At 37.3% G+C, this 144,179-nt stretch overlaps 2 protein-coding genes and 1 long non-coding RNA gene across 11 annotated transcripts; 1 reads left to right on the top strand and 2 right to left on the bottom strand.

Annotated features, from left to right (window-relative positions):
* Positions 1 to 63,201: 63,201 nt before the first annotated feature.
* GTF2E1 (general transcription factor IIE subunit 1) lies at positions 63,202 to 108,724 on the bottom strand. Of its 8 annotated transcripts, none has more exons than XM_082712090.1 (6): positions 108,650 to 108,724; positions 103,314 to 103,780; positions 85,328 to 85,529; positions 77,790 to 78,028; positions 72,655 to 73,078; positions 63,202 to 63,430 (listed from the first exon to the last, which is right to left on the bottom strand). In XM_082712090.1, the coding sequence occupies exons 2-6, from the start codon at positions 103,759 to 103,761 to the stop codon at positions 63,424 to 63,426; spliced, it is 1,320 nt and encodes a 439-aa protein (XP_082568216.1). In that variant the 5' UTR covers positions 103,762 to 103,780; positions 108,650 to 108,724; the 3' UTR covers positions 63,202 to 63,423. The 8 variants fall into 8 exon arrangements, with proteins under 8 accessions (XP_082568216.1, XP_082568214.1, XP_082568215.1 ...); XM_082712088.1 differs by lacking the exon at positions 108,650 to 108,724 and adding an exon at positions 108,421 to 108,591; XM_082712089.1 differs by lacking the exon at positions 108,650 to 108,724 and adding an exon at positions 108,250 to 108,406.
* Positions 108,635 to 139,556, top strand: RABL3 (RAB, member of RAS oncogene family like 3). Of its 2 annotated transcripts, XR_014305932.1 has the most exons (9): positions 108,656 to 108,751; positions 113,081 to 113,172; positions 121,351 to 121,480; positions 124,963 to 125,077; positions 128,434 to 128,584; positions 130,402 to 130,524; positions 132,734 to 132,805; positions 136,242 to 136,280; positions 136,824 to 139,556. XR_014305932.1 is itself a non-coding variant. In XM_082712261.1 (8 exons), the coding sequence occupies exons 1-8, from the start codon at positions 108,706 to 108,708 to the stop codon at positions 136,887 to 136,889; spliced, it is 711 nt and encodes a 236-aa protein (XP_082568387.1). In that variant the 5' UTR covers positions 108,635 to 108,705; the 3' UTR covers positions 136,890 to 139,556. The 2 variants fall into 2 exon arrangements, 1 of the variants encoding a protein (XP_082568387.1); XM_082712261.1 differs by lacking the exon at positions 130,402 to 130,524 and having other exon boundaries at positions 108,635 to 108,751.
* LOC309853851 lies at positions 123,815 to 128,270 on the bottom strand. Its single transcript, XR_014305995.1, has 2 exons — positions 126,467 to 128,270; positions 123,815 to 124,076 (listed from the first exon to the last, which is right to left on the bottom strand). It is a non-coding gene; the product is annotated as an uncharacterized lncRNA (long non-coding RNA).
* Positions 139,557 to 144,179: the final 4,623 nt, after the last annotated feature.

The raw sequence follows: 144,179 nt of genomic DNA, 5'->3' as shown, positions 1-144,179 counted from the left end.
TCCTTCTATTTTCAATGACAGCCCAGCTGTATATAGTATTCTTGGCTGCATATTTTTCTCGTTTAGTGTTCTGAATGTATCATGCCAATCCTTTCTGGCCTGCCAGGACTCTGTGGGTAGGTCTGCTGCCAATCTAATATTTCTACCATTGTAGGTTACAGACCTCTTGTCCTGAGCTGCTTTCAGGATTTTCTCTTTGTCTCTGAGACTTATAAGTTTTACCATTAGATAATGGAGTGTGGACCTATTTTTATTGATTTTGACGGGGGTTCTCTGTGTCTCCTGAATTTTGATGCCTGTTTCCTTCCCCAAATTAGGGAAGTTCTCTGCTATAACTTGCTCCTGTATACCTTCTGCCCCTCTTTCTCTTTCTGCTTTTTGAGGGATCCCAATTTTTCTAATATTGTTTCATCTTATGGTATCACTTATCTCCCAAATTATCCCTTCATGATCCAGTAGTTGTTTATCTCTCTTTTTCTCAGCTTATGTATTCTCCATCATTTGGTCTTCTATATCACTAATTCTCTCTTCTACATCATTTATCCTAGCAGTAAGAGCCTCCATTTTTTATTGCACCACATTAATAGCTTTTTCTTAATATCAACTATGTTAGATTTTAGTTTTTTTGTTTCTCCAAAAAGGGATTCTTTAGTATCTTCTATGCTTTTTTCAAGCTCAGCTAGTATCTTTATAATTATCATTCTGAACTCTACTTCTGACATCTTACTAATGTCCATATTAATTAGGTTTCTAGAAGTTGGTAGGACATCTTTTTCTTTTTCTTTTCTTTTTCTTTCTTTCTTCTCCCCCACCCCCCAAGGTAAGATTTTATGTTTTGTCATTTTGTCCAAAGAAGAATAGATGAATGAGAGAACAAAATGTTAAAAGGGCAACAATGGCCCCAGGAAAATGTACACTAAATAAATCAGAAAAGAACTTCCAGAAAGTGGTTGTTTTTCTGTTCATAGAATCACTGCTATTCTTTTCTTCAATCTCCTATTGAGTTTGTAGGTGTTCAGAGTGGTTTGACAACTATCTAACTGAATTCCTGGGACCAGATGAAACTTAGATCTCCTACTCCTCTGCTGTCTTTGTCCTCCTGGAAAACTAATTTAAAAAAAAAAAAATTGGATGGTATGTTTGGGGTTTTGGGGAAGGAATGCTAATGGGGTTTATTTTGTCTAACCCACCTAAATCATCATTTTATACTGTTTCTCTTCTTTCTAAAAGCTACCCCATGCAACCCCACCTGATTCCTTTACTCCGAATTTCCTTAATCATCCTACATGTACCATCACGTATAATATTGGATGCCTATTTGAAGATTGCCTTTCTTAGATGATCACATCCTTTGCTTCCCAAATTAGTTGTGATGGTATTTGAGAGTTGGTACAACTTTCTATTTGTTTTGTATAGTCCCATGACACCTGATACATACTCTACTCAAGAAATACTTCATGACTGTGTTTCTTGCTTCTTAGATATGTGGAGTGAGGTAGCCCATCATACAGAGGAGTGGAAAGGGAACTTAGACATCTTCTTAGAAGAAATAGATTGTCAAACATCCATGGGGAATATACAGTGGGCACTTCAAAATAGAAAATATGGCTGGGAGAGTAGGAAGGAAATAACCAAGGCAGGTATGGGGAGAGAAGTGGTTTGGTTAGAGATACTGCATGAATGGGAAAGGGAATGTGTAATCAGCAAAATGACCATGTCTCTCCTTCAAGTGAAACTCAGGTACTGCAATAGGAATAGTGCTGGCAGAAACACCATCACTATTATTATTTAGATCTTTAAAATGTGCCCATCACTGAGCCCTGAGGCACATGTACAGAAACAAACACATGTTTCAATATTTACTCTCTAGAGCCTGAATCCATGGTGGTACAGTTGTCGATCCTCCCACAGCCATCGGGCACATGCTTGACTAAACAGATGGCCTTGCCAGAATTTTTACTTGGGTAGGAGGGTGGAGGCTTGTACAGCCAGAATTCTTAATTCAATATGTCTTCCTGAGTATATTCTCTGAAGAGTCTACCGTAGAAGTATGGTGTGGAATGAGGAGGGCCCTGAGTGTAAGGGAGAGGCAGCAAGGGAAAAGGGTAGCAACCATTTCATAGCACACACACACACAAAAACAAAAACAAAAAACCAACAACAACAGAATTTAAGGAAAGAAAATTCTAGTTTTAAGTCATTTTGTGAACCAAATTGCTATGAGTATGCAAAACTTTTTTTAGTCTCAGTTTTCTCATCTGTGAAACAGGAATAATAAAGTTTCTTCATTTAACTCTCATACTTCATAAAGATTAAGCAAGTTTAATTTGTGTTAAAATATTTTGTGAACTGCAAAAGATGATATCCTCATGTCATGATATCCTAATATCTAAGACAACTCTTTTAAACATCTTTTTCCCAAAGGAAAAATATTAATGCTTTCTTATTTTAAAAACTTGGTTAAAAAAAAATTTACTTACGTAACAAAACATTTATTTACTACCAAATAGTCTTTAAATTTCCACAATTGTTCAAGATTAAGGAGAAAAATAATTTATTTTTAGAATTTAGGATGATGCTCTGAATATTTTTAAAAGGAAATAGAACTGGATAAAATTTTGTATAAGACAGAATTTTATTCCTATTTCAATATTCTTTTTTTAAAAATTTTAAGGTCTTGTTTATGTATTTGGCACATAGAGAGAGCACAGCAGGGGGAGCAGCAGGCGGAAGGAAAGGGAAAAACAGGCTCCCAATGGAGCAGAGAACCCATCGTGGGGCTCAATCCCAGGACCGCAGAATTATGACCTGAGCTGAAGGCAGATGCCTAACTGCCTGAGCCGAAGGCAGATGCCTAACTGCCTGAGCCACCCAGGCTCCCCCTTACTTCAATATTCTTATAACCTGGCCCTTTAAATTAGTGAAAGGTCTATAGGTAAACATTTTCACCAATGTAATTATTTTTAAAGCATCTTTCAGCTGAATATAGAAATGAAAAGACTGAGGGAAGAAAAATAGGTAATGAAATTGGGAAATATCAGGGAAAAAATTATAGGAGAGAAAATGAAAGACAAAATATCCTTGTAAGAACACATTTTTTTTTAAAGAAGCACCTTTTGGGTACCATTTATCCTGCAATGTATACTCACAGTTCTATGATAATTATACCTAGAATTGTAAAACTGAAAATAGTTTTCTATTCTGTTCTATTCTGTGCCCTGAACTGAGCTGAAACTAGAGACTTAAAAATAACGTATGACAATGTGCATCACATATTGCCCATGGATGCCCAGCTGGATTGCCCGGGGCTCTAGTTACCAACTCACTGCATCAACTTGAGTGAGTTATTTCACCTCTGTCTCCTCATCTATATAATGAGGAATTGGGCCCCAGTGATTGTTGGAGTTTTTCTACCTAGGACTACTGCCAGTGTTTCTTTTGACTTCTCAGAGTTTATCAGCTAATTGGAAAATAGTAACAACATTTATGTTAATGCTTCATTTCTAGATGGAAAATTGATCATCCAGATGTTTCTGAAGGTTTGGTATTCTGTAGACAAAAGAGCCAGTTGGGCTTTTTCATTTAGAAGCTATAGGCTGACATCCCAGGAATAGACAAGAGCCATTACAAATCAACCTATACATCTCATCCTATACATCAGTGATATCTGGGCTCAAACTATTGAACTCTGTTTTTTATCTGTGGCTTAACTCAGCAACCCCACTCAGGTCAGTTTTTTCAGGCACTCAGAAGAGTCTTATCAGAGAGTCATTTTTAGTTTTATCTCCTGTAGGCCACTGAAATTTTTGAGAATGAAAGCAATTCACTTACATAAATACTGTTTGAAAGAGAGATAAGATAAAATCTGGTAGTGGTATTGGAAGAATAAGTAACTTTAGTGTTATTGCTTATGTTAAGGAATAAATGGAGAACTTGTATCTAGTTTAAATGTATTTGAGTTGAAAACTATAATTAATGCTTTTTATTGAGTGTATTCCCCAAAGTGGCTATTGAACAGTTAAATGATGAGAAAATAGGTAAAATTTTCAAAGCAGTATACAGGTAATGAGCCTCACTGAAGATGGTGATTTCCTTTTCTTTTTACCTCTTCCTACCCTTCTTTTCTTTTTCTTTTATCCATTCAGCCATGGCTTCCTGACAAAGTTCCCAGAATTTGGCTCCTCTATGGTACTGTGTTAGATAAGCTAAGGGAAAAAGGTAGGCTGTCTAAGCAAAAAGGTCTAGTAGCTCAGGTACCAGAAGGGAGTAATAAGAGATGGCACTAAGTGATGGGATTTCTTTTCTCTTTTCTTTCCTTCTCTTTATCTTTCTTCCTTTATTTCCTTAAAAAAACAAAACACACACACACACAAACATACACACAAAAAAACTTTCTTTGATTCTCACTCTTTTCATTTGCATTTGGCCATTTAAATCACTGTTTCTTGTTCCTCTTTTCTCTTTTAAATTTTCAAGATAACAACCAAAATGGTTGAAAGCAGAAGGAAAAGAGAGTAATAATTTGGTAGTTGGGAAAATAGAGCACCCTTAGTCCGCAAAGAGAACTACCTTTTAAAAACTTATATATAATATATAGAAAAGTGCATATACTTTTCACAAATTGAATACACCATTTAAACAATAACTGGATCAAGAAACAGAATATTAGCAGCATTCTAGAAACCCTAAAGCCCAGTTCTCCTCTCCAGTCTTTTCTCTTCAAGCATGACTGCTATCCTGATTTCTAACAGCATAGATTTGCCTGTATTCATATTTTATATCATTGAATCATATCATATATACTCTTGGTGTCTGTTTTCTTTTGCTCATTATTACATTTGTGAAGTCTTATATTGTCATGTACAGTTTTAGATCTTAATTGTCCAGCGCAGGATAGTATTTGTTTATTTTTTCATTCTATTTTTTTGTTAAGATATTTGGGTAGTTTCCAGTTTGAGACTACTATAAGTAGTGCTTCTATATACATTTCAATACATGTTTTTTGGTGGATATACATATGCCTTTCTATTGGATATATTCTATAAATGGAATTGCTGAGTCATATGGCATGTACATACTTGGCTTTAGTTCAAGAATCTCTTTTGAAGTTGTAATGGTTTCACAGTCCAGGAAAAGAACGACCTTATTTTTCTATGACAGAAAAAAAAGGACATTCTTCTTCCTCCCCTCTTATAGTCACATTTACCCACATTCATATATGTGTCATTCTTTTACATGGAGCTTATTTGCCGTTCCTGGGTTTAATAAAGTTGAACAGTCTAATCCTACTGGAGCTGTCTTCTGAGAACAGAGTTTGAGAATCCTACCTATAAGCCTTCACTATGTTCCTGTTTTCCTTTTTCACAACCATGACTGAAAAGTGGTTTAATTTTTTTCAGTGCTATTTTCAGGGAACTCTAACCATTTACTTAACTTTTCTAAAATTATGCAGAGTTTCATTCCTTAATCATACCATGTTGTACTTCTCTCCATTCACTTCTTGATTCACCTAGAGACTTTAAATCTGTTTCTTTAAATGTACTGAAAAAAAAAAAAAAACCTCTAAAAATCAATAGGGGATAAACTTTTCAGTCACATACAGGAACTATAACAAATAATTTAAGGGCAGAGAAAAAAGAAGAATCTTTCAAGGGACAGACTAAAAATATAAATGTCTTATATCAGCTTTCAAACCATTTGAACAAGGAGGCACCATTAATCCTTTGTCTGTTAATCCAGTAATTGATCATGTTTGATGGTCTCAGGGGGGATTTCAGTAAAAACTAGGTCAAGAGACCAGATGTACTTGATTGCTTAGTCTTGAAATCTGTCTGGAATTTCTAGAATTATAGAACTCCACCTGACTCTACAGCCTTCCCATTCAGCCTTTTTCAACTCAGAGTTTTGGACCTCCATCATCACTGAGAGGCTCTTAAAGCACTTTTTTGGTTGAGTTAATTCAGGCATATTTGTCTTCTACCAAGGTTAGATCCAATTTAAGTATCTATTCATCAAGTATTTATTGAATACCTACAATATAACATGCTAGTTTATATATTTATTTAAATCAGTATGCTGGTAATTTTGGCTAACCAGACTCAGTTCCTGTGTCCCATAGAATTTATAGCCTACCAAATAGATTAAAAAAAAATTAACATGATGAATAAATATACAAGTTCAGCTTGAGATTAGGCTATGAAAAAGATAAGAAGAATAAAAGATGAAGCAAGAAGTTGTAAACTTCTTAGATAGAACTTTAGGGTCCCTAAAAGTTTATGTTTAAGCTAAGACATAAACGAGAAGAAGAAATGAGCCATATAAAGAGCTGGGGTGGGAGAGAGCATTAAAAGAGAACAGCATATGCAAAGGGGCCAGTGCAGTTGAGGATTAGTGGGTCAACTTTTGAAGAAATGCATATTCCCTCTCAATTTACTTTGAATCTATAATATGAAATTTGGATTTTCCAACATTCTTTAAAGGTAACAAAGACAATTTATTAATAGTCAGTCATGTACAAATGTGAGAGTTGGCCCTAACTACTCTATGCTAAATACTTGTTGTTTGGCAACAGGTCTGTGAACTAGAACGAGAATATGAGGATAGAAACAAGAACTCCAAATTCAATGGCAGAAAATAATCAGTTCAATGGCATGCTCAGGCAGTTGACAAAGTCATAGTGCTAACAAAACTGAGGTCCAAAGTACTTGTCAGGAGCCAGATCTGCAGTACAGGGGAACAAAGTCAAGTAAGACTGGCAAAGTCAGCATTCTAAAACACCTAGAAGATTGCTGTCAAACCAACAGGGGTTTCCTAGTTCTTTCCCTCGGAGGAAGCAAAATGGTGAGTTGGATAGTTTGGAGCAGGAAAAGGACCAGTGTCATGAGAAGGTGGGTCAGATATTGGAGAGCAAACAAGAAGGGAGATCACAAAACCAAACAGGGAGAGGTGATTGGTAGGAAGAAGCCAGAATAAAGTAGGACTTTGATAACAGAGGGAAGGGATTTTAGGCATTCATTTTACCATCTCATGAGAGCTACAGTTCCAAAACAGGGACCAGGATTTTAAGAGTTTAAATCTCTGTAACTTCCTTATGTTTATAATTTCTTTCTACAAACATAGTAGAAAAACAAAACAAAACAAAAACAAAACTGTTTTGCCAAAACAGAAAGAACATCCTAAAACCAATAGTGCCTGTGGACCTTAAGAGACTGTGAGACTAAGGAGCTAAGAAGTCTGTGTCCCAACCTGTAGTCAAGCTAGGAGTGAAACAGATATCCAAGGATGGCAATAGCTACAGGAAAAAAAATAAATAAATAAACAGGAAGACACAGAGAGCTGCTTTGGAAACCTTGGAGGGGAGTGGTAGAAGCACTTATGTGAAGTTCCCTGACATTTGGTGACCAGACATGAGGTTAACTGCACTTGAACTCATGTTGAGTCCCCCAAGAGGTGTAGCTGGAAGATCAGGGATCCAGGAATGCAGTGAAAGGAAGTATAACTAGGGCAGGCAGATGCAGTGGTGACCACCATTTCATTTTCAAATGAGGTAGCTTACTTAGACCAGAGCTAGGGTAGACCCCAAGAAGTAAGTCTTTGGAACTCTACTACTTAGAGTGTGATCCATGGACCAATGGCTTCACCTAGGATACTGTTAGCAATTCAGAATCTCAGCCCCCAGATCTACTAAATTAAAATCTGTGTTTTAACATGACCCCCAGATGATTCCTATGTAATTTAAAGTACAAAAAGCACTGGTCTAGGATATCTCTGGAAAATTGAAAAGAGCATTATCAACTACATAAAAACAAGACAAGAGAAAGGGGTTAATCTAAGGAACAGGAGGCAGATAATGAGTTGCAGTTTGAAACAAAGATAGACTTGGGAAAACCTGAAAATAGAGAGCCAACACTACTGCAGGGGGCAGGATGGCACCTCTTGGGGAGAGAACTGATTCCTTTCCTCTGCCAGCAAAGCAAGCAAAAGTTAAAAAAGATCAGGCAGCTCTAAGGACCCTCTCGGGAGAAAGTTCCAGAGCAGTGATCAAGCCTAAAAGTAGAGGACTAGGAAATTACATGCCTATGAAGAACGCGAGAGAAACTGGTGACAGACTCTGTTACCAGACAAAAAAGATGAGAAACAGAAAGATGGAGAATCCAAAAAAAGCAAATGGCAGCATTTCACACACACACACACACACACACACACACACACAACAAACAAACAAACAAACAAAACCTGCCAGTTCAAACCAAAAGATTTCCAAGTGTGCAGAACAAAGAGATTTTTTTGTTTTCATTCTTCCTCTGAACAAAGTTCTGTGGAATATTCCTATGAAGACTAGGTCATGTTTCATAAAAGCAAATTATGAAAAAATCTTACAGAGGCCAGAGATATCCACTATGAATATTTGACTTCTTGTTTGTTCAGCTTTATATCCTACTAGGCTTCACTCCGTACTTTATATTCTAGCAATACTGAAGTAGATTTAGATCCAGAATTTTCCACATACCCTAGTATGTAAAAGCAATGCCATGTGATAACTGAGAGAAAACATGTGGCCCTTCTAAGGGATCCTAAACTATCTTGGAGGATTTTGAAAAGGCTGGGTTTTCTGCTAAGTAGATTGAAGACAGAGTTAGAGACAGTTTCATGATGAATTTTGTACCCTAAATTTTACCCTCAAACAAGGATAAAAGTAAGGTTTCATTAGGTTTCACTGGTAATTATATTTTTTATAACTATTTGTTTGGATAACTACTAAGAGGCCATCTTTTTGTCTTTGTGTTTATAGCACTCAGCATTATTTCTAACACAGAGAAGGTACACAGTTCATATCATTTGGATAAATGAATAAATGAAAGAATAGCCTTGGCTGAGAGGCTCATACAGGTTTCCTATAAAGATAGAGGTCAGTCTACAATTTAGTCCCAAGCCAAAACATAAAACAAACAAACAAATAAACAGAAAATCATTCCTAGAGTAGAGAAGCAATCAGGCTGAGAGGAAGGAAGACTCAGTAGTCAGCTACTTCTAGTTGTAATTTATTTTAATGACACTAAAACTTAACAGGTCACTTTAAAATATTACACTTTCCTAAGTTCTCATTTATCATTAATGACACATGTATTCTCAATCTCCCCTTACTCAGCTCAAATTTACTATTTTTTTTTTCCTTGCTTTGTTCCATATATACATCCTGGTACGAAGTTCTGTGGTTTGTTTTACTAAACATCTTCCATTATTCTTTTCCTATTTGAGCCTGTAGTCATCCCTTACAAGCCCTAATCACTGCACCTTTATATCATTACAGTATACTCCCAGATGGACTTTCACCTCTGGTCCTCAATTCTTCTTGGCACAATGTTTTAAAACAAAACAAAACAAAGCAAAAAACTTTTCTTCTTGTAATTCTCTTGCTCAAGAACCAATTTCTTCTAATTGCCTATTGACTCAAATATAAAGGGATATGTAGATAGGGGTATGTATTAATATTTCATCATTTCTTAGTATTCTCTGCTTGGTGTAAGTCAAATTGATAGTCTAACTATTTTCCTTCCCACTCTAGTTAATTCTTATTTTTGTTCACTTTTTAATAATTTTCCCTTTGCCTGGGTGGCTCTCAATATCTCTCCATCAATTCACAGCCATCATTCAGTTAAAATCAGATTCAAGATTTACTTGCTACAGTTAAACCTAAGTGACACTAATGATAACTGTGATTTTCATTTTCATGTATGATCACCTATATACATATATATATACACACCTCTATATCTAAATGAATATATATAATGTATTATATATATCTCTTTTACATATTAATATTATTTATCTTTCAGACTAACTTACATAAAATTAGGAGGCTTTACTACTTTAATGTTTCATCAGTATAGACTGGAATAATACATAAACTATGTTATTATTCATATATTTGGAAGAACTAAGTGAATAATTTTGCTTTGAAATATTGGTATTGCTACTTATTTTTTTTTGTGATTAAATAGATGACTTTATTCATTCATCTGTGGATCCATACATTCACTCAACAGTTACTTATTGAATACCTTTTGTTCTGAGCCCTGAAGTTAGACCAAGAGATCCCAAAATGAAAAAGACATAATCACTACCATCAAGGAGTTTATACACTTGTGATGAAGACAGTGAAAAAAACTAGGTAACAACAATTTTATCAAACACCTGGAATTGTCATCCACTTTTGTAGCAATTCTCCCCTTTCCCACCCACACAGTCAAAAAAGACAGTATTATCTACTGTCTACTCCCAAGATAATTGATCCATCAGTAAGCAATTAACTCAGGAGCATTTTACATTTTTATTGAGGCAATGATTCTTTAGATTAATGGAAAAAGTTATCTTTCTCTCAGAACTTTTATTTTGTTTTATTTTATTTTATTTATGTTTAGAGAGGGGTGGGCAGAGGGAGAGGGAGAGAGAATCTTAGGCAGGCTCCATGCTCAGTGCAAAACTCGAGGTGGAGCTCAATCTCAACGACTCTGACATCATGACCTGAGCCAAAACTAAGAGTCAGATGTTTAACTGATTGAGCCACCCAGATGCCCCTCAGTTAGAGTTTTATTTGGTGCCCAGCAAAACAACAGCAGTTAGAATGAGTGACTCACTAGTGGTGATATTGGTCTACAAAGAATTACTAGAATTTAGAACCTAAACAAGGTTTATTCTCCATTGATCTCAAAGAACAGTGCTCTAAATAAAATCACATAAACTGAATTGTTTTAAATTGGATGAGCAGGGGATTTCTAAATAGCCTGTTAATTGAGATAATCCAGATTGTATAATTTAACCCTGGCTACTTAAGAATCATTTTATTTTCAGTAAATTCGTCTTTTCCTCTTCCCTGGTGCTTTGTGTTAAATGGCTCCTATATGTTTTTCAATTACTGAAATTCTCATATCACCTTCTTTGTTCTTTCTCATCTATGTTTTTCAGTAGAACCTAGTTTCTCTTGGTTCCCTTTTGGAACATATATTTTAGTAGTACCATTGTTTATGACCTTCTCATACTATAGATTCAGGTATACATCTATTTGGTAAGATGAGGTGAAGAAAAAAAATTCATAGTGACCTTGATAAATGAGAAAATAGAACAACAGGACGAAATCCAATTTTAAAAATTCAAGTTGGTTTATAAGACAGAGACACAAAAATATAAATGTAAGGTAGGGAACAATACTGTGCAACTGTGTAGAACTTTGCAGCTAATATAATGATTCTGAAGGGAAGAAGAAAAGAGGAATTAATTGCATTCAAACTATTTATATACTTGAAAATTTTTAAGAGACTAGTTGTTCTCCACTGACAGAAGAAAGAAAGAAAGGAAGAAAGAGAGAGAGAGAGAGAGAGAGAGAGAGGAAGGAAGGAAGGAAAGAATGAAAAGAAAAGAAAAAAAGAAAGGAAGGAAGGAAGGAAGGAAGGAAGGAAGGAAGGAAGGAAGGAAGGAAGGAAGGGCTCAGATTAAAGAATATTATATTTGGTTATATACCATCAAAGCTCTTTACTATCAGATTAAATACTAAGATGGGTTCCTAAGGGAGACTAGGGAATCTCTAGTCATTCAACAACTGTTGCTATCCCTGGGGAATCATCCTAAAAAGAACAGAAGATTTCCTATGTTGGAGAATTTAGTTCTTTGCCTCCTTAAAGAAAGATAACTGAACAAACTTTCAGCATTCTCCCTGGGTCTAAAATACTTCCAAAAACATGATTAAGGGAAGCTCAGCATTTTAGAAATAAACCGTTCAGAGCTGTATATTGATTTGACTCCCATCTATAAACTTGCTTTCTAAACAAACAAACAAACAAAATAAAAAATAAAAGAACACAAAACAAGAGGTACCTGTATTTTATATAGGCCTTTCTTCTAATTTCAAGTTTGATTCTCAGTGGCTTATTGACCTCTGAGGCTAGCTGTGATTTGTAGAAATGGTTTCTATTTTATACCAGCACTCCTCTCATTCACCACTCATGACCGCCATCTTTTTCTATCATTAAGCTCAGAATGAAGATTAAAGATAGAAATAATTCTTTCTAATTAGTATAACAACCAAATCAAAATAGCCTGTATTATAGTTGCTCAGACTTGCCTTTGTATACCATGTTCTATCCCAGAATCTAAATCCTTTTTCTCTCCTGCTTCTACCACATTGAATCTTTCTTGATTATGGTCCTGAAGTATTCTGAATTCTAGAAATGTGAAACCTGTGATTGCATTCCTTGACCCAGAAGCCACAAAGGGAAAACTTTTGAGGAATGCCAAAGGAAAGACATTCAGCAAAATGAGAGATGACTTACCTAGCAAAGCAAGAATGACATTTACTCTAACAGCAAACTCCCCATGTTCCAGCTATGAGTTTCCCAATATAAATGTAATGTGAACAATATGCATTATTTTTTAAATTGCTGATAGCTACACTAAAAAAAGTAAAATGTAATTTTGAAATATATTTTATTTAACCCAACATACACAATATTATTATTTCAACTTGCAATCAATGCAAAACATTAATGAGCTATTTTACACTCCTCAAAATCTGTTTTGTATTTTGTACTGACAGAATATCTCAATTTGGACTAACTGCATTGCAAGAGTTCAACAGCCACATGGAGCTACTGGCTACTCCTATATACTGGACAGAGAAGTTCTAAGTCATATATCTAACTTTGGCTAGGAAGGAAGGAAAAGAAGCAAAGGAAAGAAAGGTTGAACCATCTCTGTGGTGTTTGCTAGCACTTTTCTAATTCTTTCCCTTCTTACCACATAGGAAAGAATACTTTGAGAGAGCATTGGACAGGGCATTGTCAAGTCTTTGTTTAAATGGCATTTTCTCAGTCCCACCTGATCATTCTGTGTAGAATTACAACTTCTCCCCATTCCACATTCCTGATTATACCATAGCATTACAACCTCCTAATATATTATATTATTCATTTATCATATTCATTGTCTGTCTTTCTCCCATATAGAATGTCAGAGAAAAAGAAGGCAGAAACATGTGTCTGTTGATGTCACTAAGGTAGCCTAAGTAACTGAAACAGTGCCTCACATACAGTAGGTCTTTTAAGAATAGCTGATGAGTGTTAGAGGAATGAGTAGAACTCTAATGCTTGGAATGTTACAAATGAGAATATTGGAGCCTAGAGAAATAAACTACTTGTCAAGGTCCAAGAGACTGGTCAATGGCAGAGCCAGTCCCAAGACCCAAGTTTTTGAACCACTTGTCTAAACCTTGAGGTTTAGAAAAAAAAAGCAAAGCAAAAAAAAAAAAAAATCGGTTATTAGATATGAAATACAAACTATGGTATTGATAGTGTAAGAAATTTTTTTGGATTATGAGTTCCTAGATAACAGAGACTGTCTTATTCAGTTTTGAGCTTTCTTTCCCACCCCCATAATTACAAAGAAGGTTTTATACTCTGTAGGTGTTAAATTAATAAAAGAATGGTCTGATATATGGCTTGCGATATAATGTGTGGTTTTTCTTTTACTGGGAAGACAGTGGAAAGGAGTTACTGTATTCACAAGATTATTAGCTTTTGATCATGGCTTGAAGAAGAGGTTAACATCTTCTGCTACTATTAGCAACTAGCCTCTGATACTCAAACACTAAAATCCAAGAAAAGAGAAGAATATTCTGAGGTAGATTTTCACAACTGCCTAGTTTCTAATTCTCCTCAAAGTTCTGTCAGGGCCATCAGTATTGCTAGTTTGAATCAACTTTGATATATATGTTTCTGAGAAATTGAATCAACTTGATATTTATGTTTCTGAGAATCTCACTTTTCAAACTGATATCAATGTGGTGGTGATGACAAAATGCAGCTGACTAAATGAGTAACAAAAACTGCTCATTGTATACACAATGTAATAAAATTCATCTATTGCCATAATGTGATTATATTCATGAGATTTTTATGTAATAAAATATAACCTCTTTTTTAATGATGTTCACAATATCCTTAATCCTTTGATACCCCTGGGAGAATGGAAAGAGACAAGTGTTAGTTTCCTTCATTAGAAAAGGAAATGAAGATGGAGGAAGACATCTGTTGGTTATTCAGCAAGCTTGCAGCTTACAGCCAGATCACAAATACAGATCTCTGCATTTTAGGGACACCTAAGAAAGACTTCGGATAAGAGTCTAGTAATCTTTGATATCTATTTAAACTAAGAGGTCATGTCTCGATCTAAAAGCAACACTAACCAGAACTCTGAGAAATCCTATTTGCATAGGAAATCTACAATCCAAAGTTTACAGAAACATACTATTGGCATCCTAGTAGCTTGCTCAGCTTGAACATATGCTATCTGATCCTTTTTTAGACTCATAAAAAAAAAAAAAAACAGTGCTGGAACTTTGGGTGCAGCTTAAAGTACAAACCTAGGACAACTAGGAGCAATGCCCCTAATGATTTAATATAAATTTGGAGAATTTCAGTAACTTTGAAAACATTGTGAGCAACCCACAATCATTTTTTTAATGTTAAGTTTTAAGTTTTCTTTAAGGGATGAAAAGCTATTAAAATTAATTTTTCAGAATAATTTGGCTGGGTATGTCAAAATGTCTTCATTTGCCATGGCTAGGGTCCAGTATAAGGGAGACAGTCTTCAGAGGCTAATGTCCTGAGCTGGTAGTGTTTTATTATCAGGCAGACACCACAAATGTATTTTGGATTTCCATCTATGGATTTTATCCTGTATTAATCTGATTCTGAAGCCAGCAATTGGGGTTAAGGAAAGAAAAGACTATCCTGAGGATCAGAAGAATAGGTTTAAATCCGCTCAGTCACTTGCAGTACAACCTCAAGAAAATCATTAAACTTCTCTGAGGCTTGGCTTTTTCATTAAAAAAACAAGGCGGGGGGAGAAAATTCTAGATGAAGAGAACCTTATGAACAGAAATGTAGGGGTAAAGTGACAGAAGATCCTGGGCTTGATTAGGGCAGAGACAACATATAGGAAAAGGGGGTAGTATGGATAAAGTTAGATAAGTAGAGCCTGAATAAAAATGTGGACTTAATTCAGTGGACCATTAGCAGTCAGAATAATATGAGAAAAGGGTGTGTAAAAGATTGGCCAAGGGTGGTAGCAGAATGTATCAGAGAGAAAAATGCTTGGAATTGAGATGCTTCCCCAGAAGTGAGGTGCATTAATTTGTATGTGAGATGAGGAGATCTGAAATAGCATTATGGTGGAGGCAATAAAGGGAAGAAAATCAGTAGGACTTGGTGAGTCTTCTTCATGTTTATATATGAAAGGAAGAGAAGGATGAGTCAAAGATGACTGCAAATTTTAAACCGGGGTGGTGGCAAAGACAATGATGTAATGCACAGAGAAAGAAGATGGGAGAGGAGAAAAGAAAGGGTTTCCAAGATATTGAATTAGAAAGTGGTGATGGCAAGTCATCCATGGGGAAATAGCTTTTGGAATTTAGCTTTTGGAATGTGAACCTGGTGGTGTGGACATATCCAAATTAAGTGTGATGGCGAAAGTTGAAGCCATTGAAACAGATGAGCTCCCCTGGTAAATAGAGAAAAGAGAAGCATAACTCGGGATTTAGGATGGAAACTTGGAGAATTAAATGTGAAAAAATATGTAAAATACTTAGCACAGTTGATGGCATATAGTAAGAGATCAATAAATGACAGGTTTTAGTATACTTCAGAACCCACAGATTTGAAAGATAGGGCAAGCAAGGCACTTTTAAAGGAGAGAAGCTTGCATACTGAACCATACTAGCCTGGATTTATGATTGAAAGTAGTCTTCATGGTAAGGGAGCCAGGGCTCGCTGCAAGTGTACTCCAAGGCTCCCAAGGATCATTTTCCACAAAACTCTTTACCAACTATAAAAGAGAATTGAATATTAATAGCTTTGTTAGTGGGTTGAATTCTGGAGAAATATATTACTTGATGATTCAGGCATTAGCTGGAAGTGATATAAAATATGACCTTCAGATCTATTTATTTTGTTTTGTTTTGTTTTGTTTTGTTTAAGCAAGAGTTTCTAAGAGTCTTCCACTACTCTTCTCCTAATCAGTTAAGTATAGATCAAACTATTCTTGTTTGGGTTGAATCTGTGGGCACTTAGCATCACCTGAAACAGGGACTTCCACTTTGTAGTATCTCTCAAACTTCATGATCACTTGACTTCTGCTCTGTACACCTGAACATCTCTCTAATCAAGCAGCTCTAACCTGAGCCCTCTTGAATACCATAGCACACATGGCAGATATTCCAGAAAATCATCGATTTATTGACTCTGATCCATGCATAATGTCACTTATATTCAAAAAAGGAGGTTCTAAAAAAGAGTAAGTCAACGAACAGTAGAGGAGTGGTCGAAAAATGAAAAGTGAGGACTAAAGAGATATGGGCTGTTAATAAAATGCCACAAAACATTTGACTCTTCACCAATCTTCATAAACTCTCTCCACATTATAGCATAGAAGACAATTAGATAAGCAGGCTACTCAATCCTAATTTCTGAATTCAAGAAGAAATTAATGTTTCCCGAAAGAGAAGTTTTTCTACTTTTCTTGTATCAATCCAGCATGAGCACAAATGTATCTCTGTTAAGGCTGGAGGGATAAAGTGAGAGAGAGTATGATTACTGCCAGAGCAAGCTCAACAGACAGGAACAGAAAAGAATTTTACTGGCAGAAATTAGAAATTGTTCTTTCTCACTCCACCAACACATAAGTAATAAACGCAGAACTACCTTCTGCTGCCTTTATAAGCTGTGTTACAAAAATGATGCCTCAAGAGATACAAGTAGAATCTGCCATGTGATAGAACTGCACCACCCCACCTAGCACACCTGAAACTATTCTAAAAATATTTAATTTTTGTTCATAATATTTTTTATGGACCCAATAGTCTAAGTTAGTTCACAAATGAGGATAAAACTTTTTGGCCCTGGGCCTTTGCAACCTCTCCAGAACAGATTGAAAAGTGTATGATGCAATCTTTAGAATAAAAACTATCACACACACACACACAAGTTAAGTGAGTATTTCATACATGAGATATGTAATGTTTCAGAGAGTCCCAGACATGTGTAATGAGATGTTAAACTGAGACTCTGTCTGCCTTTGGCTAAAGCCACTAGGGTAATAAATGCCAGCTATTTCTATATTCCAAAGTGAAGTGCTAGATCTCCTAAGTGGGACTTGCTGTTTTGTAACCATTCGTTGATCACCCATTTTCTGCCCAGAAAAATAAGTTTGAATATGCTGAGACAGTTTTGGGGAGACTGAGAAAAGGATTTCTTCTAGAGTTAGTTGTAGAATTGTGATAGCCGGCAACTGGTTAGAATAGTGCCCAGGAGAGTTTTCTGTGAGGGACAAGACAACTTTCAGCAGAAGGAAGTTCAGAAATATCAGTGGGTATTGAAATTCTGGGAAGGTGCAGGGAGGGATTATCAGCCGCCAGGAGAATGGGCTACAACTCACTATCTACTAGGAGGGATCATCTCTGAAGAGGCAACAAAACACTAGTAGAGAGTGTGCTTGCATCTCTGCCCCAGTCATAAGAAATTAAGATCACTATAGTGGTGCTAGTAAGACTTTTGCTGTTCTGCATCTCTCCTGCTTCCCCACACTTCAGTAGTAAAGGAACCAGAGCAAGCCTAGTGAGTGGGGCAGAAGAAAAGGAAATAATCCACACCCACCTTCATAGCAAGCTTCCAGTTGAAGCAGATCCAAGTTAGGGGAAAGAAGTTGTAACTGAATGAAGTTTAGAATTTTTACTGTTACAGTCCTAGACATACTAATTACTAAATGAAAACGGTTTTAAAAACTCAAATAACCAGAGGAAACAAGACTTTATTATCTAATTGTGAGTGTAAAAACTATAAGATCTTCTTAAGATTTCATTTGGGAACAGAGGAAGGTATAACTGCACAGAGTGTAGGCAGTGAAGGAAAAGTACAAAGTTGTTTTCTGATTTCACCCCAATTTTTTCTATATGTCCACAGCTCCTACTGAAAGGACAGCCCCTAGAGAGTCATGTTTTGCCCCTTTTGACTCCATTTCACTCCCAACTCCTGGCCATGGTTAATTACACCAGGGAAGGATATCTATCTGATCAAACTGGGCCAAGAAATAGCTCATCCAGAAACCTGTGACATGCCTTTGAGCAAAAAGACAAGTCATGAAAAATAGTTTCCTTGCATGGAAATATAAGAAAAAGAATAGTATGAATATACTTAATCATGTAACTTGAAGCTAAAATAGCATTTATTCTTTCAACATATATTTAATAAGGGCACTAAATACTATGTTATAATAAAGAATAAGAAACATAAAGTCCTTGTTCTGAAGGAGCTAATATTCTAGTGGAGATGCAGAAAAAAAGCAGTTTAAAAAATGATACTATTACAGATTATTTTGCCACAAAGAAAGTAAATAGGATATTTGAATAAGGAATAACAAGGGAGAGAGATCTAGAGTAGGTCCCTAGATAAGGTGGTCTGAGAAGGCCTTTCTGGGTGTGTTATCTGAACCAAGACCTGAAAAATAATATAGATCCAGATTTGTGAAGAGTCAGGGAAAGTGTTCCAAACAGAGAAAAGCAAATACAAAGACCCTGAGGAAGAAAATTGCTTAACACATTCCCAGGACAAACAGCCAAGGCAACTAGATCAGAGTGAGCAAGAGGGAAAGAAGAGCTCAGGACAGAAGATTGGGTTCAGATTATGCTGAGGTTGGGAGGCCATGATGAGTCAATATGACCTGATGAGACAAAGTTGAGACCAGTGTGGACTGACATGGGAAACAAAAGCAAAAGAAAAAAAATTAAATTTTCTTACTGCCTATAAACTATTGACAAGTCTTTGAGATAGGCAGAGTGACTCCTCTGAGAACTCAACTACCTGGATGTTAATACTTTGCTAAGAGCAAAAGGCAATCTTATCTTAACATTATCCCTATCCCCCATGGTCCTGTAAATCTACTTTAATATGTAAAAATTCCTTTGAAAACTTCCTTTATCTCTACTCCCAAGATGTATGTTGGCAATCATCCCCCAAGCATATACATATCCACCATTATACATCTGAAAGGTTCTCGTGACTAAGGTTTTATTAGACAATAATAAATGACCTTTTCCTAATATCCAGCCCCCTGCAGGTTGGAAACCTTGCTTCCAAAATTCCTTAGAGACTTATGCTATCCCTAACACCCTTCCATCTTGAAAGTGGGCCACTCCTCATGACCCCAGTGCAGGTCTTTGAACCCACAGGTCCTATTCCTGTGCTTTAATAAAACCACCTGTTTGTACTGAAGACATCTCAAGAATTCTTTCTTGGCCATCAGCTCAAACCCCAACAATTTCCTACACCGAGAACTATGTGAAATGTACTTTTAAAAAACAGCAGACACTTAACAGTAACTTTGAGCTACCTAGTAAAAATTATAGCTAATGATTATTGAGCTCTTTCATGCCTGACAATGTATTACATTAGAAATCCACAAACTTCCTCAAAATAACTAGATAGTAAGTATTTGAAACTTTCCAGACCATAAAGACTGACCACACTATCAACTCTGCTGTTTTAGTGCAAAAGCAGCCATAGATAATATGTAAATGAATTAGCATAACTATGTATCAATAAAACTTATTTATGGACACTGAAATTTGATTTTCATACAATTTTTATGTGTCAGGAAATATCCTTTTGATTTTAAAAGTATTTAAAAATGTAAAACTCAGGGCACGTGGGTGGTTCAGTTGGTTAAGTGACTGTCTTTCACTCAGGTCATGAACCCGGAGTCCCAGGATCCAATTCCGCAAAGGGTTCTCAGCTCCACAGGGAGTCTGCTTCTTGCTCTGCCCTTCTCCCCTCTCATGCTCTCTCTCACTCTCTCTCTCTACCAAATGGATAAATAAAATCTATTAAAAAAATTTTTTTAATGTAAAATTTTTTTAATGTAAAAATTGAAGAAGACACAAAAAGATGGAAAAGCATTCCATGCTCATGGATAAGAAGAATAAAAATTGTTAAAATGTTTGTCTATATTGCCCAGAGTAATCTATACTTTCAATGCCATCCCAATCAAAATTCCACCGGTATTTTTCAAAGTGCTGGAACAAACAATCCTAAATTTTGCATGGAACCAGAAAAGACCCTGAATTGCTAAGGAAATGCTGAAAAAGAAAAACAAAGCTGGGGCATCATGTTGCCTGATTTCAAGCTTTATTACAAAGCAGCGATCACCGAGACAGCATGGTACAGGCACAAAAACAGACACATAGATTAATGGAATAGAGTAGAGAGTCCAGTTATGGACCCACAACTCTATATAGGGTCAAATAATCTTCAACAAAGCATGAAAAAATATCCACTGGGAAAAAGGCAATCTTTATTTTTATTTTATTTTATTTTATTTTACTTTATTTATTTGAGAGAGGGAAAGAGCACATGCACAAATGGGGTGAGGGGCAAAGTGAGAGGGAAAAGCAGATTCCCCACTAAGTAGGGAGCCTAGTGTGAGGCTGAATCCTGGAACTTCAGGATCATGTCCTGAGCCAAAGGCAGCTACTTAACTGACTGAGCCACCCAGGTACCCCCTTAAATTTTTTTTTTAGATTTCCTTATTTGAGAGAGAGAGAAAAAAGAGCATAGGGAGAGGGGTAGAGGGAAAGAATCTAAAGCTGACTTCCCACTGAGCACAGAGCCAATGTGGGGTTCGATATCATGACACATGAGATCATGACCTGAGCCAAAATTGAGTTAGATGCTTAACTGACTGAGCCACCCAGGTGCCCCCATTTTTAACTTTTTGAGGAACATCCATACTGTTTACCAGAGTGGCTGCTCCAGTTTTCATTCTCACCAACAGTGTAAGAGGGTTCCCCTTTCTCCACATCCTTGCCAACTGTTGTTTCTTGTGTTCTTATTTTTAGCCATTCTGACAGGTGTGCTATGGTATCTCATCATGGTTTTGATTTGCATTTCCCTAATGATGTGTGGTGTTAAACATTTTCTCATGTGTCTGATAGCCATCTATATGTCTTTGAGAAAATGTCTATTTATGTCTTCTGCACAGTTTTTAACTGGGTTATTTGTTTTTTGGGTTGGGTATTGAGTTTGAAAAGTTCTTTGCAGGTTTTGGATACTAAAAGCCCTTTAACAGATATCTCATTTGCAAATATCTTCTCCGATTCCATAGGCTGACTTTTAGTTTTGTTGATTATTTCCTTTGCTATGCAGAAGCCTTTTATCTTGATGAAGTCCCATAGTTCATTCTTGCTTTTGTTTCCCTTGCCTCTGGAGACATGTCTAATAAGAAGTTGCTATAGCCAAGCTCAAAGAGATTGCTGCTTGTGTTCTCCCCTAGGATTTTGATGGTTTCCTGTCTCACATTTATGTCTTTCATCCCTTTTAAATTTATTTTGTGTATGGTGTAAAAAATGGTCCAGTTTCATTGTTCTGCATGTTTTTGTCCAGTTTTCCCAACACCATTTGTTGAAGAGACTATTTTTCCACCAAATATTATTTCCTGCTTTGTCAAAGATTAGTTGACTATCGCCCTCGGCCCGCAAGGACGACAAGAAGCCCCAGTTCAGATGCATCTTCCCTCTCTTTATTTCCGCAAGTCTACACACTTATATACGCTTACATGACCAATCAGCGAGCAGGGTACAGGAGGGAGCGAATCAGGCTGTGCACCTAAACGAACAACTTCGCTAGCAACCAATGCTGTTTACTTCCTCTTTGGGCGTTCCGCTTAGTCTCACGAGGCAATCCTAACCTGGCAACTAGCCAGGCGCCATCTTTTAATGGCAGAGGCCACCCTGGCCAGGGGCCTGCCTCCGACAGTTGACCACATAGTTGTGGGTTAATTTTTAGGTTTTCTATTCTGTTCAATTGATAAAGGTGCAGAAATTAAATAGCATGCTCATAAATACCTTGTAAATCAAAGGAGAAATCACAAAGTATATTATTGGTACTTTGAGATAAGCAAAATGAAAACAAAATATACTAAAACTTATGGGATGCAGCTAAAGTAGTATTTAAAGCAAAATTTATAGCTGTATGTGTGTAGGTTAAAAAAGATAGGAGTGACATCACCCAGATGGTAACATAGGCGGTTCTTGAATTTTCTTCCTCCCATGGGTGCACCAAATAGACAGTTATATAAGGATCGATCCTAAGAAAAATTGAGAACCTAGATGAACAACTCCTACACATTAGGTGACTGAGAAAATACACACATCAAAATAGGTAAAAAATGCTGAGACACAATTTTGTCATAAATTGGTATAATACCTTATAACCATGAGGGAATGTCTAACTCTCAGTATCTCCCTGAGGAGTGAAGGGTTTGGACCACACATATCATTCCCTAACTTTTAAGTCACCCTCCCCAAGGGACCCAAATGAGGTTTGCATTCATAAGTCTAACAGGACAATAGCAATCAAAGAAAGAGTTATCAAAAAGGCGCATGAACTATCCTCTCAGGCTCAGCACAGAAGGAGCAGACAAAAACACCCACTTCCCAGTTTTCCCCTGGAAGAGATTTGACTGCATAATTTACTGCTGCTACCTGAGAGTCTAGCCTCTAATAAGCCCGCATCATGATGCTGACTGGAATCTTCTCCAGAGCCTGAAAGAACCAGTTGGCATTCCCTCACCTTCTCTCTCTGGCTCTTCCCAACAGCAAAAACCATCATCAGCTGGAAAGGAGCTAGTCCACACATCTAGCATGCCAACTTTTATGGCTGCCAAGTGAAGGACAGACCCCCCCAAATTACCTTGCTCTGATAACCAATAGTGTTTGAATTTAGAGTCCCACAGGATAGATAATAGCAAATAAAGAAGAAGCTTTTAAAAAGGCATATGAGCTCTCCCTGTGGCTTAATACTCAGGCTCAGCATAGAGAGAACAGGCAAAAATGCCATCTCTGTTTCTCCTTAGAAAAGGTTTACTGCATACTTAACTAGCTGTTGCCTGAGGGTCTGACTTCAATCAGCTTTGCATAAGTGATGACTTGGATTGTCCTGGGAGCCCAAAAGAGCTGGTAATTATCCTACATTCTACCTCTAGCTCATTCCAACAATGGAACAAGTCTCCAGCTTCTCCCTGGAAGAAGTTTGTCCACATACAGCATTTGAACTTTTGCATGTGCCCACCGTCCCCCAAAGGGATGAGCTGTCAAACCACCTAGCTCTTTCTGATAGCCAATGGAGTATAGTATTCACAAGACTCATGGGACCAAATTAAACAAACAAACAAACAAAAGTAGTTTTCAAATGGATGTACAGACACTATGCCTTCACAGACCCCCAGGCTCAGCACAGAGAGAGCAGGGAAAAATGCCTATCTCCCAGTTTATCCGTGGAAGGCTTCTGACTTCATATTTTACCAGATGCTGTCTGAAATTCTGACTTCTAATCACCCTGCATGTAGAAGCTAATTGGAATCCTTCCAGAAGCCTAAGTAGACATGTTTCCCATTGCCTCCCCTGTCTCACTCCAACTAACTGCCACCCGAAGGACTGACTTCCAAATCACCTAGCTGTAGGAGCTAACAGGGTTTAGTATTCATGAGTCCCCCATAATCACCTGCTCCTGATTTCTCCTGCTCCTGATTTCTCCCTGATAGGGGATAGATTACATATCAAAAACCTGTTCCTGATTTCTCCCTGATAGGGGCTAGATTACATGTCAAATATCCTGATTTTCCAAGCCACTGCATGAATGAAGGTCAAGCTTCCAATTAGCCTGCATCATGTAGCTGGGTTGGGTGTGGAGGGGAGAAAGGAATAAGTAGTCTTCTGGGAATCAGAACAGGCACGCATATGGGCATTTCCCATGCCATCAGACCACCAACAGGCCTCAGTGCAACCTCATCTACTGGGAACAAAAGAACAAAAATAGCAATGGACAAAGGCTTGATAGGCAATCAGGAATTTGGGCTGGGCTGATTGATGAGGTTCATCTCTTACATTAGAGCAATCTATCAAGGCTAAGAAAGGTGGCTTTATTATTTAATGGGCAAAAACCAACACAGAGTTTCAAGTAAAATGAAGAAATAGAGGAAAATGTCCAAATAAAAGAATAAGATAAATCTCTAAAAACCAACCTTAATGAAATGGAGATAAGTGATTTACATGATCAAGAGCTACAAATATTGATGAAGATGTTTACTGAGGTCAGGAAAATAAATGAGGATTTCAGCAAACAGAATATATTTAAAAGTACCAAACAGAAATCATAGAACTGAAGAATATAATAACTGAACTGAAAACTTAAGTAGAGGGGTTCAACAAAAAAACAGACCAAGTAGAAGAAAGAACTAGTGAATCTGAAGACAGAACAGTGGAGTTATTCAATCAGAAGACCAAAAGAAAAAAGAATGAAGAAGAGTGAAAATACCTTAAGGGACTTATGGGACATCAAGGAGACCAATATATACATTTTAGGTGTCGCAGAGGGCATAATACTATAGAGAGAAAACCCTAAAGACTCCACCATAAAACTACTAGAACTGATAAATGAATTCAGTAAATGAATACAAAATTAAAACATACAGAAGTCAATTATCTTTCTATATGGTAATAATGAAGTAACAACAAGAGAAATTAAAAACACAATCCCATTTACAATTGCAGCAAAAATAATGAAATACCTAGGAATAAACTTAACCAAAGAGGTGAAAGACTTGTACTCCAAAAACTATAAAACTCTGATGAAATTGGAAATTATACAAACAAATGGAAAGATATTCTGTGTTCATGGACTGCAAGAATAAATATTGTTAAATATCCATTCTACACAGAGTGATCTCCAGATTTAATACAATCTTACCAAAATAGCAATGATGTTTTTCACAGTACTAGTACAAATAATGCTAAAATCTGTATGGAACCACAGAAGACCCCCAAATAGGTAAAGCAATCTTGAAAAAGAACAGCAAAACTAGAGATATCACAATCCACAATTTTAAGATATACTACAAAGAGGTAGTAATCAAAATAGTATAGTACTGGCACAAAAACAGACACAAAGATCAATGGAACAGAATAAAGAGAGTCCAGAAATAAACCTATGCTTATATGGTCATGTAATCTATGACAAAAGAGGCAAGATCTCACAATGGGAAAAAGATTAGTCTCTTCAACAAGTGGTGTTGGGAAAACTGGACAGCTACATGCAAAAGAATGAAACCACTTTCACAATACACAAAAATAAACTCAGAATGGATTAAAGACTTAAATGTGAGAGCTGAAACCAGAAAATCCCTAGAAGAAAACAAAGACAGTTATTTCTTTGACATCATCTATAGAAACATTTTTTTTTTCTGACAAGGAAAACAAAATCAAATTAAATCAAACTAAACTATTAGTAGACTATCCCCAAATAAAAATCTTTTGCATAGTTAAGAAAGCCATCAAAAAGACATAAAGACAACCTACTGAATGGGACAAGATATTTGCAAATGTTATATCGAATAAAGGGTTAATATCCAAAATATGTAAAGAATGTATACAATTCAACACCAAAAAAACCAACTAAATAATCCAATTAAAAAATGAATACTGTTATGCTGAAAATAAAAAATAAATTTAAAAAAAAAAAATGAGCAGAAGACCTGAATCATATTTTTCCAAAAAAGACATACAGATGGCCAACAGACACATGAAAAGGATGTTCAACACCACTAATCACCAGGGAAATGCAAATAAAAACCACAATGAGGTATCACTTTACACTTAACCAGAATGGCTAAAATTAAAACACACACACACATACACACACAAGAAACTAGTGTTGGCAAGGATGCAGAGAAGAGTGAACTATTATGTGCTAAGTTGGTGGGAATGCAAACTGGTGAAGCCATTCTAGGAAACAGTATGGAGTTTCCTAAAAAACTAAAAATAGAATTACCATACAATCCAGTAATTCCAATATTGGGTATTTACTCAAAGAAAATGAAAACACTAATTCAAAAAGATACATACACCCCTATGTTTATGGCAGTGTTATTAACAAAAACCAAGTTATGGAAGCAAACCAAGTGTCCATCAATAGGTGAATAGATTAAAAAAGATATGGTATATATACACAATGAAATATTACACAACTATAAAAAATAAAATATTATCATTTGCAACAACATGAATGGACCTAGAGAGTATAATGCTAAGTGAAATAAGTCAGTCACAGAAAGAAAAATACCAAATGATTTCATTAACATGTGAAACTCAAGAAACAAAACAAAAAGGTAAAAAGACACAAGCAAAAAACCAGACTCTTAAATACAGATAACAAATTGGTGGTTACTAGAAAGGAGGTGGTGGAGGGGTGGAGAGCGTAAAATAGGTGAGGGGGAATTAAGAGTATATTTATTGGGATAAGCACTGAAGAATGCATAGAACTGTTAAATCGTTATATTGTATTCCTGAAATTAATATAAAATTGTATGTTAATTATACTTGAATCTGAATCTAAAAAAAATAAAATAAAAAGACCAAATAAACAAATAAATAAACTGATGGATGTTTTTATTAACTTGATTGTAGGAATTTTTCACAATGTATACATATATCCAACTATCATGTTGTGTACATTAAATATAATACAATTCTACTTCCCAATTATACTTCAATAAACTTGGGAGGAAAAGTTTTAAAAATCATAAATCAGTAATTTAATCTTCTACCTGATGAAATGAGAAAAAGTCTACCTAAATCAAACAGAAAGAAGAATATAATAAATATAATAGAAGAAATAAATGAAATAGAAAAATATCAAGAAAATAAAAATCGATTCTTAAAAAATTCACCAATTAATATATCTGTTAGACTGACCAGGAAAAGAAAAAGAGAGAATATCCAAATTCCTAAAGTCAAGAATAAAAGAGGGCATTATTAATGACCTCACAGAAATAAAAAGGTTACACAGAAATACTATGAACAGCTGTATGCCAGGAAAATACATAATGTAGATGAAAATGGACAAATTCCTAGAAGGACACAAACTACCAAAATAACTTGAGAAGAAATATAAGATCTAACTACACCTATAACAAGAGTTGAATTATTTATTGACACACTTTCTCCCCAAAAAGCCCAGCTTTCAATATTTCACAAATTCTTCCAAAAAGGAAAAGGGGAGAAACAATTCCTAACTGATTCTATGAGGATATTAGTATCCTAATACAAAAATGAAACAAATAAATTCCAAGGGGGGGGATAAAAACTACAGACTAATATCACTTCTTGGTACAGACACAAAATTCCACAGCAGAACACCAGAAAATAGAATTATACAACCCAACCAACTGGGATTCATGCCAGGAATGCATCGGTAGTATGACATACAAAAATAAATGAATGTGATACATCATATTAATAAACTAAAGGACAAGACCACATGAGGTAGTAGAGCATAATGGTAGTAGCATGAGGTGGGACCAACTATCCAGTTTTCTCTAGTTACTCTGGCCATTTGCTATGTGACCCAGGGCAAGTCAAAAACACAATTATGCCTTTTCCCTTGATTATTTTGAGGATTAATTTAATAGAATGTAAATGACTTAGAAGAGTACTTAGGAGCTAGGAGCTAACAAGGTTTAGTATTCATGAGTCTTCTGCTCATAGTACATAGTGGTAGTAAGTACTGGTCAAATATTTTATGTTATATATTTTATGTTATATAGCTACTTTAATTTTTTTTTTTTTTTTTTTTTTACTAAACTTGCTAAGGATCATAAAATTTTTGACTTATTTAACTCCAAATTGTATTTTTGGCTGTGCCACAAGTCTCAACTGACATGTTCAATTTACTATCTTTAAATGCTATAGAAATAGTTCTCAAGGAACTAGAAAAAGATGAGCAAAGCTCAGAGGTAGTCGAAGTAAGGAAATAACAAAGATTAGAACAGAAATAAATGAAATAGGTGTACCTAGGTGGCACAGTCAGCTAAGCTTTGAATACTGGTTTTGGTTGGTTTTGTAATCTCAGAGGGAGTCTGCTTGGGATTCTCTCTCTATCCTTCTGCCCCTCCTGCTTGTGCTCCCTCACTCTCTAAAATACATAATTAGATCTTGAAAAAAAACAAAAACAAAATAAAGATTAAATAGACAAAGAAAAGATCAATGAAGCCAAAAGCTGATTCTTTGAAAAAAATTAAACAAAATTGACAAACCTTTTGCTGGGCTCATCAAAAGGAAAAAAGGGAAAGGACCTAAATAAATAAAGTCAGAAATGTTACAACAGATAACAAAGGATCATAAGAAACTATATAAATAATTTTATGCCAATAATTTGGACAATTTAGAAGAAGTTGATAAATTCCTAGAAACATACAGCCTACCAAGACTTTCATCTTTCTCATGATGAAAGAGAAAATATGAACAGACTGATTACTAGTAAGGAGATCAAATCAGTGATAATAATAATAAAAATTAACAAACAAAATTCTAGGACCAGATGACTTCACTAGTGAATTATACTGAACGTTCAAAGAAGAATTAATACCAATCCTTCTCAAACTCTTCCCAAAAAGAAGAGGAGGGAAAGTTTCCAAACTCATTTTACAACACCAGCACTAACCCTGATTGATACCAAAAACAGACAAGGATTTCACAAGAAAAGAAAATTACAAGCCAATATCCCTGAAGAACATAGATCTAAAAATCCTCAACAGAATAGTAGCAAAACAAATTCAACAATATATTAAAAAGATCACACACCATTATAAAGTGGGCTTATTCCAGTGATGCAAGGATGGTTCAACATCCACAAAATCAGTTAATGTGATATATAATATTAACAAAATGAAAGAAAAAATCATATGATCATCTTAATAGATATACAAAGGCATTTAACAAAACTCAACATACATTCATGATAAAAACTCTTAATAGAGTGGGTGTGGAGGGAGTATACCTCAACATAACAAAGGCTAGTATATAACAAGCCCACAGCTAACATTATACTTAATGGTAAAAAGCTGAAACCCTTTACTCTAAGATCAGGAATAAGATAAGAATGCCACACTTGCCAATTTTATTCAAAATAATATTTGAAATCTACCCAGAGCAATTAGGAAAGATAAATAATACATACATACATGCATAAATACTATTCAGAAGGGAGAAGTAAAATCATTACTATTTGCAGATAACATGATATTATATATAGAAAACTATAAAGGTGGAATCAGAAGAAAACTGTTAGAACTAATAAAGGAATTCAGTAAAGTTGTAGGATACAAATTCATACATAAAAATCTGTTGTATTTATATATCCTAATAAAGGACTATCAGAAAGAGAAATTAAGAAAACAATCTCATTTACAATTACATCAGAAAGAGTAAAAAACACCTAGGAATAAATTTAACCAAAGAGATGAAAGATCTGTATATTCAAAACTACAGTATATTAGTGAAAGAAGTTGAAAGAGACACAAATAAATGGAAACTATTCTACACTCATGAATTAAAAGAATTAATAATTTTAAAATGTCTGTATTACCAAAAGCAATATACAGATTCAGTGCAATCTCCATAAAAATTCTAATGGTAGGGGCACCTGGGTGACTCATTTAGCTTAGCAACCAACTCTTGGTTTCAGCTCAGGTCATGATCTCAGAGTTGTGAGATGGAATCCTGCTCTGAGCTCCACACCCAGTGTGGAGTCTTCTCAAAATTCTTTCTTCCTCCTTCCCCCTCCCCTTTGCTTCTCACCCTGCTTGCACTCTCTCTCTCTCTCTCTCAAATAAATAAATAAATAAAATCTCTTAAAAAATAAAAGATTTCTAATTTTAAAAAATTCTAATGATATTTTCCAAAAAACTAGAACAAATGATTCTATAATTTATATGGACCATAAGAGACTCCGATTGCCAAAGTAATCCTGAGAAGAAAGACCAAAGTTGGAGGGATCTTGCTTTCTGATTTCAACCTATATTTTAAAGCTACAGTACTTAAGCAGTGTGGATTAGCATAAAAACAGACATATAAATCAATGGAACAGAATAGAGAGTCCAGAAATAAAACCACACATATATGGTCAATTAATCTTCAACAAAAAAGATAAGAACATATAATGGAGAAACATTAATAAATGTTGCTGAGAAAAGTAGCTGTATGCAAAAGAATGAAGCTGGGCAAGTATCTTATACCATACACAAAAATTAACTCAAAATGGATTAAAGACTTGAACAAAAGACCTGAAAGCATAAAACTCCTAGAAACAGAGGCAGTAAGCACTTTGACAAGCATCTTAGCAATGATTTTTTTAATCTGACATCAAAAAAGCAACAAAAGCAAAAGAAACAAGTGGGGCTACCTCAAACTAAAAAGCATCTCCACAGCAGAGGAAACCATTAACAGAATAAAAAGAATAGGAGAAAATATTTGGAAATGATATACATAATAAGAGGCTAATATCCAAAATATATAAAGGACTCCTACAACTCAATAGCAAAACAGCAACAACAAAATCCAATTAAAAATGGAAAGAAAGAATGTCTGAATAGACATTTTTCCAAAGAAGACATACAGATGGCCAACAGGTACATAAAAAGATGCTCTACATCATTAATCATCAGGGAAATGCAAATCAAAACCACAATGAGATACCATCTCATACCTGTTAGAATGGTTATTATTAAAAAAAAAAAAACTAGAAAAAACAAGTATTAGTGAGAATGTGGAAAAAAGAAAACACTTATGTGCTGTTGGTGAGAATGCAGAGTGGTACAGACATTATGGAAAACAGAATGGAAGTCCCTCAAAAGTTAAAAAACAGAACTATCATATGTTCCAGAAATTCCACTTCTGGGTATTTATTCAAAGAAAACAAAACCACTAATTTGAAAATGTGTATGAGTCCCCATGTTTGTTGCAGCATTACAATAGCCAAGATTTGGAAACAACTATGTCCATCAATGGATGAATGGATAAAGAAATTGTGGCTATACACTTACACACACACACACAAAGGAATATTATTCAGCCATCAGAAAGAATGAACTCCTGTTATTTGTGACAAAATGGAAGGTCCTTAATGGCATTATACTAAGAGAATACATCACAGAGAGAAAGACATACACCAAAAGACCTTTCTTATAAGTGGGATCCAGATAAAGGTGCGTCTCTCCAAGCTTATAGATACAGAGAACTGATTGGTGGTTGCCAGAGGCAAAGGGTAGAGGTAGGAGAAATGGGTGAATTGTTTTGTTTTTTTAGTTTAAATGATTTTTTCAAAGGAATGTTATTGAGAATTAACAAATGCTTTCAGAAATTAAAATAAACTTATCAATATAAAAAATTACTATAATCAAAACCTTGATATTCCCCTGCTTAAACCTACTTTTCCTCAAATATTTTCCTTCTTAGAAAATGACACCATAGAGTTTCTGAGGCCAAAAAGAATTTTAAGTTCTCTCTGATTTCCTTTTATTCTCCCTCATTCAATAGTCAATGCACAAACTTTTCAAAAAATCATCCCAATCCATCCACTTTTTGCCTCCTCAGTAGCAAGCTAGTCCAAGCTGTTCTCATCTCTGTTACTACCGTACTAGCCTCCTGACTGGCTTCTCTGCTTTCACTCCAGCTCCCATACATGCTAGACTCCACATGACAGCCAGAATCACACTTTTAAGCTGTAAACCAGATCATGACTGTTTTTTACCATGCCTTACCTCCATAATCTGGTCCTTGACTTCTAATATTAACTTTTCCTACTTTCAAAACCAATGCTGATTTCTGTGTTGATCTTTTAACATGACATCATATTCTTGTTTTAGGGTCTTCTCATGTGCTGTTTCCTGTGCAGGAACACTTTTCCCTCATGGCTCCCTCTCTCAATTCACTCAGATCTGTACTCAAATGTTACTACCTCAGAGAGGATTTCTCTGACCAGTCTATCTAAAATAGGACCCTTCTACTCAATCTTTTTACCCTTGTTCATATTTCTTCATAACATTTACTGCTACTTGACATTGTACATTTATCACTTGTTTATTGTCTGTTTCTTCCCATTCAAGTTTAAACTCCATGATTTTGTTGTTTAGTTTATTGCTGCATTCTTGGTGCTGAGAGAATTAACCAGCATGTGGTAAGTAATCAACAAATACTTGGCAAATGAAGGAAGAAACAGCCAATCAGGAGATCAAAAAGAAAGTAGCAAAGACAATATTATTTAGAGAAGCCATATGTTTCTCAGAGAATTGGAAAAAGCAGCCAGTCTCCAGGACAGCTTTGGCTCCGCCAGATTTCCAGACTCAATTATAGTCCAAGTATATCCTCAGGATAGCCACCCCTCTTCCTCACTTGTCTCTGTTCCTTACAATCAAAAGAACTTAACCTGAAATTGTTGCTAGGATTGGAGTTGTCAAATATTAGGCATGAAGAAGTGTTACGCTGGATTACTGGCTCTGGATTACTACCAGGGTAAGAAACAGGGGCAACTCCCCACCTTAGTATGAAAAAGTGGAAGTGTGAAATTTGGGGAGGTAAGGCTGGAAAGATAAGCCATGGGCTGGGATATCTTGGGTCCCTGAAAGACAAATTTTTCAGGAACTTTGTGGTCACTGCCTTAGAGCATTTCTGGGGAATAAAGTAAAGAATAGTAGTTTATTACTTTTCACTTTCTTAAGTAAAGTACAGCAGGAAAGGAGTAATCTTTGTTTCCAGGCTGCCCAGCTAGTTGCATAGGGAGAAAAACAGGAGTAGTGTGTAATCTTTTTGCCTCTGTCTTATGTCTTACAAATCAACATGGTAGGGATAATCCACACCAATGAAAGAAGAGACAAATTATTTTGCCCCACATGGGAGTATCAGGCAGAACAGGTCTGCACTGCAGGGTGTTCCCTTACAGGTAACTCCTGCAATAGTGTGAGAATTCAGGCAGTATGACTGGTATCCAAAGAACAAACTCCTCTCCAGATAATCGAGAGTATAAGCTGATACTTATGGGGACCCCCTGGTTCTTCTCATGTATTCTGTCATCCATATAAAGATGGCCTTAGAGTGCAAGCTTGTGAGGAGGGAGCAGGCATTGCTATAGATTGACAGCCTGGAGTGCAAGTAGGCAATGGATAAACTGTATATATACCCACAGGGTTTTTCCTAGAGGCACTGCTCTCTTCAAGCACCCTGATGCTGTAAATTTAACCTGGTTATAAAGCATAACCTTTGCCCTGTTGCCTTAACAATTGTTGCTGAGCGAACCAGGCAGGCTTCAGATCCCATGATTGTTTAATATGTTAGTAAATGTTTCCCAGTTGCCTCTCTTTGTTATCTCAATTCATAAGAAGAAAAGAAAGTTTACAAGCTATAGTACAAACTTCAATAAATTCAAATAGACACCTGTGTTCTCTTCTGCCACATTTAACAACTGTGAATATTCAGCTATTTAAATATTAAAATGATCATTTTTTTAAATAGTCATTTTAAACATTACAAAAAGGGGCACCTGGGTGGCTCAGTGGGTTAAAGCCTCTGCTTTCGGCTCAGGTCATGATCCCAGAGTCCTGGAATTGAGCCCCACATTGGGTTCTCTGCTCAGCAGGAAACCTGCTTCCCCCTCTCTCTCTGCCTGCCTCTCTGCCTACCTATGATCTCTGTCAAATAAATTTTTAAATAAATAAATAAATAAATAAATAGACATTACAATGAAACTCATCTTAGTTTTTGTTTCAGAAATTTTTTTCTTATTCAAAATTTGAAACTCCCGATCTATTCATTAGGATTAGGTATGCCAGTCAGTAACAGTGACTTAAACAAGGTAGAACTTTATTTCTCTATCTGGTAAAAGTAAGGTGACCGAGGCTACTATGAGAATTGACAATCCTCAATTTTAATTAGGTATTGATTTTCTTTCCAGCTCACTGTTTTGACATTCTTCTGACAAAGTCTTTGTCTTCAAGGTCCAAGAGACTAGCTAGAGTTCAGTCATCACCTTATTTTTTTCAGATGGAATGATGGCGAAAGGGATGAAGATAAATGGGAGAAAACATTGACCAGATGCCTTTAAAGATGGTTTCCTAGAAGATGCTGTACAATATTTCTTTTTATTTCACATTAGCTAGGATTTAATCACTTGGCCATCTCAGCTACAAGGAGACCTGGAAATATCTATACTCTGACTGGCTATATACATTGATAAATATTGAGAGTTATATTATTAACAAGAGAATAGATTAAATATTGAGGTTAATAACCAGCTGTTTATGCCACTCTTCAGGCTAGAGCTCTGGAAATTCTGTTTTCAGAGCACGTTAGCCACAGTTGTTGCTAAGGATGAGAAGATTAATCCATGTAATTATGAAGATATGCCTAGCTAGAGGTAGAATGTAAGTGGAGGTGAACAAATAGGTTAGAAAGCAGGGATAGAATGTTTTGAGTTTAAAATATAAAAAGGAAATTACTAATAAAAAGTACAAATGGGGGTTGAAAAGGAGGGCTATGCTCTTAATGAATATTTCAACTGCTCTTCATGCTATAGAAGGGAGAGGGTAGCAGGGTTGAGAGAGGGTCATGTTAAAATGATGACTAAAAGCAGGGGTTGACAAATTGTCCATGGACCAATTCCAGCTCACTGTTTTTGTAAATAAAGTTATTAGAACATAGCCACACTTGTCACTTACATTTTTTTTATTATTTTTGTTTTTTTTTTATTTAAGTATAATTAACACACAGTATTATACTAGTTTCAGGTATACAATATAATGATTCAACAATTCTATACATTATTAAGTTCATCACCTAATCACTTAATCAGCCTTACCTATTTTACCCATCCCTCCATCAACCTCCCTCTGGCAACCACCAGCTTGTTATCTGTATTTAAGAGTCTGGTTTTCTGTCTCTTTTTTCCATTGTTCATTTGTTCTGTTTCTTAAATTCCACATGAATGAAATCATATAGTATTCATCTTTCCCTGACATATTTCATTTAGCATTATATCCTCTAGATCCATCCATATTGTTGTAAATGGTAAGATTTCACTTTTTTACAGCTTAATATTCCTGTGTGTGTGTGTATGTGTGTGTGTATTACATCTTTATCCATTCATTTATAAGTGGACAGTTGGGTTGCTTCTATAGGTTGGTTATTGTAAATAATGCTTCAATAAACATAGGTGTGCATATATCTTTCTGAATTAATGTTTTTATTTTCTTTACATAAATAAGCAGTAGAGGAATTACTAGATAATATGGTAATTCTATTTTTAATTTTTTGAGGAAACCCCATACTGTTATCCATAGTGACTGTACCAATTTATGTTCTGTCAATGGTGCATGCAGGTTCCTTTTTCTCCACATCCTTGCCAACACTTCTTATTTCTTGTCTTTTTTATTCTAGCCATTCTAACAAGTGTAAGCTGATATCTCATTATGGTTTTGACTCGCATTTCCCTGATGAGTAATGAGCATTTGAGTAATGAGTAATTGAGCACCTTTTATGTGTCTGTTGCTCATTGTATGCCTATTACAAAATATAGAAAGAACTCTACTTGTAGAGTTCTTTCTATGTTTTGGATCTATATCTTATCAGGTGTCATTTGCAAATATCTTCTGCCATTTAGTAGGTTGCCTTTTTGTTTTCTTGATGGTTTCCTTGACTATACAAAAGCTTTTTTATTTTGATGTTTAGGCCAAATAGTTTATTCTCTCTTTTTTTAATTTTTTATTTTTTATAAACATATATTTTTATCCCCAGGGGTACAGGTCTGTGAATCACCAGGTTTACACACTTCACAGCACTCACCAAAGCACATACCCTCCCCAATGTCCATAATCCCATCCCCTTCTCCCAACCTCCCTCCCCCCAGCAACCCTCAGTTTGTTTTGTGAGATTAAGAGTCACTTATGGTTTGTCTCCCTCCCAATTCCATCTTGTTTCATTGATTCTTCTTCTACCCACTTAAGCCCCCATGTTGCATCACCACTTCCTCATATCAGGGAGATCATATCAAATAGTTTATTCTTGTTTTTGTTTCCCTTGCCTGAGAATATGTATCTAGAAAAAGGTTTCTATGGTTGATGTCAAAGAAATTATTACCTATGTTTTCTTCCAGGAGTGTTAAGGTTACAGGTCTCACACTGAGGTCTTTTAAGTCATTGTAAGGGGATTGTTTTTAAATTTCTCTTTCTGCTACTTCATTATTAGTGTATAGAAAGGTAACTGATTTCTGTATATTAATTTTATATCTACCAATTCTGGTAGCTTTTTTGGTAGTCTTTGGGGTTTTTCTATGTACACTATCATGTCATCCATAACTACAGAAAATTTTATTTCTTTCTTACCAATTTAGATGCCTTTTCTTTTTCTTTTTCTTTCTTTTTCTTGTATGGTTGCTACAGTTAGTACTTCCAGTACTATGTTGAATAAAAGTGGTGAGAAAGTACATCTTTGTCTCATTCCTGATCTTAGGGGAAAAGCTCTCAGTTTTTCACAATTGAGTATGATATTGGCTGTGTGTTTTTCATATATAGCCTTCATTATGTTAAGGTGAGTTTCCTCTAAGCCCACTTTGTTGAGAGTTTTTATCATGAATTAATGGACCAATATAATGGTCAAATGTTTTTTCTGTATCTATTGAGATGATCATATGGTTTTTATCCTTGTATTGTAGCTTGTGTTAATATGATATATCACTTGATTGATTTGCAAAGATTAACCACACTTGTATTCCTAGAGTAAATCCCACTTGGTTCTGGTAAATAACTTTTTAATGTGTCATTTGATTTGCTTTGCTAATATTTTGCTAAGGATTTTTGGATCTGTGTTCATCAGAGATATTGGCCTGTAGTTTCTTAGTTTGGAGGAAATTGGGGGTTGGTTCTGATAGTGTCTTTATTTGGTTTTGGTATCAGGGTAATGCTGGCCTCAAAGACTGAATTTGGAAGCTTTTCTCCCTCTTTTATTTTCTGGAATAGTTTGATAAAAATAGGTTTTAACTCTTAAAATGTTTGGTAGAATTCACCTGTGAAGCCATCTGGTCCTGGACTTTTGTTTGTTGGGAGGTTTGGTTTTTTTAGTTTTTATTTTTTATTGTAATTGATTGAATTTCATTGCTAGTAATCAGTCTTTTCAAATTTTCTATTTCTTTCTGATTCAATTTTGGAAGATTTTATGTTCCTAGGAGTTTATCTATTTCTTCTAGGTTGTTCAGTCTGTTGGTATATAATTTTTCATAACATTCTCTTATATTGCCTCATATTTCTGTCATGCTGGTTGTTATTTCTCCTTGCCTATGGCTGCTATATAAAGGCTGAGTTGGGTAGCTGCAGCAGAGACCATGTGGTCTGCAAAGCTGAAATGAAAGTATTTGCTATCAGGACTCTTACAGAAAAAGTTTTTTGACCACTAGTTAAAATACCTGAATGAGGCAGCTCAATCTCTTACCTCAATACTTGGTGTATTTTTAAAGCAGTTTCAGTAAATTATAAATAAGATCTGAGCTATTATCATAAGGAGGCAATAGTTGTATATTATTGAAGAATGGGCAGTATTTCTTTTCTTAAATAATGTGTTGTCATTTGCTCTGGAGAAGTTCCTATTTTGTATTGTAGCTTGTGTTCTCTCTGGACTGCACATTCTCTCATTTCCATTAGATTCTTTGAATGGTTATTGGAACAACTGAATATGGACCAAGGCTCTTATATAATAATATCTATATATATTATATAGATATATAATAATAATATCCCCAAGGAGTCATCACATATATTGTTGTGGCTGTTGGTTTAATATAAAATGGAGATATTTAATTTTCTTAAGTTAAAAAATTTACCTAATAAGCAAAATATTAAATAAATAAATTTACCCAAATAAGCAAAAATCAATGTGCAGAACTTAATTAAAGAAAAGGAAATCATCTTTCAAATTCCAGATTAAATGTCACCTCCTCCATGAGGGTTTCATGATCTACTAGATGGAACTAAGCTTAGCCTCCTCCATTTTCACTAGTATGCAGCTTGTACTTCTTTTGAATCTGTCACATTATGCTTTGTTTTGATATTGTCAATCTATCTCCTTCTCTAGATGTGAATTCCTTAGTAGTTAGACTTTCATCTTGTTAGCTTGAATGCCCAATGCCTGGTGCAATGCCTGGCACCTAATAGGTGCTCAGTAAATGTTGGTTGAGTTAAAATGTGACAAGAGCCTCTATCACAGCTCTTCTCTTTCTTCCACATTGTAGAAGTTGTCAGATTTGCCTCCAGCCCATATTGTTTGGTCCATTATATTCTTTTTCCCTTCTCATTTTATTGGCTCATTAATGGATCTACATAAATTACATATTGTGCAAAAATGTGGCTTTCACACAGAAATTTTGAAAATATGGCTTTTCTTCTATCCCTAGAACTTTTCACTCTTTGATACTTTTCTTCTCTGGACAATATCTTACCTCACCTCTTTCCATGTCCTGAAATTATATTTACCTTCACGCACTCTGCCAAGCAATGAAAACAGAAGAAAGAGAAGGGGCTTTATTTTCCTATATTCCCTACCTCCATTACTCTTGCTCTATCAATCCAAAATACTTGGACCTGTCTTGGCAAAAACTGACTGTGGTAAGAAGTACAGCATCTTCCCTGCCCTGAATTTTAAGCTTCATAATAGAGAAAGCTTCTCTTCTTACCTCCACTTCATCAAAACACTGCTTTTGCTACAAAGACATATTATTCCTAAGTTTTAAAAACAAACTTATGAAAAACTAATCATGATGAAAATGGGAATCCACAAGAATAGTTACTGCCATGATGCCTTCTGTAGGCCATGGAATGGCTCTGTCTTTATTAGCAAAGAGCCCATGACAAAAGCCAAAGAATGGGTTCCTTTCCGGCTCTAGTCTACTGTCTGTGAGCCCTTTTGCCTTTTACTGGTGCTGCTGCCAGGGCTATCTCTTAGTGTTACAGCTTCCTAGGCACCCACCAGATACAGCTGCCAGGCTGAAAGGAAAGAAGAATTGATTTCTGTTTCCAACTTGAGAATGTCCTCACTGCTCTGACCTTGAACAGACTATTTCACTTTCTTGCCAGTCCTCGATACATAGCCAGAATTTTGCCCTCAGCACTGTTTTGATGCATTTCCCCAGGATTTTTTTTTCTTTGCTTCTTCTTTGTGGACTCTCATCTTGGCTGGCCCTGTGCCCTGACCCTCTCCAAACCCAGCAGGTCCTCCTCGCCAACCAGGATAATAATGGGCACTAAGAGAGCTGCAGTACTGGCTCTTGGCAGGCTGACAGGCACCAGGGAGGACCAGTGGCTGGGAGAGAACCAGGGTTACCTGGTCCATCTCTCCTAGTCTGAGAATCTCCTTGACCTTTGTAAACAAAGAGAAACTGGTCCTAATATCAAGGTGTTGTGACCTTTGACGGGACCTATTTTTGCCTCCTTTCTTCATTTATGTATAAGATTAAAATAAGACCAGGAAAGCACAAATATTCACCTAGATACAATCAATGTCAGAGTAGTAGCAAGAGCTCCTTGGAAAAAAGCAGGGATTGTTTGGGGGCTAGAACTATTAAAGATTTGAGGATGTAGTGCAGAAGCACTCAAATCCTGCCAGACTTTCCTGCAGTAAGGTCCAAACTGGATTAGGTAGCTATGTAGTCAAGTAATTATGCTTTTCTTTCCAGTGAGGGTATCTTATTTTCAGAAGTCAGACTTCTGAAATACTGATTCTTTCATAGTACTGCTATTCTAGAACGTTTTATGCATACCCACAGTCCATTCCTCTGCCCTTGGACCACATTCCATCAAAAGGTGGCAGGGTGACTCTCTGAAGCAAACTTTAGCCTTACTGCTAGGAAACAAAATGGAGATTCTTAGTTTCCTCTCCAAGCTGGAAGTCAGAAATAAAGAGACACATGATCTGGTACCAGTTCTATCTCAGCTACTTGGGCAAGATGCTTTACCTCTCTCAGTCTCTCTTTCTTTTCCCTACAAAGTAAACAGACTAAATCTTTCTCTAAGTTGCCTTTTAGACTCTGCTGCAATAATTCATTCTTAACTGCATCAAGTGTATCACAGCTCTGAGGGCAAGAGGAAAATGACTCTCAGATGCACTGATTTCTCTTCACAACCCAAACAGAACCTTTGCAGAGGACATTCCCAGGTAACCTTAGACATGGGGGGAAGAGAGATATGATTAAAGAAAGTTATACTCCAGAGTCATTGGACATCGATTCCTCTTGAGAATCTGTAGCGTTAACTCACTTTCCTCTACTGGTGCCTACAGAGGCAGCAAGAATCGTCATCATCATCATCATCTTTTTTTTTTTTTCTCCAAAGATTTTATTTATTTATTTGACAGACAGAGATCAGAAGTAGGCAGAGAGGCAGGCAGAGAGAGAGGGAGGAAGCAGGCTCCCCGCCGAGCAGAGAGCCTGATGCGGGGCTCGATCCCAGGACCCCGAGACCATGACCTGAGCCGAAAGCAGAGGCTTAACCCACTGAGCCACCCAGGCGCCCCTTCTTTTTTTTTTTTTTTTAAGAATCATTGTCCTTAAACATCATTCCTGACCTCCACTGTCCCTCCAGTTTAGTACACATGGAATGAGCACTTTATGTGCTGGGCACTATGAGAAATGCAAAAAATAATTAGGTAAGATGGTTTTTTTTTTTTTTTTTAAGATTTTATTTATTTATCAGAGAGAGTGGGGGGAGAGAGCGAGCACAGGCAGACAGAATGGCAGGCAGAGGCAGAGGGAGAAGCAGGCTCCCTGCTGAGCAAGGAGCCCGATGTGGGACTCGATCCCAGGACGCTGGGATCATGACCTGAGCTGAAGGCAGCTGCTTAACCAACTGAGCCACCCAGGCGTCCCTAGGTAACATGGTTTTTTAAATCAAGCTCATGATATACAGTAGGAACAAGGACCCAGCAAGGCAAAAACCCAAGGGTCCTGGTTGAAGAGTCATTCTGATCCTCTTTTTCACATTCTCAGGAAGGGAATTAAGTAGAGGTACAGAAGGTCTTTGACATCACACACACTTGGATTCAAATTTGAACAAATTAATCTCTGTCATTCAGTTTTCTCCATCTTCAAAATGACATAATAATAAAACCTTTCTCAATAGATTAGTGAGATAATCCATGTAAAAGTTCTTACTATCTCGCCACAAATGATTTTTGAAGGCTGTTATGTACTTTGGAAGATACTTTGGATATAATTTTGAGTGGACAAGTGGCCTCCTCCCTCATGAATTTTCTGTGTGGGGAAAACACTAATTAGATACTATACAAATATATATGTTTAAATAGTGATAAGTAGTATGTATCATTTGAGTCCTCCAGGGAGCAGATGAGAAGACAGAATTAGAAGCATAAGAGATTTATTGGGGTTAATGCCTGAGAACCATTAAGAGCAGAAGAAGCAGAACTGGGCAGGAAGAGCTTTAGACTGCAATGCAGACCTGTTAAAGGCTTTGGCTAGTTTGAGAGGGACTTAGAAGCACAATTGCCTATTTGAGGAATCCCACATTGGACAGAAATGACCAGGACCACCCACTAGGACCACCCACTGTGTCCAGTGGTTAGATTCAGGCTGCCCAGGAAGAATGTGGCCTTGGCTAGAAACCTGAGGCATGGCCAAAAGGCACTAAAAGAAGGCAGTCAGTCAACTGCACACTTTGCAGCTGAATAGCAAATTCTTGGAGGGAGATCCACTTGGTATACCTCCATGAATGCCCATACTATGAAGGAAAGCTGTAAGAAAGGTTAATGTAGAACCTAACTGAGGCTTGCTTGACAGTGTTATTCAAATGGAGATGTTTAGGACAGGCAATATTAGCCAGACCAAGAAGGGCAGGCAGCAGTTGTCCAGGGTAAGAAAGAACCCCTGTGAACCATGAAGCCAGGAGAAGAGACCAAAATAAGGACACCTGGGCAGCTCAGTTGGTTAAGCAGCCAATACTTGATTTTGGCTCAGATAATGATCTCAGGGTCCTGGAAATGAACCCTGTATTGAGCCCCCCATTGAGTCCCATATTGAGCTCCTCACTCAGCAGGGAGTCTGTTTGAGGATTCTCTTCTTCCCCCTCCCCCAACTCATGTGTGTGCACATGATCTCTCTCTCAAATAAATAAATCTATTTTTTTTTTTTTTTAAGGAGTGACTAAAGAGAATAAGACTTGAAGCTTAAGAGGTTTGAGCAAGATCTGGCAGGACCTAGAAGGTAAAGTTAAGGATTTGGTCTTTATCATAAGAGCAAAGAAAAGCTGGTGAATGGGTGCCTGGGTGGCTCAGCGGGTTAAAGCCTCTGCCTTCGGCTCAGGTCATGGTCCCAGGGTCCTGGGATCAAGCCCCACATTGGGCTCTCTGCTCAGCAGGGAGCCTGCTTCTTCCTCTCTCTCTGTCTGCCTCTCTGCCTACTTGTGATCTTTGTCTGTTAAATAAATAAATAAAATCTTTAAAAAAAAAATAAAGAAAAGCTGGTGAAGGATTTTAAGAAGGGTAAGGGAGAAGCCAATAACATGATCAGATTTGCATTTTTAAAAACTACTGTGCCTGCTATGTTGAGGAAAGAATTAGCAGAACAAGAGGAAATAGAGGGAGACCATTTAAGAAGTTCTTGAACAATACCTTGTATATAGTAAGCCCTCAAAAAATAAGACTGATCATCATTGTTAATAATTACAAGTCTCAAAGGTATAGTATTACTTTTGCTCCCTGCATTAAATCTAGACATTTTTTCATTTCCTTTAAGCTCTCTACCAATTACCTTTGGCCTAGTCTTCATTCATCAGAAATCGTATGATTTAATAACCTCACATTTTATTGCTTTGTTTTAAACATTCTGCTTCATTATAATGACCTTACTCTTGCCTTAAACAACTTATACATTTTTACTCCAAATCAGAGTTCATGCCCATCTGAATGCCCTTCCCCATTCTCTGCCAAAAGTTATTATTTTTTTTTCTTCCCAATTCTGATAAAGTCTTCCCAGTGCACTCTGCCTAGCTTGATATTCGTCCCATTGCACCATCCTTCTGGCACTAACAGAGCTCTCTGTGAGGCCATGGTACATGTATTACAATGCATTCATTTCATACTGTTTTTACCTCTTTTCAACTCCTAGGAACCAAAGACTTTAGGAGATTTTATGTACTTAGAATAAGAAAATGTAGAATATCTTATCTTTCCAGAAGCTTATCATTTAAAATTTTTTTTAAAAAAGGAAAGAATAGTTATAAATTGTTGATATAGATTGTTTGTGATAGAGAATAGGAGCAAATGGGAAATAAAAAACTGCCAGAAAAGGAAAAATAAGTGACATGCCAGGAAAAAGTAGCTAATAATAATAGAAACAAATTGTATTTAGCACTTACCTTGTACCAGTCACTATTCTAAGAACTTATATATATCATCTCATTTAATTTCTCACAACAACTATATGAAGCATGATTCTTGTTCCTATTTATAAGGTCGAATGATAAAGATCATCCAGTATCCTGAGCTCTGAAGAGAAAGAACATTTTCTTCAGCAAATTGTTATTGAGCTTTAGTTGTACCATGTGGTGTGGAGGAGAGAGGGTCGCTGGAAAAGCTGATGGAATCCAAATGACTTCAGAGATGAAGTTGAAGAGGGAAAGAAGGGTTGTAGGAAGCACAAGGAGAAGATGCAGATAAGAAGGAAGTAGGAATTGGAAAGGAGAAGAGTTCACAAGATATTTTAAAGATGTTTTGCTTATCTCTTCTTCAACTCCTTAGGAAACTTTAGGGAAGATCTACATTGCTCTTTACAATTTTCTGCCTCAGGTTTTCTTGAGTCTCTATGAATGTGCTAAGTCTGGCCTTGTTGAGAGCCTGATAGCCCAGCTCCTTCAGATATTGGGAGGTAAGGTCTCAAAGAATTTTGAGAAGGTGTGAATTAAAGAAATTAACTTTAGAGAGAGGGGGTCCTCTTTCCCTGGATCTGTAGGGTTAGATGAGGAACTAAGGATGGGGAGCATTTTCTCTGTGTCAGTAAAGGAAGATTTTGAAAGAGCAGTTTCATGGAATGACGTCAATGCCATGTGCTAAAAATGAAAGTGGAATCTTGGAGCAGAAACCTTAGAACCTCCAAGTTTATCAAAGCAGTCTGAAGGCTTAGGGAGACCAAAGAATAGAGGTGACATTGAGGCCACAGTGAAGGTGAAGAGCCTAAACTACCATTGATTACGGGCTAAGTCTTCCCTGTTCTGCTTCCTCTTGCTTAACGTTCTGCTCATTGACTTTCCCCCCACCCAGGAAACAGACTTCACCTCTTATCTTCAAGTTGCTGGCAGGAAGAATGAGCAAAGCTTTGCTCAAAGAAGAGCTATGTAACTAAATAATCATAATTAGTGTGATAGTGCAGGGAGAGAAACTCCATTTCTTTTGTAGCCTTCAGGACCTTATTTGCATTTGAAAAAATCTCATTAGAGCAATATATTAGATTATAAGATATTTCCCAGGAAAATATTTTGGAACAGCCACAGTAGTCTCCTGCATGTGCTCATGCACATACACACACACACACACCCTTCATTTTCCAATTAAAATTACATACATACTTTCTCAATTAAAAAGCATTCAGAAAGATAAACTGATCACTAGATGTTCCTAAATTTAAAGAGGGAACGACTTGTGAGGGTTTAAAGAGAAATAGACTGGGAGTTTAGAGGAAAAGACATTAGGGAAAGCTATATGGCAAGGTTAAGAAACTTATAGAAATTAATGCTATTTAAAAATCACCCTGTTAAACATATTTCTAAGGGAATTAGTCCATTTCAATGAGTAGGTGGTTGTAAAAGTAATTTCTTGTTTCAGACATTTTAATTGGATGACCATTGTTCATGGGGATCCTCTCCTGGTGCTGGAGTTGCAATCAGCATGTTCAATTCTTTGACAGGGTCTGGTAAATCCCCCAATCCAAAGGGGTTCCATATAGCTACCATGCACCAAAAATCACCCCCAAAGAGTTTTTACTCTAGGCTAAACCTCTTTCTATCTTAGGCTATTTACTTGGTTTTCATTCTCCCTTACCCTTACCTTGAAATATACTTCATAGTTTTCTCTTTGTTCAACAATCACAGAAAATCAAACTAGGATTGCCAAGAACAATAATGGTCATCTTGTCCTATTCTCTCATTTTATAGGTAAGAAAATGAGAACAAAATAGGTTAATTTCCCTGGGATCATGCAGCTGGTTGAAGGGAGGGGTGGTGAAAGCCCTAGAAACAGGGTCCCCTCCCACAGGCCTCCTGCTATGCTAGCTGCTCTTCAGTAGCTTTCCTGGGGCAGTTCTCTCATCTTCTAATTTTCCCTCCTGGGGGCCTTTGCCAGCTCATTATGGCTCCCCTATGACACGGAACTCACCATGACTCATACACACAATATGTTTATGCAAGGGCAATCTCAAATGCCCTGATTTGTTTCCTAAACACATTTTGTGGCCTTTCGGCCTACTTTGCACATCGGGCATATGTCTCATTTTAAGTAGGCTGGGCCAAATGGCTTCCTTCTACAGGGAGTCTTAAAATAGGAAAAAGGAACTTAACAGAAAATCCTCTGTCTTTTAAAAGAAAATTTAAAATAAAACAAATGTACAACAGAACACTAGAAAAGTCATGATACTATTATTTTACTGTCCACTGTAAAGATCACTATGATGTACTTCCTCCAGGCTGTCCTCCTAGGCATCATAGTTTAATATCCTTGTACCTAATCTTCAACTTTATTTAGCTCATACAAGTATTGAAAAAAACAGAATACAAACTATCTTTCTCTTCCTCAGGATAGTGAAAGGACATCCAGAGAACACCCATACAGCTAGAGCCTCACCCAACACATAACTGAAAGTTAAAATAATTTTTTTCTCTCATCTTATGGTTGGGGGGGGGGGGTTGTGGCCGAGAATGCTACTTCTTACTTAATATCCATATTTACCTTTTACCTTACACCAGTTTTATTTAAGGCAACTAGCTGTCAAGCTTAAAAACTATATTTCTACAGACTATCTTTCAATTAGGATAGGTCATATGAAACAGATTTGATGAAAAGATGTCAGCAGAAATAACAGGGTATCAAACTGCAGAGAATCCTCTTCAAAGGGGACATTGATAAATGCGTGTGCTCTCCCTTCTTCATCCTACCTGCATTGTAGATACGATGGCTGGAGCTGCAGAAATCGACTGTGAACACGAGGCAATCTTGAAGATGGAAGCTACAGGCTAAGGATGTTGGCATCTGAAAGAATAAGACTGGGACATCAGTGGCATTGTGGTGTTACTATACCAGCTCTGAACTACCAACTTCCCAACTTTATGTTATTTAAGAGAAAGTATATGTCCATCTGGCTTAAGTCATGCTTTCATCAGATTTCTTTTTTCTTTCTTACCTTCTTTCTTTTTTTAACTTAAAGCTAAACATCACTCGCTGATACAGTGGGCGGGTGGAGGGGGACAGTCAGCAGACAACCGTGGAATGTTTCCGGGGAGAGTTTCCCCTTAAATGCCTTTTTTGGATGCCTTAATGGTTCTCAAAGTCTGGATCTTTTGGTTACTTGGGATCTCCCAGTCCTCCCTTTGCATCCTTACCACCCACACTGGTGCCTTGGCAAGGCCAGACCCTCATACCTTGGACTCTTTGGACTTGACTCTCTGGACTCGCCTGGCTGGATTCTTTCCCTCTTAACTTCACTATTTTAAGTTGCATTCCCGGAAAGTGTCTGGCTTTACCTGGGAAGCTGCTATTCCCTCTAAACCCCACCTCCCCCTCACTCCTACCTTCTTCTTAATTTAGTTTGTGCACCTGCTACTGGTCATTCTGACCAGCTTTCCACTAAATGCTTAACAGAAGATTTACATGTAGCATTTCTTTGTAGGACATCCTATAAGGTCTTCTTAAATTTTATCTAGAATTTCCAGACTTTTCTTTTCCCTTCCTTACAGTCTCTATCAAACCGACTAGTACCCAAATAATTCCAGCAAGGGGTAGTCATGGCTGATTAGACCCATCTGAAAATCTATCCATAGGTGGTTAATGAAGAAGCTTCTGGCTCTATGAAATTTCCCTCTGAAGGTTAGCCATAGAAATAAGGAGGTCCTTATTTCATTATTTTACCCCTTAATCTTTTTCATTGAGTTATGGTTCTGATACCCCAGGATCTCAATCCTTGGGGTCCAGGTTTACTTAATGGATAGTGAGAACTTTCTTTAAAACCTGTGGCTATAAATAAACAATGTAAAGCAGAGAAGTAAACAGTAACATAGTTGCCTAGATTTTAGTGCTAAGTAAAATTCTTCCCTGAGCTATCCCTCAGTAACATTAGCTTGTGATTATAAATTAGTCTGGTCAAGTATTTTCTCCTTGGATTTTCCACCCATAACCCAAGCCCTCAGGGAAGTGATCTTTCTGGTCCAGGTTTCCTACTAATAAAGCACTCACAAGAGTGCTTTATTAACTAATGTGATTTAAATTGGCTCATGTGTGTTCCCATTTCTATAAGAGCATGACTTGAGATAAGGAAATAAAGAGACCTTGTTGGCTGCCCCTGGGGGGAATGAGTCAAAGAAGACTGAATTGGAGGAGGTGGAGGGCTAGAGCAGTGGCTCTCAGCACAGCTGTTTCAGGCTTGGCTCTCAAAAACTTACCATTGCATCATTGATCTCAATGAATTGAGAATTGATGTAAAAGACATCACAAAGGTAGCACAAGGGCAGTTGTAAAACTTAGGGCCCTCTATGGCTTCCTTCTCTGTCTATAACAGGGACTGCTCAGAAGAGCTAATCCAGAAATTAAATAATTTCTTCCCTGGGGAATGTCATTTACCTCACTGTATTATGCAGAGTAATTCTACATACACACACACACACACACACACCCAACTTTTAACCCTGCTACCCATCATGACTTGACAAGCAGAGAGCATTCTAGCTACCAGTACCCTCTCTCAGAATTATAAATAGTGGAACATTATTTTCTCTTACACACAGATTAAAAACACGATGAAAATGGCTCCAAACCAATTCAGGTCGTGGAATTATCAGTGGTATCTTTTTTCTTTCATCTTTCTACTTTCAGTTTTCCCATACTTTCTTTGATTATATTACATATTAATGAGCCCTAACATTTCCTGAGTACTGACTTTCCTGAGCCAGGCACTCTGCTAAGCACATTATATATTTTACTTTATTTATTCTTCTTTACAAATCTATGGGTTTACATGTAAAGAAACTAAAGAAATTAAGTAACTTATCAATGGGGAGCCTACACCTGAATTCAGGTTTATCTGATATTAAAGTCAAGTCTCTTAGCTCCTACACTATTACTTTTATAATGGAAAAAGTACACATTTTTTAAAAAAGATTTTATTTATTTATTCATTTGAGAGAGAGGAAGAGTAAGAGAACACAAGCAGGGAGAACTGCAGAGGAAGAAGGAGAAGCAGGTTTCTGGATGATCAGGCAGCCCAAGGCAGGGCTCCATCCTAGGACACTGGGTTCATGACCTGAGCCAAAAGCAGATGCTTAACCTATTGAGACACCCAGGCACCCCAAAAGTACACATTTTTAGAATCGTTACAAGATGTTGAAACTAGAAACTTAAGTCATGGATTTATCTTCAGGTTTGATAGTATGTATAATATGGTGGTTAAGAGCGTGGATTCTGGAGCCAGAACTTGTGAACTCCCGGCTTTACATCTTGCTAGCTTTGTGACCCTGAGCAAGTGACATAACTTCTCCATGCCGTATTTTCTCCATCTATTAAATGGAGATAACATAACACCTACCACAGTGTTATTGTGTAAGTTAAATGAATCATATTTGTAAAATGCTTAAATAGTTCCTGGCACATAGTAAGTGTTATGGAAATCATTTGTTATTGTTGTTATTCCTGTTGTTGTTTATTATTACTGGTATTTTATTCCAAAGGATTTTGAAGCCAGGCTTGTATTCTTTTGAAAAGAAATTTGGGCTGTAATTCTCCTAAGCTCCTAGATCAAGGCTTTTAAGAATGAGACTGCCTACCTTTCCCTATGGGATAACTATAAGGTAAGGAATAATGGAGGATGGTGATCAATCTCTTTTGGGGCTGAACAGAAGCACTTTGCAGGAAGAAGTCTCCTGGTATCATTTTAACTACATTTTAACTGATATCATTTAACAGAAACTTCCTGTTCATCTTTTTATTTTTTCCTTTGTGTAATCCATTTAGCTAGTATCAGAATTATCATATTACCAAAGGTTTATCCATCATTTTTAAAAGCAGGAAAGAAAGTTTCTAGGATTTATCAAATAAAACTCAAAGAAATTAAGGCCCAATTTGTGGAATAGTAAAAATATTTCTGCAAGAAGAACGATAATTGCCTAATATAGGCTCAAAAATTAAAGTGAGTCTTTCCATTTTAAGGTAAATGTATGAGTACAAAAGCTGGAGTGCCACTATGGAGAGAATGGCTGAGGGGCTCATGCTTTCCAAGGGGGAGGTCCTTACTCAGAAAGTCACAGGCCTTGAATCCTCAGGCCTGCTCCTCCAGCTGATGTCAGGAGCTTCTGTATTGAGGCCCAAGGAAAAATATGAAATATCAGGTGAAATCAGGGAAATGAATCCAACTGGGGAAAAGACAGAGACAATGGTGGCTCCTTTGGTATAGGGAATATAAATTATACAAATAATGCTTCCTCACCACTCACCTGGCCTCCATGCAGTAAACGGAAGATCTCCTCCCAGGTACCCTTAGCCAGAGTACTTCTAGAATCTGGGAGATCCCTCTCTTTGGGACAATGTCTTAACTGTTGAAAAGCCCCTATGCTAAACTGACACTGTCTCTTTAAGTTTTACTCCTTGGTCTAGCTCTTCATCTTGACAGGGAAGAACAAATTTATTTTGCCTGTCACAGAAAAACCTTTGAAATATTTGCAGACAATGATATGGCATTTTGCAGGTTTGGGGTTTTTTAAAATTTGTTTATTGTTGTCTTTTTGGTTAACTTTTTGTTTTTTCTGTCCATACTAACAGCGATCATTTCTATGAACTATCTCTGATTTCCTGCTCTCCTTATCCTATTTGCCTTACTCTGGATGGTCAATATCCCCCAAGAATTGTGGTCCCTACCACAGAACCCAGTATTTGAGTGTGGTCTGACCACAGCCCACTGCAATAGGACCAGGGCTGCCTGTTATCTCTACTTCAATTCCATTCATGCAGTCAAATATTGGGTTGTTTTTTTTCCCAAGAGACACATCATGGTTTTGGCAAATATTCAATTTGTGGTTAAAATTCCCAGTTCTTTCATATAAATACTGTCCAGGTAATCTCCTCCATCCTAATCCTAAATAGCTGGTTTTCTTTCTTTCTTTCTTTCTTTTTTTTACTCTAAATATAAAATTCTGCAGTATTTCTGATACACTTCATCTTATTGAGATAGACAAAACACTCCAGACTGTCTAGACAATTTTGAATTCTGATTTAGTTCTGTTACTCTGCTTTCTAGCTTTGTGTCACTTGTAAGCTTAGTAAAAATGCTATAAACTATTGATGCATTGCAAAAGTAAAGAAAACTTTTCTGACATTATTGAAAGTGTAGGCTTGGGTACACTGTGCAGAAAGACTTCTAAATTAGCTTGAGCAATTTATAGACAGTCTTTTTAAATTCTCTCCAGCCCACCTGCATGACATATAATACAAGGCATACAAAGAAGAAAAAGAGGTCTTTTTAGTGTGGGTAGTGAGCAAGGAGAATAGGAAAGTAGTAGTGACACTACCTGTACTTTCCTCCCTATTCTCCTATTTTTGTCTCAGGATTGGACATCCTTGTGGTCTGATCCAGGAATACTCCCCTGGAGGTAGATGGGGCCAATGATGAGTTCATAATTCCTCCTAGACCGTGGCTCATCCTCGTCACCCTATTTTCCTGTACAGGAAGATCAGAGGCAACAGGTTGGTATCATTTGAAGAGAATGGACGTAAATGTCCTAGCCCCAGTCTGTACAAGATTCAGCCCTCTAATTGGTCCCATCTTCCTGACAGCAATCATCACTTCCTCCTTCTTCCCTTTACTTCCACAAGATTGGTACCAGACAGAAAAGGAATTTTTCCCTCATTGATTTATTTCTTCTTAACTAGACCCAGTCAGAGGAACCGGAGTCTCGCTTTTATTAGCTTAGTGCTAGGAAAACAAAGTGTATTAATAAAGTTAATGAACAGAGCGATTTTATGACCAGGGACTGCTGACCAGTATGTTTTCTTTGATACTGTTGAAACGAGAACATACTCTGAACCTAAACATACTCAGTCGAACATTTACTCCCCTCCCAAAGAGAAATAATCATAACAATCATCTCTAGGAAGTTTCCTTACCTGAGCTGGGCTCCTTTTTCCTCATATTCCAAAGTCAGATAATTCAAATGTCCTCCACATCGGAATGGGAGCCATAAAACAATAGTGTACAGGGAACAGGATGATATTAGGGAGCTGGCCCAGAATCAGGTCTGGATTTCAGTACCAGCTTCTCTATCCACTAGCTATGGGATACTGGGTAGATAAAAATACAGTTGATATGTTAAGACTTATTCGAAAGTTTGTAAATTAGTACAGTCCTTGGAATCTATGAAGTGCTTAATAAATATTAGTTATTTTCTTTTTTTTAAGATTTTATTTTATTTATTTGACAGACAGAGATCACAAGTAGGCAGAGAGGCAAGCAGGAGGAGGGGAGGGGAAGCAGTCTCCCTGCTGAGCAGAGAGCCTGATGCAGGGCTCGATCCCAGGACCCTGGGATCATGACCTGAGCTGGGATCATAACCCACTGAGCCACCCAGGCGCCCCAATATTAGTTATTTTCAAATAGTTTTCTAATATATATGTTCATTTCTTTTTTAAAAAAAGATTTATTTATTTATTTGAAAGATAGAGAGAGAGAGACCATGAGCAAGAGGGGCAGAGGGAGAGGGAGAGAGAATCTTAAGTAGACTCTGTGCTGAGCATGAAGCCCAATGTGGGGCTCGATCTCACACCACCAGGATTATGACCAGGATTATGAAACCAAGAGTCAGAGGCTTAACTGACTGTGTCACCCAGGCACCCCCAGCTTGCTCTTTTCTAGTATTCAGTTGCTATGCTTTCATCTAAAATAGTTAAGAAACACAGTAATAGTTGTCACCAGCTCCTTAGAATCCTAGCATATTATTAGAGACCTAGTATGACCCTCCTTTTGCAGATGAAGAAATTGAGGCCCAGGTAGGAAAAAGGACTTTTTCAAAGCACATAGTCAGTGAATAGTAGAGCCAGGCCTCTAAACCAAGTATTCTGGTCCCTGACCCCCAATCCTATCCCCAGTTATACACTCCTTTTTTTTTTTTCTTTTTTCTTTTCAGGAAGGAGTAAGAATTAGCTGTATAACCAAATGCAGATTTAGATACTAGTATATATGATATATAATTATATGTATATAATTCTGTATAGAGAAATTTAAAGTATTATCTACAGTGCTTTAGCAAATCATAGCACAGTGAAGTTTATGCTGAAAACTCTCACTTCAAAACCCTGTTCACTAAGTAATATGGAATCATGGAAAGAACACAGAAATGAACTGAGTAGGCTTAGATTCAAATCCCAATTTCTACTACTTAACTTCCTGCATGACCTTTAGTGATTTGTTCAACACCTTTGAATTTAATTTCTTCATCTAGAAAATGGGGATGTTAACCCCTATCAATGGTTTTTGTGAATGTCAAGTACGGGGGTACAATCCCCATCATACATTGGCACCCCTCTTGATTCCCCTGATTTTGGTGCTCTGCGGGAAGCAAGACACTCTCAGAAGCTTGTGAGATGGGACTATGTTTGAAAGGAAAGATAGTGATCTATTTTCTTTGCCACTAGTGGAACCGGAACATGGTACTTGGAGTTTCCCCTCAAGTTTGCTTGTGAGCCTAAAGTTGTTTTATAGAAGACATCAGCTCAGGAAGTATGACAAGACCTGGGGTTACTTACCATGGGTTTATTGTATCTAGATCGTTCAATGCTGGGTCTTGGTTTTATTGGCTGGACATAGAGCCACCTATGAACCAGGATTATATATATCCTAATCCTCACAACATTCCCTTGGTAAACCTTCTTATGCATTAAGTATTTATAAATATTTATATTTATAAAGAAGGAAGGGAGGAAGGTGGGAGGGAGGGAAGGAAAAGAAGAGATGAAGGAAAGAAGAAAAGAAGGTTGTTTCAAGGATGCAACAGTGACTGGCTCTTGAGAAGTAGGAAATAATGTTTTGAGAGTTAATCTATACAATCAATCCATAATGGATCAGATCAGTATATGCAAAGTCATCTTAAAGAAATAGTATAGATTCTTAGGCAAATAAAACTTGAATAAAATCAGTTGTTTCCCAACCTGGCTAATGATCCTTGTGAACATTCAGATTCCTAAACCCTTCCACAGACCCAATAACTTAGAATTTCTAGTAGATCCACAAAGGTCTTTATTTCGTTATAAGTCGACAAGATGCTTTTGGGGCAATCAGCAGCCAGCAGACTGGCTTTGGGAACTATAGTTCCACTTTAAGAAGTATGAAAATGAGAGGCACCTGGGTGGCTCAGTGGATTAAGCCTCTGCCTTCAGCTCAGGTCATGATCTCAGGGTCCTGGGATTGAGCCCCTCATCTGGCTCTCTGCTCAGCAAGGAGCCTGCTTTTCCCTTTCTCTCTCTCTGCCTACTTGCGATCTCTCTGTTAAATAAAAATCTTAAAAAAAAAAAAGTATCAAAATGATTAACACATATAAAGAGCCATGTGTAGGTAAGAAAAGGGTTGTTCAGCAATGGAAATGAGGGGAAAGGGCACACTTGGCACACTCTAACTAAGGCAAGCAAGATCCTGGAATTTGATCCCCTGTCAGAAACATCTAGAACATCTGGAGGGTAGATTCCTGTTAAGAAGATGCAGAGATGAGCAGAGCTTGACATTATTGAACATTCGAATCATCTAAATCCCCTTGTCAAAGTTTCTTGCTCACTGAGCAACCTTCTGATGATCTCTCTTCCCTTGCAACTGGCCTATAGGGAGAAAAGGAGATAAGGTCAAATGTTTCCAACTGTAAATTAATAAACCTACATTCTGGTTATATATCAGTCTCTTGTGAGTTAGTATGAGTCAGCATCCCTGAGTCTGACCAACTCAGGAGCTCTGCCAAGATTGAGTTTCTGATGCTGCAAAGCTGAGAGCCTGAACTGGGACCCCAGTGGATTCACGAGTAAAAGTATCCCATTCAGGCCCCACTAAGCCAGCTGGTTAGCCTCTCCTGTGGAGAGGAGGTGAAAAGGAGCCCAGTTCCCAGGGAAACACAAGATGAAGGACTTTCTTGATACTGCATGTGCTTTACTGGGTACATGAATTTGAAAGAAAGGGTTAGGTTCTTATAATAAGAACCTGTTTCTCGGAGATGAGGAATCTGAGCATAGTCACTTACCTCAGACCAAAAGTAAATGACACAGCTAGGACCAGAATCTGGATCTTTTGACTCATATTTTCCTCACTTCCTCTCTCATTTAATAAAGAGAATACCCTAAACAGAACCTTAAAGGAGCACTAGAAACACCTAAGAGTAGGGCTGTGTTTACATGCATGTATGGGGGGCTGGGTTAAAGACACAGATATGCAGGGGCAAGTTGAGAGAAGAGTAGTAGAGAAATCAGATTAGTGGTGATAAGAAAGTGCACCAGAATTTTTTCTTATCCAAGAGGACTGAGAAATGATTTAATTTAATTGAACATATTATTTGTTGAGCACCTATTGTGTACAAGGCCTTTTGTGTTAGGTGCTACCAAGAGGAGCAGAACTCAGGAAAGAACACTTTAACATGTATTTTGGTGTGATGAAGATTGAACCCCAAATCTTTTTTCCTTCTTTATGATAGCATCAAAGAGTGCAATCAACCCTGAGGGTGTTTAAAGGGAGGTGGGAGAGGGGAGATTGTGGTAGTTGAGAGGCTGGTAATTGGGACTCTGGCAGCCAAGATCATTTGGAAACCCGGGCTTTATAACATCTCATCAGGGTTGAATGCTTGTGTAAAATCCTTGGGCCTGAGCAGGTGGGGAAGATGCAGCTTCCTCAACACTTTTTCATCATTGTATTTTATCTTAGGTCTTTAAGTCCTTGGTAACTTCACCAGTGACAGTTCCCAAAATAAGTCCTTTTTTTTTTTTTTTAAATGCTTTTTATAATCACATGAAAACAAAAATCTAGATTTTGGAGGCCCAGGAATTATGCAAGGGGCAAGTCTCTGGGCTCCTCTTTCTCCTGCACTGACCCACAGTTGGGACAAGGTGCTACAGCCAGACCTCTTTTAATGAGCCCACAAACACTGCCCTGTGGCTTGCTTCAGTTCTCATATTTTGCTAACTGGTTGATCCATTTTTCTCTGTATAAATCTGTACATTCTGTGTGAGCAAACATTCTGGGGTGGCAAAGGGAGAGAAAGCTGCCTGTTCCCCACCCGATCGGTTCATGTCTGGCTGGATCAGCCTCCCACCTCTCTGGCTGATTCATCAGGCTCAGTCTATTCAAACAGATGGGACTTCTATTTAGGTATTTTAATAGCATGTATTTAAGATACCCTATTGAGAATTTGATCTTACAGAGGTTTGATGAAGTGTTGATGTGTTAGGCTTACTAGGCAAACAACTTCTCAAACCAGATAATTTAAATCAATTCAATCAAGTATGTAACTAAGGGCCTACTGTGTGTCAGTGTTTGCCCAGCATTGAGTTAATAGAGCCAGAAAAGAAATAGAATGCTTAGCAGACAGGCCCTTGGGAGCTTCTTTCTCTGGGGAGAAATAGCGCATACATGGATGTCTTGGTAATTTTATGAACATTTTTGACTACCTACAATGTGCAAGAGGTTTATACAAATAAGCAGCTAAATAGGGTAGTGCCCACACCTCTTTTACATCAAGGTTACATCAAACATTTCAAGGGGGAAATGGCTCTTTTGTGTCATGATGAGAAAAGCACATAAATTGAAGGTTCTTCAATGCATCATGTTCCTTCTTGACACCATGCTGTTGCTTTTACTGAGCTAACTTTAAGTGATATCAACTCTTTCACTCTGTTGTGCTTATCCAAATGTCATCTTTTTTTTTTTTTTTTCTTTAGATCAGATCTGACCTTTTCCAAAAACTTCTTACTCCTAAATTTCAGGCAATAATGGTATCTCTTCTTCACAACCTTTGTTAGTAACATGTGTTTTAGGACTTCAATTTAGTACCTAATAGCTTACACTGTCTTATATTTGTCTCTAATCTTTCAGGTTTGTGAGACTTGGATAATCAATACTATAAGCTCTTTGAGGGTAAAACTCAATTCATACTTATTTAATCAATATTTGTTGAGCAACTACTTTGCCCCAAATCACCACTGTAGGAGAAACAAATATAAATAAGAAAAGTTCTTGCTTTCAAGGAGCTTATATATGTTGGCTACTGTGAAATGGAATCCGAATCTCCTTCTGTAAAGTACTTAGCCTTGTGTCAGATATATAGTAAATCTACTAAAAATGGACACCATTATTAATTATTTTTTCACTGAGACTGGATGGGAGACTGGAAAGTAGAGATAAGAATGGAGATAGGAAGCTACAACTGTTAGGTTTGGAGGTGTGTAACAGAAAACCCAAATCAAATGGCTTAGGCAGCAAAGGAAATTTATTGGCTTTTCTAACTGAGAAAGACCAGAGTTACAATAATGATTGCTTATGATTCAGTCAGGGCTTTGGCTTCATTTCTTTATGACTCCTTTTGGTACTATCCATGTGTTGGCTTTATCCTGTCTGGTTGCAAGATGACTGTAATAATTCCAGGCTTCATATTTACACATAACATCTAGAGGGAGTATTCATCTCTTCTGGTGGCTGTCTTAAAAGTGAGGAAACTTCTTTCCTCAAGACCCCAGCAAATCTCCTTTCTTATCTCAATGTACCAAGTGAGTCACAAGCCCCAACCAGTTCCTTGACCAAGGAGTGTCATGGACTGCTTGGCTTAGGTTAATTAGGTTCCTTGTGCAGACAGGGTGAGATTACTGTGAGTTAGAATGGCCTGCTTATACTGTAATTAACAGCCAACTCCCAAACCTCAGTGGCTTAATACAGCAAAAATTTATTGCTTGCTCTCTACAGGCCAATGTAGGTCGGCAGGGGGAGCTCTACCATTATGGTCACTCTGGGACCCAGGCTGATGGAGGCTTCACCTTGACAAATGATTTAGCATCACTGTAAGCAGGGGAAAGTGACCTAGTGAAATCCTACACTGGCTCTTAAAAGTCTTCCACCTGGAAATTATGTAGATCACTTCTATTCACATTTTATTGGCCAAAGCAAGTCACATGGCCACACCTAACTAGGAAATGCAATCTTACTAAGTGTCTAAAACTAGAATATTTACAAATAGCCTGAATCATGACTACAAATACTCCTGGCTCAATCAGGATTGCCTGTATGTATGACTGTAGAGTTAGCTTCTCCTTAAGTACATGTACTTCTTTGGAAAGGAGATCCCTTAGCAAAAATCAGGTACTACTAGGAAGGGAGCAATGGATGTTGAATAGGCAACCAGTAATGTTTATCATAGAGGTTATATGCAGGCAAACTGATCTCAGACATCAAAGAAATGGAGAAAGCAAGATAACATATAGTTTGGCAAAGATCAAGGAGAGAAGCAACCACTGTAGGAATGTTGCCATCCAGAGATCTGCACCGCTGGAAGGGCCCAGATGAAAATAAGCAGCATAGCCAGTAGGACATGAGTTAGTATCTTTGCTGCTGCACTTCCCAGCCCAGGCATAGGAACATAAAAATCAGATCAAGAAGACATGCAGGGATGATGGATGATTTGAAGGGCTTTGTGGGAGATCTTCAGTTGTTAAAGAAGTGGGAGAACTGAAGAAGTCAATGGGTTCTCAAATAGCCAATGGGGCCAAAGTTATAATATAACCCAGAGCCAGTCACATTCTGAAACTAGTTTGTCTTGAGAAGTAACCTCTAACAGTAACAAAGATTTGTAGTACAGACAGAGGAAATGGAATCCAAATCATAGAAAATGGAGAACCACCAACTGAGAGAGATACTGAAATAAAGATGAGGACTTCTGTCCCACTGGGCCTACCCATAAAAAGAGGGTCTCCATGGGAGAGGAGAGTGTGATTTTACATTAGAGCCATGTTTCTACCCAGGGGAGGTAACAAGAGAATATAAAAGAGAATTCTTCTAGCTCCACAGTCAGAAAACTTGAGTTTGAGGTCCAATGGTGAATATAAATACAATATGGTCAAATCAATTTTTTCAACTTGTTTCCTTAACTGAAGAAAGAAGGTAATAATCTCTCTTGTACCTTCCTGAGAGCTTTATGTGAAGATCAAATGAGATAGGAAAGTGACTTGGTAGACTATAAAGCCCTGGATGGATTGTGTGTATGGGACTATAACACTGATGCGGATCAGTGGGAATAGTTAAGGAGGTTTAGGATTTAGGTGAAATGCTATCTCCAAGTGAATAAGACCCAAAGGGAAGTACAGAGTGAAGGTAGAGATTATCAGTGGGCTGTCAGGCATTGTCTCAGACTTTTTTCTCTTTCAAGATCTTATTTAAATGCAAGATAGTTCACATATAGTGTAGTATTAGTTTTGGGGATAGAATTTAGTGATTCAGCATTTGCATGTAACACCCAGTGCTCATTACATTAAGTGTCCTCCTTCATGCCCATAACCCAGATACCCCATCCCCCCACACAACTCCCCTCCAGCAACCCTGTTTGTTCCCTATATTTGAGTCTCTTATGATTGGCCTCCTTCTGTCTTTATCTTATTTTCCCTTCCCTTCCCCTATGTTCATTTTGTTTCTTAAATCCCACATGAGTGAAATCATAAGGTATTTGTCTTTCTCTGACTTATTTCACCTAGCATTATATACTTTAGTTCCATCCACATCATTCAAATGGCAAGATCTCATTCTTTCTGGAAAAAAAAAAAAAAAAATATATATATATATATATATATATATATATATATATAAAAAGATTTTATATATATATTTGACAGAGAGAGCACAAGCAGGGAGAGCAGGAGAAGCGTGGGGCTCAATCCCAGGACCTTGTGATCATACCTGAGACGAAGGCAGCCACTTAACCAACTGAGCCAACCAGGCTTCCCTCATATCTTTTTCCATTCATCAGTTGATGGACATTTGGGCTCTCCATGTTTTGGTTATTGTGGATAGTGGTGCTATAAACATTTGTGGTGCCTGTGCCCCTTCGAATCAGTATTTTTGTATCCTTTGGATAAATACGTAGCAACGTAATTGCAGGGTAGTTCTATTTTTAACTTTTTGAGGAATCTCCATACTCTTTTCCAGAGTGGCTGCACCAGTTTGCATTCTTACCATATCCTTTCTCTGCATTCCTGCCAACATTTGTTATTTCCTGACTTATTAATTTTAGCCATTCTGACTGGTGTGAGGGGGCATCTCATTGGGGTTTTGATTTGTATTTCCCTGATGATGTGTGACTGAGCCAACAAATTAGGAAATCTGGAAGATTATGGATAAATTCCTAGAAACATACAAACTACCAAAACTGAAGCAGGAAGGAATAGAAAATCTAAACAGACCCATAGCCAACAAAGAAACTGAATCAGTAACCAAAAAATCTAAGGCCAGCTAACTTTCCAGGGGAATTCTACCAAACATTTAAAGAGTTAATACTATTCTTCTCAAACTGTTCCAAAAGACAGAAATGGAAAGTAAACTTCTAAACTCATTCTATGAGGCCAGTATTACCTTGATTCTAAAATCACAAACAAATACCCTTGATGAACATGGATGCAAAAATTCTCAACAAGATATAGCTAATCAGAGCCAACAGTATATTAAAAAGGATTATTCACCACAACCAAGTAGAATTTATTCCTGGGCTGCAGGGATGGTTCAATATCTGCAAATCAATCAACATGATATACCACATTAATAAAAGAAAGGATAAGAACCATATGATCCTCTCAATAGATGCAGAAAAAGCATCTGATAAAATACAGCATCCACTCTTGAACAAAAACTTCAAGGAAGCAAGGACAGAGGAAACATACACATCAATGTCATAAAGGCCATATACAAAAGGCCTACAACTAATATCATTCTCAATGGGGAAAAACTGAGAGCTTTCTCCCTAAGGTAAGGAACAAGACAGGGATGGCCACTGTTGTTCAACATAGTACTAGAAGTCCTAGCCGCAGCAGTCAGACCACAAAAAGAAATAAAATGCATTCAAATAGGCAAGGAAGAAGTCCAACTTTCACTCTTCATAGACATGATACTTTATGTAGAAAACCCCCAAAAAAACCCACTCAAAAATTGCCAAAACTGATAGACAAATTCAGCAAAGTCACAGGATTTCTATATGCCAATAATGAAGCAGCAGAAAGAAATCAAGGAATCGATTCCATTTAAAATTGCACCAAAAATCATAAGATGCCTAGGAATAAGCCTAATTAAAAAGGCAAAAGATCTGTACTCTGAAAAGTACAGAACACTTCTGAAAGAAACTAAGGAAAACACAAAGAAATGGAAAAACATTCCATGCTCATGGATTGGAAGAACAAATATTGTTAACATGTCCAAACTTCCCAAAGCAATTTACACATTCAATGAAATCTCTATCAAAATAACACTAGCCTTTTTCAGAGTTGAAGCAAACAATTCTAAAATTTGTATGGAACCAGAAAACACCCCGAATAGCCAAAGTAATGTTGAATAAGCTAAGACTTTTAATTGCAAGGGATAGAACGCCAACTAAAATTGACCCGAGAATAAAATGTATCAACCCACATAACAATTACAAGAGTAAAATGGCTTCGAGTGTGGCAGGACTCAAGTGTTACGGTTAGAAGTCTTTCTCCATTTCTAGTGTCTGCCCTCATTTTCAGACAGGTTGTCCTCAATTGGTGACAAAGGTTGTTGCCATCAACTACCAGTTAAGTAACTCTAGTAAAAAAAAGAGAGTGCCTTTTTCTCATTTCAACAAAAATCCTGAGGTAACTCTGTCTGGCCTGATCATATGCTCCTCTCTGAATCAATCACTATGACTGGAGTCAATCCCAGCTGAATCACATGGAAGGAGCATGGGGGAGTAAATGAAAACCACCCACTCCTATCATAGGAAATAGGCTAAAAGGCTTGTTCCGGAAGGGATGATTATGGAGACACAGGACAGAGGAAGGAAGAAAAACAAGGGAGAATTCAAGGCAGAGGGAAAAAAGCAAGTTTGATAACGGACTCACCAAGGGCTCTTGGGGATGGGTACATAGTTTAATAAGAGCTGCGGAAAAAGAGATCTGTCCACCAAAAGGACGTATTTAAGAATTCCCAAAGTGGCCCATTGCACTCTTTGAGAAAAAGTACTTGAGGAGGCAAAAGTAGGCACTGTTATAGACTTACGGTCAGTTCTTTGCTTAGTAGGTGCTTTTGTCCCTGTTAGGGGTGAGAGAGGGAGGGAGGGAGGGAAAAGATAGTGTCTGTCTTATGGGAGGTAAACTAATGCATGAGGCATGGCCATAGATGCCCATAACACTGCCATGACTTTGTAGCTCAGTAGGAGAAACAGCAAAGAAATTATCACTAAATTTACTAGAAGTTACAGCCTGTCAAAGAGATGTGAAATATGACTGACACACAAAGCACAGTAGGTCCTCTCCACCCACCCACAAAACATAAAGGCTCACCCTGTTGTGCCTTTTTTCCACCCTCCTACATATACATTACACCTGCGCACAGGCACGTAACAGCAGGGAAGGATTCTCCTGAAACACTATCAGAATCACTCTTTAGATCTCCCAGGTAGATCACTACCCTGAAATGAAAAGCTGCCAGCCTCCCATTTTTGAAGCCAGTGGAAGAGGGCTGATTAAAGCTGACTTCATACTGAGCAAATATTTGTGAAAGGCAATTTAGTTCTGGATCCCTCATCGGGATCCTAACAATTGTCTCACCACCACCCCTGACTGGTACACTTCCAAGCATGTTCAACAGAAGGACCTCACTTCATGTTTAACCAAATGAAGACATTAGCCCACTTCTGACCCTGGACTTAAGGCTTAACTATGTGACAGAGAATAGGAGCAAAGAGATCACAGTTCCAAGTGACAGTACTGGGAGGCCAGGATAAGTGTCTCTTATGACTTAGAGTCTGAATACCAGAAATGGATGTAAAGAGGAACTCAGAAGCTAATTTCTCCAGGAAAGAAAATCCATGACTCTTGAATTCTTACCTCATATGCAGCCCTTCTATTACTCTGTCCTCTGTAGCTGCTGCCAGGAAAGGCTGTCTGGTTAGAAACCCTAGAATTCTGGTATTCTCTGCTAGCCCTCACATCCAAAACAGACATCTGGGTTATAAGCTTTTCTATATTCCCCAATGAGTGACATTAATTATCACACACAGTTCTGACAAATGTATCACTTTAAAAACAAATGGCACAGAAACACAGAACTATTATATGACCCAGCAATTTCACCCTAGGTATATAACCCCCAAATTGAAAACAGGTACTCAAATGCTTATACACAAATATTCACAGCAGTATTATTCACAACAGACAAAATGTGGAAACAATCTAAATGTCCATCAACAGCTGAATGGATAAACAAATTGTGATATATATATATACAATGGAATATATTCAGCCATAGAAGAGCGAAGTACTGATAACATGCATGCCACATGGATAAACCCTGAAAACAATGCTAGAGAAGGGAAAGACGCCAGACATAAAGATCACAAACTATACAATTCCATTTATACAAAGTATCCAGAATAGGTAAATCCACAGACAGAAGATTGGCAGTTGCTAAGGACTGTGAGGAGGGGAGAATGTTGACCAACTGCTTGATGGGTATTGAGTTTTCTTCTGGGATGATGAGAATGTTTGGAAACTAGGTTGATATATTGAGAAGGAACTAAATGCCAATGAATTGTACACTTTAAAATGGTTAATTTTATGTCATGTGCATTTTACCACAATAAAGACATCCCATAATAAGGAGTGAGGGATACTGATCAGTTGGTATATACCTTTATCCCCTTACTCCTTCCGTCTTTCTACCTGAAGGTGTAGGTGGATCAGCCATTAGGTGCCCATGAAGCAACAAACATTTGCCAAGAATGGGTCTTCGATATCACGAAGAAAACCACAGTAACATCAATTTTATTATGAGACAAATAATACCCCCAATTGAAAAAATAGCACGTTCTTTGTTCTTACAAACTTCCTCTTCAAAAAATGACCTTAACACAGACTAAGTGAACAAATTCACACGTAAGCCTTAGGTTAGATTTAATTGTCATATGTACTTTTGGTTGGATGGTTTCACCAGTTGCCAGGAAAATGCCCTTTGCTATGCAGATCAGCACTCACCACCTGTAAGCATTCCAAAAGGGAGACAATAAATACAAAACAGCATCACAAACATTAGGTATACAAGTAACAACAGAAACTGAAAATAACTATCTTTTATATAAAGGCCACAGTTTACCCCTGGCCTGAACAAACATAACTGTGTAGTCCTTCAATATGTATTGATGACTACTTACTATGTGCCAGGCACCGAGTCAGAGATGGGAGCCAGAACATTACCATGAGCAAGAAAGATAAATTCTCTGCCCTCATGGAGCTTACATTCTAGCAAGAAGGTGATGCAAACGATAAACACATAAGCAATTTCGCATACACTATATATTAATACAATGCATAGGAAGAAGCATAGTGGGCTTCCAAACCTGACTTAGGACCAGCTCTTAGCTCCTCCATCTCTGGCACAGCTCTGCAGGGTCCGCAGTTCCCTCAGTCCCCTAGGAGTCAGCAGCACTTTCAACACCGCAGCTTTCGTCTCAAGTAGTCAAAAACATCTCAGTTCCCCACTACCATTGCTGACATTATCCCCACATTTTATCTAACTTCAGGAAAACAAAACAAAACAAAACAAAAAACAAATAAAAAACCACGCCTCACCCCAACCAATCCCAAACCTAAAAGGTGAAAAATTAAATCCAAAGCAAAATCCATTCTTGTTCCCAAGGACAAAGATCCTACAAACAAAACAAAGCTTATCTTTCTGGTAGAGAGCCAGGGAGGAAAGGAGGGTGGACATAGCATTCAGGTCAAAAACTTGTATATGGGGGCGCCTGGGTGGCTCAGTGGGTTAAAGCCTCTGCCTTCGGCTCAGGTCATGATCCCAGGGTCCTGGGATCGAGCCTCTGCTTGGCGGAGAGCCTGCTTCCTCCTCTCTCTCTCTGCCTGCCTCTCTGCCTACTTGTGATCTCTGTCTGTCAAATAAATAAAATAAAATCTTTAAAAAAAAAAAAAAAACTTGGGGCGCCTGGGTGGCTCAGTGGTTAAGCCGCTGCCTTCGGCTCAGGTCATGATCTCAGGGTCCTGGGATCGAGTCCCGCATCGGGCTCTCTGCTCGGCGGGGAGCCTGCTTCCTCCTCTCTCTCTCTGCCTGCCTCTCTACCTACTTGTGATTTCTCTCTGTCAAATAAATAAATAAAATCTTTAAAAAAAAAAAAAAAACTTGTATATGAGGAAAAATGCAACTAATAACTAAGTACGAAAGATGTAACTCTAGCACCTGAAGAAAATGCCCTTGACCAGTGCTGTCCAATAGAAATATAATGCAAGATACAAATGAGAGTCATTTTTGCAATTTTAAATCTTCTAAAAGTAAAGAGAGGTAAATTAATTTCAATAGTATATTTCCTCTAACCCAAATACCTACAGTATTATATTTTCAACATATAATCAATATAAACATTATTAATATGGTATTTTACATTCTGTATTCATTCCCATACTGAGCCTTCAAAATTTGGTAAGTATTTTAAATTTATATAAAATTTATATATAGTACATCTCAATCTGGACTAGATACATTTCAAGTACTCAGTAGCCACATGTGGCTAGGGGCCACCTTACTGAACAGTGTAGCCCTAGAAAAAAATTACCTTTTCCATGAACATTAAAGCTAATGGTTCCCCAGAATTGAAGCTTTTAGCTATCTTTTTGGCTGTTCCTAAGAAGCTACATACTGGCACCCTCCATTCTTAGTCCTGGAGACATAGCTTTGGTACTATGGATCACAAGTTAACATAATTAACTGATTAAGAGACTATACATATATTTGCAATTCAAGTGAGGAACAAAATGATCAGCCTTGGCGGGGAAAAAGGATGTGTTCACCTTGCCCATTCATCTGTCTATCCATCCATTCAACATTTATTGGGCCTACAATATGCCAGAATTAATTCTATATGCTAGTATCCTGCCTGCAGGGAGTTTAGCCTTTTAGAGGAAAAGTTGAGAGACATAAATAATTAAATAATAAACAATTTCATTTCAAATAGTAATTTTTCTAGGAAGAAAATAAAACTGGAAAATACCATCATGAATGGAAGAGGAGATTACTTTAACTAATAGGGCAGAGGCTTCTCTGAGAAGGTAGCATTTAACCAGAAAATAAATTAACAGGGATATGAGGGGAGAAGAGTGTTTTACACAAAGAAAATCAGGCAAAGACCTAAGGGAGAAAGAAGCTTGGTATATTTGCAAAACAGAGAGAACATCAATGTGGTTATAGAGTAGTTAACAAGGAGAAATAGCAGGATGTCATAAAAGTAGCCAAAAGCCAGATCACTTAAGGCCTAAAGAAAAGGGTATGGGCTTTAGACATTATTCTAAGAAAAAATCAATGAGGGGTTCTGAGTGGGGGGAGAATCATCTGACTTACATTTAAAACAAGACTGTGTGGGGGGAATAACCAAATCCTTGCATGTTTGGGGGATGGTTTAAGAGTGAAAGTGGGGAGACCAGTTGGCAAGCTGCTGCAGGAGCTAAGGAGAGGTGACGTGGCATGGAGTAGGCTGGTAGTGGTAGAAGTTGTGAGAAGTCAGATTTAGAATATCCTTTCAATTTACCAGCAGTTCCTGTCAGCTCTACCTTCAAAATTAGATTATATAGATTGTATTTTGAATCTACAGAACATGCTGATAAATTACATTGTGAGATGAAAAAAGGAAAGGCTGGCTAACTATTAGAATTTTGCCTGGAGTATATAGTTGGAATGATGATGTCACTTATGGAGATGGGGAGCTGAAACAGGAGCAAAACATGCCCCTCCTTCTGAATTTCCAATCTCAGTAAATGGAACCACCATACAGACACCTGAGCTTCATCCAAGGTACTGCCCTATCCAGTCACCATTATCCACTAATTCTGTCTTCCCAGTTTCTCAAATCTGTCCCCTCCTTCCCATCCCTGACTTGGTTCATTAGACCAAATTACCTACCAACACTACTGAAACTGCCTTAACTTAACTTAACTGCCACAGTTTTAAATTCCCAACTTAATTTCAGTGCTACAAATTATTACCCTGCTAACAATTCTACAACAATCTTTATGAAGAGTAATTTGGCATTACCTATCAAAGTTTAAAATGGACAAGCCCTCTGACTGGCTCTCCTTTATGATTCCATCTTACAGAAATACTCAAAGAACAAAAATATGAGGGCACTTTAATAGTGGAAAACTAGATACTACCTTAATGCCATTCAATAAGGAAACTGTTACATAAACATCACACAACTATATTATAAAATTCTATTTAGTCCTTTATTTATGTATTTATTTAAGTAGACTCCACACTCGGTGGAGCTTGAACTCACCACCAACCCTGAGATCAAGACCTGAGCTGAGATCAAGAGTCTCATGCCCAACTGACTGAACCATCCAGATGCCCCCTAGTCCTTATTCTTTTAAATGAAGCAGATCTAATATATTGATATGATAAGATATCCAAGATACTTGAAAAGCAAATGGCAATGTATATATGGTTGCATTTATTGGAAAAGCGCCACAGTGTATCTAGAAGTTCAGTGTGTATGTTGTTTCTAAAGGCCTAGAGAAGGTCTAGGATGACACACATCAAATTATCAATAATGGTTTACCTCGGGGTAGTGAGATGGGGATGGGTTGAGGTGGGGGTTCTTTTTTTAAAACTATATATATTTATCATTGGATGGATTTTTAAATATTTATATAACAGCAACAAAACTGTACAACCATCCTGTATGCCCTAAAGTGATTCAAGGTACTTTAGGACCTTGAACTAGCCTTCTCTTCAGACTAGTTTCTCAAACTTATTTACATTAGGTAGGTGAAAGTATGTTTTTGTGTCATGGGAAATGTGGGTTGATTGTTGAAACTGGTCGTGTACTAAGTCTATCTGCTTTGCACTGGAAGAAGAAAGGCATCCTCTAGCACTCAGGATGGAAAGCTCTTTCTAAAGAGAAGTTAAGGGGGTACCTGGGTGGCTCAGTGGGTTAAAGCCTCTGCCTTCAGCTCAGGTCATGATCCCAGGGTCTTGGGAGGAAGCCCCACATCGGGCTCTCTGCTCAGCAGGGAGCCTACTCTCCCCCTCCACCACCCGCCTGCCTGCCTCTCTGCATACTTGTGATCTCTGTCAAACAAATGAATAAAATCTTTTAAAAAAATAAAATAAAGAGAAGTTAAGGTACTCATATCTCTCCTTGAGGGCACAGCAGAATCAGTTTATTCCTTTAGTTCTTCAAAGGAAGAAATAAAACTTCATGACTCTTTTCTCAACCCATTTGCCTTTACGTGGTTTAAGAGTACCTGTACTTATCTTGTTCAGTTCTTTCATAATATAAAAGGCCAACAGAATAGACAGTAAATTGACCGTAAAACCAGTTCCTTTCTAAAAATATTCATTTCCCCAAGAGAGTTTTAGGTAATTAAAGAAAAACTGATAGCATTCCAGCTAGTGATCCGCTAGAGATAACACATGTGAAATAGCTTTGGTGGAAACAAAAAAATGCTAAACAAATAGAAGGTGGAATTAGACCTATTTCTAAATTCTAAAGAGTCTCATATTTATTTTTGATTTCCACTTCTTACTTTTTTAGACTTAGGAATAAAGAGAACAAGAAAATATATATTTAAGTCTTTCTATTGTTGTCCTGGCTGGGAATCTAGCCATAGAACCAACTGGTAGAAAGAAAAGGAACTGCTCTTCCCAATCTTGTTACCATTTAGTATCCAATTCTCTCAAAATAGTACCAAAAAGAGTTATGAAATAGTCAATTATTTCTTCCTCAGTCATTCAGATAGAAATGAAGCACCTTGGCAAGATAGGAAAAGAGAAACCTAATTAGCAATTGTTTAGGTGAAGTTTGCTGCCTTATAATCCTAAACCTAAACCTATAAATAATCCTAAACCTAAACCTATAAACCTAAACCACCTACAGCAGTCCCTCAAATGAAATATCCTTCACCTGGTTTGAATTGCTATTGCACATCAGAAAACTTGTCAGCTGTGTTGTTATTATTAGGCCGCATTTACCTCCATAAGACATCAGAGCAGAAAGGAATCAGTGTGATTCTAGCATAATCCTCTCCTTATTGACAGCTGAGAAACTGGCTCAGAAAGACTGCATCAGGTGTCATCCTGCAAGTGTCTACTTAACTTGGAACTGGGACCAGAACCTAGTCTTCTGAGCTGGAGGCACACCAAACTGGATAATTTATTTTTTTAATCATCTAAACTTAACACTCCTTAAGTAGTGGAAATACTCTCTAAGTATTATTTTGGAGAAAAGGGGCAACTAAATGAGAAAAAGTCTTCCTCTTCAAGGGCAGATAGAATGAAAGCAGTTTTCCACCAAATATAAGGTTATGTGGATCACCTAAAGGCCTAGACTATTTATTCATCACCTTACTTTTGGCAAAGGATAATGAATAATATTATTTAGTGGCATGGGAAGAGAAAAAAATTCCTTTTAAAATTAGTTAACCTCTCATGCTGATCCTGTAGAGTGGGAAAATGGCTCTTTGGTTAGGGAAACATCTTGGATAGGTCACTTTGGACATAAGAACTTTCAAGGTACTACTTGAAATAGAAATAAAATAAAGAAATGTTCTTTCCTCTAGTACATTTATAACTTTCCAAGGTCTTTGGGGAAAAAGGGTGATGAAGAGAAGGAAACAGGAAGCTGAGGCTGAAGTTTTAGCAAGATTTGAAAGCAGGACTCTACTTGGGATGAAACGTGAGGATGATAGAATAGAAACTCTTTAAGAACAAGGTTCTATATGATCTACTCTTGTATTTCTTGACTCTGCAATGCCTAGACAAGATGGCCCATCGCTGCCCACCTCCTCCCCACTACTATAAACACTTCAGTGAATATATGCTACATGGGTCATGGGAGTTGGAATAGGTGGTGTGGAAGAAGTAGAGAAGCCACGGAAGCAAGTAGGCAGAGTAGGAGGAGCCCTTTCCACAACTCTCCCCACTAAAGAAAAGAGAAATGAAACTGGAAGAAGTATCCCATGATGTGAAAAGTGTTCTATTTAAATCTTACAGGGGAGTGAAAGATGGAGACACCTGGGCAGCTGATACTTGAATAATAATAACATAGCCAACTTCGGAGAGGAGTTCCTGGCCATCCCTTATTACAGGCTGAAAGTAGTAACAATTCCAGCCACCCTGAGATCCACAGACACTGTGATTACATCTACTGACCAACCTCCTGTGTGAGCTTGCCCTTACTAGAGCTTCAGAGGCAGACAACTGGCAGGGTTCCCATTTTTAATCATTTTTGTCACTGACCGGCTTTTCTCAACAGATTATAGTGCCATTCAGTAGACATAAATCTGTCTGATGAAGTAATTTCAAACTCTATTGAGTTCTCAGGTATGTTGTTGAAGTCCAAAATTTTACATACTGAATTATATTTTCCTATTAATTTTGAAAATCAGAGACCTTTCTTTAAGGAAATGATGAACCCAGGATTTTTAAAAAGTACCTAAGTCACACCTACAAGCCCTAGTATTAATATAAAAAGTTTGCTTTTGTTACCCTATTTCTTTAATGCTACTGCACATTTTCTACATGCACTTCTTCAAATATCTATTAGATCCTTTTTCTAAAATCGGAGTATCTTTTCCATTATAACACATTAAGACTGTAATTGTCATCTCTAATTATATATATCTTTAAATACAAATATCTACCTCACAGTTTTGCTTATACAGGAGTAAATGAGTCAATATATGTAAAGACACATAGTAAGTACTATCAGAAACTTTCTTCTTTACACACACATGTGGAAAAACAATCCTTCTATACTTAACACATAATGGATATCTTTTCCCATCAATATATTCTTTTTAATAGCTACAGAACTACATGGAAACAGTTTAATTTCTGATCAATACATATTTAATACATCCATGTATCTATATACCATTTCAAGCACTGTTGCAATAAATACTTATTCATACTTGTATCTTCACTCACGACATTCTTCTGTAGCACAAATTCCATACACATACACACACACACAAAAAGAGAACAAACCATGCCTTGAGGTATGCTCATACGTACAGCAGAGGAAGAAATAAAGCCTGAAGATTGAGAAGGAATAGCCAATGAAGTAAGGAGAACCAAGACAGCATAATGGCTAGGATACCAAATGAAAACGTTTCAAAGAGAAAGCATGGATTGATAGCATCAAAAACTGAAAAACAGCCAAAAAGACTGAGGAGTAAAGGTTTGTTACATAGGATACTTATGACTGGAGAAAGCCATTTCAGTGTAGTAATTGGGAAAGACACAAACTGCAAACAGAGAGGAAAGAAATATGCAACTAATTTATATGATTCTCTGAGAAGCTGGTAGATAACAGAAAAAGAAAAACTAGAACAGTAGCTCTAGGAAGTAGAAGATGCAAGTTGTCAGACTCCAGAAAAAATATCCAGAAACATTTATTGACTAAAATAAAGAGCTTAGAGTTCTTACAACTACTTTTTTTTTTTCTTTTTTAGGATTACTTATTTGAGAGAGTGAGCAAGCAAGTAGGGGGAAGGGCAGAGGGAGAGAGGGAATCCTGAGCAGACTCCCCACTGAGTGCAGAGCCCAACATAGAGCCCAACCCTGAGATCATGACCCAAGGTGAAATCAAGAGTCAGAAGCTTAACTGAACTAGCCATCCAGGTGCCCCTGAAACTATGTTTTTAAACACCTGATTCATGTTTTATTTAAATGAAGTTCTTTCTAGAACTATGAAAGTTTAAAAACAATGTTTAAAAGTTGAATAGGTCCATCCAAAGAAGACACATACATAAAGTCTTAAGGCAGCTTATTGCCAGAAAAAAATTACACCATGTAACAACTGCATCTGTTATTTGAAACATGACTATTAGGAGAAGTCTGAAACATTGCTTTAATGGGAAGAGTATTCATTTTAATTATGCTCCAAGATGTTACAGACCTAGAAATTAACAAATTTCAGTCAGTATAAAATAGATTTATTGTCAATATTAAGTCATGAATACAGCCTAGGTAAATGAAACAATCACTTCATACAAGGATCAGATACTCTAAAATCTATCTTCACACATGTACTATAAAATGATAAATACTTAAAAATGACAATGCAAGGAAAAAATATTATAAAAAATACAATTGCTATAGCCCCTTGCATTAAAGTTCTTTATTTTTAAAGTTCTGCTTTAGGGGATAATACCATGCTACAGATCAGAACCAAAAATAAACTGTTCCTTGAGGTTACAATGTTCAATAATGTACTGGATGCACTCTAATACATCATGTCTGTCAAGAATCAAAAAGAGAGACAAAGAAAGACTTCAATGATGTTGAGAGAAAAGAGAGAAGTTATCAATTGTTATATGCTGATTTCTGCTGGAATGGCCTCATTAGACAATTTATAGCACTGTAGAAGACAGGAGAAGGAAAGGGACCAGTCTTAGCTTTCAATAAAGGATTTACAAATCAGCACAAACTCAGACGATTCTGAAAGGCACTGTTCCCAATGCTCTCCACTCTTCAACCCTGTAGGAACTCCTTGTTCCTATATCCATGTTTTTTTCCTAATTTCTTCATAAGCGTTTACCAAGTATACTTTCTGTTTTCTACCATCCAACATCCAAACCAAAAGGCATTAAGCAAAACAACAGACTCTGTCAAGTCAGTTCGAAAGACATAAATTTTGGTTTAGATATTAATCAAGAGATTTAGGCATACCTATCCCTCTTCCTCCCTCACATATTGACTCCAATCCTCAACCATGTGGCAATATGCAGTTTTAAGATTTTTTTTGTCTCATCAATAATTTTTCTGTTGCCAAGCTGCTTGGCAGCAATACTGGGACTTGTTTAGAATGCTTGGTCAGAACAGATTTTTAAAAGGATGTGATCGGTGAATTAGTGATCATAGTGGGCTTCTACAGGGAGACGGGAAGAATTTACTGCACAGATCTCACTCATTTCAGAAGGGAGAAAAATGGGTCTCAAAAAGGAAAAAGATTAGGGTAAATATGAAATACAGTAAGATATTAATACTGTAGTAACAGCACGGAAGGAAATGCTTATATAGCCAACCTACCTGTGGGGAAGCTTCTGGCATAAAAATCAAACCTTCTCTCCCATTACTGTTTAGCTGCTTTACTTTGAGAAGGGCAGAATGCCACTTAAACACTTTCCTTCAACAGTAAGGAATTTCTTTTTGAAATGAACATTAGAGAAAGGAAGAAAAGGTAGGGAAAGCTCACTCAAAAAGGTCCTCAAACATGCGTTGTCCCATTGCTATGTATGCTTCCTTCTCCTCTGGTGTCATCTGGGCCACCAGCTCTGGCCGCTGGCTCACTTCACTGTAGGAGAACGGACGGCCAGCCACCATAACAATGGGATCATCTGCTACTTCCTCAAACTCATCGTCCTCCTCCTCATCCTCGTCCCGATGATGCGCTGCCACAGCTGCTGGTCGAGGTGGGGAGTCATCGTCTGACTCACTGGTCTCACTTTCTGAGTCACTGCCATTGGCAGTGGTCACGGGAGCAGCTGCCCCTACTGAGCTTGCTGTGGCTGAGGGGGTCTTCTTCTCATGAATGAGTAGTGCTCGCATGACCTCTTCATTATCATCTGGCCCTGCACGGCCCTCCTCACGCTCCTGAAATGCGTCTATATCTATACCACCTGGAAAGAAAAAAACAGAATGTCAATTTCCTTAAGTAGAAAAGGCATTACTTTATAACTTATAAGACTTCACTAGTTCCAGTTTTTGAGGAACTGTCCATAAGATATTAAAAATACTTCGCACAAACTGGAACTTAAGTAGCATGGTTTAAACACATGTGTTTTAAGAATAAAAAAGTCTGAATTTGAATCTGGGTCCTTTCAGATATAAGCTGTACTACTTTGGGCAAGTTTTTAGTCTGTGAATTTCAGTACCTTTTCCTATAAAAAGGAGTGGTAAGAACATCTACCTTACAGAGCTCTGGATAAGAACATATGTAATTATGTCTAAGAAGGACCAAGTACTGTAGCTGGTAAAACAGGAACTCAAACAATGGCTCCTCATCTTGCTTCAAGTAAAAGCCAAAAGCTTTACAATGGCTTAGAGAGTCCTATAATATTTGGGACCCCTCTTGCTCACATGCTCACCTTACTTACCTCTGCTCTTTCCCTTTGCTTATTCTTCTCTAGTGACAGTAGCCCCAGGGTATTCCCTATGTATATAACATTCATTCCGATCTTAAGGCCTTTGTACTCCCTGTTTCCTCTACCTGGGATATTTTTTCTCTATGTTACATAGCTAACTCCCTCACATCCTTTATGTTTTTATTCAAATGTCACCTTCTTATAATTCACCCCACCCTATATTCCCAATGCTCTATTTTTTCCCCCATAGCACTTACTTTCTAACATAATAATTCTTGTCTACAGTCTCTGTTACCTCCTTTCCCAAGAGGTACATTCTCCACAAGCAGATATTTCTCTTTTTTTATTCAATGATATATCCCATGTACCAAAATAGTGCCTCCCACTTATTAGGCACCAAAGGAATACATGAGTGAATAAATGCAATTTTATTTTCCTGAAACAAATTACACATACTTTGAACTCTTTATAAAAAGGAATCTCTTATCAGGAATGAAGGTTCTCTCACCGCACACCTCCTATCATTTTGCGTATATATCACGCCTGAAAAATTACAGATGAAAATTTAAGAAAAAAACTTATATTCTGTATTCTGAGTACCAAGTATACTGCTATTTAAAACATATAAAAGGATTAAAAATGTTGTTTGGAACCTAACTCTTTGATTCAAATCCTGATTCTAACACCTATTAACTATGGTTTTGGCTACATTACTTCATTTTTCTGCTTCAATTTTCTCAAGTACAAAAAGGTGGGAAAATGAGTACATATGTCACTGGATAATTGTGGGGATTAAGTGAATATCTGTGAAGTGTTTAGAATGAGTCTGGCGCTTAGCTTAGTGTTATCTATCATCAACATCGTCACCAAGAAAAGGCTCAGAAATGACCAATTCCAGCCATGAATGAAGTGAGAGCATCTTCTCATTCACATATTAAAATGGATTAGTGTAACACTGCACAATTTAGAAAGTGCAGAACTCCTGAGATATGAGATTGGGCAGCTTAAGAGACAGAAAGGAAACAGGAATTAAGAAGTTAAATGTTCAAATCAGAGAATATAGGCTTTTGATAACATGGATGTAAAATCAAAGTTTACTACTTTAAAACATTGCTAAAGGCTGAGGCTCCTTCCAAGAGTCCTTACTGCCAAAGCAGTATTGCAACAGGGGGTAAAAAAAAAGGAATTGTCTCTAAGGCAATCATCACTCCTATAAGAATTTTCCAATAAGCTTAATATTATCAACATAGTACTTTGATTAATGTTTAAAGTAAACATAAAATAAGGGGAAAAGCAATTTAGTTTTGTAAACTAAATCATATCTCAAAGATTTATGACAAAGGTCTTGAGAGGTTTGGGGGAAAAAGGAGCTGCTCTGCTACAGATGAAGACAGACAACAAAAAATGAGGATAAATGAGCAAATATTTGGATGGTAAAGTAGAAACACTAGTTCTAGGAACAGTCTTATTTAAGTTATAAGTTACAAAAAAGACATACATAATGGGAAACTGTCAAGTTCACTGATGATGCTAAGCAATTCTGGATGCTTAAATAAGGCCAAGCTGATGGGGGAAAAAAAAAAACCAAAAAACCACAGGAAGAGCTGAGAGTGGGCAGAAAACTGGCGGATTTATTTCTATACTGGCAAGGGTAAGAAAATCTGCCTATAGAAAAACAATCTAAAACATATTGAAAGACCTGGTCCAAGTTATCTGATACAGAGCAAGGGAGGATCTTTAAAAATCCCTGTACATGGTTCCAAAGTTGTTGGTCTTAAAATATTGCTTCTTGACCCAAAGTAACAAAGTATTAGATAAAAACCAGAAGGATATTTTAAGTAAAACTCAAACCATTTATGATGGATCCATGCATAAACATATATTGTTCTGGTTACTAGATCTAAATAAAGTAAAGTATATTATGCTTGGAGAAGGTCCAGAAAAAGACAATTTAAATAAAACCAAAAAATGTAGATGTAGGTGACTTCAGGAAAGAGGACTATTTGTAAGGAAAGTAGAAGGAAAGAGAATTAGAATAGATCACTATGCTTTCAGTATAGTAATGAACACATGATTAAGATCTGTAAAATTCTAAAAATATTAAAATAACTTGAAGTCTGAGGAAAATTAAGTGTAGGACAAACAAGACTCTCTTCACACATTCACTAGAGCCTATCCTATCATAAAACTTAATACAAATTTAGACATGAGAGTATACTATCCTATTTTATACAGAAAGAAAATATTCACAAATCAGAATTAGGTAGACTTGAAAACTTTTTAAGGGCCCTTATGATTCAAATTCTATCATTCTAGGAATTGTAAACATTGAATGTTAAGCTTATAAACCTAACTGCATATAACATGGGCTAACAATGGATTCATTTAATTCAATTTTGTTTCTAAGTTCAAAGAAAAGGTTTGGTAGCTTTAAGAATAGGCAAGAAGCCAAGTTGGGGAAAACAAGCCTACTAAATAGTTATCACTATCACTCCTATATAAAGTGAAACAATTTGAATCAAATATAACTAAACATCATAGCCAAGCTTTTCAGTGCTAAGGAGGGTGGGTAAAGTAAGATTGCCAAAGAAAATTTTTTTTCTGATTGACATCAAAACACCAAGAAGAATCCTACTAGAAGTATTACCTGATTTTATCATCACTACCCAACTCCATACTACTACTTAATTCTTAGGATACATAGTTAAAGAAATGCTAATATAAAGGGGGAAGAGGTTAGAAGAAATACCAAAAAACAGGTAGCTTTCAGTTTCAGGGATTAAAGAACCATACTCAGGTGATGTCTTAGAAATGATACCTACCTAACTGGGTGTAGGGCCATGCAGACTCTACTGCCAACAAAACCTAACCAGAAGTACTAACTCCCTTTCATCTCTGCTTCCCAGTTTCTGAGCAATCTCTGTCCATTCTGAGCCTCACATTTTCTACTTTTTTACTCCCATACATCACCACCCAAAAGTCTTTGAATCCAGTAACTTTACAGGTTTAAAAAGTAAATTGCTGCAGTGCTCAAACTGCTGGTTACTATGTAATTCTTAAGTCTTTGGGGATCACTGAGAGTTCTAAAATCTTCTAATATGGAGTTCTGTCAATCTTCTTGGATGATAAGAATCCTTAATAGGCGCCTCGGTGGCTCAGTGGGTTAAAGCCTCTGCTTTCGGCTCAGGTCATGATCCTAGGGTCCTGGGATCGAGCCCTGCATCGGGCTCTCTGCTCAGCGGGGAGCCTGCTTCCTCCTCCCTCTCTCTCTGCCTGCCTCTCTGCCTACTTGTGATCTCTATCTGTCAAATAAAAATAAATTAAAAAAAAAAAAAAAAAGAATCCTTAATCCTTTAACCAGGTGGCTCCTTTTTATATATTTCAGGTAGCACAAACACACTGGTATTTATGAGGAGACAATATAAACAAGTTTGGACTGTATATAGTTTTGGTTCCCAATTCAGAGAAATAAAAAGGAATATAAGTTAGGGTAACAGAAGAATAAAGAAGAGGTGAATTTGGCCACTTTGAACATAATAGGACTTTTCCATGAAATTAAGACAAAGAAATGGTAATTTCTTAATTCTAAAAATGGAGATTTAAAATTTACTTATTATTTCAGGGACGCCTGAGTGGCTCAGTTGGTTGGACGACTGCCTTCGGCTCAGGTCATGATCCCGGAGTCCCGGGATCGAGTCCCGCATCGGGCTCCCAGCTGCATGGGGAGTCTGCTTCTCCCTCTGACCTTCTCCTCGCTCATGCTCTCTCTCACTGTCTCTCTCTCAAATAAATAAATAAAATCTTTAAAAAAAAATAAAATTTACTTATTATTTCAACGAAGTTGAAGGCTAATACAAGTATATATTGGTTAGTTTTTGTTGTTGTTGTTGTTTTTTAAAGATTTTATTTATTTATTTGACAGACAGAGATCACAAGTAGGCAGAGAGGCAGGCAGAGAGAGAGAGGAGGAAGCAGGCTTCCCAGTGAGCAGAGAGCCTGATGCGGGGCTCAATCCCAGGACCCTGAGACCATGACCCGAGCTAAAGGCAGAGGCTTTAACCCACTGAGCCACCCAGGCGCTCCTATATTGGTTAGTTTTAATGCTTATTAATTTCTTACTTCCTGGCATAACACAACTGTTTTGTAAAACAGATATAATGAATTACCAATAAAACTAAGAATTGCCCACTAAGTCCATTTTCCACTGAACCCAAAATAAATTCATTTTAATGACTTCTACTCTTACCTTCCTTCATCTCTTCAGAACTATATGCTCCTTGGACAGTGCTCTCTCTCAACCAAATGGGTCTCTCTTTGGCAGATTTCCCCTCCAGTGAGGCTCGATGATCTTCTTGGTCATCCATGTTAATGACAACATTCTGAGTGTATAGGTCCTCATAGGAGGGACCTTTGGTGGCCCATGCTTCCCGGTGGTGCCCACCTGGCAGGCCAGCAGCTCCTGCAGTAGTTGCTGCCCGGTCCTTGCTATAAAAAAGATGAGAAGAGGGCAAGAAGAAGAAAAAGTAAAGTCTTGGTGTTGGAAAAGAAGCACAACTGGGGAGGTAGTTACTGAAGAAATAAATGCTATCTAGCAATCATATACACACGCTTTAGCAATTCTGAGAAATCGCTTATAATACAGGGTATCATATTTGTATTTAAGTTTCTCAAACACTGGGTCCACTGGCACGTATATAAATGAATGAGGTTTCATAATTTAAGATGTCTCAATAAATCTACTTAAGAGGGGAGAATAATAAAGGTGACATAATCCACTTAAAGACACTAGCTTACAAAAATCTCTCAGTCACACCTTTCATGAGTATTCCGCTTAAAAACAAAAAAACCCCAAACAAACAAAACATGTTACCTTTTTAAAAACCTCTCTCATCTCAACCAAGGATTCAGAGTGGTTCTGTGAGCTTTTTTCTCTTTGTGTGCTGAGAAGCTAAAAAAGTATTCTACAAAACCAGGCCTCAACTTAGAATTAATGTTTCTCTCCTGCTATTCACCATACAAGGTATATTGTTATGCACAATTAATCTCTTTTTTACTGAGTTGTATTGTCCCATTTCTGTACTTACGCTGACCCTGGTATCTATCCCCAACCATTATTTCCACCCTGCAGTAACCATGATCTATTTTTCAGTCTATTTTGCTTTGCTTTTTATCTCTACCACCCATGATCTACTTGCCTGTTCTAGGCCTGATCATTCCTTATCTTTCTCTAGTTACTTATGTTTCCTCATCTCTGTTAGTTAAGTCAGGTTTTCAGTCTTTGGCAGTTCTGTGTCTTATCTACTTGTTTCACTTTCAATCTGTTCTTCATTCTTTTTTTTTTTTTTTAAGATTTTATTATTTATTTAAGAGAGAAGACAGTGCACTAGAAAGAGAGAGAGCAAGCACAAGTGGGGGGAAGGGGCAGGTGGGAAGCAGTCTCTTGACTGAGCAGGAATCCCACCATACAGCTCCATCCCAGGACCTGGAATCATGACCTGAGCTGAAGGCCTTGTTTTTCTCTGCCTGCTACTGATGTGTTCTCTACATGAACTTCTATGCATAGCTCTTCCTTAATCTCTATGTTTTATCCCATAAACTATCTCCATGTTTCATGAACTATCTGCTTACTTAGTGCCCGCTCTGTGTCTTTCTTGATACCTTTTGTTATATTCCTTTAAGTGTCTACTAACTCTCTTGGCCCACTTCTCCTTTACTTCCTTCCATTTTTCTCTGAATCTCTTCCATGGATCCTAGACTACCTTCTGCGTGGAGACCTGTCTCATTGTGCCTAATGAATAAACACTCATTTGGCTTTATGCCCTGTCCAACTCCACTCTCTCAGAAACCATTCACTATTTTCCCTTTTCTTTGGTCCTACTTCATCTCTGCTTACTCCATTGCTCTTCACTTCTTCCTGGGACCACTGTATCTACTTGAGTTTTTGGTCTCATGCTTGGTTGAGGTTTCTCTGAGGTACATCTCTGTCCATGTATCTGACGGGCCAATTATATCTCTCCCTGAGAATACTATGTCTGGTCATCCTCTGGCAGTAATCATGGCTTATCCTATCTCTCCTGTTCTTCCTCTGGATATTTACAAGCCCCCTCCCACTTCTGCTATTTAAAAAAAAAAAAAAAAAGTGCTCTTTCCAGTCATCCAAACCACAATGATTCATGCCTCTAGTGGTACCTAGAGCTGCTCTATAAACCATTCTTTCCCATAGCCTTTGTATCATGTCAACTCCTGCCTCTAGCGGTACCCAGGGCTGCTTTGTAAACCATTCTGTCACATAGCTTTTGTACCAGTTTATTCTCCCATTCTGAGTCTAGGCCTACTAGGCATCTCTCCATATCCCATCTATCTATTTGCACATCATATTTTAAAAGTCTTATGTTACAGATGCAAATAACTGGTTTCTCTCTACCTGTTCTTTCTTTCTACAATTATCTAATGTTACTTTTTGCCCTATTACTGTGTCTGTCTCAATTTAATCCCTATCTGTTCCTAGTCACTTTCTATCTCTATCCTGTTCCATGTTGTCTTCTAAAAGGCTGTGTCACTGCCTTCACTAGTCTTGCTGTTTGCACTTTGGTATAAATTAGCTTTGTGAATTCAGATCTCCCCTGAGCATTCACTTTTCTTTCTCTTCCTTTCTCTTTCAATCTGATCTGGGTTTGTTTCTGTGCTCACTCAACATTCTGACCCTCTCCTATCTTACCCAGTTTCTCTGACTCCTTTTCATGTCTCTTACATCCTCAGTCAGCATCCTTATCTTGCTGCATTGAGCCTGTCTGCCCCAAATATGTCTCCCTGAGCTAGCCTTATGCCTTTTCTGTCTCTCTACACCCACTCATTGTTTCTGTAGCTCTGACCTGGCCAACTACATCTGTCCTTATCTTTCTCTCCTTCATCCAGACTCTTAAATGATTTCCTCACTCCTTCTGAAGCTACTGTTTTTCTCTCTATATAACCTAGAACACACTGTTTTCACTGTTTTCACCTATGCTCCATCTTTAGCATTAAATCTGAAAACTATATTCTGAAGGTCAACAAGTATTCAGTACTTGAGTAGAGAACAAGAAGAGTAAAGAAAAAGAACAGGACATTTAAAATAAATGTTAACATGGGATTACTTTTAAAAGTTTTAGTTTTCAGTACTCCATTATGGAAACTCAAGATCAGTTTTACTCCAGTTTGAAGCAGGAGGGATTTCACCCCAAATCAAACAAAAAAAAAAAGTTTTGTTTAAGATTTGTTTACTTATTTTAGATGGGGGAGGGCAGAAGGAGAAGGAAACAGAGAATCCCAAGCAGACTCCCCGCTGAGCACAGAGGCGGACACAGGGCTCGATCCCATTACCCCGAGATCACAACCTGAGCTGAAATCAAGAGTTAGATGCTCAACTGACTGACCCATCCAAGTGCCCCCCTAAAAATCTTTAAATGTGGAAGAACTTTTTAAGAAGATAATCCAGACATCAACCCTCAATTCTACGGTCAAATAATCTTTGACAAAGCAGGAAAAAATATCCGGTGGGGGGGAAAAAAGTCTCTTCAATAAATGGTATTGGGAAAATTGGACAACTATGTATAGAAGAATGAAATTCAACCATTCCCTTACACCATACACAAAGATAAACTCGAAATGGATAAAAAACCTCAACATGAGTCAGGAATCTATCAAACCCTAGAAGAGAACATAGGCCCCAGCAACTTCTTTCAAGACATGTCTCCAAAGGAAAAGGAAACAAAAGCAAAAAATGAACTTGTGGGACTTCATCAAGATCAAAAGCTTCTGCACAGCAAAGGAGTCAACAAAACAAAGAGGCAACCCACAGGAAGGGAGTAGATACTCGCAAATGACACTACAGACAAACGGCTAATATCCAAGATCCATAAAGAACTCCTCAAACTCAACACCCAAAAAACATATAATCATGTCAAAAATGAGCAGAAGACACAGACACTTCACCAAAGTGTTTATCTTCACCAAAGAAGATATACAAATGGCTAACAACACATGAAAAAATGTTCATCATCATTAGCCACCAGGGAAAGTCAAATCAAAACCACACTGAGATACCACCTTACACAAATGGCAAAAATTAACAGGAAAGGAAACAAAGTGTTGGAGAGGTTGTGGAGAAAGGGGAACCTTCTTACACTGTTGGTGGGAATACAAGTTGGTGTAGCCCCTTTGGAAAACACTGTGGAGATTCCTCAAAAAAATAAAAATAGAGCTACCCTATGTCCCTGCAATTGCACTACTGGGTATTTACCCCAACAATACAGATGTAGTGAAAAGAAGGGCCATCTGTACCCCAATGTTCATAGCAGCAATGGCCACAATCGCCGAACTGTGGAAAGCGCCAAGGTGCTCTTCAACAGACAAATAGATAAAGAAGATATGGTCCACATATACAATGGACTATTACACAGCCATCAGAAAGGATGAATAGCCAAGTTTGTATTAACATGGACAGGACTGGAGGAGATTACGCTGAGTGAAATAAGTCAAGCAGAGAAAGTCAATTATAATATGGTTTCACTTACTTGTGGAGCATAAGGAATAACATGGAGGACATTAGGAAAAGGAAAGGAAAAGTAAACCAGGGGATATTAGAGGGAGAGACAAAGCATGAGAGACTGTGGACTCTCAGAAATAAACTGAGGGGTTGGGAGGGAAGTGGGGTGGGAGATGGGTGAGCCTGGTGGTGACTATGAAGGAGGACATGTTTTGCATGGAGCACTGGGTGTGGTGCATAAACAATGAATCTTGGAACTGAAAAAATAAAAAAATAAAATTAAAAATAAATAAGTAAAAATAAATAAAAGGTACTTTTAACTATGGACAGTTGAGTGTACAGATTTCATTTCTACCTTTACAACAGTTACAGACAAATCTAATAGCAAATGTGACACTAAAGATAATCAAGATGAGAGACAGGTAGGTTCACTCCTTCTGCATATTTAAATTTCTTCTATGGAAAGAATGTACACATTCTACTTAAAGATGACAAAAGTGACAATTCAGTTTTGAATTTTTTTACATCATTTAAGAAATTTTAGAACTTTTAAGACCTATAACTCACTCAGGGGTGAGGGAGGAATATTTCAAAATTAAAATTTTAAAGATCTTTAAGGTGAGTTTTAGGTAAGAGATGACAAAAAAGGAAGAGATTGCTGACAAAAAAAAAAAAATTCCATTTAAGAGAGAGACTTTTTAAATATCACCAATGGGTTGACTTGCTGAAAGGCTGGAACTGTCTATCAGCTCTTGAGTTAAGACTACAAAGAGTTCTGCAGAAGCAGCCTCTGGTTTCTAATCTAGGGATTAGCTAGAATTTAATTGGTTACAGATCAGTAACCCAAGTAACAATGAAGCCACTTGTTTCTTTTTTAATCAATTAATTACTATTATCTCTGAGCTCTCATGCTATCCTATTTGAGGTTTTTCTTCTTATACCAGGAGCAAGACAGCGATTATACAACTGTTATGCTCTGAAGCAGATCCTACAGTGCAGAAAGGCTAAATCCATTTCCAGGATGTCATATCCAAGCAGTGGAGCTTGTCAAATGCTTGGTGAGACCATCTCAGCCAAGGTAACACCTTCTAACCCAGTTCCAATAGTCCTTCTCCTGACCACGTGAAAGCAACTGGACTTACTTCTGGCTGGCAGCTCCAGCTACTCCATTCTAGCTCTCTTGCCTGCCTCCATTTCTGCCTTTCTTCCCTAGTGACCAACCTGTCACCCTTTCCTGATCAGTCTGTTTCCTCTGTTTCCTGATTCTTCTTCATCCCTGGAGTAACCATCATTCCTAATGAGAATCCAGGTGACTAGATACAGAGCTACTGTCGTGCCTCTAGCATTGCTATACCACCAAGACTTGTCTCTGGCATGGAGTGAGGGATATTTTTATAAATACAAATCCTTGAATGGGAGATGAACTGTGTAAGGAGGAGAATATTAGAGATGGGATGTTGGTGGTGTGCTGAATGAATGCTATTGTAATGGGAAAGCATCTTTATAAACAGAAAAATAACTATATTTAGAGAAGGAAACACAAGAATAATTCACAGATACTATTACATTGTGTAGAAAACAATCAGAGAATGTTGAAGCATATTTCAACATGAAATAACCCAGAGGCTTGGAAAATTATGTTTTTGTAAAATCAATTTCCTCATAGGCTTCTATGTCAGGGTTATGGTATTACTTAAGCCAACAGAGATCTAAAAAATACTTCTTGATAAGAAACCAAATGACCAGTACAAAAATTAGAAGTATCTGTGATGTGGATGATATTAGTTGCCTACCAATTGTGGTTTCTTTCTTTCTTTGCTTATTGATCTTATTCAAATACCAATGGCTATTTGCTCCAAAGGACTCAGGGGTCTTCTCCAGCCCTAAGAGGTAAACCCTCACTAGAGGGTTTACTGGAGGTAAACCCTCACTAGTCTAAGCAGCAATCATGTGATCTCACTTCCTTTGCCAGATGCTGGTTTAGAAATAAACATATGCAGCAATTCTGATAGACAATGGGGGATAGAATAGGATGAAGGTTGTCCTCTGGGAAAGCCTTCTTCAAACTTCAAAGAGGACAACAGGAAGAAGCAGTTCCCTTTTCTACATTTGGACTTGCAGAAAGAAAGACACAGCCATCATAGGCTAGCCCCTCTTGTGGTCCCAAGAGGAAAACCAATAGGCTGAGTTCATCAGAGCATAAACATGGAACAAATCTAGATCCTTGAGTATGTAACTGAGCTGTGAAATTACTTCTGAACTATACTAACTCAGCATTTCTGGTGATAGCAGGCAGGTTTTTCTTACTGTTTAAGCCACCTCTAGTTTGGTTTTCTGTTATCACAGATAAAGGCATCTAACTAATCCATGACATTAGGCTAGAAAATTCATAACAACTTATATAGACATAAAACTTTCCATACAATTGGATGGTTTTTAACCATCCAAAAGAAACTCAAGTTGCTCAGGACTGCCCAGAATTGGCTTTTCTATAACATCAGTACCACAGCATATACAAAACTGAGAGTGCTCCTGAAAATCATACAGTTACAACACTGGGTTCTATGGAAAGGTATAAACTGTAAGCCTCAATGTGGCAACTCTAAGCCTCTACCCAGAAAATGGGCAGAGTAGAACATTCCCTAACCCAATTCACATTTATGTTTTCCAAAAAGGAATATAAACAACGTTCTATGGCACACCAAAAGCAAGGTTACTTTTGTAATTTAAACTTTAAGGCACACTAATAAAAACAGGGAACCACAGTAAAAAGTATTAACTCATATGTAATAACTACTATACTTTACTTTCAAAGAAGTTGCACTGAAAACTAAGACAAGAAATGTACAGTTAAAGCTTCAAAGTAAAGAAAAAAAAAAAGAGAGAGAGAGCACACAAATGCTTTATTCCTCAAAGAACTTCGTCCTTCAGGACTTGGCTAAGAAAATTCAAATATCCCCAAGAGGCATTTCCAGTTTAGGATTAGCTAACAATTGGCTGATTTGCAGTGGGTCTAAAGTCAAACTTGACTATTTAAAGATTTTTGCCCAAGGCCCACACCATTCTGCTTTCAGTACAAACAAATTTCATCACAGTCACAAGTTAATAAGACAAATGTGGTAAAACTAAGAAACTCTGTAACACCCGCTTTTAGCGTCGGGGGTATATTATTTAACTCACTACTACTCTCAAAAGTACTGGGAGTTAAAACAAGGGTCAGTTTAAAAGTGTTCTTGGTGAGAGCACAGGTCAACACTAACCTTTGTTTCAAAGCTGGTATTTCTGTGGGTTCTGGCTCAAGTATCTCATAGGCCAAGTTCACATCCTCTGTTTCCCGAAGCAAAGCATAAATGGGTTCAATTTGTTCATTAAATCTTGCCAAAAGTGTGCGTGCATCTTTTTTGGGCATTGCTGATTCATCTTCTTCTACCTCTGTATGGCAAAAAGTACAGCGGAAAGTTCCTACAGAGGAAACAAAAGTCTCAGGTCAGGCCAGAGAAATTCTCAAGACTACTTTTTTACCAAAGAGTTGTATCTTTATCCTCTTCTAACATGTTATTATTGAAACTTTCAAATGCAGAAAAGTTTAAAGAATTTTACAGTGAACATCAATGTGCCTGCCAATGAGATTCTACAATCAATACGTATCACATACCTGTCCATCTATCATTTTTAATGCATTTCAAGGTAATTTCACTTCTACCTGCAGCACAGCAAAGTTTTTCATCATATTTCTAACATACTTATATTTAAATATACTTAAAACCAAATTTTTTACAACTTACCACTGAAACCTGTACCCTTCTCCAACTGCCTTGCTTTTTGTACATTACAAATTGGGACCTGCATTATAAGGAAAGCCAAACAATACCTAAAGCCAAGTCCCTAGGCATCCTGTACATTGTCACAAGGCTGTTTTTTCAAACTTAACCATTTATACCTAAACATACTTAACCAATCCATTTCTAAAGTTAAAGTTCAAGAAGTCTTTATTGTTCTTACTTCTATATCCCTCACACTTAACTCATAACTATATTGTAGTAATTCCTTAGAAATATCTCAGATTTCTCACATCTACTGTTCTTTCACTAATCCAGGCCACCATTACTTAGCCTGAAACAGCTGCCTCAATCTGATCTTTGAACCCCTAGGTTCTCCCTCTCCAATTCCAGTTTCCTGTGCCACCACTTTTGTCCTCTCATCCCCCCGCTCTTAAGTCTGTCTAGCTGAATTTATTTTTTTCTTTAAGACTTTATTTATTCATTTGACAGAGAGAGAGAAAGAGAGAGAGAGCAAGAGAGCGCACACAGCAGGGTGAGTAGCAGGCAGAGGGAGAGGGAGAAGTAAGCTTCCTGCTGAGCAGGGAGCTCAACATGGAGCTTGATATCAGGACCCTGGAATCATGATCTGAGCCAAAGGCAGATGCTTAACCAACTGAGCCACCCAGGCACCTCTGGTGGCTGAATTTCTTAAGTCAACAACATTAAATCGAAACTTCTCATCCTAATACTCTATAATTTGGCCCAAAAACATCATAACCCAACCATGGTCCTTTACCTGTCAAGTAAATTCAAATACTTGAAAGATAATATCCTAGATATTATATTTATTTGTATAGTGCTTTCTGTTTATAAAATACTTCCATGTATACTTTTTGATCCTTATACCAAACCTATAAAGTGACATCACAACTGAGGCTCTAAGGAGGGTTTTTTTTTTTTTTTAAGATTTTATTTAATAATTTGACAGACAGAGATCACAAGTAGGCAGAGAGGCAGGCAGAGAGAGAGAGGAGGAAGCAGGCTCCCTGTGGAGCAGAGAGCCGGATGTGGGGCTCTATTCCAGGACCCTGGGATCATGACCTGAGCCGAAGGCAGAGGCTTTAACACACTGAGCCACCCAGGCACCCCTCCAAGGAGTTTTGTGACTGGTTCAAAGTCACAGAGCCAATAAAAGCAGTTATAGCAGCTATTATATATCTTGTACTTACTAAGTTATCACTAACCCTCAGAGGTTGGTATAAATACAGAGGTCCTAAGGGGATAAGTAAATTGCTTAAGATCATATAACTAATAACTGTCGGTAGGGAGGAGTCAAACCCAAACTCACACTCTTAAACATTACTTAATAGTCCATACCAGTAGCCTCACTTGGATTTCCAGTTTGGTTCCTAATGCCAGAGATATGCACCTTTCATTTCTAACCCAATCTACCTGAGGGATTAAAAAAAGATAATCTACGTACTTAGTGCCTGGACCACATTAAGCATGCAAACATTTAGCTTTAAAAAGCTCTATATGTAATTGATACATATGGATGAGACATGCTCTAAACCCCTCTTTTCCTGGTAAGGAGTAAACAGAGTAGGCATCTCTAACTCAAAGTAACACCAGATCCTATTGATACATTTCAAGTAGAGTAAGTTTCACTGCCACTTCTCACATAAATAGCCAATATTATGCAAATTCTTTGCCCATATACCCTGTCTAAAATACTCTTCATTCATCTTCCTGCTGCCAAAATGGTACCTGACATTTTATATCTATTCCAAATAAGTGAGAAAGAGAGAAAAGCAGCCCCTTACAGCAAGGAGGTGGCCCAGCACTCCTAGCTAGGCTGCAGTGTTTTCCTGTCAGACAGAATCTCACAGGTTACCAACATCAGCTGAAGTCTTCTGTGTACATGATGGAAGTGAGGCAAAACCAAGCCTGTCTGAGTCTGAGTCTGACAGAGTACAAGCAAAAGCAAGGTCTCTGTGTAATCACATAAAAAAATCCCACCTGCCATGAGTGACTGTCACTTCTTTACCAATTACAGTCCTAGTCTCACCCTGTCCTCATCCCCTAGATAAGATTTATTAAGACACCCAAATCCTAGAATTATCCCCATTCCTGACAGTACCCAATACAAAACAAACCACCACCATTTCCCTGAATTCTCTCCAAATTACCTATCAAAACCCAAATTCTCTAAGTCTGTAAAGCATGGTCTTCCCAAGAAACTCCATGGTACTCCATGTGGCTTCCTTTGCTGCAGAAAGCATCAATAAACCCAATTTTGTTTACCTATGAGTACAAAGTACCCTATGGTCTTTAACTACTGGACATCAACATAAAAACTCTAGCTTAAACAACTAGACAAGAATATTATTTACCAAAATAGAGAAAGAACAAGTTCTTTTTGCTTTGCAGAGAAAAGATGAAAAGTTGCTTTAGATATCTGAATCCATATTGCCCACTGGCCATCAAAATGGATATGTTAGAAGCCAATTCTTTTTTTTTTTTTTCAACTTATTTTCAGCATAACAGTATTCATTATTTTTTGCACCACACCCAGTGCTCCATGCAATCCGTGCCCTAATTCCCACCACCTGGTTCCCTCAACCTCCCACCCCCCCACCACTTCAAATCCCTCAGATTGTTTTTCAGAGTCCATAGTCTCTCATGATTCACCTCCCCTTCCAATTTCCCTCAACTCCCTTCTCCTCTCTAACTCCCCATGTCCTCCATGCTATTTGTTATGCTCCACAAATAAGTGAAACCATATGATAATTGGCTCTCTCTGCTTGACTTATTTCACCCAGCATAATCTCTTCCAGTCCCATCCATGTTGCTACAAAAGTTGGGTATTCATCCTTTCTGATGGAGGCATAATACTCCATAGTGTATATGGACCACTTCTTCCTTATCCATTTGTCCGTTGAAGGGCATCTTGGTTCTTTCCACAGTTTGGCGACCGTGGTCATTGCTGCTATAAACACTGGGGTACAGATGGCCCTTCTTTTCACTACATCTGTATCTTTGGGGTAAATACCCAGGAGTACATACGGAACGTCATAGGGACGTTCTATTTTTAATTTAGAAGCTAATTCTTATAACCACCCAAGAATGGGATTTACAGAAATTCTGATGGCGAATCAACAATATAGAGGTAACCAAAGCTAAAAAGTAAGTCAGAGTATCTAAAAAGGTAATAAGAGTGAATAGCACAGGCAATCAAGATATAAACCCAAATAAGAGGAAGCCTTGAGATAAAAGGTACAACCAGAAAAATAGGATGTCTCAAGGAGGAAATGGGATGATGTTAATTTCTGAGGTCAACAAGAACTGAAAACCAGCTTTTACATTTAGTAACAAAGGATAATTAGAAAACTTGGCTGGAGAGGTTTTAGTTGGTATGCTCTCTTATTCTCTAACTATTCCAGGCTGCCTCAGCCTCTTCTCTTCAACAAAAACATAAAGAATATAATCCACACAAAAGTGAAAAAAATAAATCATATGAAGTCTAAATCAGAGTCCAAATACCTGCTGAATTAAAAAAAAAAAAAAAAAAAAAAAAGCCCACACTGATGTGGGATTAGGTTCACTATTGAAAGATGGATGGGCACTTTCAGAGACCATGAATGAAAACTAAAGAATAATGCAGAAAAGTTATCTAATTCAGTAGTTTTCAAAATTATTTTTAAAGGAAAAAAATCCCCTTCCTCAAATGAAATACCTAACAGATAAACATAAAAAGCAAAAAGCAAATGTTCTCTTGAGGCACACAGAAAGACAGCTAAGACAAACGGTAACACTATAATCCTCTGAACATAATGTCTTCAAAGCATTACAGCCCAGCCTCCTCAATGTCTTGCACCACACAGAGACTTTGCTGTAGAGCCTTTGTACTGACTATTCACTCTGCTCAGAATGTTTTCCCTTCAGACAGTCAAATGGCTAGTTTCCTTACTTCAGTTCCTCACTCAAAGGTCACCTCAGTTAGGCTTCCTTAGCCAACAATATCTAAAATTTTAGCATTGTTGTCTTCCCTTTATCCCCCTTAACATTTGTCACCATCCAACATATTATTTCATTTATCAATTTTTCAGGTTATCTATCATTAAAATTGTCATGTTACAACCAAATTAAAAAAAAATCTTCTCAAATATCCCATTTCTCTTTTGAAGACAGCATACATTCCAAACTTCAGCTAAGTAAACAAATCAACATGCTTGTCAGTGTAGTTCCTCCATATAAAATAGCAATGCTTTTATTTTGGAAAAAGAGAGAGAAAAAAGGAGATTACAGTTAACATCATCATTTGACAGAAGGAAATCTCAGAATAACAGTCCTTTAACTTGACTTGATCTGATTTTACGAATAATAAAAGAAGGGGAAGAGAGAAGATAGTATATAGTCATAAGAATTCTAACCTAATCCCAGTAAGCTTCCAGAGACCCAGGCTTACTTTAGATTTAAAATTTAACAAGTTATTTACAGCAAGGCCTATTTTGCCGTTCTGCGAAGAGTAGCTTTTATACTACTGTCAAGAACTATGGAAGATCTGAGATTTTTATCCTACTTGTAAGTTAACAAATTATCCTTGCAGTTTCATGGATGCTAGAGAAAGACATAAGACTCCTAGGTCAAAAATAAAGAACTTTATTACTCATGGCAATAGCTGTAGCCAGTGTCAGCTTTTGTGCCAGTTCTCTGAGCCCCAGTTCCCACTGAGAGATGCAAAGAAGGCTGGGTGACAACTGTACATGCAGTGGGTTACGTTACAGGGGACCCTGAAGTTAAGGAACACAACTTTCTTATAAAGAGCATAAACATGCCTATCTTTGCTCTAGAAGGTAATGTTGTCTTTACGATACTGGACACTAAGAAAACGTGCTCTGGAGGGAAACTCTATTTTTATTATACTCAACAATAAGCAAACTTGCCCTTTGCTCTAGAGAGAATATATCTTCTGAGGCTCCTCGTTAAATAAACATCCATGAAAAAGAATAGTACAGAAAAAAGGCAGTCACTACCTCTGCTTGCAAGACTTTCATAACATGTGACAAATCATGAAGTACTGTCTCCCAACAATCATCACGTCTGGGTAACATTATAAAAGGAAAAGACAGCTTGACATCTTAAGTTCTATGTTTATCACAAAAACACAAATTGTAAATAAGAACCATCCTGTCAAAAGAAAGGTCTAATATCCAATAAGAAAAATAAGAAATTCTACATCTTACAGAAAAAGACTTAAGATGACCTTAATAAACCAGAGCATTTTTTTTTTTTTTTTTTAGTTTCAGTGAACATTAAAAACTGAAAATCAGTTTGGGGTGCCTGGGTGGCTCAGTTAGGCATCTGACTCTTGATTTTGGCTCAGGTTATGATCTCAGGGTTGTGAGATCAAGCCCAGTATTAGGCTCTGTGCTGGGTGCGGCGCCTGCTTAGGATTCTCCCTTCCTCTCTGGAAAAAAAAAAGGTTTAAAAAATGCAAATAACCTTTCTCAAAATAAGAGGTGGCAGTGGAGGGGGGGGGCTTAGCACACACTATGTATTAAGTTCCCTTCTACTGAGTAGGTGGTGGTAGAACACACAAAGACACAAAATATATCAGCAAGAAGCTTAAAGCTTAGTAGAGATGAAAGGTATCTAGAGACTAATGTGAGATCAGTCCAAAAATAAAGTATGTTAAGTGTTCGGGAGTTCAAAGAAGGAATAAGACTTCTAGCTGAAAGCAACTGTTGTAGAGCTCAAGGAAAGGGAGAGGAGAATAGGACATTCTAGACCATCACAAGAAAAGTAGTTGAAAATAATGCTTAACTGCAGTTTTGGTGTAGTAGGAATAGAGTTATCAAAAAGAATCATAGTTAACAGGATAAACTAGGGTGGTCACGGTGAGGCTTCAATGCCAAGCCTCATTTTGATTTTGATTTTTGAGTAAAAGAAAAGTGATTGAAGGATTCTAGGAAAGAACATGAGGCCATCAAAACTACCATTTGTAAATATTGATCTACCTTAGTGGATTGAGATAATCTTCCAACAAGCCAGTTCTTCACTGAGTGTAAACATAAAAATTACTAGTGGAACTTTTAAATAATACGCAGGCTCCCTTCCAGAGATGCTAATTCAATAGGTCTAGAGTGGGGCTCAGGAATGTAAATTTTAAAAATTCTGCAAGGAATTTTAACAAATACTTCTGGTGGAGAGCTGCTGTTAAATAATCAATATGATAAATATCCCAACTTTTCTTGTAACTAGACCACTCTGTACTATGTAGTGTGCACTGATTATACTACGTAAGTATGAGAGAAGAAACAAGCTGAAACTCAGAGGTCTGTAACATCTTTCCTTTCAAGATTAAGAAGGCAAAAACCGGAAACAGTGACCAAGCCACCCGGAGGGGAATGTGCAAATTAGATGTAAGAATGTGGCAGCAGGGAGAAAATGAGTCTACAGAGACTCAGACAAAAAAGGACAAATGATGGGATTAGGAGAAAAAAAGAGTCAAAAAATAACACATCTGTTTGATTATCTACACTCAGAAACCACAAAAGAACTAAGAAAGCTATTCACAAATATTCCCATGTGTTCTTCACAGCCAAGTCTGTACCAACTGTATTATCCAAATCTAACATATGAGGGAATAAAACTCAGAGTTTTAAGTTTACCAGGTCATAACTTAAAAACAAAAATCAATAAGCTTGGATGCAAATATGAATCTTTCTAACTCAAAAACTAAATGCACTTCACTACCCTGAGTTACACATTCTTTTCCCAACCTATCGTCCCTGCCAGCTACAATTTAGCAAACTTCCCCCATGTATATACATAGGTTCTAATTTCTTAAAATATAAAACAGGAGAGAGGATTTGTAACAAGCATTACATGCCTATTACATGCCCAGCATTTATTCAGCTGAGTCTTTATGCATCAGGTTCACCAGAAGATCAAAATACACCCAGTTGTAGATAACTAATAGGTATTAAAAGTAGGGAGAAAAAATATCTTTTACAAAGAGATATTTCAAACTATATTTTAGGGTTTTCCTTTCAATAGTATATGAATGCCCCAACTCTATGACTTGGGACTCTTCTAATGAAGGTAAGTTATCACTCAAAAATGAGAAAAGAAATGGAGACCTAATTGTTAGCATGAGAGTGGGGAGGAAGAAAGAAGTGGTTTATATGATTTTAACTTTCTCCCAAAATTTAAAAAAATGCAAAAACAAAAATGAAACTGAGGGCAGGGGTATGGAATGGGGAGGGGAGAGAAGGGCTAGGAACAAAAGAATAAAAAAACAGAAAAATTCAACAAAATTCAAACGTTTTTCTTTTGCTTAACACAGAAGGAGAAAATTTATTATGCTGGCCAAAGTATTCCACTTCACTCTTTCTAACATGCTATTCATTTTAGCAAACATCACACTTATTTTAATTATCTGCATATTCAGTCAAGGAAAAATAAATATAAATAAAACCAAAGTGAAAAAATGTTTATCTTCCTTACTTTGAAAAAAGGAAAATGTTTTGGAAGTTTATCAAAATTGAGGAAAAGGGCAGAAGATAGGAGTCAACTCCCTAAACAATTAGACATTATTTAAAATTATATTTTTTCCCTTTCTACTCCAGTACATGCAATGAATAGGTCATCAGCTAATGCCCAGAAATTCACTGTCAAAGATGTGCAAAGAGTATTAATTGCAACTGGATTACTCAGCCATTTTCCTACCAAAAAAAAAAAAAAAAATCAAAATAGGCCCAATTGCTTTGATATGGCACAAGTGCTGTAGTAATGAAGCTAGAGCCATGTTGCAGCCCAAATCCTCAAGGCTAGCCCAGGAAACAGCGAAAGGCAAATGTCTGCTACCACAAAACCCTCACCCTAGTGTAAGGGCCTATTTAGCCAGAGTGATTTCACCTCGGTTGAACAGCCATTTTGTTGTTTATGCAGTAAAACTTAAACTGACCCTGCCCACGCCAACTCCCCCCACCCCCCGACCCCCGCCAAAGGAACTTACTTAGAAACAAGTCTGGGAAACCAGTAAAATATGGCCGACCAGCCCCTGATAAAAGAGCCCATATACCAGGACATGTCAGGTCAGGGAGAGATAACAGAGCCCGGATGCAAGGACCAGTCAGTCAGGCCAGGTAGAGACATCCAATCAGTAAAGCACCATACTATCTCCCTGACTAACAAAAGATGTGGGTCTGGCCTTTTGGGCGCCAATTCTGACCAAGGTGATAGGCTAGTTCAAATAGCTACTATGGGGTGAACTGTAATTCAATTGGCCACCCATGTGTGACCTAGTATGACTGTGCAGCTTTCTCTTTATGTTGCAATCGCATTGGCCACCTGTTTATGGCCAGGCTCAACCACATGGCCTTTGCTCTATAAAAGTTAGTCTGTGAGGCTAGGAGGGGTTCCCTCTCTGAAAGAGGCGGCCCCAGCTAGTCGGTTTGGTTCTGAATGCTTGGCACGAAATAAAGCCCTGCTTTACCTTCGCTTTGTATTGGTCTCGTCCTTTTGTCCACGGACTCTTCACTAGCACAGTGCAACTGATGTCCTAAAATTTCCCACCTTCTACGTCTAACCCATCATCTTCTGAGATGTTTTTGTAGAGCTTACTTTCTAGTGGGAATTAGTCAAGACAAAAAAATAACACCAGGTGTTGATAAGTACAATAAAGAAAAAGAGGATAAAGGAGAAGAAGCACAATGGAAAGGGGTATGCTCTATGGTGCAAGAAACTTGGGGAAGGCCCCTCTGATAAAGCAAGTGAGAAGAGACTTGATGGAGTCAGATATTTGGCAAGAAGACAAGGCATGTAAAAAGTCAACTAAGTGAAGATATGCTTGGTGCGGGCAAGGCAAAAGTAAGATGGCCAATACAATGGTTGTGGAGAGAACACGAGAGAGAGAGAGAGAGAGAGAGAGAGAGACTCTCTTCAAAACTGGGGGCAGATAAAAGACCTTATAGGTTCTATTAAAGACTTTGACTTTTTTGAATGATGGGAGAGGCCTCTGGAGGGTTTTGAACAGAAGAGTGAAAGAGTCTAATGTGCTTTTTAAGAAGGGTCACTGGCTACTGTGACAAACAGTCCATATGGGCAGCAAAAGTGAAAGCATGGAGGCTAGTTAAGAGAACAGTGCAAAATCTAAGCAAGAGATAATGGCTAAAATAACTTACCTGGACAATCCTGTGAAAAAACTGAACAAACTCCCCTCACTCAAAAACTTCAGGAAAAACAAAAGACAATTGATAGTTCCATGTTAAAACCAAGTAACTAGGACTAGAACTCTGAGGATTTTAATGTGATAAAGAGGAAACTAAAATTTCAAGACATTTCACTAACATATGGGATTAATTTTACCATACTATATAAATCCAACCACCACATATACCTTAGGAAGCATATTTGGACATTGTTTCCCTTCTCACTGAATATTTCATGCATTACATATACATGGGGAAAGGGAGTGAACTGGAATCTTGGGAAAATAAAACTGACAAAAAATTGTAAATATTATTCTCCATTATGCCACAAAGTGTTCCTGAAGATGGCCTAATTAAATAGAGCATAATTCCTACATAAATACTACTACAACCAAGAGTTTCAATTCCTAACCAAGGCTTTCAAATTAACCCCAAATGACTAACATCATCTTCTAAAAGCAGTGATAAAACCCTAGCCTAAAATATCTACTATTTCCCAAAACAAAGGGTGTTCTGAAATTAGAGTTGAGAGAAACCATATATGGTATAGAACAAACTGAATTTATCATTTTACACATGCTAAAAAAAGACCTAGAATGATTACAGGATTCACCAAAGGTGATAATTACTAACATAACCCAAGACTAAAAGTTAAGACTCTGGAATCCTAATACACCGTCCCTTTACTGTCACAGCTATTGCTTAAAGAAACAAAACAAAACAAAACTTCTGAAAATGACATGTGCACTGAATACAATGATTATGCAAAAGGACTCAATTGTAGTTAAGTACCCTAAAAATCCCTGACAATACTATCAGAATTAATCAAAATTTAATATTTAAAGCTGATATAGCAACAACATACTTGATGACAAATCATTTGCTTTCTTAGACTTCAAAAGGGCTTGGGTGCAGTGAGGTGGGGTTGGAGAGATAAGATAGAAGAACTGGAAGAATAACCACAAAACAATAGTTGTTAATACAATGAAAAGCGGTGAGAACCGGAACTAGGTTGAGTGGGAGAGCACAGAGTGGAAAAACTAGGTTTGCCATTTGAGTCCTTAATACATCTACCTTAATACATTAGTTATGTATTTTTAGCAGAAAGAAAACAAATGTTAATTTGAATCCTCCAAAATCACTCAACTCTCTCTTAACTAATATTCAGAAGTCACATAGTCATTCTTAGTCTATTCTTTGAAAGCATCATCATGTTCTTGTAATAACTTTTATAACTTAAAATATTCAGGGGCTTATATATTAAAATGCTAGTCTCAAAAGTCTCTTTTTATTCTAATTTCCAAACTATTTCATAAAGCAAATTTCTTCAGTTTAATTGGCAAGGGGAAACATACAGGAAAAGGAATTGTTATTATAAAATATCAACAGATATGACAAGAACATAGTAATATATTTCCTATAATTATTTCACTGTAATAAAGTTATTTGAAAAACTATCTTTTAACAATTCACTGTAGAACACATAAGACTGTAAAATATTCACCTGTTTGCATGCAAAAAAAAAAAAAAAAAAAGCAGCCTTTTATGAATTTCAACTCAGAAGAGCTCAAATGTATTTGTGAATGACACACTCTAAAACTCAACTCAAATAAAATTGGCTTCTGTCCTCCCTTAAATGGACACATCTGTATTTGGAATAATCATACAACATTCCCAGATTCTGGATCTCACTATAAAGGGGAAGAAATGTACTATGCCTGGGAAGCAAAACAACAAACTGAAATATAGTACTTATGTAAAAATTAAAAACTGCAATAAGTTCTCTAAATTAAGCCAAAATTGAACCTATTTCAACATGCACTGAGCAGGCAAAAAAAAAAACAAACAAAAAAAAAACCCTGTGGCTTTGATATAACTATTTGAAAGACAATAATCAAAACAATACTGTATGTCAGCATCAAACTAAAAAGCAACCTTTCACAAATTAGCTTCTATGTAATCAGCATCAAAATACAGAAAGGATTAAACACACAAAAAAATTTATTTAAAAAAAAAAGTCCTCAGGGCGCCTGGGTGGCTCAGTGGGTTAAGCCGCTGCCTTCGGCTCAGGTCATGATCTCAGGGTCCTGGGATCGAGTCCCGCATCGGGCTCTCTGCTCGGCAGGGAGCCTGCTTCCTTCTCTCTCTCTCTGCCTGCCTCTCCATCTACTTGTGATTTCTCTCTGTCAAATAAATAAATAAAAAATCTAAAAAAAAAAAATAAAAAAAATAAAATAAAATAAAAATAAAGTCCTCAAATCCTCAAGATTAAAGCAACAATATTTTTTAAAACATCAGACCTAAAGATTTTAGACAGGTAAAAGAGGGAAGGCACTTGTCCCTTAAAATCTTTCCCTAACTTCTTTTTATTTTCTAATTTATTCTAATAAGCACCCCCCACCCCAAAAAAACATATCCACACCTCTGAGCTTTCTAGTATGATGTTGTAATGAATCCATCCTGGGCAAGATTCCAAATTAGCAAAATGAGCAAAATAATCCTAGAAAGATTTTTGTGTGTGTGGTTGTGTTGTTAGCATTTCAGGAACTGAAAATACTGCTTATGAGACATCTCCTATTCTAAGTAGAAAGAGATGAAGACATGAAAAAGGAGTGTGATATATGAATGTAAATATCATTAACAAGTCTTTAAGAGTCTCACAAATACAGGACCCTAACAGTTTAAAAATATTAGTTTAAGGAAATTGAGGAATTTTCATGATATGGGGATTAAGAAACTGACCTTATAAACCAAAAAGTTTCACCTGCACAAGGCAAGAAAGGACTCCTGTGATTTAACCCCAAATTTATATATGATATCCCAAGTAGATATGGAGTTCACACGAAATTTCCAAGTAACTCAGAACTAAGCAGTGGAAGAGTTACAATATTGTGGCTCTTTTTAAGAGTCATTTACGCAGGCACCTGGGTGGCTCAGTCGATTTGGCATCTGCCTTCAGCTTGGGTCATGATCCCAGAGTTCTGGGATCAAGCCCTACATCCGATTGCCGGTTAAGTGGGGAGCCTGCTTCTCCCTCTCCCCCCACTCATGCTCACACTCACTCGCTCTCTCTCAAATATATAAATAATTAAATCTAAAAAAAAAAAGAAGAGTTATTTATGAGACACTTATTTTCTTTTGCAGTAAGTTATTAAAGATTTCTTTTATACTAATCCTAAAATCTGTCTCTAAGTCTTTTCCATGGATCCAAACAAAACAAGCTGAATATTCTTTCTTAACATTCAATCGTAAACATCCTAGCAATCTATATAGCCCTACCTTCATTACTTTGTAGGATCCTCCAAACCCCAGAGCAAATCACAGGTATGTGTAAGTGTACCCACCCAGACATCAGTTGATGAGTTAAACTAGATAAAATAATCTCTAAATTCCTAAGATCTTATTAAATACTTAGTTAAAAGACATTTTTTTAATTACTATTTAACTAATTTAAAAGTTTATTTAAAATGGGATTCTCAGGGACGCCTGGGTGACTTTAGTTAAGCATCTGCCTTCAGTTCAGGTCATGATCCCAGGGTCCTGGGATCAAGTCCCACATTAGACTCCCTGTTCTGTGGGGATTCTGCTTCTTCCTCACCTTCTGCCTGATGCTCCCCCTGCTTATGAGCTCTCTATTAAATAAATAAAATCTTAAAATAATAATAATAATAAAATAAAATAAAATGGGATTCTTGTGTCTCTAGGTAAATTCAGTAATGGGGCTCCCAAACTATTTCAAAATCAAACACCTAATAATTTATCTCCCCCACAGCCCTGGATGAAACTAAGTATCATATATGCCTTTAAAGAAATATAAAACTATATTCTTTCATCCACTATTCCCACTGCTGAGAATTCTTAAGGAGAAACTTAAGCAGGAATAAAATGCTATATACACAGAAGTGTTCAAAGCATCATTATCTATACCAACAAAAAATAGATAAAATCAAAGTGCCCAAAAAGGGTAGAAAGGAAAACTAAGGGGGGGGAAAATACACACACACCTATTAAAACATATTTTGAACACTAGATAAAAGCAGGAGAGTTTGGTACATTAAGGAATCAAGAGATCACAAAATATCTTTGGCTATGATTTTAATTACAGGTAATATGCAAAAGGATAATGGTTCTGTGGGTAATTTTTTTCTCTTTTCAAAATTTTCTCTGGCATTATGGCTGCATAATTTTTAAATGAAACATGAAAAACATAAAGCTATTTCTATATCATCTAACCTTGACATCTAAAAAAGAATATGAACTTCCCCTTTTGGGGAAGCATGTTGCTGAATTTAACTTATAAGTGCCATTAACTAAATCACCCACAGTTAAGACTACCAAAGTAGAAGAAATACTAAGTCTACCTACATGGTCACAAAGCTTGTTAAATCTAGAACATGCACTTATGAACCACAAGATGCTATTTTGCTGATCTGAGACATTTCATGTCATGTGGTCTTTGTTTTGTTTACATAAAACTCCCATATTTCATTAAAACAGTTTTTGCAGACCACCAAACATGTGGCGATTTTACCCCCTGCAATTCCCTGTGACACCAGCTGGGTGTCCTAATGTCCGACTTAGTTATGACTACTTGGAGATAGCATTAGACTCCACAAGTTGAGGGCTTGGTCCCACAAGACTGCCCCACCCCGCCCCCACAACCAGTCACAAGCCCAGGTTATCATGGGTGCTTCTGACCAACAAACTATAGATGGGAGGTTCCAAAGACCTTCTCCTTGGATTCAGCTGATTTGCTAGAGCAGCTCACAGAACTCAGGAATATATTTACTTACATTTACCAGTTTGATAAAGGATACAGAAGAATATCCAAATGGAAGAGATGTGTAGGGCCAACTATTTAGGAAGGGGTGCAGAGCTTCCATGTCCTCTCCAAGTGTACGGCCTCCCCTGAACCTCCACATGTTCCCCAACCTGGAAGCTCCCTGAATCCCATACTATTGGGATTTTTATGGAAGCTTTCTCAAATAGGCATGATCACTCAACTCCACTTTCAGCCCTTCTCCCTTCTCAAGAGAATAGAAGGTGGGCTGAAAATTCTAAGCTTGGTCTTGGCGTAGTCTTTCAGGTGACCAGCCTTCATCTAGGAGCCATCCAAGAACCCACCCAGAGTGACCTCATTAAAACAGAAGACACTCTTCTCACAAGGGTTTCAGAAGCCAGGGTCAAGGACCAAATATTAGAATAAAAGAGGTTATGAGTGCTCTTATCACTTAGGAAACTATAAGAGTTTTAGGGGCTCTGTGCAAGGAACTGGGGTGGAGACCAATATGTTTTTCTATTATCTCACACATACCAAACATAAAATATTTGGAGAGAGTTCAACCCAAGAACAGCAATGGCAAAATCTAAATGGAAAGTATGGAAAAAATCCACAATCTTTAGAGAAAAAAAAGAGATGGGGTAGGAAAAAGCTACAAACTGAAGTAGAAAAATCACTGGCTTCTGTCAATTAATGCTGTTAAAACAATTCTTGCTGAACTCAGAATTTCCTTTGCCCAGAATTTCTGGACACTCATCAGTACCCTTTGTCCAGTGGCAGAAAGCTGCCATACGCTTGAGTTAAAAACTTTTTATCAGGTTAACAGCAAAGTCTAGAAAGCTTTAAATCTAATTCCTGAATGCCCACTAATTACTAAGATAATCCACAGTTCAACCCAGTAATTGTTGGAAATGGAAATGGAGATAGATGCCCATCAAATGCCCCCATCATTTCGTCAGAAATATCAATTTCCGATAACAACCAGAAAGTAGAATAGCTTTGTACAAGACTGGGCTTAGAATGAAAACTATAATTCTGTCGATTTAAAGACAGCATAAAGATTACAGCAGAAAAAGTTCCCTCTTTCTCCTCTGATACACATACCAAATGCGTTTTTCCCATCTTCTTTAAAATAGCAGGGGAGGGCACAGTAAGGGAACAGAGAGAAAAAGACCAAGATTTCTAAAGGGAATGTATAACCGAGGGATGGTGTCAAGGCATTAATAATGAAAACACAAAAACACCAGAAAGGACACACAGACTGGGGCCTGATATCACTGAATCAGTACATTCTCTCCTTAAGGGCAAAGTCCAAATGAAAAGCCAAATTATAATCAAAAGGCAGGTATATTCTCAGAACAAAGTTTCCCAATGACTAAGAATATTCAATCATGATACCATAGGCTTCACTGTATGGACAGAAATTACAATTAAGTTGACTTTTAGTGTTGGCTGATCAGTGATTCAAAAACCTTGATTCAAATAATCTTGACTATATTTCAGCATTAGGCCACTTCCTATACAGGCCAACTGTTGATGACAACTAGTTTCATTCAGACAATAATCCTATGTAAAACACAAAGAGCTTCATGGATCCATCTCCTAAATACTGATTTATTAGTGGAAATATTTCCCTTTACAAAGTCTCATGAAATTAAGTAAGAATCAAATGAATAGATGCAGTAGAAGCACATTACTTTAGGTTACGCTCTCTGAGGGACTGACTGAATTACACTTTCCACTGTAGTCAAGAGTGAAGACAACCACTGTAATACTAACATCCCAGAGAATCAGAAAACCAAAACCCAGAGTTCCTTTAAGAAATCTGTTAGGGCGCCTGGGTGGCTCAGTGGGTTAAGCCGCTGCCTTCGGCTCAGGTCATGATCTCAGGGTCCTGGGATCAAGTCCCGCATCGGGCTCTCTGCTCAGCAGGGAGCCTGCTTCCCTCTCTCTCTCTCTCTCTCTGCCCGCCTCTCAGTGTACTTGTAATTTCTCTCTGTCAAATAAATAAATAAAATCTTTAAGAAATCTGTTAGAGTGGAGGCACCTGGGTGGCTCAGTGGGTTAAAGAAATCTGTTAGAGTGAATGGCAAAATGATGATACTTTTCTAGTCTATTCTCCAGATATATTCTACAACATTCCACTATACCAAACTCAAGCAATTCTTCTACTCAGGATGGTTAAAATTTTCTTACAACCAAGATCTCTTCCTAGTTAAGCCCTTTTAAGGTGAACAGTGAGGTTCTGACAAATTAAATATTTAATACAGACATGAATTCTTTAAATAACCTTTCATCTAAAATGACTCTTCAAAATAAATAAGAATCATAGGCTTTTCTAGCTCTTTAGGTCAGTAACTTTAATTGGTATTGGGATTATTTCCCATTAAAAATAATTGTAAAAGTCTTTAAAATATACAATACACAACATACACAAAATTAGAAAATTCTACATACATAAATCATTAACTTTTTTTGCAATAAAACATTTCGTGTGTGAAAGTTTAAATTACATTTTTCAGATAGTTTTTTAAAAGGCAGATCTATGAACTACAAAGTTCACTCGAATCCTGCCATAACAAGGGGCCCAATCTAACTTTATAATATTGGCTCTCTCTAAAGATTTTTGCCTCTAGAAAATATTACAAAAATGATACACTGAGTCATTAGCAAAATTGTAGTCTCTTTTACAGTTTACAAATAACAAAACAACAGCCTAGCACTTTAAAGTTTCTATTAATACTAGACATACTGCACTTTTAGAAAATGCATGTTTTACAATCCTGTGTTGATAAGAAAAAAAATCCTTAAAACTGAATCACTGAATTAAATGAAGCAATTATAGATGATGTTGACAATTATTTTCCACTAATGAATGGCTAAGAGACTAAATATCTACTTGTTAACTTGGAAAAGTTGTCCATCTTATTTCATGTGGCTAACTCCTATCTTTTAGCTCTCAGTCTTACTTAACTTCTTCCAGAGGCCTTCTCCAAAGGCAGATTAGATGCCCTAGTTACAGATTACCAATAACGCTTTGTACTTCCACTAACAAAAGCGTTTACATACACTGTATTGTACCTTTCTGGCAGTGACTGGCACAAGCAGGCACTCAAATAACTGTTGAACAAAGAAGTTAAAAGTAAACATGTCAGAATGACTTCAAAGTGGTAGAGAAGTCATCCCTTCAGATCAGGCTGTGGCTGCAAATAAGGGGTGGGAATGGGAGCAGAGGTAGGAGGGTCATGGGTGGGAAGGTACACTCCTTTGTGAATGAGAAAGGCTGTGAAAAAGCTTCTAAAAGTAATATGGTGGTCAAACATGACAGTAAGACTAAGAATGACCATAGGTGGACTTATACTAATCCATTCACCTTTATAATTATCTACATGATTGGTTTAAAAATTAGATGAATCAATTTAAGGAAAACAATACATATTTTATTTTTAAGTCACTTCAAAGACTCATAAATTGGTAAAAATCTCACCTGTCATGGGATCAAAGAGCTGATTAGCTTCTAAGTCTGTAAAAGTACTACTACAGACAGGACATTTGAAGGAAGCCCGGTTGGTGGAATCTCTCTCATCAGTTTCAATCCTCCGTCTCATGTGGTCCAATTTATACTTTACCACATTAACAAGAGTGCGATAATTAATAAAGTAGTAGTTATGGCGAGTGGTTTTCCCATCTGCAGCAGTCTCTACCCTCATTCTGCATTTGATGAACTTGTCTCCCTTTAAATTATTCAAAACTGATCGAAGTTGCTTCCGATCAAACTTGAGCAGCTCCAGCATATCCTCCTCTTTGACACAGGGGTTCCGGATCAAGATGTCCAAGGCCAAAGCATGCTCAATGCCATAAAATCCCCGGATCACATACTTGGCTAACCTCTTCAATGCTGCGGGAACCTCGGTGAGGACATCAGGATCTGCCATCTTTAGCAGCAAACTTCAACTTTAAATAAACCAAATTCAGAAAAAAAGAGATTAGTTAAGCATAAGGACATAGTAATCGTTTTAAATCTAGAATAATCAACCCATTAGGTAGCTGGCAGCTACCACCTTTGAAATGCCACAAAAGGTACTCAAAGTATTGTTTTAAAAGACTCACAATGTCTAAGCGTTAAAACAGAGAATAAGACTTTTCTCTAGAGTACAAGGATTACACTTAAAAAGCTTGACGTATTTCTTAAATGTTAATTTTTATGATCTACAGTGCTTGATTCTAAAAAGTAACTTACTACCTATAGCAATGATATATTGTATCAAGCTCACTTTATTTCAGAAAGAGGAAAAAAAAAAAAGATAAATGAGGTCTCACTACCGTTAATGCTGTAGATCTTCGGGAATGCAGTAAACCCCTGAGAAACTTAGCAGATAGCATATCCTTAAAGTGTCTTTATTTCTTGAGTAAAATTTTTCTATCAAAATCTATTCAGGGTCTTTTACATAGTCATGCTCTCACAATAAAATCACAAAAAGCCAATAAACACATAAGTAATCCCTGGATGAGTGTTTGGCAAAATTACTGTTATAAATCTGAAAGAAATTAACACTTAGATCCAGATAGCGTTACCAATCTTGCAAAGTTAAACCTGATGACCAATTAAGTAAACAGTCCTTAAATTAAAAAAAAAAAAAGCCCAAGATACCCTTAAGTATTGGATCCCTTCGTGCAGTACAAAGCAGAGGCTAACTGCACCCAATTCTCCTGTCATGACCCAGAAGACTGTCTTCTACAAGTTCAAACTGGCATGGGCTAGACTCATGTGGCTGTTTAAAAAAAGCCTGTGCTTTGGAATTCAGTTAGCCTGCATTTTAGCAGCTATATGATCCTGAGCAAATCCCTTAAACAACTTTACATTTTACTCTGAGAAATAAGGATAATATCAATTACCTAAATGAGGCCACTGTGGTGAATAAATGAGAATATTAACCAATATGCTTATTAGAAGTACTTGTTGATATCTTCCATACTGATTTAGTATGTCTCATACTAGAAGTGACTAAGCTACTGACACACACTACAGCTAGTGAAATTTCCCTACACTATAGAGAAACTCTTAACAGAGACATCCCACTAAACTATTTCAGTGGAGAATTATATTGTTATTACCACTAGGTTCTAAGGAAACTTTTATTTATCATCAGTGGTTATCAATGAAATCAGACTTAATAGCTTTTTTAGAATATTTTTAGATCCACAGTACTATACTATCAAGATATTCCTAAACAACCAATCAGGAGATAAAGCAGCACCTAGATCCTAAGGTCCTAGAACCTTCCTGTCATCCTAGCACTTAAGGATGCTGAGCAAGTACCTGGGTTCAGCACCGGAATAGCATCATAGCAACAGGGTACACTTTGTTCTTCTTTCTAATTTGACCTATACATTGTACTTGATCCCAGTTTTTTGTTTGCTTGTTTTACCACATCAACAATTGGCAGAACACAACACATAACCTCTGAAATATCCAAAAGACCAAATATGGCACACATATGTCAAAATAAATTACTTTTTCAGTATTATTTCCTACAGTTATATTGGCCTCCCTGGCCTCCCACCCCATACATTCCATTTTCTAGACCAGTGATTTTCAACCCCGGCTGTAAAGCAGAATCATCTGGGGAGCATTTAAAAATACCCATCCTGGGCCCCATTCCCAGAGATTCTGTTTCAGCTGGTCTGGGAGAGCCAGACTAGGCATCATGTTTTGGTTTTTTTTTTTTTTAAGATTTTATTTATTTATTTGACAGACAGAGATCACAAGTAGGCAGAGAGGCAGGCAGAGAGAGAGAGGAAGGGAAGCAGACTCCCCGGCAAGCAGAGCTCCCAATGCGGGGCTCGATCCCAGGACCCTGGGATCATGACCTGAGCCAAAGGCAGAGGCTTTAACTCACTGAGCCACCCAGGCGCCCCAGCATCATGTTATTTTAAAAGCTCTTTAGGTGACTCCAATACACAGAAAAAAGTCTCTGACCACTGTTTCAGACAAATTTGGTGGGTCGCTATTATGTGTCCTGCCAATGCACATTATCATTTCGCCTGTTTCCTTTGCCTGAAACACTTGAGGGGGCCCTAAAGATTTGAGCAAGGGAGTGTTATGAGGCACCGTGCAGGGCAATAGTTCTGGGTTTTGAATCCCAGTTCCACCATTTCCTAGACTGTGACCCTGGAAAATCCTCAGTTTCCTCATATACAAAAGTGACTGACAGCACCTTCCTCACAGATTTGAAGTACGGATTAAATGAGATAATTCAGGTAAAGTGTTCTGCTTTCATGGCTGGAATCATAAGAGTACCGTTAAATACTGGCATTGATAATAAGACCCTGTATTAGGAAAGTGACTCTTAAGAACAATAAGAGAAATGAACTGAAGTATTGAAGATGGAGGCACTGAAAGAAGTATTAGGAGCCAAAGTAACCAAACCTAAAGTAAGGAAGATAGGGCAGGATGAATGAAATTTATTACAGAAACAAAATTAAAAGAATCTGGTAATATGTTGGAAATGGAGTAACAGAGTAGGAAAATTTTAAGTAGTAATTCGGGTTTTTTCTTTTTTTATAATATTTTTTATTGGTAAAATACAAATAATGTATAATTTATCAATTAACCATTTTTAAGTACACAGTTCAGTAGTATTAAATACAATCATAATGCTGTACAATCACCACCACCCATCTCCATAACTCTTTTCATCCTGTAAAAGTGAAACACTACACCCATTAAACAATGACATATTTAATATTATTAAATAATAACATATAGCTATTTGCTTTGAGCCAGTGTAGCTAGGAAGAGAATACTGCTACTGTGAAAAATGGGCTAACACCTGAAAGAGGAAGAGGTTTGTAAGAAATGAGGCATTCACTTTTAGATGTTTGTGTCTCTGAGGAAATAGAAAAGGCCATAAGGATGTTCGGCAGGTAGCTGAACAAAAGAAAGTGAAGCTCAAAGAAGGCAGCTGTTCAGCTTATCTCTAAATTCTAAAATCATCCTTCCTGACCATTTTGTTCTCTCCTCTACAGACCTCTACTTCCCCACTTACAATGAATCTCCTACTCAGTCTTTGGATTTGTTATGTTACTAAAGTCAGAGGTCTCAAACTAGCAGCCTCTGTCACACTGTTTGACCCAAAAAACATTTTGAAAATTTTCTGAATTAGTTGTCAACATTGAAAAACTGTTAAATTTCACATAAATTTCCATTTTAAGCTTGAAAACTGGAAATATCTAAGGAAAAAAGTGAGACCGCGTTCCCACACGAAACAGTAACCTGAAGCTGAAGAGAGCAGTTGAGTTTTAAACACGGAAGGAGACTGGATGGTCTCTGCAAACTTTTGGAAGTATGACCTTATAGCACCAACTTCTGCTTCTTCTTTTTAGACTCAGAGTCCATCAGTCAACTCCTAGCCTCACCCACCTCCTTACCCATCCAGACCCCCAAAGGCAAGTTGGTTTTGTTTTTGAACCATGTTTTCTCATCATACAAAAATTTAGACAGGCACAGGCACAGAATTGGAGAAACAAAGGTGAAATGAATGCTTTCTCTGCACTGTTTATCCTTGTCAGCCTCATCTCCAGGCACACTGCTATTCTCTCAATTCCATGAGCCACGCATGGTTTCTCCATCACCAGGCCTGAAAGAAACAGCACATGCTGTTCTTTATGCCCACAAAGCTAAGCTCAAACTCCCTTCTAATCAACCTTCACATATAAAATGACATTTCTCAGAGAGACCTTCCCAGATTCTCCTTAGTAGCTTAAAATGTTCCCCTTTCACACAGAGCTCTTCCCCTTTCTTCCTTGAAGTGAGTAGAGTTGTACTTTCTTCGTGTCTCTCTCTTGTTCACCACTTCGCAACACCCAGCCGAGCTAATCAAGCACTTTCATAAAACTTTCCCTAAGTCTCCTAAACACGTGTTCATCCAATATGCCCACCCCGCCAGCTTCCGCCCTCCCCCGACACCCAGTTCACTTCCTTCACTGCTGCTTCCAGAGTAGAAAAAGACAGGCTACTGAAAACCCTCACCTTAAACTTCAAATGGCTTTAAGCAGGAGGTGACAGGCTCAAATTCGCTATTTTAAAAGATTATGCTGACTACAGGATGTGAAATAAAGGAAAAAGGAGTAGATGCGGGAGTCCAGTTAGATGATTTCAGTATACCACTATTCCAGCTCTAGAAGAACTTGGATCCTATAGGACTAACTGTGATTTTTCAGTTACCATGTTTCATGGTATTTTCCACACCTTCACACACAAAGCAGCATATCACCACAAAACCTGTGGACCAGATGCCCTCCAAGAATTCGGTTCAGTAATGTTCTCTCCTTCCCACTGACAGACCCCGAGCCCCTAAATTCCCTCGGAATGTGCCAGGTGAGTCCTGGGGCCACACTCGGCACATCCAAGCCCGTCCTACCCGAGGTCGCACACTGGCCGCTCCGGGGTCAATGGTTCTTTGGAGGACCAAATCAAGAGACCAGCTAAGGGGAGGCGGGTAGCTAAAGAGAAAGAGGGGGAAAGACAGGAAAATCCTGAAATGCGACGGGGACTGAGGAATCGAGAACAAGGAACAGGTAACAAGGTTTACCAAAACGAATCCTCGAACACTCCCACTAGAGCTGCCCTCAGCGCCTCAACTACCGGCTTAAACGAGCCACGCCACTTGTGCGACAAAGAAAACGCCTGAATCCTGCGACCGGCTTTGGAACCCCCTCACCACTTTTTTAACCACGCCGGCCAATCAGCACAGTGAGGCCTTCAATCAAGACAGTCACGCCCTGACTAGCCAATGAAGTTGAAGGTTTTCCCTTCCATACCGAGCTCTGGTTGGCCTACCATCCCGGAACAGGCGTTAACTCCAGGCAGTAGCAAGATGGCGTCCCTGGATCGGGTGAAAGTACTGGTATTGGGAGACTCAGGTGAGCGATTTAATCCACCTTTAGGGCTCCTGATACTTTTTGAGTTATCCGATAACCCTCTTCCTTCGCTATTTTTCCGCTCCCGCAACAATCTGGCTCCGGCCACTGCTGAAAGCCCTCTCAAGGTCTAAAAACTACACTTCCCAGAGGACTTCTCTGTACTTGAGGAAGGTGGCGTTGCGCGCGGGCGTGGGGGTGGGGGGTGCGCGCGGAGGCCCGGCCTTTCTCCGCCTTCGCAGCTTTCCAAGTCGGTCTCCCTGGCGACCACAGTCGAGCTAGCTTGTATTCTCAGTTCCTTTGTTTTAAAAGATATGCGGACATTGAGTATTGTATCAGGCGCTGTGACGTTGGGGCCCTGCCTTCAAGAGATTTTGATCACTAAGGAATTCAAACGTGCACTAAGAATGATACTGTTCAAAATGCTTTACATATATCAATTCTTTTAACCTGATAGCACGCCTATTAACCCCATTTTACAGATGAAAAAGTGAAGAGGAGAGAGGTAAATGACAGAACCTGCCCACGCACTCAAAACACTGAGCCATATTATGAAATGAAATATTGGGTGGTAGTCCTATTTTACTCTCAACTGGGTTTCTTGATTTCTTTGTTCTCTGTAATCCTAATTGAAAACCTATTACGTGCTAGGTTGTAAGGAAGAGCAATTAAGATAAAGCCATATTATGAAACAGCTGGGATTTAATGCTGAGCTCAGTTTAATCCTAGTGTTAAAACTCTTCTTTTGACACCTTGGACTTTTGAGAACTAAAATTGAAGTCTGTATTTCCTCCTCCTGCCTGTTTACTTTTTTTTTTTTTTTTAACCATAACTTTCACTTTTGTGCTCTTTAAGAACTTGGAATAAATGCTAACCTTGCATTTCATAGATGTGATTTTCTGGAGTTGACCTGTGAATGTGTTCTGTGAGCAGAGACATTGTACCAGATGCTTGAAGGTGGAGAGAATATACCCCAAACAGCTTGAAAACTAGCCTTACAGACTGCGTACAATTGTGGAGAGGAGGAGATTAAGAACATTTCCACATTGCCTGAAGATTATTTGCATTGCAAAATATTTTATAGATAGCATTATTTAATATTCCGTTAAGAAAGTTGCATTATGAAATTCTATGAATATAATCCAATTTGTCAACTCCAGTTCTTTAGCTTGAAGTGGTGCTGAAATTGTTTTAAGGAAGTCACTCAGTTTTATATAAATGAATAAAGTAATGATGATCTAAAAGGACTTGGCAAGAGTATCAGCAAGTAAAATTCGAGACTGGAATCCAGCGCTAACATGGTTCATGATACCTGAAGTGGTGTTCTTTCTCACTTTTAATTCGCTTTTCTATTACATCTAACAAGCCCTTGATGTTACATATTATTGGAACTAGTCGACTTTTTCTTTTTCACAAAATTACTTAAGTACCTGCTACACAGCAGGCACTATAGTAAGTGCTGAGGCTGTGGAATCAATGCATTACATAACAGGGTTGAATTGGCTGCTGCATTAAATGTGGAAAAATGATCAGGCAATTAGTAAGCTTTTCTTTTTCCTTATAGTTTAGCTGTAAAATGGAAGATAGTCATGCCCACTTGATTGATCTTGTCACACATTCATGGATGTTAGGTATGTGTGCTGTCAGTTATTACCTTTTTATCAGTTCCCTTTTAACATTAATTTACTGACAGGTAAGGATATACTTTTTACACTTCATCTGCCTTTGTATTTAAACTTCAAAGTTGGCTTTTGAATAAAGGCTTATTTCCCCTGTGAAATTTTGAGGAGTTCATAAATATATAAAAGGATGACTTGAGGGGCACCTGGGTGGCTCAGTGGGTTAAGCCTCTGCCTTCAACTCAGGTCATGGTCTCAGGGTCCTGGGATTGAGCCCCGCATCGGGCTCTCTGCTCAGCAGGGAGCCTGCTTCCCCCTCTCTGTCTGCCTTTATGCCTACTTGTGATCTCTCTCTCTGTGTCAAATAAGTAAATAAAATCTTTAAAAAAAAAATGACTTGAAATTTAGAGACGTGTTTTGTATCCCCTAGAAATATTTGATGATTTAGTAAGGAATCCTGAAAGTCTCACTAATACACACATATTTTTTTCCCCTTTTTGTTCTTTCAGAGACAAGGGATGAGCTTAGCACATTACCAACAACTATATTTGAAGCTGGTATTTATTTAATTATTTAGGACCTTTTTCCCCCATGCAAATCAAGTGCATTCTTTTGATCTAATTTGGTTGTTTGGTGAAGACAGAATTAGTACCTCTCAAAATTCTTAAAGAAATTAATAGTTAGCCAATTTTCCTGGCACTTCCATTGTTCTTACTCTTGACAGTCTATCCAGTGTCAGTCAATTCTTACCATTCACAGCAGTTAATTCGTGGAGAACCATACAGTGTTATTGCATAGATCCATTTACTGACACGGTTATGCTTAACTGAAAGTTCAAGGCTTGCATCAGACTGATAACTAAGTTCTTAGATACATGCCTCCATCATAAACACCCTATATACAAACATGGAAATCAACAGTGTGTCCTAAGGTCACAGATATTAGATGCAGTGCAGTAGATACAAAGAGCCAAATTTGAATACTCAGAAATCTTAAATGTCGGTATTGAAAAATATAAAAAAGAATTAAAAGGAAACCTGGGAAAATACTGGATTCAATTACATGGGACAGCTAATATAGAAAGAAGTTATGTAAATTGATAACACCAAAAGCCATTAGATAAATGGGCAGAGAACATCAACAGATAATTCATAAGAGAAGAAATATAACTGATTAACAAAAGTAGTTGTAATGTAGATCTTTAACAGAAGGTAAAGAAATTCAGACTAAAGCAAGATGTCACTTTTTTGTCAAATTAACACAGTTGAAAAAGCAACTACATACACACTGTTGAGGTGCAACAGGACACGCAGGCTTATATGTATGGCTGGTAACAGAGTAACCAGATGAAAGTTGTTAACATATATCAAGAAGTTGAAATGTTCATTTCCTTTTACATACTAATTTTGCTTCTGGTAAGGTATACTAAGGAAATAATTTGAATTTGAAATGAAAATTGAAACAGTCCTCTCAGCATAACAAAAAATGTGAAACACCCTAAATATCTAATAATGAGAGGGAATGGTTATATAAATTGTTGTCTACTCTCTGAACTACTGTGGAGACATTAAAAATGTTTATGAAGATTCTGTAATAACATGGAAAATTTTGGCTACTAAATAAATACTAATTAAGGCCCTGTTCTGAATACTGGAGATAAAAACGATGAGTAAAACCCAGTCCCAACCCTCAAAGAAGTGTAATAATGTGTTTTCAGTGCTTTGTAGGAAAATGTACAGGGTACAGTGGAGACCCAGAGGATGGTGGATGGTGTTCTTAGTTCTATCTCTGTGGAATTCAGAAGGACTTTATAACTAGAAAGATGCTGAGTCTTGAAAGATTAATTCACCAGGCCAATGAGGAGGGGGAAGTGAAGGGGGAAGGTGGGGAGGATATTCCAGATAGATCCAGCTATTCAAGCAAAGGCATAAATTGTATTGTTTTTAAGTACACCATGTGCGTATTCATAGTAACAATGTGCTTTTGGCGAAACCCTGCTTGTGGTATTAAATAAACTTACATGTTCCTCATGGGGCTCTTCAGGCAATTTTTTCTTTTTAAAAAAAATTCTTTCCAGATTGTCTCTAAATACAACTTTTTATAATAAACATAACTTGTAGGTTCATACACAGTAATGCACACAAAGAGATTGTCTAAATTTTTGATACAACTAGTATTGCATAAAGAATCACCAACTATGCTTGTTATCATGGCACCCCAAGATGCTGTTAATTCATTGAGTGACTCTACATACAGGTATACAGAAGAACTCATTCTCTTCCGTATTCACACAGATGTCCTAATGCTATATCTGGCATTAATAACTACATTAATGGGATCTACAAGAAAATAGGGTACTGCCTTAGAGGAGGGACTGGAGTGTTTCTCTTTTTCCAAACAGTTAAGTCTGAGCCAAATTGTTGGCTGCCTTTTAAAAATCAGTATATGAGAAAACTAGAGTGTCTATAGAATTGTGAAATGGTGAATCCCTGTCACTGACTGTATTCAAGCATAATTTGAGAGAACCACTGTCTTTAATTCTCTTCCTTTTATCATTAAAGCTTATTAAATGGTTGGTACAGTGTAATCATCCTTTAAACAACCATACTTTCTTTATATATCATTTTTACTGACATATGTTCAGACTTACTTTTGTCATAGTAAATATTTCAGCATATCTCTTGTATGACTAGAGTTCTTTTATCTTTTACAGGTGTTGGGAAATCTTCACTGGTTCATCTTCTGTGTCAGAATCAAGTACTGGGAAATCCGTCATGGACTGTGGGCTGCTCAGTAGATGTCAGAGTATGTGTTTCTGATATTTCAGTTTTTCTGTAGTTGTATTAAAGATATGTCCTTCAAACTACATGATCAAATTACAGTACTGTCAAAATTAATAATAATAGCTGGGCTTTATTAACTATCTTCTCTGTTCTAGATACTATGCCAGGTGCTTTACATGTCTTTTCTAACTTAATCTTTTTAAACTGTGAGTTATAGCTGCAGAAACTGAGGCATAGAGAAATAAAGTACCTCAATCAAGTTGACTCAATGCAAAAAAAACAAAATCAAGATTTGATCTTAAGTAGTCTTAATCCAGTCCACAGCCAGTATAGACCTGGGTATACACCCTGAATGGACCTGATCTTGTCTAAATAGTGTTAATCCAGAGAGTTCAGTTTTCACTGCTGTGCTATATATCTAGAGTTCACTTAACACACTCCCTAAATAATTCTATCTAATTCTTTGGCACTAAGACAAACAACTTTTGGCTAGAAATATATGTAAAGGCAAAAGCTTCTGGAGCCTCAGGTTTAGGTCTTCTGTTCCACTTCACATTTGGGAAACTCAGGTGCAGTGTCCACCAAATTAACCATCTTTGCAGATACTTTTGGTCTTTGCTAATCCCAGCTAGTTCTTTTCCAATGTCTCTTCTGCTATCATAATCTCTCCATTGAGTTAAGAAATAAATAGGGAAGGAATGATAATTAGCTCGATTGACAATTAGTTTCTTTTAGTTCTTTGAAACTCTTCCACAGATTGTGACTTACATTGCTGCTGATTGGAAATCTTTTGTCAGCCTAGTTATTCCTTTGGAAGGTAATTTCTTCTATTTGCTTTTAAAAGATTTTTTTGGATGTTCTGTGGTTTTACTAATATATGTCTAGATATGGGTTTGTTTTTAGTCATCCTATCAGAAGGTTGTGCCTCTCAACAACTGTCTTCATTTTCAGAATTTTTAGCCATTATCTGTTGTCTTCCCTCATTCCCTTTATCCCCTCCTTTTGCACTTCTATTAGATTTCTGTCTTTTATATCTTAATTGTACTTCCATGTTTTCTGTTATTTATCTTTTGTGTATTCTGGATCATGTGCTCATATCTGCCTTCCAGTTAATTAAGAATCTCTTCAACTATGTCTAATCTGCTTTTTAATATATGCACTAAGTTTTCATCTTTGTAATTGGAATTTTTTATTTCTAGATACTCCTTTTGGTTCTTTTTCAAGTGTCAAGATTTTTTTACAATATCCTGATCTTTCATTATGGCTTTACTTTTTATTTTAATCACTTTCAACATACTATTTTATGGTTTCTTTTGGATTTTTTTTTTTTTTTTGAGTGTGTCTAGATATTCTAACGTGCTGTGTATGCCAACCATGTTTCTTGAAAAATGTGTCTCTTTGTATGGTTTATAATTCTTTGAAGATGATCACTTCTTCAGCAGAATTTTTTTTCCTTCTTTTCTGTAGAAGTTCTGTGTGCTGTCTTGTGGAAGTATGGTACTTTTTCATTTCTTTTGGTTACAAAGCCCTAGGAATTTCAGTGGTACTTGAAATTTCAAAGCCAGGAGTTTCCATTCCATCTAGATAATGTATATTCTCCAAATACTTGATTGGAGTACTGGCCTGTGGTTTCCATTTTTTGTGGACCCTTTATCCTGTACCAACCCTACCTAGGGTCCCTGACAGAAAGTTTTTCCTGCTTTCCTGAGCCAGTGAATGGTTTTCCCTACTCTCTTTCACTGCCTGGGCCAGATTTCTTGATGGGAACTATCATCTGGTCTTTCTCACTCACCTATGTATAGTCTTGCCTTAAAAGCCAGAAAACAGATCTCTATTCCTGGATGGGCACTAAAACTCCAGGGACTGGCCCCTGAAGCTATCTCTAAATCTAAGTCAGTTCCTACTTCTCACTCTGTTTTTAAGTTCTTTTCTAGCATCTGAGTATTTTCCTTTCTTTTTCTTGAGCTTGTCCTCTTTATTTTTAAAAAACATTTTTATGGCATTTCTATGAATTTGAAGTCAGAATGTCTGTGAATGTCTGTGTCATTTCAGCCTGCCATGTCCCCAAATTCTTAGCAGTAGAAGAAAACAAATACTAGATAATAAATGCAGTTGGCAACTTGTCAATAGCAAGTTCTGGACAAAATTTCCTTATGGATTTTCCTAAATCCCTTTCTGTGAGAGAGCACAACATTGAAAAGAAGAGAGAAATGTAAAGACATTTCTCCAAAGAATATATACAAATGGCCAACAGACACTTGAAAAATGCTCAACATCACTCAGCCTCAGAGGAATTGAAATCAGCACCACTATGAGATACCACCTCACACCAGTCAGAATGGCTAAAATTAACAACTCAGGAAACAACAGATGTTGGTAAGGCCTTGCATAAAAGAGGGAACCTTCATACAGTGTTACTGTGAATGCAAACTGGTGCAACCATTCTGGAAATCAGTATGGAGGCTCCTCAAAGAGTTAAAAAATAGGGGCACCTGGGTGGCTCAGTGGTTAGGACTCTGCCTTCAGCTCAGGTCATGGTCTCAGGGTCCTGGGATCAAGTTCCACATCGGGCTCTCTGCTCAGCGGGGTGTCTGCTTCCCCCTCTCTCTCTGCCTTTCTCTCTGTCTACTTGTGATCAATCTCTCTCTCTCTGTTAAATAAATAAATAAAATATTTTTTAAAAAAAATAGAGCAACCCTACAACCCAGCAATTGCACTACTAGGTATTTATCCAAAGGATACAAACATAGTGATTTGAAGGGGCACATGCACCCCAATGTTTATCACAACGATGTCCACAATACCCAAAATATGGAAAGAGCCCAGATGTCCATCAACACATGAACAGATGAAGATGTGTTTTATATATATGTGTATGTGTATATGTGTGTGTATTTATGTGTATATGTATATATGTGTGTGTATATATATATGTGTGTGTATACATGCAGACACACACACACACACACACAATGGAATATACTCAGTCATCCAAAAGAATGAAATCTTGCCATTTGCAATGACATAAAAGGAACTAGAGAGTATCTGTCATGTTAAGTGAAAAAAGTTGAAGAAAGACATATGATTTCACTCATACATGGAATTTAAGAAACTAAATAGATAAACACAGGGGAAAGGAAGGAAAAATAAAATAAGATGAAGAGAGAGGGAGGCAATCCATAAGAGACTCTTAACTTTAGAAACAAACTGAGGGTTGCTGGAAGGAAGGTGAGTGAGAAGGTGTAATTGGGTTATAGGCATTAGGGAGGGCACTTGATATTATGAACACTGGGTGTTATATGCAATTGATGAGTCACTAAATTCTACTCTGGTAATTGATAAAACAATATATGTTAACTAAATTGAATGTAAATAAAGGATTTTTAAAAAAAGAAATTCAGAGTTAAACTCCCACTTCCTGGGGCAGTTCCCATATTGCCTTTTGCTTCCTCAAGAGTGACCTTAGACTAAACAGTTTACTTCTCTGAGCCTTAGTATATCTTCTGCAAAATAGGGGTAAATTATATCTGCTTTAGCTAGCCTACAGGTTTGTAGGTGATGTTATACTGTGACTGATTTTACCAGAATGAGTATGGCACTCACTGACTCCTGTAAAGCCAGCTGGCCTGAATTGCATTATTGTCAAAGAATGGGGCATATGGAGGTGAAAGTTACCTTGCTTTTGTTAACTTTTCACTATATCTTGGGTTTGTTGGTCTCTGTCCTCTATCTTTGAAAAGAATGCATTTCTTGAATGACAACATGAATAAAAGGCATTTTTAAATGATAATCTTAAGGAAAGTTGCCATAGACATGTAAATTGTTTTAACTATTGCTATAATAAAGTGAACAGTTCTTTCCTCTAGCAAGAATGATTAAATCTGATAAAACCATTACATAAATAGCTTGGAAGAACACTTTCTTCTGTAGCAGCTTTAAATTGCAGTTACAGCTTCTGTGTTATTGAAACCTGAGAGAAGATATCTCTAGAATCCTTGTAGATCCATGAATACACTCTCTTCAAAACTCTTAGGAACAATTGCCCCATTTAGCTCTTTTCACATCTAAGAGCCAACTAAAAATAGAGCTGATAAAGGTGATAATGTAATTGTTTAATTTGAAGTACTGGGTGAACTAATGAGCTTAATGTATATACTCAGTAATTACTACCATTTTGGATTTAGTATGTAGTGGAGAGGTGTTCATACTGAATTGAAGGGGAAAAAGAAAAGTTTTATTTTGCAGTATTCCTTATTCATTACTCTTCTAATTTTGTTGCCCCAAGTCTAATGGGACTAATATAAATGCATGGCTACTCTTAATTATAAAAATAAGACTTACAGAAACTAATCTTTTCACAAATTATAAATAAGGAAATTGACTTGTCATTTCTAGTTCACTTTAACGGGATTTTAACTTTCTAATTTACACGTTGCATACAATCAATACTTATTGACTTTCTCTTTGGGCAGCATAGTAATGTGCAAGCACTGAGGAGAAATTAAAAAAAAAAGATAAGAATGTGAAGTAAGGTCTAGTAGCTGGGATAAGGTTTATATATATGAATGATTTTAGAAATAATAATACAAATGATAGCTAATATTTCTTAGTGCTTACTTTGGCTAGACACCCATTTTACATACTAGTTTATGTAATTCCCACAACAACCTTCAAGGGAGGTACTAATATTGCCCCTATTTGATACAGTGGTGGTACCGACAGAGGCATTAAATGTCTTGCTCAAGGTCACATCGCTAGTAAGTGATGGGGTTGGGATTCAAACTCAGTCAGTCTGGTTAAAGAGCCTGTGCTCTTGGGCACTGCTCTGTACTGCCTCTTGTTCCAGAGTGGTATTAACAAAAAAGTATTCCACTGCTATTACATACAATAAGCACTAAAGTAATGTAGCAATTTAAATTTAAATTAACTGAAATGAAAAATTTAGCTCCTCTGTTGAGCTAACCACATTTGAACTGCCCAACATCACATGTTGCCAGTGGTTACTATACTGGACATTTCTATCATTACAGAAGGTCCTGAGATAGCACTGATAGAGAATATAAGTGTTACAGCAGCTCAAGAGAAAAAGTGATGTGCATATAAAGAATGGAAAATTATAGGGACACCTGGGTGGCTCAGTAGTTTAGGCTTCTGCCTTTGGCTCAGGTCATGGTATCAGGGTCCTGGGATCAAGTCCCACATCGGGCTGTCTGCTCAGCGGGGAGCCTGCTTCCTTCTCTCACTCTGCCTGCTTGCTTGTGATTTCTCTCTCTCTGTCAAATAAATATATAAAATCTTTTTTAAAAAAAAGAATGGAAAATTATATTAGGTGTTAATGACTGAATGGACTATTCCTCAAGAACAGGGATATATATATTATAGGTAAAGAAGAAGGAAATGATAATAAATTTAGTTCTGGACATGATGAAGGGAAAGATCTATGAGCTATCCAACTGAAACTGTCCAGAAGGCATTCAGAGATGAGATAGGAAAGCTCAAGAGAGAATTATGAGTTGAATCATCTGCATGGTAATAATCCCAGACCTTGAGAGTTGATACGTTTTTCCAGAAAGCAAATTTAGAAGGAGAAGAGCTGAAGGAAAACCTTGGGGTATATTTGGAGAGTTGTAGATGGGAAGAGGTGTCAGAGAAAGATTGGTCAAAGAGGTAAGAGGTGATGAAATACCAGAAGAGCAAAGGGAGATGAGAATTTTATGAAGGAAGGATTGAGTTTTGATAATGAAATGCTATAGACATATGAGGAGTTAGAGAGAAAAAAGAATTGGTAGTAATGAAGTCATCGCTGACCTTTGAAAATGTGTTGGAATAGAAGTAGCAGAAACCAAATGATGTGAATAGGCAGTGAGGAAATAGGTTTAAATCAATTTTGCACAAAGTAGAGGTTAAATAAAGGAGTGAATGGGTACAGAATACAAGAGAAAAGTAACTTTTAAAAAAATAGGGGACATGAGTTTGGCTAAAAGCAAAATAAATTTAATGGAAAGGAAGAGGCAATCAGCAGTAACCGTTATATTATTCATTCATTCATTCATTTAGTACATATATTGCCTACCTGCTAGGCAGCAAATTAGATGAGTTCAATTCCTACTCCTCTAGTACACTCTCCTAGTTGCTCTTTTTTATTCTTGTTTCTTTTCTACCAACTCTCTCCTAAGACCTCCTGCCTTCCTGCAGGCATACATACTAAAACCATACTGTTAGAGAGCATCTACAGCATCCAGTGTTCTTTCTGGATGTGTATCATTTTCTTTACTAAATTTCTTTCTGCTTTTTATTTACTTATTTTGGGAAGGGGTACAGTATACTTTATTGATGTTACGTGACCCTTCTTTAAGGGGTCTGGGATGGAAACTGTAAAGAGGTCAGGAGATTCTCCATGTGTTGGAGGATGAGGCAGGGCAAGGACTCCTCATCAGCTGAGGGCCTCTCTCTTCCTGTTGCTGTCACTGGGTCTGGTGGTCCAGGGAGCTCTTATTCCTTAGAGGCCATATGGACCATAAGATCCACCACCCCACTGCTATAGCCAAATTCATTGTCATACCAGGAAATGAGCTTGCCAAAGTGGTCATAGAGGGCAATGCCAGCTCCAACTGTGATACATAGTATGAAAGGTGTTAAGGATCACTCCTAAGGTGTTGGCCCTTTAAGTAATTGGAAGGATGAAGTTGCCTTTTACTAGGAGAAAAACAGGCTTAAGGGGGAAGATCTGGAAATTATTTTCAGGTATGTTAACTTTGAGATGCCTATTAGACATCCAAATTCTTGTCTGGTGGATATGGTAGCCTGAAGTTCAAGGGACTAGTCCCGTCAGGATATAAATTTGGAAATCATCAACATAATGATCACATTTAAAATCATAAGATTAGATGACATTGTCAAGAGAGTCGGTAATAAAAGAGAAGAGAAGAGATCCAAGAACTCAACCTTGGATTACAATTAGAGGTCAGAGAGGTAAAGACAACCCAATGGAGACTGTAAAGGATTAGGCTGTGAAATGGGAAGAAAACCAGTAGAGTGTGATAAGGAGGAAGCTAAGTGAAAAAAGTACTGCAAGGCATAGGAGTGGTTAGTTGTATCAGATGGGAGAGTAAGATGAAAACTGCTCATTGATCACTAGATTTAGTAACATGGAAGCCATTGGTGACCTCCATAAGGAATGTTTCAGTGGATAATTGGGGTACAAGTGTGATAAGATTGAGTTCAAAAGAGAATGTAAGGGAAAGAATTTGAGACTGTTGAGAATAGACAACTCTCTAGAGGGCTTTTGCTGTAAAAAGGAATAGAGAAGTACTATATTAGCTGGAAGAGGACATGAGGTCAAGAGAAGGTTATTTTAAGATGGGAAAAAATATGTTCGTATATTGGTGGAAGTCCTTCAACAGAGTAGGAAAACTTTGATGATAAAAAGGAGAATTGATAAAACTACACTTTTGATAAGAAAAAAGGTGATGGGATCTCATGCATAAGAAGAGGGTTTGGCCATGGGGACACAGTTTATCTGTAATGGCTGAAGGGAAAGCAGATTATATGGGCACAGATGCAGGGAGGTGGATAGATACATGAAGAGCAGGTTGTAGAAATTCTCTTCTGATTGCTTCTGTTTCAGAAAGCAAGGTTCTTAGTCATTCTTAAGGATGAGGAAGAGATATGGGAAATTTGAAAAAAAAGAAAATATGAAATCATTATGTAGGAGAGGACAAGAGGAAATGGACTATGAAACTGATTAAAGGGCAGTTCCAAAGGGAGACTTGAATTTAAAATGAATCTAGTTAGCTTAAATACATATTTTTCTGAGTTTCTCATCCAGCTAGCTGGTTTACAGACCTGGAATTGGGGAAAAGGTGGATATAGCCAAGGTTGGAATTTTGTCAGTTGAATACAGCATGACAGAAGGGCAAAGGAGTGATTAAAATGATGAATCATAGCATTTATACTTAGGAAGGAAGTGAGGATTTGGAAGTGGAAGGGGAGCTGTAAATAGTGGTAGGATTAATATAGAGAGCTGGAGTATTAGAGGGAGGAAGCTTGAAAGACAGGAGACTATCAGAGTCAGAGGTAGTATGGGAATGATATGAAAGAGTCATGCAGATATGGCATGTCCAGTGCTCTAAACTAGAATGAGGGTGCTACCAGTGTTCCTAGAGGCCAAAATAATTATTTTGATGGATTGATTTGTTAGGTTCATGACTACAAAGAAGGAACCCCAGAAGAGAAGACCTACTATATAGAATTATGGGATGTTGGCGGCTCTGTGGGCAGTGCCAGCAGTGTGAAAAGCACCAGAGCAGTGTTCTACAACTCTGTAAATGGTAAAGCATTTTTTATTTCTACCACATATTAATGGCTTAGAAGTATAGATAATCTCATATAGAATGGCTGTGGGACACTAGCCACATCTTATTTTAAGAAGGCTCTAATATACACACAACTCTTAATTTAAATCTGCATATCACATTTGAATTTGTGTTTCTAGATTCTAACCATGTTATTCAGAACATTAAATATTTTCTTTATCTAGGTGTTTGTATTGATATTATTGTCATAAACTAAATAAAACTTTGTTTTGGGTACTTGACATTTCTCCAGTCAGTGGAGTACATCCAATAGAAGGAACCATTAGGAGTCCTATCGTCTAAGCCAGATGTCACAGAGATAGAGGGATTTCTTTCATCTGCCCCTTACAAAGAAGCCTATGTAATTATAAAGCGCTGCCTAAGAGTGTTATTAAGGGTGCAGATAATCAGGTACCTGGAGCAGACTTCCAGATGAAGGTGTGTAATAGAGGACATAATTGGGATTCATAGAGTTCCAGGGACTATACCACCGATACCTGTTATTTGCCTATAGAGGGTTTTTTTTGTCTTCTGCCCCTTTTTGAGTTCATTTTTTAAATGCCTTTTTTTTTAACTGTGTAATGTAATTTCATCTTGTCTCTGATTGATGTCCAAGATTTGGCACCTCACCCTTTTTCCTTCTGGTAGATGCTTAGCTCTTAATTGCACCTCATTTACACTATGCTTAGATCACACTCAGTGTCAGATAAACATTGCAGTTACTGAGTGCCGTCTTCATTCCTTGTATTCCTCTTTCAATATCATAAGGTGTTGTGGATAATACAAAATGAAGCAGAGAAGGTACTTGGCATTGGATGTATAGTATAAAATACAGTATGAGTTATATTAGTTCAGACCTGTGCCCCATTTAGCTCAGAATTCTACCTGAATGTGTCACAATCTGCTTGAAGAAACAAAACATTCCTAAGTGGAACAAAACACAGTTATAAGATGGTGACACTAATATATGACATTGTCATGCAAGAAAGTACATGATAAATGGCATATATTAATAGAATGTATTTAAATGAGAAAAATAGTAAGACTGGTATAGTGTTCGGTGACTTCTTAGAGAATAGGAAAGAAAGAAATGAATCCTGGTTTAGATCTAGAATCAAGTGATAAACTTGGATTCTATCAGTCAAATGACTTGTCAAAGCTGTTATCAATCCAATCTGACAGAGAAGTTTGTACATGTAACACTTGCTATTTAGATCTTTTTGAGAAAGAGTTCAGATAAAAATTATAAATAAATAATAAACTTAGCACTGAAGGTTCTTTACTCCATCTACCATCTTTAGTTTGCTAAGAAATGGAGCATAAGGATCACACCATTCAAATGTGCAGACTTTATTCTTAGCAGTAACTTTCTTCTCTTAATACCCTGCCTTCCTTCCTCCCACTGTGATGAGAAAGGCTGGTAATCCCTAAAGGAAACCTGTGAAGTGTCTCTACCTCTTTCTAAGGTCAGAACATACTCTGATCAACCGTCTTTCCTTTGGGCCCCACTATGGCCCTTCTAGCCCATGGTCTACAAAGCAAAAACTCTCAGCCCAAATGAAAGTGGGAAAATAAGGGAAAAGGGTGCTCAGATGCCCTTAAAAGCTCAAAAGCCTTAAATAGAGATCCTCAAAAAATAAACTCCTCCCTATCCAGCCACTAGCTCATCTAGGCCTTTGTAATCCTTTAATCTCCCACCCAAAATTCTCACCCATAGTTTTTTTATATTTATGTTTGGGAAGTAGAGGAGAGGAGAAAACATCTACCACTCTTTGGCCTTAAAGTGACTTATTCTGCTTTCACCCAATCTTTTACTGTCAGATTACATGAATTCAAATTCTGGCTACCTCACTTACCATGTGACTTCAGGCAAGTGACTCAATCGCACTGAGCCTTAGTTTCCACATACGTAAAAATGAAGATGCTAATTCTTTCTCATAAAACTGTTCTGAAAAGCAAATTAGATAACAAATGTAAGGCATAATGTATAGCACCTAAGTGCTGAATAGATGTTAGCTGTATTCTTGAATGGTAGCTCTTTATTCCTTTTTTAAATCTGTCCTGTATCTTGTATCCTTATTGCCTAAGAGAAGCCCTTCCTGTGGAAAGTAGAGGGAGTACAGTTGACTGTAGGGCAAGTAGCAGATCTCTATTTCTCTGTCCCAGATGCCAGGGAGGATACAGATTTATCTGAGCTAGCTAGACAAGACAGCTGTAACTTGCACAAGCACCCTATTTGCACAAATGTCTCTAAAAACCAGAGGAGCCAACTCTTATGCCCTTCTTTTTTGAAATGACATATCTCACATCTTTTTTTTTTTTAAGATTTTGTTTATTTATTTGACAGAAAGAGACACAGTGAGAGAGGGAACACAAGCAGGGGGCGTGGGAGAGGGAGATGTGGGCTTCCCCCTGAGCAGGGAGCCCAATGCAGGCTTGATCGCAGGACTCTGGGATCATGACCTAAGCCAAAGGCAGATACTTAATGACTGAGCTACCCAGGCCTCCCACATATCTCACATCTTGAAGGTAGAAGAATCCTCAGTTTCACATCCTCTCATCACAGTAGAATCTAGATAATATAGGGAAAGTTTGGGGGTTTGAAAATCTGTAGTCTTCTGACCACAAGCTAATACTCTAAATTCTACTAGGCATTAAAGCTTTTCCTCTTTTGTCTATAATACTATAATAGTTATCTGCTTTGTTTGTCTGCTATCTTATTTGATTCTATTAATTGTATTTCTGAGCCTCATTACATTTTGTTATTTTTCTCAATCTCTCAAAAGTCCATATATTTTCTACCATTCATACTTTTTGACTATCTTTTCCTACCCTCTTCTAGTGACATACTTCTTTTGCTTTATTGACTAAAGTATTGAGCTTTTTATAGCTAGCCATTAATTCAAAGAACTAAAAAATTTAGATTTTTTGAGTTGATTGGGCTCAGGTGATTTGTCAGCTGAACAGTAAGCAATTATATCAAATTAAATCAATATCTTTTTAATAAATTTTTATGATTTAATATTTTGAGTATAAGTAATAGTGTAAGTGTGATATCTATGACAGTACTATGCACAGTGGAGAAACAATTAACTTTGGTAGGAATATAATTTCTTATATACTTGATTCCTTTTATCGATGAGGTAGTTCAGGTAGGACCAGGCAGAGCAGGTACTCATTAAGTGTTGAATGAAGGAAAAAAAGACAGTCTAAAATGACATTTTGTCAGCCCTTGTATAATTAAAAAGAGTTATATAACTGACAAAGAAAACTCTGTTATTAATTATTTGTAGAAATTTGTAGAGGAAATTTTAAATTCATTGTGTGAGTTTGTTACTAATACTTAAATGCTAGATTTATTCTGCATCCTAACACTTGTATTCACTAAGCTTCCCTTTGCCAGTGTGAAGTGAAGAGGAATTGTTCAGTACTGACATTATTTTCTTTGATTGTTTTAGGTATTATTTTAGTACATGACTTAACAAATAAGAAGTCATCCCAAAACTTGTATCGTTGGTCATTGGAAGCTCTCAACAGGGACTTGGTGCCAACTGGAGTATTGGTAACAAATGGGTAAGCCCAGATTTCTTCAGTTGCAGTGTGAAATGGTACAGCAGTCTTGGGAATGTACCCTCCGAATAACACTTTGTAACACTTTGTAAGAATAACACTTTGTTTGATTTACAAATTTTTTCTCCCATTCTGTAGATCATCTTTTTATTCTCTTAACCATCATCTCTCAAGCATTAGTTTTTCATCATGATGCAGTGTTATTGTGCTTTTGGTATCAACTCTGCCTAATCTCAGATCATGTAGGTTTTCTCCTGTGTTTCTTTTAGAAATTTTATTGTTGAAGGTTTACTTTTAGATCTGTGATCTGTTTTGAGTTAATTATAATGTGTGAGGTTTTGGGGTTGACTCTTGTGTATGAATGTCCAGTTGTTCTAATACCATTTTTTAAAAAGATGATCCTTTCTCCATTGAATTGCTTTTACTCCTTTGCCAAAAATCAGTTCATCATATTTATATGTTTCTGTTTTGAGACTGTAATTCTGTAGAGTTGATCTGTGTGTCTGTACCTTGACTAATATGACACTGTCTTTATTATTGCAGCATTATTGTAAGTCTTGAAATGAGGCATTGTGCTTCCTTCCTTTTCAAAATTGTTTAGCAGTTCTAGTTCATTTGCTTTTCCATATAAATTTGAAATCAACTTGTCTGTATTGATAAAAAGTTAGCTTGGATTTTGATTAAATTGCATTAAGTCTGTAGATCAAATTGGGGAGAATTTTTGTTGCATCTTCTAATCCATGAACACAGTTTGTCTATCCATTTATTTTTTAAAGCAAATCCTAGACAATTGTATCATTTCATCTATATATATTTCTGTGTATTTTTATTAAAGATAATTGTATCTTTGTATCTGTGTAATATTTATTACACATATTTTATCTGTGTAATTTAATTAAAGATAACTGTATCATTTCATTTATATATATTTCTGTGCTTAACTTTATATGATAAGGACTTTTTAATATAACCAAAATATAATTGTCACACTTAAAATTTGGTAATAATTCTTCAGTATCAAATATTATTTTAATTTCCCAAATGTCTTAGAAATGTTGGTTTGTTCAAAATAGTATATAGATGTGGTCTACTCATTGTATTTAGTTTATTAAGTTTCTTTTTAATCTTACTTTCCCCTCCCTTTTTTTGTTTTTTTTTTTTTTTTTTCTTTTACTCTCTGGCAGTTTGTGAAAGATGGTTTGCTTATCCTACTAGTTTCTTGTATTCTGGATTTTGCTGACTGTATCCTTGTAATGAGTGTCTGCTTAACTTGTTTCTCTGAATCCTAAGTTTTCCCTAAAATGGTAGTTAAGTATAAAAAGAAGGTCTAAAAAATGCAGGGTTTTGGTTTTTGTTCTTGCCAAGGCAGTATTGTACTTATAATTACAATACCTGGTTGTCTGTCTCTTTGTGATGTTATCATGTCACCAGCCTTATTATCCATGATAAAATTCACCATCAGTTTTTCACCTGTTGTTTTAAAAAAAAAAAAAGGGGGGATTTTTGAGATCAAAATTCAAATTGGATGTAAGATTAATGAAAAAGTGAATAAAAAGGAAAGCTAGAGCAAATTAAATATATATGGCAACATAGATATGATACATGTGTAATAAATATGTTGATGTGCAACATATGTATCACGTGCCATGTCTGTACATATATATACAGTATATCAGTAATATATTTATTAACCTGTGAGAGATTATATACAGGACTATAAGTGACAGAGATAAATGTCTATCAAAGATGATGATTGATAAAATATATATACAAAAATTTGTATGTGTGCCAGAGTTAGTGAGTATATAGGAAAAGGAAATAGTCCTAAAGGAGGACACTCTCAAAACTTTATTCTCTAATAAGGCAAATTTCAATTTTAGACAATGTCTCCTAAATTAGTGTTGATATTGGTAAACAAAATCAAAGGCCTTGAACTCACGTTGTCATTGACTTTAATGCAATAAATAGAACAATAATATTTTTAAGAAATGGGGGTTAAAAAAAAAAAAGAAATGGGGGTTATATAGTTCAAAACACCAGTGTTCCAAGGCTGAACAATAACTGAGGCTCTGTAAGATAATTGTGAAGGGCAAAAAGATTTGGTAATTTTGCACACACCCACTTACATACCCCAAGTTTAGATTATTCAAAGAGAAAGAAAAATAATGTCAAAGGAAGAAGAAAAGCTAGCTCAACTGGGTTTTATTGACTGTATTGTGCAATATTGATTTACTGTCATAAGGTGTTTGCAGCCAGATTTTGCTGACTATTATAAATTGAGCTTGTAACATGCCAGAAATCCAAATGTGTTTTATTTCTCATATGTGAATAGAATTTAAATTAATTGATCAATATTGGGCTCTATATTTCTTTCAGTAATAGAAGGAACACTGCTGTGTCCTTTAGTTAAAAATAGGGAGAGAAAAAAAAAAGATTGTAATAGCCAGTGACCCAAGGCCCCTAACTTTAAGTGATTCATATCGCCTGTCCTCTGTCTCCCATGGCTCTTATGTCAGGACAGACAATTATTTGGCACTTAATTCTTTCCTTTTACTATTCATTTTGCATTTCAGCCACTTCATTTCCTTTCCATTTGTTGAATCCACCTTTCCCCAGGCTATAGCATCATCTATGGTTGATTTTTCTGGCCTTCAGCCTCTTGTTTCTTAATTTCCTAAAATGATCTATTTTTCTTTATTATTCATAGACCGAAATGTAGGTATAGAACTTAGGCATACCCCAGAAGCTTGCCATTTTTCCCTCTGGCAAAAGGTGTGGGTGCCATGCCAGGTTCTTGTGTTTTTGCTCTACTGAGGTTTGAATCCAGTCTTTCTATCTACTTAAAAAAATTCCTGAGCTGTTAGCCTCCAAAGACAGAGCTTTAGGAGAAGTCAAGTCAGCCTACATTCAGATACTTATTGGGCATTTATTTATTCAAATAGTCTATAGACTCAAGAAAATAAAATTTGAGTAGTTAGATGAGTAGTTGGAACTCCGTAGATGGCGAGGATGGGTTGATATATGAACAAGTAAATGGAAGAAATTGGGACAAAAGTAAGTTTATAGGTGGTGGATGAGCAAGAGTCAGTAAAATAGTGTAAGCTACCTGCATTTAAACATTATGCATCTATATCAAAGTAAATTCTATTCAGCTGTTTTGTTTTTAAAGATTTTATTTATTTATTTGTCAAGAGAGAGAGAGTGCAAGCAGGGGGAGCAGCAGGCAGAAGGAGAAGCAGGCTCCCCACTGAGCAAGGAGTCCAATGTGGGACTCAATCCCAAGATCCTGGTATCATGACGCTTAACCAACTGAGCCACCAGGCATCCCTTAGTCACCTCTTCATTATTATTTATCACAGGGATTATGACCGGGAACAGTTTGCTGATAACCAGATCCCACTGTTGGTAATAGGGACTAAACTGGATCAGATTCATGAAACCAAGCGCCATGAAGTTTTAACCAGAACTGCTTTCCTGGCTGAGGATTTCAATGCAGAAGAAATTAATTTGGTATGTATTCTCACTAATCATTAGGTAAAGGCAAAGCCGAAGACTTAAGGAGTCACAAATTCTTTTTTTTTTTTTTTTAAGATTTTTTTTTTTTAATTTATTTATCTGACAGAAATCACAAGTAGGCAGAGAGACAGGCAGAGATGGGGGGGGGTGGCGGAAGCAGGCTTCCTGCTGAGCAGAGAACCCGATGTGGGGCTCCATCCCAGGACCACAGGATCATGACCTGAGCCAAAGGCAGAGGCTTTAACCCACTGAGCCACCCAGGCACTTTATACTAAAATCAGGCATTTGGGTTCTGGTCCAAAATGTAATAAAGATTAGAATCAACATAGACTGTCAGATGGGGACAGTCAGTTCAACTTCCTTGAATGCTGATCTGTTGGAAGGTTCAAACTTTGTCCTATGAATAATATAAATCTTGGGCTTTTTCTTAAAAAGATTTTTTAAGATCACACCAAAATACTTAAATTAGGGTAACAAATAAAGGTCACTGACACCTTAATTATTCTTGCTTTAGAAAAGCCTCTTAGTTTCTTAAGCTACAGAATTTAACTTAAAGGGCAAACAAATAGATAAATGAGAAAACTACAAATTGTAAACTAGGAGTGCTTCATGAGCATAGTTTTTTCCTGAGATATGTAGCTCAGTTTGAACCAAACACTAAAAAGGCTAAGAAAAGTTCTCACATAAGCCAGATAGTGTTGCCCAGAGAAGGATCCTGGCCAACAGCCTCGGTCACCATTTAAATGGTATTGTTCACAAGTTGGATTTCTGCGGCATATTCAGTGCCCTGGCAATTCCAGACATATGGTAGTAGTGGCTGTTTCATAATACTAGTGACTATCATATACTCAACACTTAATTTGTGCCACACACTGTTCTAGTGCTTTATGTACATTATCTCATACTTGTCTTCACATCAACACTATAAGGTAGATGCTGTAAGTATTTCCATTTTAAAGATGAAGATTAGAACCAGAAAGAGGTAAGTAGGCCAGGTTATACGGGTCAAACCAGGCACTCTGACTCCCAAGCCAGTGCTCTACAATTAAGCCTATTTTCCACTTAATTATTGTCCAGCTAACATTTAGAATCTCAGAGTTGAAAGAAGTCTTAGAAATCATCTAGATCACTAATTACCCAAACCTGACTGCATACTCATGTTATCAGTGTAGCTGTGAAAAAATTTGAATAAGTGCCCCACAGCTGGAGCTTTTCATTCATAAGGTCTGACAAGAGGACCAGGACTGTAATTTTAACTAATGACTCAGGTAATTTTGATGCCCTTAACCCTGTATATCAACATTTGTGAACACTGCTTGCTTCAGACCAACCTCTCCCCCATAACTGCATCAACTTCTGCCTGCCATTCCATTGTTTTTTACATTCTGCATTGCCATGGGGGGTACCTTATTTTTCTCACCTGCCACCATGGAATATTCAGTGTAAATGCCCTAGCTGGTTGCACTGGACCATAGTATTCCAGAGGACTTCTGTTAACATAGAATATATCATAGCTTTGTTGAAGCAGTGCTGAAGTTACTTTGTTCAAACATTATTTGCAGTGGGAAATTACCATTGAATACACTTAATTTGTTCCAGAAATTACTTTCAGTGTATTTTGGAATATATCTATTTGTAGAACTCGTGCGTTTCTGTGACCATCACCTGGGTATGTATTTTTCCTATTTTCCTTGCAAAGGGAGGGCCATCTTTTAATTGTTAACAAGATATAAAGGTACTCAGGTGATGGTACTTCGGCACACATGGTTTCCACAGAGTTCACATACAACATACTTTTGACCTGTTATCAGTGTACAGATTCAAGAACACAGCAGAAACAGCAGGAGGGTTTTGAGGATTCAGGGGAAGAAAAACTGAGGAGGAAAATTTGATACGAGTTTCAAAAAGAAATAGCAGTCAGAAAGACTCAGCAAGTAAGTATAAAGCCTCCAGTAAAAATGTAACGTGACAATATTAGTGTTAGCATCTTTGGTTACTATATGAATTTACTTAAAACTATTTAAAAAAAAAAACATAAGAATCAACATAAATGTATATATCAAAGATGGAATCAAAGTTACCATCTTATGCCTAAACAAGTTGGTTTAAATTATAAATAGGGAGATGATTACTTATTTTTTAAAATCCTCTTAGGCTTATTGTGTCTAGGACAGATTTTTCTCTGTTTACTTCAAAGTGATTATATTGAAGCATCTTCCCTAGTTAATATTCCTTCGCAAGCTTAGATAAGCTATTTAAAGCTATTAATCTTCAGTCTTTGCCCTCAGCCATGATCAGTGGCAGATGGCTCTTTAAACTCTAAAATTCTTATCCTAAGATCATAGGGTTTCTCTGGCCTGGTCAACCTGTAACTGGGAGCCCTAGAATTAAGTTTTGGGAGGTTCTGCTTGTTTGCTGTTTGATTTGGTTTTTATATTTAGCACTGTAGCTCTATTTGGAGTCATCTCTGAAGTGTTGACATTGTGATGACTAATCAATATCCATTTTGTAAAACATGTCTAACACAAGTCTACCTCAGGTTTGTCTCTTATGTGCCCCAGTTGCCGTGTAAATGTGTTCAGACATTATTTCAAGTACAGCAGTTTATACATTGATGTTTCAGTCTATTTGATCCATACATGGAATTAACTTTTATTATGTTAGGTGCTTTTGTGCCTGAAAATTCAATCTGATAGCATTTTCTCAGCATGAAAAGAGAAGGGAACTAATATTTCAGTATCTGCTATGTATGCATTATCTTACTTGATTTTCACAAAAATCCTGTGGGATAAAGTATTATGTTATCCTCATAACACAAAAGAGTAAGCCCAAATCTAAAGACATAGTAATCTAACCAGTGTCACATAATGTAGAGATACTATGACGGATATTCAGATTCAAAACTTGCTGGCTTCAAAGACCTAATTTTTCTAGTACTCTAATGATTTTTGTAAAGTTTGTTGTAGTCTCTTTTTTGTGTGGTTTTGGAAAATGTATTCCAGCGTCCAGCCAAAATTAAAAATGTGAGCCTCAAAATATTATATGTGGATATAATAGATGATTGTTAGAAAATTTACCGGAAAAGAATCGTGTGGGCTTAGGAGATTATAAAACAGAATAAATGCAACAGCAGTGATTTCAGTAATTGCCCAAGGGACACAGACCATCTGCAACTGAAAGACAAATACCATCTTTGTAAAGGAGCCTAATCGGTATCTTCAGAGTTTGGTCTTAGGTGGCATTTGAAGTAAAATTCAAAGTGCTCTATCTCTTAAGGTGGCGAGTTAATTATTACAAGCAAAAGCAACTTAACAGTGAAATTCCAGGAAAGGATAATAAACCCTTTGAGATCTTTACTGATCATTGTAATTTACTAGTTATCTCATTTTAATGTTGCACATTGTTTGTTCTCTTCTGGGCCCCATTTTTTTCCCTATTTTTCAGAATCCTATTTAATAGGATATATCTATCATTCATTATTATTTATCATTATTATTTATCATTATTATTATTTATCATTATTTATTAAAAATAATACTTAATGATATTTAATAATAAACTTACTTTTTATTGTTTATTACTATCAAAAAATATATCATTCATTATTATCTTTATGGCCTACCAGTTGGTGTAGTACTTTGCATTCAATCAGTGAGAAATCCCTGGCAGCTGTTTTGTGTGTTCTTTGCTCCTCTAACTCCTTATTTTCATGATTCCTGCTATTGATATGAACTGCATAGTACTTAATTAGATGATGCTAGTGGGTAACTAGTACTAAAAAATTAAGTGTTAACAGTTTTTAATGGCTCTGTTTCTGCTTTTAGGGTAAATGTAGGTGAGTCACATGAGTAGTGTCTTGGTTTTGTTATTAGTAAGATTAGCAATCCTGTCTTCCTTTATGAATTATTTGATGATGAATACATTGGTTCAGTGTCTTTTAAAATTCAATAAATAACAAAAAGTGGCCTTACCTTCCCTTAGCACTTTGCTTTGTGCGTCATAACTTGAAAATTACTTGAATATTTTATGAGATTATTATGCCTAACATTTTTATTATAGAAATACGCAACAGGAACAGTAATGACTAACAAAGAGCTTATGTTTCTTAGCTTTTAATGGCGCATCTTGTGTTTTATCTTCTAGGATTGCACGAATCCACGGTACTTAGCTGCAGGTTCTTCCAATGCTGTCAAGCTCAGTAGGTTTTTTGATAAGGTAATAGCTTCAATTAAGTTATTTTTAAACTTAATTTATATATTATGAGAGTTTAAATTCTTTGTAGAATGCTTTGTCTTTTTATTCTTTCATCCTGAACTTCATAGCCTGAATACTTGTTTTGCTCTCTCTTATCTGTTGGTATAATTGCTCAAGTCCTGCTGACGTATTTATTTTATCAGCAGTGTTCTCTAAGCAAAGGATGAAAGCTACCAGATTTAAATGAGTTATTTTAAAAGTTACCTGATTTTCCTCCTTAAAACAGATTATATTTTCCTATTTTCCAGCTCTTTTTGTACTTACTCACATCCCCTCAACCCCCACGAACCCAGGAGTTTCTGCTTAGTTGAAGCCCTGAGTTCTTTTTCCTCTCTCAGCTATTATTCTCCACATAAATGTTACCTTTATTTTTAAGGTTATGTCATCTCCTAGATTCCCTAATTTTCCTTATCAGAAAGCTTGTGTTCCAAATATTGACTCTTGCTAGCATCATCTTATGGCCTGAACTGGAATGAAAATGTTGAATGACTCAGCATACCAGTGACTTTGAGCACTGTTTGTCTTTCCTTCACAAGACCGTGTGACTGCATCACACATAGTATTGACCAAGTTTAAGGTGTTTGCCTAATGTTTACATGACATAGTAAAGTGAAAGAGAACATATTTCTGTATGTAGTATTGAAAAAGATTAATTTCTGTTTTACATTTCCTTTTAAGGTTATGAGAAAAACACAGCTCTTCTCATAACTCTTCTTTTTGAATCATTTTTCTTTTACCATTTAGGGATCTCATATTTCACCCTTTTGTCCATTATGTCATGATAAGATAAGCCCCACTCCCCTTAGACCACTGGGAAATTTTGCTTCATTGCACAACTTCCCAACTGGAGTGTGGCAGAGACAGTACAGGTATGCCGACATAGTCCCTCCTTTCAAGCAGCCAGAGTCCATCGGGCTGAGTGATCGGCAACCCCCTTCATTTAACCCAGTGTGCGGTACAAATATTAGTATTTTCTAAATGTGCCATGACGTGTAAAATATTGGGAAGCACTGCAAGGGACCAGATTTTCTCTCCACATTTTTTTCAGAATTCAAACATAAGAACTTCTGTCTCATTTAGGCCCGTGTCCCCATCTGATACACTCTTCTGTGCCCTGAGAACAACAGCTTGCAGATCCTTGTCTGACTCAGAAAGATTCCACAATATATTGCTTAAATTTGTTAATAACTTGTTAATTTGGAAGTTGATGAAGGGAATAAAAAGGTACAAACGTTTAGTTATAAGATGTATAAGTCACAGGAATAAAAAGTACAGCATAGCATAGAGAATATACTCAATAATATTATAGTAACTTTGGTAACAGATGGTAACTGCATTTACTGCATTTTGTAATGTATATAATTGTCAAATTACTATGTTGTAATAACCGGAAACTAATATAATATTGTATGCCAACTATACTTCAATAAAAAACAAATTCTTTAAAATATGTAGTGGTGGGGCGCCTGGATAAGGTTAAGCAACTGCCTTCGGCTCAGATCATGATCCTGGCGTCCTGGGATCAAGTCCTGCATTGGGCTGGGCTTGCTGCTCAGCGGGGAGTTTGCTTCTCCCTCTGACCCTCCCCCGCCCCATGCTCACTCTCTCTCACTCTCATTGTCTCTCAAATAAATAAATAAAATCTTTAAAAAAAAAAATACATAGTAAGTTAGATCCTAGAAAAACAATGGGTTATAGACTCGGGTTGTGACCCGAGTTGTTCGGCAAGACTTGATTTTAAAAAAATCAGAGGGAGCTTGGTTAGTTTTAAGTTTTAAGAAGAGAGCAAGATTTGGTAAGAGAAAGACATTGCAAGGTCAAAGTAGGGAATTATAAGCAACAACAAAAAGGTACCTTTTCTCTTCATCACCTAAATCTCAGTGAAAGTTATGTGGATTAGGAAGTTGGCCAAACCTCCAGACTAAGGTGGTTGCCTGAAACCATAGGACCCAGCAACTAAATTTTGCCCAGTTTTCTATTTTAGTATAAAGATTTATTTTCCAAGAGGGAACCTAGCTCCTCCTCCAGATTCCTGTTAGGAGTGATTCCTCCCTTCTTTAGAATGTTAGGATTTTCCTGGCATATTTGGAGGGAAAGAAAATCAGCCTCTTCTTGGTTTTTGTGGGATCGAGCATTTTGAGATGTAGGCATCATAAACCAGCTTTTCTACCTTTGGGACAAGCGAATGCAACCTTACCCTCGGTCTCCTGGGGCTAAAAGTAACCCAGCCATAGTTTCAAAGAGAGAAAGAATCCAGATTTGGCCATCAAGCCAGTGAAAGCAAGGTAGCATAGCCCTGGAAGAAGATGCCATGCTCTTATTTAGGGGAATTCTTAGCTTCATAATTCTGTATTCCAGTGTCTTAGATTTAATCTGCAGCTAATGGCTTTTCTTAGCCACAACAATTCTGTGTAAAGAAAATCATATTGTGTCTGCAAACATGACAGTTTCTCCAGTGTTAGAACAGAATTCGTCATTTTTTAAAAGATTGATTTATTTGAGGGAGAGAGCAGGCATGTGAAGCCAGGGGGATGGGCAGAGGAAGAGGGAAAGAAGCAGACCCCCCCCCCCCATTGAGCAAGCTCCTATCACCACCCTAAGATCATGACCTGAGCTGAGACCAAGACTTAGATGCTTAACTGACTGAGCCACCCAGGCACCCCTCATTATTTTTTTTTTTTAATTATTTTCTGTCATCTGAATTTTAAACTCTAAACACATTTTAAACTCATTATATTAGGGCATATATTCTGAGAGCATTTTTTCAGTAGTAGTGATGGGTTTGTGCAGATACATCCACTGTTTTACCTCATTTCTCCTGCTGACCGAATACAGACAGTTCTGAAACTACTGAATCAACAGTGTGGATTCAGACCATGGAAAGAAGCTCATTGAATGCTTCTGATCTCCATTGAGGACCTACTGAATTTATCACTGTGTTTACCCTGGGGATGTGGCAGTTCACTATATTTTACAAACTCCTTTGTAAGGAATAGCTGGACTATTGTAGTAGTAAATGTGCTCTGTTTTTATCTTGTGGATTCTGTTTTGTGTATCTGGGCTGACTGCTGGGAAATTTGAGCCAGATTTGCTTTCATACACTGAGAACTGCATGAGTTATTATTATGTCATTCTCTGATTATTTAGTCATTTTTGTGTGTTCATTTATTTTTCGATCTATTAATACTTTGGGGAAAGAGGCAAGCTTTTATGGAAATACACCTACAATCCTGATCTTATTAGCTCTAGATGTAACTCATTGTACTAAATGTCCATTAACTATTGAAAAGACTCTTAATTTAGATAAATGCCTTTTAGTCCCATTAGTGGCAACTGCAGTGAACCACTTTTCCAGGGATGGTTGTTAAGCCCTAAAGTCTTTATTTGTTTCTCACAGGTCATAGAGAAGAGATACTTTCTGAGAGAAGGTAATCAGGTCTGTATCTGTTCTTAATAAAGTGGGTTATTAAACTCAGGGAGAGGTGATTTCCAAATTTAGTTTCAGAAGTGGTTGAAAAAGGAGGGGGGAATCTTTTGTAGGTACAAGTGGTTTCTTCTGTCCTCAGCACAAAAGAAAAAAAAAATCAGATCAAGGGAAAATAAGGTTCCAAGAAACAAAAAGAACGCTGGGATAAGGTTATATTATAATATAATAGAAGGAAATCATTTGCTTACGACTTCAGAAGTATATATGCAGAACCCATCACGATGCAGGGAATTCTGATAAAAGTGCAACTGGTGGATGTTATGAGATTGACCTTCATCTCCCCTGATTTAGACGACAGTACCACCAATTTGTTGGCAAATGTTTTCCATTTCGGTAGAATTTATTTTACTATTTGATCAGGGTAAAACCTCAGAGAGACGGATCTTTAAGGAACAACAACAGGCCAACAGAAAATAAGGGAGAAAATGGTAAAAGCTATTAGCATTTGAACTCCGCATGCTGATTTAACGTGATTGTCTTTCTTGCCGACAGATTCCTGGCTTTCCTGATCGGAAAAGGTTTGGGGGAGGAACATTAAAGAGCCTTCATTACGACTGAATCGCACTCATCGTCTGGAAGAGTGAGCCAGCCGTGGCAGTCGTGCATAGCCTTCTTCTTGCCGTGTTGATGATTATTGTTGCAGCCTTTTCACGGAATCATCTTAAAAGGCCACCCTTCAGCCCCACCTTTCAATGGAAAGCTGAAAGGAAGTGACCGTGTGGGAGGTCCAGACTTTATCCCTGTCCTCTCTGTTCCTCACCTTTCTGTCCCTGTTTCTAGATTATGTAAAAGCCCTGTGGAAATAGGAGATGTTGTCAAAGTGATGCAGTAAATGAGCAGTGACAGAGTGCTGCAGAGAAAATTTACTCTTCCCAGAACTGGATGGTTTTTCTAGGTCTGTAATTTTCCCCACACTCCTTGCTGGAGGCTTAATTAAGTACTTCAGAAATTTATCTCTGTTGTTTGACCCTCTTGAGGGGAAAGGTTATGTTAACCAGCCCTGGGTCATGCAACGCAAACAGTCTCTGTCATTTTCAAGGAAGCAAAATGGTGTTATTTAATTGTGGCCCCTCTCATCGCACACAGGGATGCCTAAGAATAGCAGCCCTAGTCTCCCTCTCCTATGCTTTGCAAGTGGTTTGGTGGCTAGAAGAGGCAGACTCAGAGATGGAGTTAAATATAAATAGATTAATAATACATAGAGAATGGCAGTACCAGAAAAGAAGAATTCTCCGAGAGATGGACAGCTCACTCACTAAAACCTTCACTCTAGGTTCCAGATGTCTGCACTGTCTTAATTGTGTTCTATTTGGAAATAGATGGGGTGAGATCTCAGATCTGTATGAGGGCACCAAGAGAGAATTACGGCCTCTTTGGTTTCTGTGGTTTGTTTTTTTTGTTTTGTTTTGTTTTTTTTTAAGGAAAGTCATCTCCTGAAATGCCTCTTAACTGTAGTCAGTAAACTAAGAATTTTATTCTCTGTGTCAACAATGTATTTATGGAGAGAAGTAAAAATAAGTTCCACAGCAACACATTTACATGAATTATGGACTAGGATTCTTAGATTTCATAATCCAACGTTTTTGGAGGGTGGTGGTGTATATGTGCGTATGCATAATTGTTCATCGTTACTTTTTTTACCCATCTTTTCTGCTGGTTTAATTCTCTCTGCCCTGGTTCTTTAATATATAGACCTCGTTTCCAAAAACTGCAATTTGCTGCCTTATTCAACACCCATTTTCCTGGTTTGGCTCTGCAGCAGGTCAAAAATCACTCCTGATTTTGTTCCATATTAACAAATAATAAGCCCACAGTTTCAACTTTGCAATTTAAAACTAGGCAAAAAACACTAAATTTACTTTCTCTTGCATTTTAATTAAATTTCAGAAGTCCTTTGAAAATCCAGGTATGCTAAAAAGAGGTACTTAGAATAAGAACATTAGGCAGTGCTTTTAGAAAAGCAGTTGTAGGAATTTGGAAAAGGATTTTTAAAGCACTTTTTGTCAGCTAGAATATTCTCCAGTCTTTCTTTGCATCCTCAGCCACAAGAATTAGCCCTGATTTTTTTCCCACAAAAGGGAGCTATGCAGATCAGGCTCTGTATGTGGAGTTTGGCATAAGCCTGTTGTGACAGAGATGTGCAGGAAGCAGGAAGTCAATGCATAGACAAAGACCTGAGCCAACTAAAGCTCTTTGTGTTCCTCTTTTAAGAAATAAATTTTTTAAAATTAGGTTATAAAAAAATAAAATACAACAACACAAGAACAAAAATTACCATATAACCTTTTCCTCCTCTCCCTCTTTCTTCCTCTTTCTTGCCCTTCATTTAAAAAAAAAAAAAAAAATCTCAGTTTCTTTATTTTCTCCATTATTAAAAAATAAAAGTAACCCATCCCTGATGGCTTCAGGGTCAGCCTTGGAAACAGAATAGTATTCTTCAACTCCATTTCTTCTTGCTGTCAGGCTTGACTCCCTGGATTGTAGTTTTCTGGGAAAAAAAAATGATTTTTAATCTAAGGTAAATTTGCTGCAAATATTAGTAACAGCAAAACAAGGCTGCTTGCCAAAATGAATGTTGTTATGTTATTAGCCAAAGTTCTTCAAAAAGAAACATAATTTTTCCTAAGATTTCCTGAGACTTGCTCATCAGAATTGCTTTTGGATAATCAACCAATGTAAATACTGAAATACTTCCTGAAAAGTGTTAATTAAATCTTTAATTTTCTTGATGAAACAAGTGACTGGCAATAGAGAAAGTTTTTTTTTTTTTTTTTCCCTGTTGTGATTTAGATGTCTAACAAATGTTACTTACGGTGGAGGCAACCAGAAGTGAAGGCATATGGTCACTCCTCTGTCCCTGAGGTGTCAGGGCCCTCTGTTGGAATCCAACTAAAGATTGGATTGGCCTCTCCACATCCATGCTCTGAAAAGAATTGCTGCTCTCAAAGGGGTCAGTCCATATCAGCTATATCTCCGGTTCTCAGAACTCCCTAGAAATTGAGGCATCCGTGGTGGATTCTGAGTGCCTTGACACTGCTGTTTATCTGTCCATTCTGAAAATGGACTGTGTGGAACTGATGTGCTGGGCCATCAGACTGAGATGAAGAGCTTCTAATTGCTGCCATGACCAGAGCTTCTGCGTGTCCATTTCAACAGTATATGCCAGAGCACCCAGCCTAGGGAGGACCTGCTATGTGTTTTTAATAAATGTTGGTTTAATTGAAATTTTTAAAGCATGAGTAGCATCTATTTTAAGAAGTTTGAAGATCTAAAAGGATGTCTGCATTGACTTAATATCTGTTAAAATTCCAAGGAGGATACTGTTTGGGGGAAGGAGGAGAAGAAAATAAAAAATTCATTCCTCTGTAGTCCCCAGACTGAGTTAAATCACTGTAATAGGAGAGGAAAGTTTCTGGGAGATCTAGCCCTGAGAGAACCCCAGCCCTTCAAATATTCCCTGGTATATTTTCCTGAGGCAAAATTTGAGCTTGAGCCTACCAGGGCTGCTCAGTAGAATGCGAAAGGGGTCCGACTTTCAGTAACTATTAGCATCTCCATTAAAGGGCTCAGAGCAATGGCTTTTAAACTCAAATGTGCATTAAATTCCTCTGAAGTTTTTAAAATGCAAATCTTGGGATTTCATCTCTCTCACTTGGCAAATTCTGTGTACATAGGACAGAGCCAAGGTTTTATATTTTTCACAGACAAACCAGGTGATTCTGATGCAGATAGTCCAGGAGCCACACTTTGGGAAAGATGATAAACTCTTATCACAAAGCAGAGAATACATCAATGTAGGCTCTCTACTTAATGGCACCTTTACAGTTCATCAAAATTCACCTTGGGCTTCCTTTCCGTGATCTCACCTTAATGAACTGAGCTGCTTGTCCCTCAGGGTTATACATGCCACAGCAATCATGAAATGATGGTCACATCCTCTATTGGCAAAACAGGAAATGATTGTTTCTGATGTACTGCTACCATTTTTATTATTACCATGTTCTATGTTCCAGGTATATCTATTTCTAATAATATTAGATGACCTGCCATCTTATCCGCAGTCTCTTTCCTGTACCACATTTGTTTTCTCAGCTGACTAATCACTAAACTTTACCAAGGTCATCAGTAAGTACTGATCAAAGACGAAACCCCTGAACTCCCACCAAATATGTAAGTACACCTACCAGTGCCGTCTGTTTCTTGGAGAACCTCTAACTGTAACTCCTCTAAAATGGACTGTGTGGAACTGATGTGCTGGGCCATCAGACTGAGATGAAGAGCTTCTAATTGCTGGAGTGATTGCTCTGCAGGCTTGTCACACTCCTTCACATTGCCCTGTAATAATCCCCAGCTCCCAGGATGTAATGTTTTCCATTATCTTGGTGTGGATCAGTGGTCATCCAACTGGGATGGGTATAAATATCCTCCCCCACCACAAGACTTTCAGTACCACCAAGAGGTACATGGGCCTAGATAAGTTTAGGGTAATCATTTTCCAAGCCATCAATCTGCACGTGTATGCTAAAGTTGATCAGCTTGTGAACACGGCTCAATGCCAGTTACTTCCCACTTGTGCGTGCTTTCACAATTGTCCTTTTCCCACAACAAAAAAGATACCTCTTACATTGGAATGTGATATATTGCCCCAGGGAGTATATGTCTTAGGATGCCAACAAAAGGACAATTCTAAATATTTTATTTAAGGACTTTATTCCACTCACACAATTACTATTAAAAGTACAGACCTCTTAAGGAAGTGTTCCTGGGAGCAAAGCAAAGAATTTTGGTAAGAAACATCCAAGGCCGGGTTGCCTGGGTGGCTCAGTGGGTTAAGCCTCTGCCTTCGGCTCAGGTCATGATCTCAGGGTCCTAGGATCAAGCCCTGCATACGGCTCTCTGCTCAGCAGGGAGCCTGCTTCCCTCTCTCTGCCTGTCTCCCTGCCTACTTATGATCTCTCTCTCTCTGTGTGTCAAATAAATAAAATCTTAAAAAAAAAAATTTCAAGGCTGTGGCACATTCTTTCATGGCAAGGCGTCTTGCTTGATCTATCAAAATACCAAAATAACATTTTTGTGAAAAATAATTATACAGCCAAAGGAGTATAAAATTAATGTATTTTCGCAACTCTTTCTGAGTAAATGAGTTAGAAAAGGCCCATCCAAGTGAAAGGGTAACATTTAAAGTCTGATTCCAATAGGTGAGTAACCAAGCCTCTTCAGAGCAAGCAGTTTTCCAATTAGGTCCTTGTAACAAAATTAAAGGAGAACCTAACTCAGTTGTTGATAGGTCATTAAAAATTATGTTTAATGATATATCACTATTTGATTTTTGATATTTAATTCAGAAGGAGCAGTGATATTGTAATAAAATTCCTTGTTTATGATGAATTTTTTAACTCATCTGTAAAACCAAAAAATAAGATTAAATGATGCTGAATCCTGTCTTATTCCAGAAATAAGAATTACAAGTGAGAATTATTAATTCCATGGATATATGAACTAATGGGGGAGGCATCCACCTTATTAAAAGAAATATTTCCAGAAAAAAATTACCTTTTATTTTTATTATTTATCAAAATATATAATATGTCTGGATTACTGTCCTAGAGAAGAATCTTCCAGTTTCCTAACTGGAGGTTAAAATACTTCCTGATATTATTCTCTTGAAGTACAATGAAAGAAGGGGTCTGCAGTTTTAGTCAATCACTTCTTACACTTGGTTTGGGACCTACTGTCCACTCCCTGTTAATTGTGAGTCTGGAAGTTCTCTGACTTTTCTTCTGGAGCTTTTGTGGAGCGTAAACAATTTGTACTAGAATCTGGGAGAAGCAGATATCTGGTTTCTCCGATTCCTGGTCCTTTTCAAATTCTCCACCTCACATACTCCCTGTATCAGTTCACTGACTATCCTCCTCTGCCTGGTTTTAGCATCTTTGTTCTTGTTGCTCACAACTTTGATACTCTGACTCTGTCTGGTTCAGGATTTGTTTGCCTAGTCCTACTCGATGTGCTCTTTCCACTGGGTGTCTTTTGAATGCTAAAACTACACCCTGCCCAGAAGGCAGGCCTCTTCCCCAGCTCCAGTTGTCTGCCAAAACTCTCCCCTTCCAGATCTTTCCCTCACTAGACACCTCCATTTCTGCCCTAAACACGGTTCTTTAAAGACACTGCTCTTTTCCCCTTGTTTGCACACACTCTTTTCCTCTGCTCATGCCTTATCAGATTAATTCTATGTGACTTGGCTCAGATATCATCTACTATGGGAAGCCTTCCCTGCCCTCCTATTCAGGACTATGTGCCCCTCAATCCCTCTAATGGCACCCGGGTCCTTCCCTGTCACAGCAAGTATGGTTCTGTTATAAAAGCCTGTTTATTTTAGTCTTCTCCAGCATGTGCTCTAGTGAGAATAGGACTACATTAGTCATCCTTGTATCCTCTACCTCTCAAAGGATCTGGCACATAGCAGGTCCTCAAAAATTGTAAAATAAAGCAATGAGTGTGTGATTCCATTAAGAAAGATGGAAAATCATCAGACATAAAATCAGATAATTCCTGAGTTTTATTTATTCTCATATCCCCTGTGTATATAGCACAGTGTGTGGCACATAGTAGTTACACAAAGACATGTTTTATTGTGTCACAATCATAAAAACAGAAAAAGGAAATACAGTTAAGCCAGTTGGGAGAAATCCATAAAGTTCAGGGATAGGTTGTTCAATTTTCAAATATCTTCAAGTCTCTCAAAGTAATTTTCATCCAGTCAGGGATCTGTGACCACTTTCTTACACTTTTGGAAATCTCCTGCACCTTAGGAAAGAACTTAGACACTTCTTAAATCTGGTTTCACAACTGATTCAGTGGAAAGAACATAAGAATTTATGGAAAAATAAAGCAGTAATGCTTCTCCCTTGTCTTTTATTGACTATCATTTTTTCCCCCTAACCATCAAAGACGAACTTCCAGGATCAATAGATTTAATATTCAAAGAACCCATAAACTCAGATGTAAGAAATATGTTTTCTTAAATTCATTTTTTTTTAAGATTTTATTTATTTATTTGACAGAGAGAAATCACGAGTAGATGGAGAGGCAGGAGAGAAAGAGAGAGGGAAGCAGGCTCCCTGCGGAGCAGAGAGCCCTATGCGGGACCCGATCCCAGGACCCTGAGATCATGACCTGAGCCGAAGGCAGCGGCTTAAACCACTGAGCCACCAGGCGCCCCTCTTAAATTCATTTTTGATTTTGAGTTTGCATACTGCAGTAGTAACAAAAACAGACTCAGTAAAATTGGGGCCTCTCTCAACACACACCACTTGCTCCCAGGTGTGTATATAAATTCCGGGGAAGCTTGCATAATAACAGAGTCATCTGTCTATGCTGACATATGCTGAAATGTCCTATAACTGCCTGGAACTTAGGCTTCAAGCCACACAGTGTGCTACCAACCTGTCATTTATTGTGTTAGTCCGGCCCCCTCCCTGCTAATGCCTCATACACAGTCAAATCATTCTGCTGCAACCGCAGTATGCTGGAGCCTGGGGACCTCTGAAGGGAACTTAGGGTTCCTGGGGCAGAGGGTCTAAACTGGCAGCCCATATTTTCAAACCTACATGCATGTTCTTTACATCATTGTATCTGTTATCTCCCACTGTTTAACAAACCACCCCAAAACTTAATAGCAAAAAACACACCATTCTGTTTGCTTACAATTCTATGAGTCAGCAATTTGAACAAGGCTTTGCTGGTGGTTCTCCTGCTGTTCTCACCTGGGATCATTCCTATGTCTGTCATTATCTGGCAGACCAACTGCCTCATTCACATGTCCGGCAGTTAGTGCTGACTAACCTG

The sequence above is a fragment of the Mustela nivalis genome (assembly GCF_964662115.1).
Source record: "Mustela nivalis genome assembly, chromosome: 1".
Taxonomy (NCBI): Eukaryota; Metazoa; Chordata; class Mammalia; order Carnivora; family Mustelidae; genus Mustela; species Mustela nivalis.
The sequence above is the reverse complement of the archived record's forward strand: the minus strand, read 5'-3'. Positions and strand labels throughout refer to the sequence as shown.

What these genes read in the sequence shown, in the direction of transcription:
- GTF2E1 (XM_082712090.1), bottom strand. Translation starts at nt 103,761, where the DNA reads ATGGCAGATCCTGATGTCCTCACCGAGGTTCCCGCAGCATTGAAGAGG. An exon ending in GCTCTTTGATCCCATGACAG is followed by an intron (nt 85,530 to 103,313) that starts GTGAGATTTTTA and finishes TTTCCTCTGTAG; the next exon opens with GAACTTTCCGCTGTACTTTT. An exon ending in ATACCAGCTTTGAAACAAAG is followed by an intron (nt 78,029 to 85,327) that starts GTTAGTGTTGAC and finishes TCTTTTTTATAG; the next exon opens with CAAGGACCGGGCAGCAACTA.
- RABL3 (XM_082712261.1), top strand. Translation starts at nt 108,706, where the DNA reads ATGGCGTCCCTGGATCGGGTGAAAGTACTGGTATTGGGAGACTCAG. An exon ending in GCTGCTCAGTAGATGTCAGA is followed by an intron (nt 113,173 to 121,350) that starts GTATGTGTTTCT and finishes TTGATTTGTTAG; the next exon opens with GTTCATGACTACAAAGAAGG. An exon ending in GGAGTATTGGTAACAAATGG is followed by an intron (nt 125,078 to 128,433) that starts GTAAGCCCAGAT and finishes TATTTATCACAG; the next exon opens with GGATTATGACCGGGAACAGT.